The following is a 125,190-nucleotide window of genomic DNA, read 5'->3' as shown; positions in this document are numbered from 1 at the left end:
TTGGCTAGGTTTAGAGTACTGGACCTGAATTCCCTCCTATTAGGCAGGCCTTCAGTTCAATTAGGCAGCTGTTGGTTACTCTAGGGATATAAATGCCTCTATCGTCCCCTAGGCATTCTGGTCCTTGCTATGGTTTCTAAGCATCACAGCTGTATCTTGTGCTGTGATAAAGCACCACAACCAAAAGCCACTTGGGAAGGAAAAGGTTTCTTTTACTTAAACTTCACAGACCAGGGAAGTCAGGGTAGGAATTAAGATAAGAAACTAGAGGCAAGAACTGAAGCAGAGGCCATGGAGAAGTGCTGCTTACTGACTTACTCCTTATGGCTTCCTCAGCCTGCTTTCCTATAGTACCCAGCACCCCCAACCCAGAGGTGGCACTGCCCTCAGTGAGATAGACCCTCTCACATTAATCATTAATAAAGACAATGCCCTACAAACTTCTGGCAGATTGATCTTATGGAGTCATTTTCTTATTGAAAGTTCTTCGTCCCCAATGACTCTACCTTATGTCAAGTTGAAAAGTACCTATCCAGCGCATGGTGGGTAAGAATATTGATTACTTTTCTTCCTTGGCAGCTTGTATTGCACCTTTCAATACTTTGAAAGCTAGCCTTTGGGAAGGGGGCCTCCAGGTCAGTTCCAGCTCAATTCCTCCAACTCTCTTGCCCTAAGTGTGTGGTATCTTCAGCATTTATGTTTTCCCCCTTTTTTTTTTCTGGAAGGCACACATGGGCAACAGTGCCCTTGTTGATTTTGCTGTCAACTTGATTCAATCTAGATTACGTGAGAAGAAGGAAGCACATGATTGAGAAAATGCCTCTATAAGATTGGCCTGCTGGCAAGCTTCGTAATTAATAATTGATGTAGAAGAACCCAGGCCATCACTGAGCAGGCGGTCACCATCAGTTTAAGGACATTAAAATTATATCTATTTCCTAGCTATTGTAAAGAGAAGATCAGTGAATGTGGCTGAGCAAGTATCTGTGGAGTAGGATGTTGAGTCCTCTGGGTATATGATCCAAAGGTATGGCGAGATCATATGGCAGTTTTACTTTTAGCTTTTTGAGAATTTTCTGCCTGGATTTCCAGAGGGACTGCACCAGCTTGCAGTCCCACCAACAGTGAATGAGGATTCCCTTTTCCCACATCCTTATCAGTATTTGCTCTTGATTTTTTTCTTACCATTCATTATCCTGACTGGGGTAAGATGAAATCTCATTAGGTTTCATTTCATTAGTTGCTAAGGACGTTAAGAACTTTTGACATATGTCTTAGCTATTTTTATATCTTCTTTTGAGAACTCTCTGCTCAGATCCCTAACCACTTTTTTTTTTACTTTTATTGAAAATAGATTTTTTTTCTCACATAACATATCCTGAATGGTTCTCACATGTTACTTTGCATAAAAGGATCAGGAGTTACACCTTAACTATATGCTGTGTTCTTCTGGGCAGTGTTCAGTTAATTTTCACTTTAATGTCATATATAAAAACAGAGCAGAATGGCAGCGTGTTTGATATTCTGGAATACAGCTAAGAAGGACTTGAGGCAGGAAGGAGGTCTTCTCTGAGGTGTACTATCTTCAGAGTTCAGTATCATTGCTGCTAGTGCCACAGTGGTGCCAAGCAATCATACTTCCTGTGTTCATACATGTCTTAACACATAAACAATGAGGACAATACTTTGTTTTTAAATTCTCTACAAGCAATGTATTTTTTTACCTATAGCACAAGAAAGATAATATAAAACATTATATAACTAATACATAATATTAATTATAGCATAGTATATACATACATAATTCTCTTCTTGTCCACTTAACAGCGGGTGAATTTTTCTAGTCCACTTTTTACATCTATAGGGCTTGGACAATCTCTGTTCTTTTGTTTTTTTGAGGCAGAGTTTCTCTAGATAGCCCTGACTTTTCTGGAACTTTCTCTGTAGACCAGGCTGGCCTTGTACTCATGGTTAATCATTATGCCTCTTGAGAATTAAGGGCATGCACCACCCCCACCACCCAGCCCAAGTCTCTGCTCTAAAACCACACCTTGTTAAGACCAAGGCTGACCACCAGCCTCATCAGGGATGATAAAATTGATGCTGTTGTTAATGGAGACGGTAGACTCCCATCCAGCCTCTCTTCATAGTCAGTCATTCAAATAACTTCTCACTTTTAACTTCTTCCCAACTCTTACTCGTCTAGAATCAAGCTGTACTCTGCCATCAGTACCTTTGGTTTATACTTCAGCCAGAATTTCTAGGCTTCCTACAACAAGAGAATTTTGTAATCATTTACTTTGCAACCATAACAGCAATAGAAGGGAACTGCTGAAAACAACAAACAAACAAGCATGAAATTTGGTACTAGGTAAGCATGAGAAATTCTATAATATACATATCAAGCAGTTACATTGTGCTTGCGGATCATTGCAGTATGTTAGGCCTCTGTTTTCTATTTGAAATGATATCATCTTTTAATCATCACATCATTAAATTCCAGATTGTATTTAAATCTTAAAACTCCTAATATTGTTGTTAGATAAAAGATTATTGATGCGGAAACATAACTCTCACCTCAAAGGGAACAAGGAAGAGTTTGTTCTGGAGCCAAATATGTGTGGCCATGAACACAGATTTAGTAATCCCTGATTCTGTGTTCAATGGAAAAGCAGTTTCAGGAAGCTTTCGTAGTAACAGACAAAAGAAAGTCATAAACCAGATACACTGGTGGGGAAATCAGAGAGGCAGGCTATAGCAAAACAGAGAACCTCAGCCATGGCCTCAGGTGCTCTGTGCTGTCTCTTAGCCTTTGATTTGGTGGAAACTGGTGTTCAGCTAAGTTAATATGTTCCAAAGGCTTTCAGCCATCACAGAACATTAGGTCCCACACTGAGGTGGTCAAGATACAGCTATTTAGGAGCTAAAGCTAGCCCAGGGTAAATTGCAATTGAGCTCGAGAATGTTTCAACCTCCCCACAATTGTAGACGTTACAATTAGCCTAGAAGGTGCTTCAGGTGGAAGGTACAACTTCTAAGAACTTTTGTCTCCACCACATTCATTATCCTAGACTCAAATAAAGTCTTTTGCCAAATTATAGGTCATCTTCACTGAACAACCTTTTAAAAAGTTGGCCCAAATTGTCTTCACTAACAGTCATTAAGAACAATTAGAGTTTCAATTCTTGCGTTGTACTATATAACAACAGAATTAAAATTGTACTGTCTTTCATACTGTTGGTTTTGTAGGAATGCATTAATGGGTGGGGGGGGGGTACTCAGGTAAAGGAACTCAAGACCAAAGCATGGAGGGTCCTCCTGTAAAGCAACTGAAGGCCAAAGTATTGTCTGCTTTTGCCTTTTTTTGCTTTTTGCTTTTTACGACCGCTGGAGTCAGGAGGCTGAATACGATGGTGGGCGACAGGGGGCAGCACAGGCTTACGGGTTTCATTCGGAAACCACAGTCGTTCTCAGCCAGACACAATCTGTTTCCGTCCACGAGGTTTAAGGATTTTAGCCGGGAAGGGACATTTAGGGCCACTTGCTGTACATTCGAATCTACAAATGAGGGAATTGAAAGAAATGGAGGTGAGACATCAATGTACCCTGGAAACCCACCGCAGAAACAAGAGTGAAAGCACTGTTCTGGGTTTTGTTTTTTAGTTTTTTTTCTTTTCCGTGTCCTTGCCATAAAACCACGACTTTTGCAGAGTTTTGAAACCATTTAACGCAAATTGATTCACAACGTTGGTATTTTTGAATTATTCTTAGCTTTCAAGGGTGTTTTTCAGCATTCATGTGGTCAGTCTACATAAGTAACCTAGCACCCGAAGATATGCTCTCACTGCTGGGGCTGTTCAGTCCGCAGGGCAAGAAGAAAGAACATCAGCAACAGTTAGGTTCTTCTTGCCACTTCGGAGGTCAGTTTATTCCAGGGTGGTGGAAAATGCCAGACATCAGAGTTGTCCACCTCAGTCATTTGGTGGAAAATGATTCCAGAGATTCACTGGACTGATCCCTTAATGTGGACCCCAATGAGCTCGAAGGAACACCTTGGTCCTCCTGAGGAAAAAGCCATTGGATGTGGCTTCTTTTGGCCGCGTACCATTTCTGCGGTAATGACTCTGTAATAACGGGAGCTCTGTGGGCGCTGCTGACGACGCAAGGCTTTGCAGGCAGATCTATTGCATGAAGGACAAATAAACATGGTTTTGTAAGGAAGCAAACACTTTTACAGCTTTGGGATTTTTTTTAATTTTACTTATTTTATGTGCATATGTGCATGCCCACTTGTATGTATAAGGTCAAAGAGGGCATCGGATCTCTTGAAACTGGAATTATAGATGACTGGGAGCTCCCATGTGGGTACTGAGTTATTTCTCTAGCTCCTGCATTTTTTTTTAATAATGAAAATGATCCATCTGTTCCAGGTAACTGTTGGGCAAATAATAACCTTCCTGCATAAAAACACAAATTTAAAAATTTAAAAAGGGTATGTTTCATTTATGTGTGTGTGATGGCAATTTCAAAGCAGGGCAATCTACGAACATGTTTCATTTGAATAAATCGATACTATTCCTATATCCCTAGCCATGTCCTCCAGGTGTCTAAGAGAAGTTTCAGACAAGCAAAAATAAGATTTTGTTATTTTATTCACTTATTTTATATTTTTGTTATTTTATTATTTTCATAATAAATTAAGGGATTGCCTTGAATTCAGTAGATAAAGGAAATAAGACCAATGGCATCATTAATTCTGCCTACCTGTGGCCTAACCTGCCTGCTGGCCCAGCAAACACCTTTTAGATAAATGGCTGGGGTGTGAGAATATTTTATGCGTAAAATTTGACAAGTCGAATGTGAAGCCTCATCAACTGTAAAGATGGGGTGGCTATTCGATCTACTTAATTTCCTTATTACGTTTTTTTCTGGTTTCTCTGCTTCTACTATCTTCTTCATTCCATTTGCCTTTTCTATGGTTTTCTGTTTATAAAGTGTCCCTGCTATTTCTTTGAAATACGGACAGAAGAAATCACATTCAGATGGTGTTGTTTCTTCACTTTATAACTTCTATAGGAAAATGCTTTTATCGCCAGTATTTTGTGATCTTCCTGTGTGAATAAAATTGGTTTTGAAACAGGGACAGGAAGGAAAGAAACATCACTTTTATCCTGGTTAGGCTGATTAAAGAACATGCCATATTCTCTTGTAACAATCATCCTAACAATGCTACAACGGCTTGAGTTTCTTCCCTGTCCCAGGTGACTAGAGGCCCCACAGAGTCTTTTCTATAAAATGTGTCCCATGGGTATGCTAAGACTATGCACTCTCTTAAACAAACTGCCTCCCCAAAGACACACAAAAGGGGGCAGATCTGCCCATGCCCACTCTTGCCTTTCACATTGATTGAGAAAGTCAACTCCATTCACAGCAAGGACATGAGGGCTGAAAAGGACTCAGGTGTCTTCTCTAACACCTTTTCTCTGCACAAGAATGCTGTAGATTGTGAGTAACCAAGGTGGAGGTTGTGCTCATCCATTCAAGCCTGTTGCCTGTTTCCTAGGCAACACTGCATTTCTAACTTGCTATGAAGCCTGAGACACAAAGTATTTCTGCACAGCTAGATGGAGACCTGGTGGCTGTCCATTCTGTGCAATGGTAACTGGCTCTTATGTTTTTTGTGAATGACCTTCTCTGTGTGTGGACTGCAGTGTCAATGTCATGGTTGACACAGAGAGTTTCTTATACTGTGCGCAGATCTTAAGAACAGAAATTAAATGATAGAACAAGATAAAGAAATATGGACTTCTACCCAAGACTTTTAAAATAAAGTAATGCTACCCCATAGCTGTCAGAAAAATCCAGTGGCAAACCTGCGTGTAAAGAATGAAGAATATGTTTTCTTTGTTCTGAAGGACTTTTACATTTAAGCACAACAACAACATATTATTTACCCCTGAACATAAATGCTTTTCTTAAAATAAAAGTAGCAAGAAATATGTGTATGATGTGTGTGTGTTATGTGTGTGCATGTAGCTACCTCTAAAGGCCAGAAGAGAAAGTAGTATTCCTTGGAGCCAGAAGTAGTCATGCTCCAGTGTACTAGAAGTTTCCTTGGAATATGAATAAGCATCTGTCCTTAGCTATTGATTTAGTTTTCTAAAGATAGATGCCAGACAGTGTTCTAAAGACTCTTGTGGGTTTTGTGTTGGTTAGACCAAGAGCTATTGAGCATTGGTGTCCAGTTTCTTGTGATTACACTTGGAAGTCACCTGGAAGTTGTGGGAAATCCTACATCCTGACCGGATTCCATAGCAACAGCAGAGTACCACAGTTCCCCAGGACTCTATCCTGACTTCAAATTTAAGAATGTCTGCCTCCAGGAAATTTTCACCCAATTTGCATACAAAACAATAAAATACACTTTCTTGCTTTCATGAATTTTAATGAAATTGCTACATGGAATACAAGAAGTCTATTTCAATGCAAATTTCAAACCAGGTGTGGAAGCCCAAACCTTGTAATCTCAGCCCTGTGGAAGTTAAGACAGGAAGCTCAAGGCCACCCTGGGTTACGTAATGAGATCCTGTCTCTAAACAAGTACACACATAAATGTCAATTTCAGAAATCGATATTTTTAAGTATTATTTTCAGTCATTTTAGGGGGGTAGTAGTATAGGGGAGTAGGTGTCCTAGGAGTCTGGACACACAGGATCTTAGAGTTGGAGTTAAATACAGTTCTGAGCCACCCAAATGGGAGCTGGGGAGCTATTTGGGTCCTTTAACGGGGTACTACTTACTTTTAACATCTGCCATCGCTCCAGGCCCCAAACACCAATTTTTTTTAAATACAGACATGTTCCAGAAAATACTTGAAACTTACTTACACTCACAATAAAATAGTCTGCTTTTCTGAATACACTTGATGAAAATTCAATCTAATTGGAGCATCCAGTAGTATTTCCCTAGGATTTTACCTGTGAAATCTTGCAACCCTACAGACATAAAATTACTCTAAAAGTCACTGAAGAGCAATTCTGCTGAAAAGAAGGAGAAAGGGGGTAAATTTGGGGGGGAGAGAGCAGAGAAGAATCTCTTAGAAATGTCTATCTCTCTCCTTCTCTACAAGTCCTGAATATTGAACAAGCTTCCCTTACTCAACACAATAAATAGGCAGATGACTCCCAAACCCAACTCATTTCCCTTCCAACTGTATTAACCAATTGTACTTGCTTTAGCTTTGCTAATCTTGTTTTTTTTTCTTTCTTTTTTTAAAATCTGAATCATGTAAATGTTTCTAAATCAAGACAGTACAGGTGGGCTGGTGTGTGTGTGTGTGTGTGTGTGTAGAAAACTCAGGTCTTTTCTTGCAACTTACTATCTGTGTGGAAAGAAACTTCAGGATACAGATGTGTCTGCTCAGGTAGGAATTCAGAGAAACATATCTCCTAACTGATGATTTCAATGTCATTTTCCAATATAAACTATGCAACCTTCTTCTGAAGGAAAGACTATAATCCCTGCCAATGTAGAAATGCCGCTTCCCAGAGCTTTCCATTAATCACACAACAGAGACATAATGAAAAATAATAACAAATGCTTGCACTGCAAATGAATGATATCCAACTGTGAGTAGTATGCATCACCCTCTCAAGTTCTGGGTGTTTTCTAGAGTCACCAGGAGTCACTGCAATTGTTCACTAGACTTTGTGGCCTGAAAGTTGCAGCCACCCTTGCTAAAATGCCTGCATCCTAGGAAGGAAGTTCTGTGCTCTCCATGGCTGTGTCTAAAGAATTAACTCCACAATGACCTGATTGCTTTGATGACAATGTTATTGTGAGAATTTTCAGATAACTGGATTTTTTGAATCTTGATGTAGCAGTGATGTAAAAATGAAAAAAAAAAGGTTTTTCTTTGCTCTATGTAAGGCAGGTTAGACAGGCTTTTGTACAGTCTCAAAGCAAACTGACCCAGAAATATCCAAAGAGATAAAAAAAAAAAAATCTGGTAACAAGGTTAACTGTAAGTACTGACTTTCTGAAGGGAAAGAGAAAAAATGAAAGCCAAGCCACAAGATTATCTCCTCTGAGACTGCAGCCATCCTAACTGGGGATCATGGACTGAGAAAATAGTCATGTTTCCCTCTAAGTGGAAGCATGAAGTCATTGGAACCTACCGCTGAGTCACAGACAAACTTACGGGAATATCCTTCCAGTCTGGGAGACAAAGTAAGGGAAAATTGAAAAACGTCAGTCCCTTATGTCTTGGTTAGCTCCTTCAAAACTCTCAGTAAGCTTCAGATTCCATTTCTGTTATCAGAGCTCAGGGAAATCACATTACTTTAGGGTCCTCTTAAGTGATATTAAATCATTCCAAGCTTACAGTATTCATGAACTAAACAAGCCACAACATATCCAACCATTAAAAAAGAAATATCTGTCTAGGTATAATTCAGATGTTCACTTTAGAATTCTAGAAGTTTTACAAATGTGATCAACTGCATGTGTCTATCTATTCTAAACTAAATATTTATTCCTAGTGAGGAATTACTTACTTGGTAAGGAGGACTGCTTAGAGGAATGTGTTGTGGGATATTCAATGCATGCAAGTTTCATTTGGGTTAATTAAAATCAACCTTGGGGCAGGAGCTCAAGTTACAGCTAGTTGGTGGAAAGTAATCATTGAGAGTCAGAGAGTGAAGCCCAATACGCTGATTTCCAAAGAGAGTTTGGATTTGATGATCACACCTTGACCCAGTGTTGTTTAGCAGCTTTGAGTGCTTGGGACAAGGTTAAAGAATCAGGAAAGAGGTCTGAGTCCTTTACTGAAATTATACAAGGTACCCAAGAAGCCTTTACTGATTTTTTTTTCAAAGATTGCTTTCAGCTGTAAATAGAATAGTATCAGATCTAGTAGTCAGAAAAATATTAATTGAATTTTTGGCTCTTTAAAATGTTAATTTAGGATGTAAGAGGATAATTAGGCCTTTAAAGATAAGATCAGCAGCACCCGTAAATGAATGGATTAGAAATACGCCTGACATTACACATCATATTTATGATGCTGCTTTAATAGAAAAAGTGATTTCTAAAATATTTAAAAAATCAGATATTTTAATTGTGGCAAGCAAGGTCATTTGAAGAAGGATTGTAGGCAAGGCATTCCTGGAAACAATGGTTTCTTTTGTGTTTTCTAGATATAATTGAAATAGAAGACTCCAGCTTTCTTGAGTATGCAAAAGGTGTGGCAAAGGCCAGTGTTGAACTGATGAATGCAGATTCACATGGGACAGGCAAGATAACACTTTGCCATTAGATGCACCTTAGGGGGCCTCTCACAGGCCCCAATATCGAATTTGTTTCAATAATTTTCTGTTAGCATTGAATAAACTCATCCACAGAACAATTAAAAGACTTAATGCTTGTTTTTAAAAAACCGTATTGCTCTGGATAACAGAATAGCTTCAGTAGATAAAACATAAAATTCAGAAGAGAGCATAAAACAAGTATTTTGGCAAATTTCTATAAATGATTAGAGACCAAAGCTAAAAATAAGAATAAATGACATTGTAATTGAAGATTTAGTAGACACAGGCACAGTTGTAATAATAGTTTCATCAAATAACTTGGCATCCAGATTAACCTCTTCAAGAGGTAAATATTTAGCTTCTAGTGATTGGAACAATATGTCGGGTGAACAAACTGAAAAATGGACCAGAATAACAGATAGAAAAATTAAAACAAAAATGGGTTGAGTATATAGGACCAGAATAACAGATAGGAAAATTAAAACATATGTGGCTTACATAACAGTTGAATTTATGGGGACATGATTTACTGCAGCAATGGAAAACATGGATTAATATTCCTTCAGTCTCAGAAACAAGCCATAAAATAAAGACTGTGTCTGAGAAAAATATTAAAAGGTGTTATCAAGAATTGTCCAAAATCATTCAGGTTGTATTTAAGCAGAGCACAACAGCTTCTGATATTTCAAAGGCATCAACAACCCTACCTTTAAAATGGTTAAATGGGAAAGAAATAGACAAGAGACAACAGAGTCAGGAGGCCACTCAGTAAATACTGAAAAAAAAACTTTGTGTTTATTTCTCATAGCCTTTATATACACAAATCCATAAATGAGGGGAAGACAAAGGACTACTTTACCAAAATGCAAAGAACAAAGTAGTACCTTCTTAATACCCAAATTATCCAGTAACCACACTGTAGGTAAGAACATCCTGTTAGTAGCTACAGCTTAGGTCAAATCTCCTGTCATATCACCTTGAAGGAGCAGGATTAGGTCTAAGATCTCTGACCTTTAGTTAAGGTGGAACGGATCCACTTCTGTGGACTTCCACAACTGACAAGCCTGTCTGAAGGAAACAATGACCTTGGACATCATAAAAATTAGATCCACACTAGAACTGTTGGTACAGGAGCAGTTAAATGCTCGACCAGTTAGATACTAGGACAGTCCTTGGAAATCCCCTCTATTTGTCACTAGAAAGAAAAATGGAGAATGTCGACAGATTTAAGAACCATAAATAAGGTGACTTAACCAACGGGCTCCTTACAGTCTGGAATTCTCCTGCCTCCTTCTCTTTTACCTAAAGTATTGTTTATTATAGTGACTGATTTAAAAGAGTACTTTTTTATTACACATTTACAAGAACAGAATAGAGAAAAGTTTGCTTCTACAGTGTCCACTTACAATTCTCAACCTATTAGAAGGTACCAGTGGGGGGGGGTCTTGCCACAAGGAATGTTAAACAGCCACACCTTATGTTAATGTTTTTAAAACAGCCTTTAGAAATCTTAAAATTGTCCTCAATCTGAGGCTGATTTAGATGCACATATCTTAAAAAAATGTTTTATGAAGAAAAGAGAATGTTGCCTTGTTGGAGATTATGAATTGCTCCTAAAACAAATAAAGAGGAGAGTCTACTAATACCTAGGATATAAGACAGATTTCCAGAAAACACAACTACAAAAATACAAATCAGGAGAGACCAATTACAAACTCTTAACAATTTACAAGAATTGCTGGGAGATAATAATTGGCTATGGCCCACAATTGGTTTGACCACCCATAAAGTACATAATTTATTTCAAAACTTACAAGATGATAAGGACTTAAAAGTCCAAGAAAATTATCAGCTGAAGTTGTAAGAGAATTGGGTCTAGTAGAAAAGAAATTACAGGATGCACATGTGAATCGTTTGGATCCAGAGTTGATTGTATTTTGCTTATTTTACCTTCTAATCATTCACCTATAAGAATTCTTATGAAGTTTTATTTTTATTTTTATAGGATCAGAAAAGCTATGAATACCATCAAGCTTGATAAAGATTAGATTTGAACAGGAGAGAATGCTTGATTAAAGAGGGGTGATAATTCATCAAACAGTGTGGCCATTCAGTCCACACCAAGTTATAATGCTAACAAATGCCTTTCATTTTATCAAGATTAAAAAATGCATAATAATAATAATAGTATTTTTTAAATGATAATTTCCCAGAAGCACAATTGCCTTACTGACATGAAAGGAAAAAATGGATTTCTTAATTCCATATTAGAATGTTAAATTGTAGATTGCCATATGTCCAACACCATCTTTGACATCAGCTTTTGAGTTTTCTTCTTAAATAAAAAGGATATTTTTATTGTTTTGTTTTAAAAACCCAGTTAAGGGATTTAGAATGATTTAAGAAAATTCAAAGGATTATTGTAAGGACAGGTTAGAATTCAAAATGAAGGTCCCTTGTGGTCTAAATTAAATACATCTTAAGTTTATATATATATATATATATATATATGTGTGTGTGTGTGTGTGTGTGTGTATACATATATAATCACATAAACCACGATACATTTAGTTTCAAAAAATTTTCAATTAGAAAACCATGCTTTTTCTATTGCTAAAATACATTTTGTCTTAACAAAGATATAACCTATCAAAAAAGAAACTCCTCAAAGTTAGGTTTGGGGCAGAGTTGGTTTTTGTCTTTCCAGGAGAATAAAAACATTCAACTAAGGAATCTGGAGAGCACTGGACAAATGAAACATCTGAAGAAAAAGAATGAAGCATCCAGAGAAAATGCTCCAAGAAAAAGAATAAACTGGCCTGATGGTATAGCACGCCGCCAACAAGATGGAATTTCATAAATCTTCCCAAATGCTTGTTTCTGCTGCTCTCTGAAAACATAAAGGCAAATCGTCTTCTTTTTGTCTCAATTCAAGCAAAAATTAAGCTTGCTTTGGAGTTGGAACATGGCTTTCTCATTCTCTAAACCCAAGCATGCTTGTTAAAAAAATAATTCAAAATCTCTGTCTTATGTCAGAAGGGCCACATGGAATGGGACAGAAGGAAACTAAAATTAAGTGACTATTATATTGCCCACAAAGCTGTTACTTCTTTAGTTTTATTCTGACCCTTTAAATCTGTTCTTAAGATATAAGTATTATCTCATAATCTACAAGACTATTGCATATATGTATATATATATGTATATATCTGTATACCTGTATATATATATATATATATATATATATATATCTGCCAGGATATTAAGTCATAAAGGGTACTAACTAATTCTAGAAATAAGCTTCATCTACCTTTCTGTATATGAGTTTGGGTTTGAATGTGAAGCAGGTAATTAGGAATTAAGTTTGTATATCCCAAATGCACTTAATAGATTGCGGCTCTCTAACCTTTCAGATTTCATCTGTATACGACATTTAAAATATTTAAGTTCTCTGCAGTGAACCATGGCCATTCCTAACAGCAACATCTGAGGTCTCCAAACAGATGTCCTACAATGACAAATCCACCTGAAGTGTGGTAATGCCATTAAGCTGACAAACACCACCCAAAGATCAGTTTCAGACTACAAACTACTCAGGACAACTTCAAAATCTCTTACTCCCTTCATGCACTTACGGCAAGCCCACTTTTAGGGATTTAGCAAATTGGAGTTCATCTGAAAACATCCGGCTTTCCATTTACTTTTATGAGAGATAAAACAAGCCTGTGTTATGCTACCTTATCTCAAGACAGCTAACTTTTCTTCAGAGGTCATCACTGCAGAAAGGCACATCTTGCCCCTCTTTTGAAAATACTTGCATCCATGAAGAAAAAAGTGTAGCATACGACCTTCTATGTCTAATTTCACTTAGCACAATGCCCGCAGTTACATCTGTAGGGGAATGTTGTACCATGGTGATGATGGGATATCCTGACTATTGGGAAGCAATGCCACCTGAAGCTGGGGGCATGGCCTCCCCGCAGGATATAGGGATCCTGCTCTTGGAGCCGCTACAGCTGAGTTCTGCTCTGTTCTAGCAGAGCTTTCTGCTTCTTCTCTGGTCCAAGACGTTTCCACTGTTAACACTTTGCTAAAAGGAAGCCCCCTGTAGAAATGTAGCAATCTCCTCTGGCTCCGGAGAACGGTTCCGTCTGGCTGGCCTTGCTCAGCCTTCCTTAAGGAGCATCCTAACAAGGTTCTTCTGTTCTGCCCCGCCTTGCTGAGGCCCCCTAGAGAGGTCTCAGTAAGATTTTTCAGCTCAGTCCCTTAAGTGACGTCCCAGCCAGGTTCTTTTACTCTGCACTGGCAAATGAAGGTTGTAACCCAAGACTCTTTTGAGAAAGAATTTTGTTTGAAAGGAGGAATCCAGGAGAGTGGCTGCCTCTGTTAGGGAGGGATTAATGGCAGCTCTTAACTGAAAGGGTGGAGAGGTTTATATAGGGCTTCTTAGGGGCAGAGTTTTCCCAGGGAGAAGGGGGATTGGTTAGTTTTTCCCTGCTCAGGGATTTGTCAGTTTAGCTGATCAGGGCAGAGATGGTTCTGACTTCATGGCCAAACTGTGTTTCTTTCATTGGTCCTTTTTAGCTTTTTGACTCTAATCTTAGGACCAGGGCATATTTCTTTCACTGGCTCTGATTCTAGAGAAAAGGATGTTTCTTTGACACTAGTTTCAGACCCAGGGCACATGTCTTTAGTCCTGGGTTCAGGGGTAAAGATGTTTCTCTCACTGGTCCAGGTCTCAAATACAGAGTGTCTTTCTTTCTCCGACTCTGAGTTCAGAGTCAGGGTGCTCAGTGATTGGTTGGTTTCCTGCTCCAGTTGTCCGTTTTACCCTACAACATCAGTTCGCAAAAATGTCAGCATATCTGTGGCTACATATTATTCTGATATGTGTGTATACCACCTTTTCTTCCTCCATCTTATCTGTTGATAAGTAGTTGCTTTGATATCATATCTTGGTCATGTCGAATTATGTAGCAATAAACTTGGACGTGAAAGTGTTTTTTTTTTTGAATGCTTCTTTCAAAGGAACATTCTAAACACCCACATACACTCAGAAGTGAAAATGAATGGAAGGGTTTGGTAAACGTGATGGCCCAGATGTGGAACAGTGATTACTGGAGGGAGAAACAATGAGAGGTTTTTTTTAACTGGTCTGAGAAGACAGGAAATGAGAATTACAGTATTCTACAGCCCAGCTTGGGAACTGTCCAGAGTAATACAGGGTTTTTATGAGGAGAAAGGAGAGTTCAATGTCTCCGAACACTGAGCAGTGATAAGGAGGTGGGGATATTGGCTACACCAACTTGCATAGTGCACATTGTATACATATGTTAAAATATCACACTATACTTCATAAATCATTATGATTATTATTTGTTAATCAAAATCTTAAAGTTTCTGTGGAGGTAGAATGTTAACTATCCTAACCTGACCCTCACACACTGGACAAGCATAAGGTTAATGTATTGCAATTCTCAAATTAAAATAATATTTTTTTAAAAACCTTCCTGTCCTTCAAAGTCACTTTCTTATTATTCTCAGAATTCAGTCATCAGAAATATAATTTATTTAGTTGTTTGTAACAAGTTCTGAAGGAGCTAGCTAAAGAGATGGCTCACTTGCTGTTTTTGCAGAAGATAAGGTTTCATTCTAAACACCCACATCAGGCAGATCATATCTACCTATAACTCTAGTTCCAGGATTTCCACTGACTTCTTCTGGCCTTTGAGGGGACCTTCACACACATTGTGCACATATATACATACAGGCACACATGCACACAAACACACATACATAGCTAAAAATAATTAAAAAACAAATAAAGACCCCAAGCTCTGAGAAACTAAAGACATTACCTGCAATGTTTATAGTATAGCTTCATTGTTCATACAGTGACTGATAAGAATCAGAGTCTAAACAAAAGTCATTAATATTGAATAAATGCCCCACTGATAAAACAGTATAAGGGTCATTAAAGAGAATATCCTGAATTTTCTTTGGGTCTCCATAGAGATTATTTGCACCCTCAATCATCAGGAAGTAGCCTAGAACTATGCCTGCATTACTAAAAAAAAAATGGATTATGGATGTTTGTCTTTGTTTAGGGTATTGGTTACAAATTGTTGTGGATGATTGTCAGGAAAAAAAGCTAAACAAAGAAGATTAGATTAAGGATTTAAAAAAAAAAAGAAAAGAAAAACAGGGGAAATGCTGTGGGATAATGCTCTTGTACACCGTAAAGATTTGTCACTTGTATTGATTTAATAAAACACTGTTTGATCAGTAGCTAGGCAGGAAGTATAGCGGAATGACCTGTCTAAGAATTCTGGGAAGAGAAAAGGCAGAGACACAGTCATCAGCCAGATGCAGAGAAAGCGCGATGAGATGCCTTACTAAGAAAAGGTACCAAGTCACATGGCTAAATATGCATAAGAATTATGACTTTAAGTTGTAAGAGCTAATTAATAATAAACCTATGTTTTGTGCCCAGATTACGAGTCCCAGAGAGACCACCAAAAACTAGAGAAGTCCAGACTGCTGTAGGAAGGTTTTATTGTTTTATTGCAGACTCTGTTTTATTGCTCTGGGAAACTGGTCTCCAACACCCTGCAGCTAGGTAGAGGTAAAGAGAGGAGAGAGGAGTCCCTCTGTTTGGTTTACTTTTTTAAAGGAACAGACTACAAGCGAGCCCTTCAGGATGGTCACAGAGGTTTGTTACGGGTGCAATTTTTTGGAGGTCTTTGCTTTTTCCCATCCAGCTTTGTTAGCAAGCAAGACCACGCCCTCCCTGAGTCAGGACATCCTTATTCACCAGATGGTTGAGCAGGCATCCTTACTCTATGCTTTGTATTCTCCCAAGTGTGTGTGTGTGGGGGGGGGGGGAGGTGCACTATCCTTCCTGGGAACATGAAGTTAGTCTGAGGTTTTGGTTTTTAAAACACTCTGCTAGGAAATTCCTTCTTGTTCCTTTGAGAATAAGGGATAAGGGTCTTACACCTGAGCCAATAGGCTAAACAGTTACAATTAATATATGCCTCTGTGTCTTTCTTTGGTACTGAACAGCTGTGGGACCAGGTGGGACAGAAACTTCCTTTTACAGTTTATGCTGTGGAACATTTATTTCATGATACAAAGATGTGTTGTATTCTTTTATGCTGCATTTGTTTAACTCAGTAAAGCTGTGTAACTTAGCCTGTCTTAAACACCTGATAGCCTAATAAGAGATGAATGGCCAATAGTGAGGCAGGAGAAAGGATAGGTGGGGCTGACAAGCAGAGAGAAGAAGTAGAAGGAGAAATCTGGGAGGAGATGAAGGAACAAGAACAAGGGAAGTGGATGCTAGGGGCCAGTTGCCCAGCCAGACAGCCAGCTATGGAATAAGAGTGAAAGTAAGATATACAGAAGCAAGAAAAGGAAAAAGCCAAGAGCCAAAATAGATGAGATAATTTAAGTTAAGAAGAGCTGGCAAAAAACAAGCCAAGTTGAGACAGGGCTTTTATCAGGAAGAATAAGATTCCATGTGGTGTGTGTATTTACTTGGTAGCTGGGTGGTGGTCCCTGCAAAAGAGTAAGAGTAAAAAACAACCAACTACATGTGACAGCTTTAAAATCCTAGAGGCTGAGCTGAAGATGTGGCTCAGTGGTTAACAGCACTCACTGTTCTTGCAGCAAATCAGAGTTCAGTTCCTATCACCCATATGGTAACTCAGAACCATCCTTAACTCCAGTTCAAGAGCATCTGATGTCCTCTTTTACTCCATGGGCCCCAGGCATGCATGTGGTGCAGATAAAAATTCATATGTATTCAATTAAATATAAATAAATTTCGTTATAAAAACCTAGAAGCTCCTTGTTATCTTTTAAGGGAAAATTCTTTGAAGAAAGATTTAAACAACCTAATACCCCAAAGCATTTAAATTTTGGTACATAAATCATAAATTTAAATCTTATTTAAAAACACTTAACAAGGTTATCATTTAACTTAAACTCTGCCTTCTAGTACGTTTATTTTTTCTTGACTCCAAGAACCTTCTGCTATCAAATCTAAGATTTTTTTAAATCAACATGTAACTCTGTTCTACAGATAACTTTGTTATCTGTAACCTTGTATGATGAATGAAAATTATTTTAAATATGGATAGGATTCCATTCCTATGACTCACTCTAAGATGTGCTCTGTAGAACCTCAGCTGCCAGATGTTGTCCTTGGTCTATCCTCAGCTGGCAGCAGAGCAAAACTTGCTCTCCAGGCTTAGAGACGGTCCATGTAGGACACACTGGCTTCAAGGTACAAGACAGATGATTAACATACAAGTCCCTTCTTCAAAAATTCTGCCAAATTTCATTTGGCGTTCTAGCCTCATTAAAAATGTCTCTGGTTTCATGAGAATAACTACCAATACAATTTTATTTGTGATTAGGTCTACTTGCCTGTACGAGGCCAGAACAAGCCAAGTTTGAATGTGTTGCGGATAACTCAAGTCCATTTTTATTAATCCCTTAAAACCCACAACTTGTCCTTTAAAAATTCTCACAACTCAGCAGCCTGGGAAAATGTCAACTGGTGTACAATGAACGGCTTACAAGAGGAAACTCTTGCAGCATCTGCTGCTCCTCGTGCTCGTGGAGAACTGACCGGCTTTCCCAGTACTGCCATGGCTTCTTATAAAGCCAGGAAGCACACAGTTTTATAAACTCACCATAATTTTATAGTTGCTAGAGGGCAGTTTTATGAGCATCAATTCCTCCCCCCTTTTCCTACTGACTTCATTATTAGATTAGGAAGGTGCTCCAATAGAAAACCTCTTGGTTCCAATCACATCTTTTTTTTTTCAAATTTTACTCTTTATTTTTGTTTTTGGATAAAAGTGCATACTATGTTGTAAAATTGAAAAATGACATCATTATTTTGCTTATACTAGAGACTTTCAAAGTTTTAGGAAACAAAACATGGCCCAGCTGAACTCCAGGGGTACAAAAAATGCACAACATACAGAAGTTCTCTCTGAAAGTCTTTATTATCAGCTTAACCCTAGGTTCCTAGAACTGTAACGAAAAAGAAGTGGTGACAAAGAGATTCACATACATAGATTAAAAGAGAACCCATGAAAATAATGAGGCACTACTATAATACCATTAAGAATATGGATTAGGGTTCAACATTACAAGAGATGAATCTTGCTTTATTAGCTGTCACATGGAATGTAAAACAGATAGGTCTTAAGTACTAAAAGCCGGCTCAGAAGAGGAACCAATGAATTGAGTCATTATATGTAGCCAAAAGGAGAGAAAAAAGTAAATGTATTCATTCATTCATCAGGTGGTTATTACATGCCTGCACTTTCAAGGCTCTATGCCAGGGATTTAGGGGAATTCAAACAAGCGTCAGGCATGTCCCTGACTGAAAAGAAAATACAACCCTTGTATGAGGACTTTAGTACACTCAGAAACATTGCCATTCCTCCGTCATTTTAGAAAATTCAATAAAGTTTGGGAATTGCATAAACATTTGCTTGTTCCCTTACTCTTCAGATAAGTAGATTTTGTGAGCATCTGGTGATAATCATATGTGTGATAATATTAAGCACTTGCTCTCAAAAAGATGGATAATTTATAAAGGAGAATTGGGTGCAGAGGAATGCCAGACCAGGCAGAGGAGAGGGGAGTTTTCTTAGGTGCAAAGATCTGGAAAACTCTTTAATTGATAAAACTGTTTACTGAGTTCCTTCTTCTTCTGAAATTCTGGTAATATCAAATTAATTCTTCAGTAGGGAAATTAATGTTGATAATAAAGTTTTAAAAGAATATATGTTTAGTATGTTGGTCACTCAGAGTTTACTCAAGGCTTCCAAAAGCTAACACTTGGTTAACTGTAAGTTCAAATTCCACTGTGAAGCAAAATGATTCTTTAAAAAAAATTAAAAAAGAATTCATGATTTAGGTTATTGAATTTAGGGGATCAGGCTATGCAATTTTTACACAAGTGAAAAGGTTGCTTTGTCCTCTATATAGAAGATGTATACCAGTTAAACAGAGATTTAATCCCTACAAACTGTGGAGTACAAGAACTCAAATAAGATCAGCCTAACAAAGGACAACAAATCAATGCCATCCCATACAGAAAAAGCACACAGCTTTTCTTTCTTATCCTCTTTAGGAGCCACAATAATACAGCCTGGCTTAAAAGCTGCACTCTAATGCCTTTAAGGGTTTAAAAGCTAGGCCACTCCTGTTTTTAGAAAGGGGTTACTTTGTCTGGAGATAAGATACGTCAAAAGAAAAAGTGGACATTGACACTTAGAGCTTTCCCCAACAGAACAGTTGGCTTCTCATCCATTAACTGTCTATCCACACTGGGCCCAACTTCAGCACACTCAGCTCTCTCTGGTATGTTGAATATCTTCTTTTCGTGTGTTAAGGAGATTTGGGCATTTGAAGTAGACCTTCATATAATTATAGTGTCTAAAGCAAAGGGGCTAGAAGACAAAGAAGTGCAGGCATGAAGTGGATCATAACAAGCACAAAAATTATTCATATGTGACACACAAACAATATATTTGAATAAATAAAACAATTTTATTTAACAATAAGCAGTCAGAAAAATAGATTATTAAAGCTCAAATTATGACACCCAAATGTTGAGAGTGGCAGATAAATTTATTGGATTTTCTAAGAAGCAAGAACATGAAGGCAAGGAAATTCTACAAAGCAGTAGGAGAAGATAAGAAAATCAAAGGAGCAAATGTAGGACAGAAGAGAGAAAACAGAGAGAAATAACGTTAAGAAAATAATCCAGTGAAAAGCGAGCAGTGTGTGGCAAACACTTACCTGTGGAACACTGCTCTGCCACTGCTAGTGAACTTTAGAGCGTAGGAATCACACAAGACTTTAAAGAGGAGAACAAAGGAGAGATAAGACAATGTGTTTTCAACACAAGCCTAATCCAAGTCACTGCTGACTAGTCAAGCTATCCAAGATTCTGCAAGATGGAGCAACCAATCTAGAGTTCTGTATTCAAGAAAATATCAATCAGAACATGAGAAAGGGCAGGACTGAACATTTTAGTATCTTGAGTTTCAAAACACTTTCATCCATCTTCGGGAAGTCACTAGAGGATGAGCACTGCCAAAATATTAGAGATGTGAACCAGGGATCGGGAATAAAAGGCTGTGTGGATTTGAGAGATGAGGAATTGCATGGGAAGAAACAACTCTATCTGTTCAGTGAGGTGCAGGATTTAGAGCAAGCATTATGTCTAAGAAGAAAGGAAACCAAATCAATACGAATTGACCATTTTCTTGGATGTTTTTCAGTTTATCTTAAAGACTTACTGGATTGATGTGCTCTTTCTCACACAGCCCAGACACACCTGCCTACAGAGGGCACTGCTGATACTGGGCTGAGCTCTACTGTATCAATCAGTAATTAAGAAAGTGCTTCACAGAAATGTCCATAGGTCTATCTGATGGGACAACTCCTCAACTGAAGTTCTCTCTCCCCCCAAATGTGTCGAACTGACATAATATTAGCCACTATAAACCTGAAGGAGCCACAGATTCCTATTGTTTTTGATGAAATGTCTAGATAAAGGGAATAAACATGAATGTGTAAATAACTCTATAAAAGGAAATGGAGTTTTTTGGGTTGAAAAGTCTCCCAAATTTTATTAATGTCATAGACAGACAAAGTATGGCAGAGACTGTGAGGAGTGTTCAGGCCCCAGTGCCATAGACAGACATCATGGCAATAAGTTCTGAAGAAAGGGATATGGGCCCTTGTAGCATAAGAGGGTTTTTTCTTAGGGATTTGTGAGGATGGGACTGCTTGCATAGCACAGTCCTGCGGCCAGCCTCTGATGCTCAGACAAGAGGCCAAGAAGAGGGTGGGGAGCAGAACAGATGGCCTACAATACCCCTGTTGATACCTGAGCGAGAAATCAAGGCAGCTGGAAGTTCTCTAGCTAGAGATTAAAGAGAACGTTCTCAGTAGAGTGGCTGTCAGTGTCTTGTGAGAGGGAGGGCTGTTGTAGGTGTTACGGCCTGAGAAGCAGTCTGCTCTGGATTCTGACTTCACATTCTCACATGGATGTATGCCCAGGAATGGGATAGCTGGATCATACAGTGATTCTACTTTTAGCTGTTATAAGTCCTTCATATTTGATACTTGTATTATTTACACTTCAGTGAACATGGTTTCCTTTTCACACACACTGATCAGCATTTGATGATAGCCATTTTGCGTGAGTTTTCATCTTCATTTTCTTGATGCCTAAATGTGACTGGAAATTTAAAAGAAATCGTAATAGAATTCTTACATGTTGTCGTGGAAATTGGGGTTGTTGGTCTCATTAATAAAATAATGTAATAATATATTGAAAAGGACTCTGGAGGGTAATTTTATTAGATTTAAAAGAAAAACCCCAGTGCAGGCAAGCTGTAAATCCTGGCAGCTGCCTGGGGGAGGAAGATGTAGCAGAGAACAATGAAACCATGCAGTTGAGTTAAGCAGAGGTGGACGCCAACCACACAAAGAAGACCTGCAGCCATATGGTGACAGGCAGGTAAGCTTTAGAGAAAGTGAAAAAAAAAATCATGCTTAGAAAAAAGAGAGAAGAAAATGACAAGTTATGCTCTTCTGACTAATTCAGAAGCAGATGGCCTTGTGGCTCTGTGAGAAATTATGGGAAGGAAAAGTACATTGCCTACAATCAATCCACCCATTTCTTTAGTATAATTAAAGATGAATGCCCTTCATGCAGGGTGGTCCCTTGACTGGATGATTGATGTGCACTCTTGGAATGTTTGGTTTCTACCCAGGCCAGAGATTCTATTCTCTGAACCCAAAAATTTTTTCCTAAATGAGTTTTTATTGCTCCTGCAAAATAAGGGTGTTGAACATTTTTTCAAATTGTCATGGTGTCTCTGCACAGCAATAGAAATCCTAAAACAGTTCATTATACAATTTGTTAATTTCTTGATTTTTAAATTGTTGAATCATTCCTGTTTCTCCAAGACAAAGCCAATTTGTTGTGGTAGTTGACCTTGTTTACATATGTCTATGTTTGGGCTGCAAATACTTTATACAGGATTTTTTACCTGAATGTTCATCAGGGAATTTGTTTTGTTGTTGTTGTTGTTTCTTTGTTTTTACCTGGGTTATGGTATTAGAGCAATACTGGCTTTATAGGATTTTGGAGCCCTTCCTTCTGTTCCTTCTTTTTTCTCCTCCCCTTCCTTCCTTCCTTCCTTCCTTCCTTCCTTCTTTTCTTTCTTTCTAAATAATTTAAGAATTGCAATTGTAAATCTTTAAAAGTCTGGTAAAATTCTACTATGAATCCATCTGGACCTGGACTTTTTTTCTTCAATCTTTCTATTAGTGCTTGATCTCCTTATTTGTTAATAGTTTGATTAAATTATTGAACTATTGTTGGTCTATGATAGTAATTTGGAGAAATCTAGAAATTTGTCCAATTCTTTCAGATTTTTCTATCTTAATAAGATACAGGGTTTTTAAATCGGGCCTTATATATTCTGAATTTCATTGGTGTCTGTTGTAATGTTTCCCTATTCATAATTTCATATTTGATTGTGTTGGTTTGGTTATCTTTTTTTGGTTAATTGCACTATGTGTCTGTTAACCTTTTTAATCTGAAAAACAAACAAACATTTTTTGGAATTCGATTTTTTGTTATTACTGTTTTTTTGCATTGTTTTGTTTTGATCTCGATAATTTCTGCTCTGGTTTTATTGTTTCTTCCCAAGCTCTTGGGTTTTTGTTTGATTTTACAAAATTCTTGATTTGCATCTTTAAGTCAGGATTTTTTGTTTGTGCATATTTTTAATTTTTAAAAAATATGTAGGTACTTAGAGCTCCAAATTTACCAATTATGTCTGTTTTAATGTGTTTCTGAGGTTTTTATGTGTTGCATTTTCACTTTCTTTTAGTACAGGGATTTCAAAAGTTTTTTTTTTTTTCTTGGTTTCTTCCTTGGCCTACTCATCATTTAGTAATGTTTAGGTAATGGAACCAGCCTAGATGTTGATTAACAGATGAATGGGTAAGGGAAATTGCTACATATGCACAATGGAATTTCATTCAAATGTAAAGAAAAATAAAATCATAAGGAAAACAGAAGAAACTTGAAATCATTGCATTAAGCAAAGTGGCCCAAACTCAGAAAGGTAAATACTGAGTATTTTCATTCATATGTAGATTCTATATTATAATTTTTATTGCATGTGCACATGTGTGTGCATATATGTGTGTTATAAAAGTGGAAAGGAGATTATAGAAAGGGGAAAAGTGTTAAGGGAAGGTTGGGAGAGAAAAAAGCAGAAGCAAATAAAGAGAATAAATGTGATGTAAAAACAAAAGGTAGTCTAATGGAGGGAAGGGGACAGCAGGAGGTGAGATAAGAGGGTAGGGGTTGAGAAGTGGGAATGGAGGACCAACCAAAACAAAGCCCATGCAAAAATGCTACCAGGAAACGCACTACTCATGTGCTAACTTAAAGAGAAAGAAATTAAAAATATTAAATGAAAAAGTAAAATAACTTTATGAGAAAGAACTTAGAGAATATTTAGTTAGGTTGCAAGCCCTTTTGGTCAACAGTAAAAACTACAAATCAGAAAGACAAGAGGAAGGAATGAAGGAATGAAAGAAAGAAGAGACAGACAGAAAAAGAATTGTCTCCTATTGTTTATGGTTGGAATAAATATTTGGTCATTATTATTTTTTAAAGTAATAGAAGGTTCAAAATTCTATCTTTCCTTAGTTTGTATTACAGTTTTAAAAAATGAATGCTGTAAACTAACATAGACAATATGTTGGTCCAACGGTTGGCAACAAGACTAAACAAGTGAAGATGCCTGCAGCTGAGTCTGATGGCCAGCATCCAATGCCCAGGGCCCACATGGTAGAAGAGGAGAACTGACTCCTACAAGTTGTTCTCTGAGCTTCACGCATGTGGTGTAGCATGGACACATACACACAAAGCAAAGCAAATAAAAATTTAATAATTTCCTTAAAAGAAACAATACAAAAGATCATAAATCTCACTTTTTATTATTTAATGATATAGCAATATCAAGCACATCTTAAACTATAAACAAGTTATCTAGATAAAGTTATTCAAATTATTTTCTAATCTAGGATCTTGAAATATCTTTAAAATCTCTACTATCCAATACTCAAATAGCATTTTTTTTCTACCTTTTATTGAGGCATACTATAGATCTGAAAAACCCAGCATCATGTAGGTATTTGAAGGGAGAGTCTGACTCATCTTGGAGTCTGGTAGTGTCTGGAATGCCATAGCAACTTGGCCTTTGTGAGCTAGAGCCATGCCTCTGGTAAAGACGGTTCCATTCTGGTTAATGCTGTTCCATTCTGACAAGAGCAGCACTTCTTCCCTTTCCTGCCTTGCTGACTCCTATGACCTTCCGATGATGACTATGTAACAGACTTGAATGGAATAAAGAAAAAAGGAGATTTTCCTACTTTTAGGATTCTTTTTTTTTTTGGCATTTTTGCTGTATGACTGTTATAAATGTTATTTGTTTTGAGTTAGGTAATAAATATTCAGTGCCTAAAAGCTGAACAATTCAAATGAGCCATTAAAGTAATCCATTTCATAGTGTTTTCCATTTTATGGGTTTAAAGCTTTCATGGAAAAACTGAACCTTATTTAAAAACACACTCTAAGTGCTCACATGACTTTTAGAGCTTATACCTGCATTTTTGGGTAGATGTTGATTATCCTTTGAACTTAGTGGTTTTGACTTTGGGGTAAAATTCACATTAATTATCTCTAAATTGTGATTTTTAGCAATCATATTAATGGCTACAAGAGAAAAGCAGAAGTGCCCCCATGCTTTAACAAGGCAACATTACAGTTATTTAGGAAAACACTGTGATTAAGTGGGAGATAAATTAGAGGGCAGCTTCCAAATGGCAGCTTTTTGGTGCTGGAGGGGTATGATGAGAAAGTCAGAGGACCTTAAAGAACAGGTGTCTGCAAGGAGCTGGTGAGCCTTTCACGTGCCGTGAGCAAGAAAGCTGCATGCTCATTACAGTGAGGTTCACAAAGAATCAAATGGCTCTGAACTTCGCCATCTGTGCCTGGAATACAGAAAATTACACCTGATGTGAAGTACAGCTTTAGAAGCCTGTAATGTAATGGAAACTATTCCGAAGGAAAGGCTCGGGCTTTCTGAGGTGGTGCACGCAGACTCAGCATTAATGGCCGCGCTACAGCGTTTTCTCAGTTGGTACACCTTTTCAAGCACGTGCTCCTTTTTAGTTCCATGGCAAAGGCGTGTCCTGTAGTGTATGCCACAGTACTCATATTCCAGACTAAGCGTGGGTAGTGTTTGCATGACATATATCTGAATAATGGTCATTTGTCTAAGACCAAAGCTTTCTAACTTCTGTTATTTCATATCCTGTTCATAGTATCTTATAGTATCATTATTGAAAATTATTTTCATTACTGATGAATCTCTTTTTATTCGACATTAGATTATACTTCATTTCAGTGTGACATTTTTGAAGCACTCACCATAGGGCATCATAATGGAATTATGCAACTCAAACTGCTCTTGTTGTAGCAAACCATGTAATCAATATATATAAATTCAGATCTGCTGGAATCAGGTTTGCAAGTATAAAGGTTAGTACACCACCAGCATGAAAGGAAACACTCAGTAGCAGTAGGTATATCAAACAATGGTTTGTGCCACCAAGAGGGCTACTGGGGTTCGAGGCTCAAGGAAGTGATAAAATCCCATTGTTTGGGACTGTATGTAATGGTAACCTCAGTTTGAGATATCTCAATGTAAAAAGCACAGCTCTTATCTCAATAGGAGCCAAGTATGAATAGCCATAGCCTGTGAACACAGGTTCATAATTCACAAAATACCATCTTCCAACATGGTAGCAGTTCCATGAAGTTTGGATTGTAACGAAACAAGTCATTATTATAAAAATCAATTTGTGGGAACAGCAGCTAGGTTATAGAAAAGTGGGAAATCTCTGCTATAGGCCTTGGCTGCTATCTGATTCTTAGCTTCTGGGTTGATGGAAGCTAGTGGTCTCTTATACACTGTCAATAGATTTTCTTTAAGAGTTACAAGGATGGATATTATGGGAAACACAGTGGTGGGCAATGGATGACCATAATTAGAGCTAAAGGGAACCAAAGAACTTGGCTCTTGACCTGACACATTCCAGCTCTCCATAATCACAGACTTTCTATTTGCTTTTTTCATCTTTTTGCTTTATGTGGGTTCTGGGAGTCAAACTCAAGTCTTCAGTCTTGTGAAGCAAGCACCTTTACTGCTGAAACATCACAGAGGGTTTTTTGTTTCTTGCTTTTCTTTTTTTTTAAAATTTTGTTTTTAGAGACATCCTCGACTGTTCTGGAACTTACTTTGCAGACCAGGCTAGCCTCTATCTCAGAGATCTCTCTGTCTCTGCCTCCCAAGTACTGGGATTAACAGCATTAACAGAATGTGCCACCACCATCCCCCAGCTGCACAGAGGTTTTCATCTGTCAATCAGCACTGAGGAATCTTTAATACAGGTGTGACTTTTTCTTTTAAATATCAATCCATAGTTGAATTCATCTAAATGTTTCATCCTCGTCCCTATTCTCCAGCCACAGTTTGATATCTGAGTTGAAAGGTGAGGAGGAAAGAGGCGAGGAACCACTCTGATCTGACAGGGACTGTTTCCACTTTTCTCATGGAGACCAAGCTGTACCCTGCTGTAAGTGATTTTACAGACTGTGTCTTTTTTTCAGACTGTCTTTCCTTCATAGACTCCGTACTTTTTAATTAACTAATTATATTTAATTGACATTTTTCACTTACTTTGCATACCGACTAGTTTCCCCTCCTCCCTCCCCCCACACCTCCCATCTAGTCCTCTTCCCACCCACTCCTCCTCTGTCTTCATTCAGAAGGGTAGGCCTCCTATGGGCTTGAACAAAGACACATCAAGTTGAGACAGGACCCAGCTTCTCCTCCTGCATCAAGGCTGGGTAATGTAATCCAGCATGGTGAAGAGGTTCCCCAAACCCAGCTAAGTGCCAGGGACAGGTTCTGATCTCACTGATAGGAGCCTTACAAATAAACCAAGCTACACAACTGTGACACACATGCAGAGGGCCTAGGTGGGGCCTGTGAAAGCTCCCTAACTGTTCAGAGTTCATGAGCTCCAGGAGCTCAGGTCAGCTGTCTCTGTGGGTTTCCCCATCATGACCTTGACCTCCCTGGCTTATACAATTCCTCCTCTTTTTCTTCAGGAGGAATCCCAGAGCTCTGCCTGTTAGCAGGCTGTGGATCTCTGCATCTGCTTCCATTAGTTAATCGATAAAGGCTTTCTGATGACAGTTAGAATAGTTGCCAATCTTACCACAGTAGGTGGTCAGTTCAGGTACCCTCTCCACTATTGCTAGGGATAGTAGCTGGGGTCATTCTTGTGGCTTCTTGGGAGTATCCCTGGCACCAGGTTTCTTCCTAATCCTGAAATGCCACTCCCCCATCAAGACAGGTAGACTCGATTTTGCAAGAAGTGTTTCGTTCCATGTTGCTGAGCGAGGATAATTGCATTTGGTGGACTTGTAAACACTCTCATCCACCTGGCACTATACAACAAGCACAGAGTGATACTTATCTTATGCAGAAAAGCAGAGTTACCTGATAACTTTATAAAAAAATCTGGGACTAATAGAGCATAAGGGATGGTTAAAATCATATCAGGAAACTGAGCCCAAGAACTTACTGAACTTCAGGCTGGGGAAAAGGTTAAGCTACCTCACTTGGACCCCATGAAGTGGAGGACCCAGACACAGCCATAGTGAGAGTCCCACAGTCCTCCCATCTGACCACTCAGTGTGTATATCAAAGGATAAATAGGCAGAGAGCTCCCAACTGTTCCAGGGACTTCAACAAGGCTCTGTGGATATAGCCTACTTATACTGCCATCCATTAATCACACTTTGTCTGTCTGTTTGGACCTGCCACCCAACTGTGCACCCATTCCTTCATCTGCATCTGGTCCTGCTCTTCCCTCTATAGCTAAGCACAGTCCCACACCTCACTACTGCAGCTCAACTCTGACCTTACATTCTGTCTCCATAGCAGCAGCATTTCCATAATGGAGTCTGGGTTCTCCATATTTCTCCTACAGAGACTTTCTCGTATCTCAGTTTTCCAGCCTCTGACTCTCAAGATTCTTTGAAACTCTTTAAACTCTGCTTCAGTCTCTTTAATCATTTTAGCTATTCTGCATCTGACACAAAGATGTTATATTTATGGTGTGATATGGAAAGTGTGGTCTGAGAGCTATTATTAGCTATTAAGATTGAAAAGAAGGAACATGCATTTAAATTTGGCTAGAGTCTTAGAATTTCAATTGATGCAATGAAAGGCCATGACCGGAAGCAACGTGTAGAAGAAAGAGTTTATTCCATCATACAGGCAGTCCATCATCAAAAGAAGTCAGGGCGGGAACTTGAGGAAGGAACTGAAACAGCGATCATGGAGTAGTGCTGCTTATTGGCGTACTCTCGTGGCTTGCTTCGCTTGCTTTCTTTTAGCATCCAAGACCACTAATCCAAGGGTGACATCACCCACATCAATCTCTAATTAAGAAAATTGATTACAGACTTATCTTCATGCCAATGTTATGGAGACCTTTTCCTCAATTGAGAGTTCCTCTTCACAAATGTCTGTAGCTTGTGTCAAATTGATGTCAAGGTAGTCAGCCCAATTGGCTGGCAGAAAAGTGGGCCTACTTGCCATATCCTATGAGTTAATTTTTGTTCAATAGATCCTGACACTGTTGAAGGACCCAATCAAGTTTGTCTATGTTTATAATGTAGTGTGTTCACGTACTGGTCTTTTAGTCAAGGCCTTCTCTACATAGACCTGTATACTTAGTTGGTGTAAAGAAAAGAATCCTAAGTATTTACAGGATAAATGAAACTCAGGCTCTGGGTCACTGAATTGGCTCAGTGACTTGAAGCCTTTTAACCAGAAGTCATCCCTGAAACTCAGTGTAAAGAGATGATAATTCACTCCTACAAAGTTGTTCTTTGAGCCCCACCCCATACTGTTGTAGCACACATGCAACCCCCTGCTAAATATAAAATTTTTAGGCTCTCTATCTAAGAGTTCTGTGGCAGTGGCTAAGAGATATTTTTCTTAATGATTCATGATTGTGACGTGGCTTTCTTGCCAAACAAGACTAAGCTACAATTCCCAGTCACTCCTCATATTCACAGCATATTTATGACACTTGAGATTTCTTAGCTTCAGGGCAATGTACCCCTGGGTCATACTTAATTAAGGAAACATGAAAACTGAAAACGAGAACCAGAAAGAAATCACGAGAAACTACTGTTGAACAAGAAAACATGACATTATCCCATGGCTAGTCACAGTTAGTAGAGTTTTAGTTATCCGTGTCAACAGACATGTTGACTGGGTCGACAGACATGTTGATATGACTGGACTTCAGTGAGACATGCTTGGATGGTAAATGCAGCCACCACAAATGTCTGCTGCTGGGCTTGTGGGATGACTCACAGCACAGACAGCTGTGTCCCAATCATTTTGACTAGTCAGAAAACATCTGCTAGAATCATCTTCTCAGAATACCGTGCACGATTTGGCTCTTCTTTTGGTCCTGGCCTACTTTTTTTTTCTTTTTAACTTGGATCAGTTAGTTTTTGTATGACATCATTTTCCAGTGTACATGGACTTCATAACTCATATCTACTTAGGGAAGATCCCACATAAAGTGACTAAAGCATGTAATTAAGATTTGAACAATGATATTTAGTCTGAAAGTGTTGGTTAGGAACAACGATTTCTTATAGAAAACTATATGCTTATTTATCTCTAATGAAGCATAAGAAATGAAAGTATATTTCTAAAAAAGATCACAACGAAAATCAACCCATGCTCGCTGTTTTAAGTAACTAGCTTTGCTGGCTGAGGATTTGATATGCTAGGCAGCTCATTTTATTTTCTCTTACTGGCTGAAAAGGCATTCGATCTTTAGTGTTTAGTGTGTGTGTGAGAGAGAGACTATATATATATATATATATATATATATATATATATATATATAAAACCTGGGAAATCATCTTTGCTTAGTTTATAGCTTGAAAACCTGGAAACTGGCTGGGGCCCCTGGAGCATGTTACAAACCTTCCATACTTGAAGGGCAGTTTCAGCTTTGTGGTAACTTAATCATCCCTAAGTGGGGAAGGCTGCACTCTGATGTGTTCAGAAAATGCCTGGTTTAGATGGACTCACAAAGGAATGCTCTGCTGTTTTCTCTCATTCTCCACCGTCTGGTTTCTGCTCCCTTCTGGGGTTTAGATCTTAAACTTGTGTCCCGACCACTCAAACCACTCTCCTTCCTTTAAACTCGTTTGTGGATCCGTTTGGTTTGTCTGACTTTATCGATTTCCTCCCTCTCCAGAAAGCCCTCTTTCTTTCATTTCATGTCGCGGTTGTCTGGTTATTTTCCTTCCAGTTTGTTTCTTATAACGTTCCCCTCTCTGTCCACCCCAGGTATGAAGTGTGTTCCTAGAACATTACATCTCATTCACTCAACAAATTTTCACTGAGTAAATATTCCTTGACATTTTATTCTCTCACAAACCACACCCAGAGCATAAAAGTTGTTGGCTGTACAATAAAACTTGCTGAGAAGTTGACTTGGATTTACTAGTGCCGATGTGTTTAAAGCCACTATGGTCTCTTTGCTGGCCTTCAGTCCTTTAATCGGTCTCTAGTGTTGCTTTTTCGCCATGACCTATCCCTTGATTTTTCGTCTAACATCTGGAGTCTCATTCTTTCTTAACCCTCCTCAAGGCACACCTCTGCTCTGCTTACAACATTCATAGGACTTTTTGTTCACCTAGGTCAAAGGAGGAAGGCAGGTAGGTTCTCCATATGCTCAGCTCTTTGCCTCTTCCTCCTTATCAGTTCTTAGGTTTTATCTCACTATTCTTACACAACATGGAAGCCACTTTGGTCTCTTGCTCTCCCCTAACTTCAGGGCCTCTGCATTTCTCCTTATCGTGCCAGGATCGCCTTGCCCACACTACACAACCCAATTATGTTCTCTGTAATGCTGTCCCAGAACCGTTTACTAAATTTACAGCACATTTCCTCTTTCATGTTTTTACTTTTCCTGATTTCTCTGTATCACTTGGGAATAAAAATGCCATAAATTTTCACTGATATTAAAAAATGTCTCATAATAAAAGCAACAAAGGAAATAGGCTTGGACAAAGACTTAGCATGATATAAACTCCTTGAATATTCTGCCCTATCCAAGTTGTAGGCAGAATCTCTAAGGAGGAGGAGTGGGTTGTTTGTTCCTTATCTTTATACAGAAAGATAACATGAACCAAGGAGCATAGGCTTACTCTTGATTTTCTTTTGATCTTACCATTTTGAGCATGCCATTCTGACTTCTTATAGTCCAGATTTACGCAATCATTGGTGGGTTGCTGTATCTCTGGGCATAGCAGGCTGGGAATGTATGGCAAGCAAGAAGTGTTTCATGGTCCTCCAGTCAATGAATGATGGTGCTGAACGTGAAGATAGCCCAGATAGCTTGTACCTTGGCTAGGCTATCTATGGGGGGTAAATTTTACACCAGGTCTGTTGAATTTAGGGAGCCACACCCACTGGGTTAGACTACAAAATGGATCAACTCCTGATTGTCTTTTCTCAAATTTTTCAACCTCACCTACTCAGTTTCTTCTGAACACCACACAAAATGCTCTTCCTGTATTCTTGGGTCAAGGTTGGCCTATACAGGAACCAAAATGATGTCAGTGATTGCTACACAAACTTTGCAGTGTAAAAATAAAACATCTGTCATGCTTTGGGAGACAGCAAGCCAGATCAAACAAGTATAGGCTATAGAATGAGGTGGCTTAATGTTTTAGTGGAATAATCCGAATTCTAGGCTAATGGGTTAGGATTGTTTCCAGATTTTCTGTTAACTCTTTTCAGTTTAGAGACGAAAAAAACCATGAGTATGATGGGTCTAGCCATAAAATAGAGTGCCCCAGTTTGGGACCCAGTGCAGCCACAGGAAAGGTGGCCAATGAGGATAGAACTTGAGCTGTAGCATTAGGGGTGTGTTACTTTAGCAAGCAAGAAAGAATGGAAGGAGACAGAGAAATTGAGAAGGAAAAAGGTAAGACTCTCTGGGTGGGTGGTATTGAGAGCAGAGTTGTTGTTATTTTTTCTGAACCCATGTGACTTAGAGCATCATTAGCCAAGATGAAGAAACTGGGTGTTAGATCTGGATTTGAAGAGCTGGCAACCTGAGATGAGAAGAAGGATTTGGTTTCATAATGGGGCACTTTCAGGCTGTGATTGAAGCGTCTGGCTATTTTGAAAATCTCAGAGACACTTCTGACATAGAGACTCAACAGAGTAGGAGAATGTCATAGTAACCAGTAATTATTGGTGGACTTTACAGTTAAGCATACATGGAAATTCCAATACTAGCCAGGCAAATTGAGAACTTCAGAGGGTCGGGAAGCAGGAAGTTAAGTTAAAGGACCTTGGCAGTGAGAAGTCTGGAATTCTGGAAACATAGTTATCCAAAAGACTGGCCATTCTTCTGAAGGATGGATCTGCTTGCCCAGCCTGGATTCATGATGCTGTACGGGCCACCCACATTGTAAAGAAATCCACCCCTCAGCGAGTCCTTCTGCGGAGGAACCAAGCCTCACTTCATTCTTCCTTATTTCAGGCTTCTCCAGTCACACTTTCCGTCTCTTTATTTCTACACACATCTGACCTTTCCACAACTTTTCTTTATTACAAAAAGAGGCCATGGGGAGGGAGACAGACACAACAAAATCTTCAAAACACTGTAATAACTGCCTTGAGTCTAGTCTCAGGATTTTTTTTTCCCTCTAAATGTCAGACTCCAAATATTTAAAAACTTTCCTACCTGTTTTTAATATGCCAGCTGCTATTCCTCTTGTTTTTAATGCCAATTTTACAAAAACTATGATCATGAACTTGAGTAATATTAATTTCAAAAGTTCTGAGTTAGAATGAGTATTTCCTTACTCCTCTTATTTCAGGGACATTTAAGTAGAGAATTCCTGAATGCGGTCAATTTGATTCCTCTTTCTTTCAGTAAGCATACTATGGCGTGTATGAGACAAAGTTATCAAAACTTTCACTGACAAACAATTCAGCTTAAATTTTGGGCTAAAGTGTGAGAATACAGGAAATAAGGACTGCATAGGTACACTTATCAAAACCCAAAGTACTGGAGATGGCTCCCGGGAGCCCAGGAATGGGCTCCCCTGCACCCTCAGAAGTAATTTTCCATGGGTTGGCCAGGAAGATCTTGTAAGACGCAGCCTCAGGTTACAAAAGCTGGCTTGGATTCCGCCGCACTTACAAGCTCTCCTGGCATTAGCAGCCCGGAGAACTGCTGATCGGACAATGAGAAGTTTCTGTTTACAGAATACAATCAAAGCATGGCCTTCTCTGACATAGTGATAGCTAAGCTAGGAAGCCAGTGACTAGGATGGATTCCCCATCACCGTTGCTGGGAGTGACAAGTCAAGCAGACTGAAGCCGCGCAGCCACCTCTCACCACCACGCGAGCGCCCGGTTCAGCAGGGGAGGTCTGGCCAGGGCGCGCCTTGGAAGCTTCTAGAATGCGGGCAGTGGGCGCAAAGCGCTCTGCCCGCAAGGGAGCTCCAGGGAGCCCGGGCGTGAGGCGGTGCACGTAGGCGTAGGCGGCTGGGAAGGTGGGGGCTCAGCCTCGACGGCCGGGGACGCGGGGTCCCGGAGCAGCGCCCCGCCCCCGGCCCCGCCCGCCCGCCGGGGCCGCTCTTAAGCGGGCGCCGCCGGCACCGCGGGTTCGGCCGTCTGCTCCGCGCGCTCGCGCTTCTCCGCCCTTCCGTGCCCTCCGCCCGCTCCGGTGTCCGTCCAGTCCGCGCCGTCCTATCGCCACCGCCGCCGCCTTCCGTCGCCCCGGGCCCGGGTCTGGTCCAGCGCGCTTCGGGGTCTCCGCGTCTCGCGAGAAGTCGCCGCCGCAGGCCTCCCGGACTCCCGGGCGCTGGGGAGAATGAGGGGCCGCGGAGCGAGGCCGGGGCGCTTGCTGCCGGTGCTCGCCCTGCTCTCGTGGGCGGCGGGCCTGGGCGTGGCGGAGGAGACGCTCTCGCACATCCCTGCAGGTGAGCTCCGCACGCTGGCTTCCGCGGGCGGGTCTGGCGGGCACCGGGCACCTTCTCTTGTCGCTTCGGGACCTAAGAGCAGGGGCTCCGTGCTTTCTGATGGACGGTGACAGTGTCCCCAGCGCCCGGGAAGCACCCGCCATCCTGCCTCTGTCCCTAAACCGGGCTGGGGACCCACTGCGCTCCCACCCACTCCTTCTGGTCCACTTGGGGACGCGGAGTCAGGCGTCCCTGAGCCCTGGCCCTGGCCGGGATTCGGGAGCTGAACTGAAATTAGTAGTTGGAGGCAAGTTCGTGTGAACAAAACTTTTTGGGTTCAGCCAGAGGAGAGCCCCGCCGCCTATTTGTCTAAGCACGACTTGCTGCCCTTTATTGCGCAGGGGAGTTCTTTGGCGGTTTCCACCTCTGGGCCCTGGGCTCAACTCCCAGGAATGGAGCCTTGGGTTTAAATGATCTGATGTAGCATTAGTGGGTGGATGCGATAAGTCTGCCTTCTTGAATAACTAGTTAGATCCTTTTCTCCTGGAACCTAAACCCACTAGCAAACATTTCCACCTCGGGATTCCAATTAAGAGGGTGACATTTGGCACAAGTCCAGCTGGTCTGTGTAGCCCATCGTTTTGTCTTCCTCTTCGGGCAGTTCATGAAACTTAAGCGCTTAACAACCTCTGCGTCTGTGAACAGTGATTGCTTTGTTAGCTACAGAAATGGATTTCTTTATTCTATCAGTCACAGGGAAATCTGAACCTGTATGATTATTCTGAATTGGAACTAAATTTAATCACACATTGGAGGTTTTTCTTTTAGCATAACACTCGAAAACCACACAAATGCAAACAGAGACATACAATGTAAAAACCTACCTAGAAAAGTTTCTTTGTTAAAACACCCAAATAAGCTTTTATTGATAAATAAAAATAACCTTGAAGACTTGCCAATTTCAGAGTTTGGCGTCAGAACTTTTTTGTGTATGTGTTTTATGCCACTCCGATGCCACCTCTCACCTTTCACAGAGGATATCCATGCCACACTCCTGCCTTTAAATTTGTAGTCAAAACCCAGTTCCTTCCCTGTGCAAAATTTCAAGTATCATGGAATCAGATGTTAAAGTTCTTAATGGAGTGTAACATCAGTGGAAGGGAATTTCAGATATGAATGTTTTCCATATAAAATCCAGAGTTGGCATCTGAGACTTGGTTTCTGTGGTAGGTAGGCACAGAGTTCGATTATGAACTAAAGGTTGGAAATGTTAGTGTGTACCAATGGAGCCAAGCAGAGCAGTCACCAGTCTGGTGACATACGTACGTAGGTGCTCTCTCATGCTTTGTGATAACCTAAGAAATGCAGGAGATACATTGTTCTGTAATTTGGTCAGATTGATCAGCGTTGATTAGTTTTATCCCTGAAAATCATTACATAAATCTGGAAATAATCTTTAAATTGTCTAGTTTAGTAGGCCTTCACAGAGTGCCTATCACTTCTGACCCCCGTTACTTGTCAGTGTGTCCGAGCTAGTCAGTAAAAATGTGTTCAGAGTGGGGGAGATGGCTCGGTTGGTATGGTACTTAGCCTGAAAGTGTGAGGTCTGAGTTTGGATTCTTCAGGGTCCGCTTTAAAGCTGGGCATGGTGACTTATGCTTGTAATCCTGTTGACGATGAGATCTCAGACAGACCCAGGCAGATCCCTGGAACTGCCTGGCCAGCTAGTGTAGCCTGCATGGCGAAGATGCATGCTAATGTGAGACCCTGTGTCAAACAATGTGGAGTGACTTCTGAGATTGTCTTCATACAAGGCAAACCCGTGAATGCTTGCTCATCCTCCCACACAGAAGGAATGGATTCACTCAACGTTTCTTGGCTCTATCGAAAATTTGAGCCATAGCCTTTTTCTCTTGATGGCTATCTTATGCCTTGTAAGTTTGGCTCTGCCGTGATCTCTACCCACTCGATGCCAGTAGCACCCAGAAATGAATGTAAGAACAAAAGAAGTCTTCAAAAACCCAAAGGTCTGTCTTCTGAAAGGCTTGAGAATCCCTGTGCAAGATAAATCGCTGTCCTAGAGGCAACACAACTCATGTTATGGGGAGGATAGGGGCTCATCCTCTGCACTTCCATTTTCTTTTGAGGGTTTTTTGTGGAGCTCCTGGGTTCCTGTGATCCTCTCACGTCACCTTCTAGAGTAGCCAGGACTGTAGGTCTTCACCCCTTGCCTGGTAATGTTTTTTTGGAAAGCAATTTTTCTAGCAATTTTCCACTATTATAGTGAATGTGCTTTCGGAATATGCTTCCTGGCTTTGGGATGTGTGCTCAACAGTTGGGAATGTCCTACTTGTTACAGCAACTGAAAGGTCTGCCGAGTACAGCCCTGCGTGCCTTTTGGCCACCCCTGCATTCCAGACCCAGAGAGAATGTAGACAAGATTTCAGTGAAAACCATCATTTGTACTCATTTGTCCTTGAAGCATTTGTCAGAATTATCTTTCTTGGAGCTTTCCTGGTGGAGCTATCCAGTCAAGTTCATATGTGGATGCTTGGTTCTATGCTCCATGCCTTCTAGATGAGAGGAGGAGAGTGTTGTGTTCCTGCCAAGTCTTTGCCTCCTGCATACTAGACTGCATCCAGACGAGCTTGTACTATTAGAGGCACCTCGACTATTTTATGAACTAAATTGGGCAAAGACCAGAGCAAACTTGAAGGAAATGGTTTTAGACATTTTTTCTGTCAAGGCTGGTGTTTTTCAGCGACGTTCATTACAAGCTCTTTAATTTGCTGTGGTGCATTCGAGGAAGACAGAAAAGACTTGTCCCTATCTGCTGATGGAAAGCAGCAATTTACAGGGTGGAGATGGGGAGAGTAGTCCCTGGAGAGGCTGTGGGGTGGGAAGAAGGGAAACTCCTCTACACTTTGTCTGTCTCTCTGTCTTCCCTGTACTTCCCCTAGACAGTCTAGCACTGAGGACATTCCTCCCCTTGCTGTCTTGTTTTTGCTTGTCTTTCTTTTATAACTTTTTAATATGGTTGGTTTACACAACTCAAATCTATTTTGCTTTGTGCTTATGATTTAATGACTTACAGATTATTTGAAATATATTTTTGCTCATTTTTACAGTCTTTAGAATACAGGCCTAACCCTTTCACCACAAAGAGATTCACCGTTTATTTTGTTTAGTTTAAGTAGCACGCAGCCATTGAGGTTACTAGCTGTTCTTTGCTCAGACTTCAACTAACTTGGCCCAGCATTTTTTTTTTCTCCCTCCGGTACCCTTCCTGCCAAAACAGAGCATTGCAACCAAGTCCATCCAGGACCTTGTTTCCAAGTCATTGTTCGTGGGTCTTCTCTACAGCTCTTGTTTTCTCCCAATTCTCTTAATAAATGATGGTGTATTCAGTTTTCCTTCAGGTGCTCGTGTGCCACAGTCCATTATAGGGCCAGAGCTGAGATTTGAGATGGTCCACACCTCCCACAAGGCCACTGGGGAGCAATAGGAGTGCTTGTACCCTTTCTCCAGGCTGTTCTGTTTCTCCATGCCCTTCCTGCCCTCATTACTGCTCTGCAAAGTATGGGAAATAAGTAGCAGCTGGGACAGTGACTTAGAGAGAAGGGCGTTTAACAGGGAAAGCATATTCGTAGGTCATGTGCATAGTGCTATGTGTGCAAGACTGACCGCCAGTTTGCCCCTCAGCCAGGCACAGACTGCAAACCATAGGCCGAATCCATAGATGACGCCTGACTATTTGTTTTCGTAGTGCCTTCCGGCAAAAAGACTCCCCATTTTGGGGTGGATGGAAAAGATCAGAAGGAAAGTAATACATCATGGCATGTGAGAACTTTATGAACTTTACGCTGTACTGCCTGCAGCCACATTCATGTGCTGGCACACTGTCTGTGGTGGCGTTCGTGCTCCCAGGCAGAGTTGAGTAGCTCTACACAGATGGCATTGACTACTCAGTCTGAAATGTTCGCTTGCCTGTGCTGGTCCTTGAGATGACATTCTCATTGAAGCTGTTACACATGTAAATGGCTCCTCTCTTGGAAAGAGCCACTTTTGGGACAGTAGCAGCTGGCTCTGGGCATGCCAGAGGCCTGGTTTTCATTTTAGATCTTGCCAGTGATTTGTGCAATTTCTGAAATATAACACTTGAATCTAACTCAATATATACTTTGGTGTAGATACCGTTTATGTAGTCGAAACAAAATATCTTTACTTTGGCCAGATGGGAAGGAGATGTATTTTTTTTTTAGATTTATTTATATTCTAGAAATTTGTTCAAGGACCTTGGTGATGAACTTTGGTTTAGTTCTTTGAATGAAATAATTAGTACATTTGTCATTCAGAATTTTTAGTCTCTTGTAACTATGACAGCAGCCTGAACGGAGAATGTGGTGTCTTTTCAGGTGACTTCAACTATTTTGTGTTTGTATTTTACTTTTTTCCCTCTGTGAACACATTATACAGGAGTGTTTCCCAAGGCTGTTGACAATGTAGTCAGCCCCAAATAGTTACTCAGAGTAGTGGAATATGGGTAGTGTGGCTGTCCTGAAGCTGCTCTGAAAGCTTGCTTTGTTAAGCCATTGCTGACGTTCAGTGGAGCTCTGTTAAATTATTACCCTACTCACTGGCTCACAAGGATGCGTTATATACTTGGGACCCTTCATGATTTCAAAATGTAACTCCAGATGAGTTACTGTTTATGTGAAAATGCAATTTATAATTTAAAACATAGTAACTTCATCTGAGTTTTAATATTTTTCCTTCAGGATAGCCTCACTTAGATTGGAGATATGTTATTTTCATGCAGAAGTGTAGAGTTCCTTTCTTTAGGATTATAGGTATCTTCATTTTAAAAATCAGTTTGAGCCAGAGCAAGTCATGAGTCAAATATGAATTTTCTTAAAGGAGTTCTTAAAGGAGATGATGTTCTGGGCAGAGTGGCCTGTAGTGACTCAGTCTGTTAGTCCTCCATAGAATTTCTGTACGTGCTACCTTAACTCTAACTTAATGCCTGGTCTGTAGCCCAGCCAGTGAGATGTCTATATAAGGCGGCCTTAGGCATCTTTACTCATTATGTCAAGCTCAGCCAACACTGAAATCTTTCCTTTCGCTGCTCTTTTTGATCGCCACTTCTCACAAAACAAAACCAGCATCTCTGCAAGTTTCTGAGTGACAGGACAATCCCTCATTGCCAGGATGGGAGAGCTCTTGCCTTGGAGTAGCCTTTCCGTCTGCCTGTAGATTTTTGTTCCTGATAGACAGCTGTACTTAAGACTCTTCACCAGAGATGCAAGTCAACCAACCACCACATTTCAATTTTTTATGCACATGATTATCACTATAAACAGCCCCTCGTGTTGATTTTTAGTTAGCATACAGTAATATGTGGGGCTAAATGTGGACTTGTCAGGAGGTATTTCTGTCAAAGTAGGGTGAATTTCTTAAGTAGGCCAGAGTTAAAATTACATCTCCTTTGTTTTATTGATTATTTATTGATTTTAGCATTATCTAGGTTATTTCTGGATGCATAAGCCATCCATTTGTTGTATTAACTTACTTTTGACTTACTTCCTTAGGCTTGCATGTCAAGTGCTGCTTCTTAGATCCACACAGATGGGGTCTTCACTGCCACTGGTCTCTCTTTCACAGCCCCTCTCTTTACCACCTAACATTTCCAGACAACTTGGACTGCAGAGGTGCTGTGGGAGACAAAACTAAAGCCATGGTTGCACAGATGACCCTTTTCCAGGAATGCCCTTAGAACCTTAGCAACACTTCCCTCAGCCAGAAGTACAAGAATGGATTTCCCTGAGTCTCACTGGGTGATGTCAGCTGACCTTGGGCCTATTTTCTTCTGTACAACACCTCCCTTCTCCCTATAGTCTCACCAGGGACCTTAAAATAACTAACTGCTCTTTCTGGGCTGATTAGAACTTTCCTTTTACCCCAGTGTCTGGTCCTGTTCTCCAATAAACTTTGCTGGAAAATTGGACCTACTTGTTGCTCTGTTGGGTACCTTTCCTTCCTGTAGCCTAGAAGTGTGCAGCATGGTTGACTCTCCTGCAGGCTAAGCAATAAGCGAAAGCAGTGCATGGTTTGAAGCACTCAGTTCCTGATGCTGGAGCGTCGTTGGTTGATAGGAAACATACCCAAAAGCCATCCCATCTAGAGCCCAGGGCACATCTCTGCCCCTGACTTTAGTTAGCTTGGAACTATAGTTTGTATACGGTTTTAGGGTGCTAATTACTTAATACCTATCCCACAGAGGGGAGTCAGTTATTAGGTACTTCTCCTTTTTTCATGGTAGCGTCTCACTCATATAGCCCAGGATGGTCTAAACTGCTGGTCCTCTTGCCTCTCTCTCCTTAACGCAGGTTACAGTCCTGTGTCACCATGCATGCCTCCTATTTCCGGTGTTCTAGATTGAGTCTCTAACCGTTCCTCAAGCATTTAAAAACTCTTTTTCTTGCTTCTGTAAGTATGGTAAACACCAGCAGCTATTTTGTCTTGAAAAATTCTGCAAACAGTTATTTAAATCACATCTTTAAAAATCCAAATGACCTGGCTAACCCACTGTCCCAGGAAGTCTTGCAAGCCCTGGTGCCCAGGGCCGGCTGGTTGTTTGTTTGGGTTTTTCCAGTCCTGCCCAGGCCAGCTCTGAGACCTCTTGTCTTCAGAGGTACCCGCTCCTATTCCAGCCATGCTGGTATTTCCTGGCTGCCAGAGCCCTGTGGCTCTGAGCAGAATGGCCTGCTCATCCAGGCCCTACTCATTCCTGCCGGCCCCTTCTAGAGCACAGTTCTATTTTTCTTTTTAGTTTAGTTTAGACAAGGTTGGAATTTTTCAAACAGTGACTTTACTAGGTAACCAAGGGCAAAACAAAACCAAACCCGAGTCTGGAACATCACCAAAGCAAAGCAATGAACAGACATACGCAGCAGAGTCCTCAGTGTTTTCTGACCTCGGCGTCCTCAGAGCCTCCTGCTCCTGGCACAGCCTGGGTTCCAAAAACCCTTGCCTAACTTTGTTTGGCTAATGTTTTATCTCTTAGTTTTCCCCAGCACAGTGTTTCACAGACAGCTGTTTTCCAAGGTATGTCCATGACATTCAAGGTAGAAAAGAGCTAGTGGATGTCATATTTGGGACCTCTTGGCAACACGTTACTATTATAACCCTACCCAGTTAGCGGTCTATTTTCTTCAGTAGGAGGAAAACTGTGTTTTTATTTATTTACTTATTTTTTTTTACATATGTAGTTCCTGTTTTCTTTATTAGTTCTTTGAGAGTTTCGAGTCTGTACATATTTTGATTATATTCATCTTCACGAACTCTTCCCAGATCAAACCCCTTCCCTATCCACCCAGCTGTGTCCTTTTTACAAAACCCTACAAGGCCAGTTTGTGCTGCCTAAATACTCTTCCAGTGGAGCTGGTAAACTAACGCTTCTGTCCTGCTGTAATTCTTGGTTTTGAGCAGTGATCTGCAATGGCTTTTGTGCTTCCCTAGTTTACTAAACACTAATTTAATTAACTGAATATTTTTTCCCCTAATAATACTTTCTGTTGGTAGCGAACAGTACCACAGGGCCCTTTGTTCAATACTCTAGACACAACAGTATTTCAGGGCTCACATAGTCATTAAATGATGTTTTGTTGCTTTGTGTGGAGGGAAGAAAAAAGTACCACAAGCAAACCCACCTTAGGTGCAGTTCTTTTGTACACTGAAACAGCAGAAATCATGATAGGGAAATAATTCATCTGTAAAGCTGAAGAAATCAAAGACCCATTAGGATAAATCATGGGAAAGAGTGTAGACAGCTGGCGCCAGGAGGCAGGGATCTGAGGTCCCTTGGTTGTGCAGCCGAGCCACCGGCCCCCAGCAAACTTGAATTGCAGTGTATGATCGTTCCCTCGCTGATACGTGATACTTCTTGAATTCTAAATGTAGGATGAGTGGCAGAAACCAAGTACTGCTAGAATCAGAAAAAGGGCTTTGGGAAACTTACTGTTACTTTATTAGGCAAAAGAAGACAGAGATGCACAGTGGTCTTGTCTTTTGAAATCTGTGTTTGCTCTTAGTTACTGTAGCTCACATGGGATCTGACTGAAACTTGATGTGGCTTTTTTCTTAGTGAGTTTTTGCTTTAGAGGTAAGATAATAGTGGCAACAGTTACTAGAATTAAATTTACATTTTAAAGTATCACAAATGTTCCCTGAGAGAAAAACAGTCTAGTATTTATATGAAGCTATTTTCTGTCTTAGAGGAGTCAGAGAAGGCAGTCATTTAAATATTGCAAAGCAGTTTTAAAAGAACTGTGTATTCTGTTGCTTCCTTCCTATTTAAACTGTATAAATCAACAAGGGCGGATGCTGGTAACTGTGGAATCTTAAAATTAAGCCTATATAGTGTATGCTATTTAAAATTGGCCCTCTTCAGTTTGTTACAGAAATAGTTAATTTGTCCTGTAGTTTTAAATTATGAAATTTAGTGAGACAGAACCAGAAGTTCAAAAGAAATCACGTTATAGGAGAAAAGTGCAGGAATGTATGTGCGTGTGCTCACCTACGTGCCTGCACCCACGCGCGTGCGTGCATGCTTGGCTGTGCTGTTAGCTACAGAGATCACCTTTAAGCCTTTTGAATGGAGCGACACGTGAGCATGCTTTCCCTGATGCGTTCTGGACTGCTGTCTCAGCTGTGTTTGTTCTTGTGTTTGTACCTCCAGAACAGAATGTTATCTAGTGAGTGGCACAATCTTTCTGATAATCCTAGGAGAATTTTTTTTATCTTCTTTTGTAACTGTTTTATCTGCTGTTTCCAAAAGTACCACACCCACCTTCCACAGTTAGGGACCAAATTTAGGGTCTTGTTCTTGCTAGGCAAGCGCTCTACCACTGAGCTAAACTCCCAGCTCTCCAAAATGACTTTAGGTAAATTAACAGAAGAAGTTCAAACAAGACAGCTAGAAGAAAAGAATGTAAATTGAAAAAGCAAAATTACTTTTGTTATGATACTCTCAAATTGCAAAAAAAAGCATTAGTCTTAAGTACTGGGAAATTAACTATGACTTGTTAAGTGAGCAGATAAACATTAACAATTATTTGTCTAATATATTATGTATTAAAGAAATATCTGGTTTATTAAATGATAAACTTGTCTGCATAGGTGTGCATGTACATTTACACATGTGTGAGTTCATGTGAATGTGGGTACACATGAGCGTGTATGTGCAAGTGTGTGAAGGACATAGATTGAGGCTGAGTATGATCCTAGATCCCACTGCACTGTTACTTATTGAGCTCTCCCTGAACTCAGTGCGTCGGTATTTTAGCCAGCCTGCTGCCCCTAGGATTTCCCCATCTTCTTCTTTGTACTGAGATTATTAGTGTGCCATATCCACTCAGTTTTGAATATGGATACTGAGTATTCAAATTCTGGTCCTCAAGTTTGGGGGCAAGCCCTTTATCTACTGAGCCCTCTTCCCAGCCACTAATTAACTAATCTTTATCTTTCTAAGTGTTGCATACTTGGTAGTTTTTATGCTCTTAAATGCAATCATTTTCTGCTACCGGGTGTCAGGTCTTAAGTAGCCAAGTACATCATATAAATCAGTTAATGACTCCGTCACCTGACTGAGGTGCTTGTGTGGCTTATGATGATGTTGGTGGGATTATCTAATCCCAGCTGAAGTGTGAATGTTTTAAAACATTCACTAACAAAAACAAACAAACAAACAAACAAAACCAACACTGGTAATATTGCATTTCCTTTCTTCTAACCAGGCTTGAATTCTTATAGGCCAGCGTGAGCAGCTCAGTGTTAGTGCTTGACCGGCCTGTTCAAGGACCTGTGTCCAGTTCCAAAGACTGAAAATGAAAGTAAACAAACTTCTCATACATGTAAGACGTGCATTTTTCTCAGTAGTCCTAAACACCCACAAGTGAATTAATTGAGGAGTACTTTTGACTTCAGAAAAACCTTTTGAAAAATACTCATGCAAAGAGGTGATGGAGGAGAGGCAGAGAAATCTCTTTGAAGTGTGGAAGAAAATTACAAAACATATGATCTGAAAGGGTGCAGCCAATTAAGAAAAATGTTATCAGAAGCTGTTGATAGGCACTGGCATTGGAGGTATTTTGATTATGTAACCTAAACCCTAAATTCTATCTAAAGTAGAAATATGTTTTGGGCAGTTTCACTGTAGGGTTTTATCTAAGTTATGTTAAGTGATGCCGTGGCTTTTATATTGACCATATTGGATGGATTCTTCCAGCTGTTGTTGCTAGACCATGTTAGACACACACACGCATGCACGCATGCACTATGAGCACACGTACATACATTTATTTGCAGGAAATTAGCTGATTGCTTCCCTAAATAGCAGAGATAAAGAAGTGTGGATGTTCTGTGGTGAACAGGATGCTGATTCACATGTCTCTTGGTACTTCTATGTCTGCTCTGCTGTGAATGGCCTTAATAGCTGTATTAATCCCACTTTCATCCTCTTGAACATTACAAGGAATTTAAGGACGGCATTACTTTATTCTGAAATACTGAGAGAACCGTAGAAGGAGTACGGAAGAGTGCTTGCTTTCTGAGAATAACCACAAAGCACTGATAGATTCCAAAGGGTGAGTTAGAAGTACCTACGATGTTGCCTCTGATACTGGGATACATAATGTACTTGAAAGCCAAAGGCTTTTCAAATGGTTCACATAGTAACTGTGAGTGACAGATGATGTAGAAAGTGTGGGGCTCTAGTTAAGAGGATAAAGCTTTTGAAAGAAAACAGAGACTTAAGATGTCACATGTTAGCACATTATCCTCTGCAAAAGCTTCTTAACCTCTGAATTATCATAGTTCTCTAACAGTAATATTGAGACCTAGGCAATTATTTAGATATTAAATATAATAATAACTGTAAAAGAAGCATGCCTACAAATAGAAATTGCCCAATTTGTGCTATTTTGTGCCTTCTTAAGAAATATAATTCTAGTTAGCATTTTTAAGTTGGAGCCTAAAATAGTGGAATTACTCTTATGTTCCGATAATAGGAGAAATACAGGATTCAGTGGGTTTTTAACAAGCTAAGATGTAAAGACAATATTTTCCTAGGGACTCAAAGGAAATAAATAATACATTTAACAGTGTGGATACTGTCTTTTTGGTGATTCTTATTACTCAGTTTAAAAAGTTAATTTTTCCTTCATTTTTCTGTTATACTATTTTTTTCCTCTTCTTCTTTTTTTCCTTTCTAAGCGCAGATTTCCTTGGAACCAATGATCATGATTCTGATTCCCCTCTCCCCTCCTGAGCCCTGCAGGCTCCTCTTATTATTCCAGGCGCTCAGATGTTGTTTTAGCCATTCACCCCTGCTTTTCTAAACTTCAGTAGTAGACTATGTACAAGTTATTAAAGGTCTCAGTCAGGTAAGGGCTTTAAATAAATAATCTTAAGCTGTCACTGTCTCAATTCATCTTTGCTGCTGTTTCTCAGAAATCCCTTCTCCAGGAGGTCCTGCTAGATCTGGTTCATTATCTCTGTTCCTGACCTCTCCTCCCAGCTGTCTCTGCCATACTCTGGGCTGCAGAGTCAAATCTCTCCCGCTTAGGGGGTTTCAGAAAAGTCAAATACTGTGAGGCTTTTCAGAATCAGGAAATTTCAACTGAAATCTGTTTTTCTTCTCTTGGTGGGGAGAGAGAGAAGGAAGGGTGGGAGAGGAGGGGAGGGGAAGGGGAGAAAGGGACAGGCAGACAGGTCGACTGACTGACACCCCAGAGCTTCTTTCGCACAGGACACAGGGCAGGGAGAGTGTGGCACAGCCTATCTCTAGTTACAGTTATACACTGTCTCATTTTCAGCTCTTTATTTAATTTTCCACTGTGTCCTTTTTACAGAGTAACCTTTGTTAGATTTTAGCAAATACTTAGCAACTCCAGTTACTTTTCTGAGGAGGGATCAGGCCTTTCTCAGGAATTTGAGAAGGGTCAAGAGATAACAGAAAAATTCTGCATCATTGATTAGGAGGGAGGGACCTGACTTCGCCTTCAAGTGCTCAGGACACTGAAAGTACTGAATGGAGCAAAGGACCTTTGAAATGCTCTGCCTTACTAGCCAGCAGCAGCAGCAGCCAGAACTGCTGGCTGTTTTCTCACTGTTGCTAAGTAGCCACTGAGTAGCCTCTCCCTGGCTTCTGGTAACTATGATTCTATTCTCAGGGTCTAAGAGATTATTTTATTTAGATCGCATGTATGAGTGAAGTCATGCGTTTTGTCTTTCTGTGCAGGCTCTTTTCAATTAACTAAATGATCCCCATTTTCACTGTGATTCTTTAACTCCACCCCTCCCCAATACTTTTTTTTTAATTCTTTAAGTTTTTTTATTTTTATTTTTTTTTATTGAAAAAAATTTCTGCCTCCTCCCAGCCTCCCATGTCCCTCCCCTTCCTCCCACTTTTCTTCCCCTCCCCCCACTCCTTTCCCCCTCCCTCTCCAGTCTGAAGAGCAGTCAGGGTTCCCTGCCCTGTGGAAAGTCCAAAGTCCTCTCCCCACCATCCTGGTCTAGGAAGGTGAACATCCAAACTGGCTAGGCACCCACAAAGCCAGAACATGAAATAGGACCAAAACCCAGTGCCATTGTCCTTGGCTTCTCAGCAGCCCTCATTGTCCGCCATATTCAGAGAGTCCGGTTTTATCCCATGTTTTTTCAGTCACAGTCCAGCTGGCCTTGGTGAGCTCCCAATAGATCAGCCCCACTGTCTCAGTGGGTGGGTGCACCCCTTGTGGTCCTGACTTCTTTGCTCATGTTCTCCCTCCTTCTGCTCCTCATTGGGACATTGGGAGCTCAGTCTGGTGCTCCAGTGTGGGTCTCTGTCTCTATCTCCATCCATCACCAGATGAAGATTCTATGGTGATATGCAAGATATTCATCAGTGTGGCTATAGGATATGGTCATTTCAGGTTCCCTATCCTCAGCTGCCCCAGGAACTAACTGGGGGCATCGCCCTGGGCACCTGGGAGCCCCTCTAGGTCCAAGTCTCTTGTCAACCCTAAGATGGCTCCCTTAATTAAGATATGTGCTTCCCTGCTCCCCTATCCAACCTTCCTTTATCCTAATCATCCCGTTTCCCCAAGTTCCCCCCATCCTCCCCTTCTCACTTTTCTCTCCCCATCTCACCCCACCCCCAAGATCCCAATTTTTTGCCTGGCAATCTTGTCTACTTCCCATAACCAGGAGGATAGCTATCATCTTACACCTGTCAGAATGGCTAAAATAAAAAACACCAATGATAGCCTTTGCTGGAGAGGTTGTGGAGGAAGGGGTACCCTCATCCATTGCTGGTGGGAATGCAAACTTGTGCAACCACTTTGGAAAGCAGTGTGGCGGTTTCTCAGGAAATTCGGGATCAACTTACCCCTGGACCCAGCAATACCACTCTTGGGAATATACCCAAGAGATGCCAGATCATATGACAAGGGCATTTGTTCAACTATGTTCATAGCTACATTATTTGTAAAGCCAGAACCTGGAAACAACCTAGATGCCCTTCAATGGAAGAATGGATGAAGAAAGTGTGGAATATATACACATTAGAGTACTACTCAGCGGTAAAAAACAATGACTTCTCGAATTTTGCATGCAAATGGATGGAAATAGAAAACACTATCCTGAGTGAGGTAACCCAGTCCCAAAAAGATGAACATGGGATGTACTCACTCATAATTGGTTTCTAGCCATAAATAAAGGTCAGTGAGTCTATAATTTGATATCCTAAAGAAGCTAAATAAGAAGGTGAACCCAAAGAAAAACATATAGCTATCCTCCCCAATACTTTTGGGTTTCTCCTGGTTCCTGTCCAGGAACTCACTGTGTAGATCAGACTGGCCTCTAACTCAGAGATCCAAATGCCTCTGCTTGCCAAATGCTGGAATTAAATGTCTACACCACCACGAGTTAAATTAAATTTAACTCGTTTATGGCTGAGGAACATTCCATTGTGCATATGTGTCATGTTCTCTCAAGCCACTCAAAATGAATTAAAGATTTACATTTAAGGATTATACACGTCTAGTCAGCTGCATGGCAGTTGCAACTTCATGGCTTTGTGTGTGTATGGAGGTATGCATGCACCGATATGCATGTGCTTTGTGGCTTTGTGTGTGGGGGTGTGTGCATGCACCAATATGTATGTATTTAGAAGATGCATTTAAAACCTATTTGCTTTCTTTAACGAAGATTTGCTTGTTTTTAGCTATATGTACACCTGTGGGGTGAGGATGTGCTCTTGAGTGCAGTTTCCAGCAGAGAAAAGAAGGAGTAGTGGGATGTCCTGGGGCTGGAGTTAGGTGGGCGTGGCCTGTGTGGTGCTAAATCCTGGAGGAGCTGGTAGCACTCCTAACTGCTGAGCCATCCCACTGGGCCCAACTTTCATTTTTACTGAAGGGAAGACAAATCTTTAGTGAGTCTGGATTTGTTTTGACAACGTAAGTCAGTGAGTGCAGGCTTTCATGTGTAGCATGTTCTAAAGTAAGAGGCGTCAGAGCACCAAGAGAATCATGAAGACTGATTAATATACATACTATGCCTTTACTGTGTTTTTTTTCCACAGTGAAATGGATTTCTGTAACTAAAAGAACAGTTGAGAGTAAATTAAATATGTGTGCGATCCAACTATCAAGTAATAAGCAGAATATTGTGATATTTTTCCTGTTGATGTTCTTTCATGTATTTTGTATCAATGTTGACAAGCATTTGAAGGCAATTTTGTATTATGCCTTGCTTCAAAACATTGCTCATTCTTGTTTAAGTATTTCTTACAGGGTTTGTTTGCTCTCAGGTTATGGCTTTATGTAATATTTTAGTGTCTGAAGGGGTTGCTCCAGACCGCCTATGTCACTGCTCACTGTTGGACAAATACATCATTTAATATGATGTGTTAGTACAACTAAATTGTAGTAATATTATTGAAAATACACTTTGGACTCCATTTTTACTTACTTGTCATGTGATTTGTAAAAGAAGGATGTGTTGTGAAGTATGAACTTTTTTTTACTGTGTCATGCAGGTATTGAAGTGCATAGCAGAAAGCTGTGTGTATTGTCACCTGGCCCTCACTTTTGTAGTGAATCATGGCAGCTCTGCTAATACCACAACTACTGATTTATTTCTTGAGTTTGTAGTGATTTCTTTACTGTTTACCAGAATTAGATATTTTCCTCCTCTTCATTTTTTTTTCCCTGTGAGATGTCATACCATTTTACTGGAATATACAGTCTAGTCTAGTGGAGGAAGCTCAGTAAAGAATTATATCAATGAATGTGAATCCCAAGGGGGGGGGGGGATATAGATCTGGTGTAAGAATGGTGGAGTTAGAAAATATCATTTTAGGTCTCTTCGTGGCTTTGTTCCATATGTGTGTTCTAAGTGGGCTGGGAGATGCATTGTTTCTGGAGAGGAGGCTGCAGCAGCAGAGCTTAAGTAACAACTTCTTGAGCCCAGGGTGTGTCTGCAGAATAGCCAGAGCAGTGGGCTTGCGTTGGGTGGTGCCCAGAGTTCATACCTAGAGCTGAAGAGATACGACTCAGCAGTTAAGAGCACTGGCTGCTCTTCCAGAGGTCCTGAGCTCAATTCCCAGCAACCACGTGGTGGCTCCCAGCCATCTATAAAGGGCTCTGATGCCCTCTTCTGCCATGTGACATATATGCAGATAGAGCACCATATACATACAATAAATAAGACTAAAATAAAAAAAAAAGAGTTCAGGCCGACAGACAGGTAGGGAAGAAACACAATGGCAAAGAGTCTGGACTTTACTGAAAACAAGAAAAAAACTGCTGAACTTTTCTGAGAGGAAAGAGAACATCTGTGTGGCTTGTTAGGCCACCTTTCTGACGACAGTGTAAAGAACTGATTGATGAGGTTGCAGTGATTGCTGTGTGGTCTTTTAGACTATAGGTTCTCGTGAGCAAGGGAGGAGGTGCTGGTGTCAGAACAGGAGAGGTGGCCAGGGGAGCCTGGGCCAGTTATGCTGATGGAACTTACAGGCAGATTGTTGCACATGAACATGAGAGAAGAACATAGGATATAAGACATCTTTACAGTTCACACATAAATGACATGTTAACTGTTTAAATTTGCTTCAGTCGTCACAGAGTAAAAATGCAGTCTGCCTGCTCTAATGTATCTTCTGATGTGGATGTAGACTAGAACTTTCTAAGAGCCGTTGGTGACTGTTTTAGCAATCACTTACTAAAGTGTTTAGCCTTTTTGTCCCTGCAATGTTATCCGAGGGCTTAATTTAGTGGTGTGCTGGGGCTGAAAAGCTGACTGCTGAAACAGGATTCTGCAATTCTGCAAAAGGTCTTGGAGTGTAAAACTCCAGGAGTATCTGGAACAGCTGCTGTAGGTCATTGACCCCGTGAGTTTGGGACACAGCATTCTGAAGAGCTTTAGTTTTAGAACTGAGAAATTAGGTTCCTTGGAAACTCGTACAGTCCCAGCGAGGGAAATGGAAATAAGTGGGGGAGGCTCGCTCCAGGGCTCTAAGATCAGTGCTGAGGTTCCGCTGAGTCAGCTGAGTCTGTTCCAGTGTGATAACATATTTGATTGGATGCCTGTTTAGCATGCTACTGGCCAAGACTCCTCCCTTATCCCTCATACTCTATTGCAGCACACTAATTAGAAACTTTATTTTGAATTTATCTTTTTATTTACTTATTTATTATCTTTTACAAATTAAATTTGTTTAAAGGCAGGCTTTATTTGTATGTTTCAGTTTAAGGAATGCGCTGGGCATTTATGTTCCCTGGGAATCCTTTCCTTCTGTCCTTTAGTTCTCGGGGTTGCTTTGCAGTGCCTGATGGTCTTTTCTACTAAACATGCAGCTCAAGCAATTTTAAAAGGGTGTTTAGAGGTGATGTCTATAAGTGTTAGCCCTAGCTGTCAGTAAGGGACGAAAGGCAAGAAATATCTGGAAAAGAGACTGAAAGGAAGAGGAAGAAGAGAACAAAATGGTGTTTAGAGGCATCAGTGGAGAAAGAATGGATGCAGCTGGACCGTGAAGTTGGCAGTAGGCAGCTCTGCTAATAGACAAGAAAATTCATTGCATTGCATAATTTTCTACTTTGTCAAGAAGGGAAAACTTTTCCTGCACACTCCTCACTCTCAGTGGCTGCGATAAAAGCAGGTTAGGGAGAAAAGGTTTTTCCAGTCACAGTGCCTTTGGTGGGGATGCCACAGTGGCAATAGCTTGAGGGACCTTGTGTTTACAGCGAGGAAGCAGAGTGTGATAAATTTTTATGCGCGGCTCACATCCTCCTTTTTGTATAGTCCAGGATCCCAGGCCAGGGGATGGTGCTGTCCACGTGGGTGGGTCTTTCTACCTTAGTCAGCCTAGTTAATCTCTCAGGTGATTCTGGATCTCATCAGGTTGATAGTTGATAGTAGCCGTCACATTATTCTCAGTGATTCAGAAAGTAGTTTTCTTGGTGACAGAGGCTGGTGGAAAGAGTTGGTTCATGGCTGGAGAGATGGCCTGCCAGTTAGGAGTATGCAGAGGTCGTGAGTTCAATTCCCATATCAAACCACTCAGTCTGACTGTAACTCCAACTCTAGCACAGCAGATGCTCTGGCTCTGTGGGCCCCTGCACTCACATGTACTTACCCCACCCCCAGTTAAAACTAAAAACAAACCTTAAAAAGAATTTTTTTTAAATAATGTGAGTGAAATAGTAACAATGGTAGTTTGGCTACAGTATGTTTAAAGGTACTTTCAAAGGTATAAACATTTTCTTGATCACTTTTAAATTATAATTCTGAGGGACTGGAGATATAGCTCAGCAGTTAGGAGAATAGAAATGACTCTTACAGAGGATCCCTGGTATGATTTCTAGTGCCCCCATGGCGGACCACAGCCATCTGTAACTTCCAGTCCCAGGGGATTTGACTTCCTTCCTGAGCACCAGACATATGTGAGTTTCTTCTTTGAGAAATCTTGGAGTTAAGAGCATTCGGGGCTCACTGGGAGAGGTCAGCGATTCCGAGGAAATACCCACGGCTAATGCTGCTTCTTGGCTGTAGAAGTCAGACATGGATGAGTAATAGCATGAAGCTTTGAAACACTGGGCAGAGGAACCCTGCATTGTAAGAGATGTTTGGAGCGCTTGCCATTCTGAGGATGCTGGTCAGAAACTGGTCGCATAGGATACTGGTTAAGCTCTCATCAAGAGTGAGGATGACCCCATCTCCTGCTCCACAAGTGCCCTACAAGAATTGCTGACTGCTCAGATACGCTGACCAGTGCCTCTGGGATTTATACACCAGTGCCTTGTGTGGATTTATACACAGGGGTTGGATTGCGTTCAAAGAGCTATTTTACAAACATCTACTTTAAATGTGTGTTATCTTTGTGACTGATTAATGCCTTGCTGTGTTCTTCTGGAGTAATCCCAGTGTTTAAACAGCTACATGGCCTGCCACTTATTTCTATTATTTTGTAGCAAGAAACTAATTGAATATGACTGCACAGAAAACAGGGCAAGAATGGGGGGACCAGGGAGAGGAGGGCTAGCTGGATGAGCGCTTCATTGTGAGGATCCTCATCAGTGGTTTTTGCCAACAGGATATTCTTTCCCAGGCGCGTTTTAATGTATGTATTCCAAACCTTGTAAAAATTGTTTCAGCAAGGGTGCACTTACACGGGAATGTACACCAATGACTTGTTTAGTCTACAGATTAGTTTAAAATGAGGATAAGTCCCTGCATACCGACTGCCCAAGTCTAGTGAAATTAGAACTAATGTGAAGGGCAGAAAGCTTTTGGTGCTGGGATGAGCTCAGTCACCACCGTTCATACAGGGTAGTAAAACCCCACATTAACACATGTAGGTTTCTTCTTAGTTTCTTTCATGATTTTCCTGGGAACAGCAAATATCAGTGCAAGAGAAGCTATTTTGGCAATGTTCCCTTCCAAAGGGAGAAAGTAACATTTAGGTTCTTTGAGGATCTACATTGTCACGGTAGATAACTTTTCATTTAAACGCTTACCGTTTTACCCATGCAGTAGACTTGTGTTCTGGTCAAGTCATCTTAACTAGTTTGGAAATCCTTCTTCCCTCCCTTCCTCACAGACTCAGTGTAAAATCCCAGTCAGTTCAAACACACCAGATTGTCTGCTTTTCACACCCTTCACTGCTACTCGTTGGTTCCCATCGTGATCTCTAGTCTTGAGTGTTCCTGTAGACCCTCTCCTAGCCAGCAGTGCCTGAATTTATTCTTGCTTCTTTCAGCGAAGCCAAACAATCCTGTTAAACTTTAGTCACATGATGAGAAAGCATGGCAATAATTGCATGGTCTCCAGAGCCAGATTGTCTGGACCCAAATCTGGGATTCAGTCAGTTCAAATACATCTTATTTAGGGCAGTGTATTTGATGTAAACTAGAGAGCATTAGTAGTTGGGTTTGATGAATAGTAAGTAGACATTGTTAGTATTGCTATTAGCAGATACTGATCTTGGCATCTGTTATGTTATTCCTTTACCCCAAATTCTGATAGCTTTCCATGTCAAGGTTAAAATCTGCAGTGGCCTGTGAGTCCCTGTGCAATTCAGGAGCAGGTCTGAGTTTTGCATGTGTCACGTCTTCTCTTTCATGATGGCTTCTGGCCATATGCATGCCTTTTTTGTCCTTTCCCAAACTAGACACCGTGCCATACTTTGTATCCATTGTTCCTCTTACTAGAAAGCTTCCCCACGTTACCTGCATGGCTCACTGCCCCAGCATCAGACCTCCCTCTCGGTGTGCCACGTGTATGACTCAGAACTGCGGCAGTGGCCATGATTCCCTATGTTTCCTCCCCATGCCTTTAGTGCAGAAAGCTGGAGCACTGTGCTTTTGTTTGACCCCTGGCAGCAGAGGTTGATTATTTTCTCTTTTACTCACTTTGGAATACCATGCTTTTAGGACCCGGTCTGCCGCATGGTGGAATGCAACACACACTGAAGCAGCTGGTGAAATTCTGGCATCTTCACAATGTGTATTCCTCACTTGCAAACCTTTCGGAAATGCACTCTCCCCACCCCAACACAGAGCCTGGTACTTTGCGGAGCTCTGCATGGCCTTTTTCACTTTGGCCTCCAGATGCCGTTTCTCTCAGCAATACATTTAACCATTTCTTTTCTTTTTGAAAGCAGAAGATGGAATTCTCTTGCCTCTATTTCTTATTATCTAAATCTTACCCCCCTTTCCGGAACTGCCTACAGTGTTTTTTTTTTTTTTTTTTGGATAATCCTGAACATTCTTCAATTGCTTCTCCTCCTCTGTCTTGTTGCATCTCATTGTGCATATTTGCTGGCATACTTAGGTCAGTAGTTGTATAATGTGATTCCCATTCAGCCTCATCAGTATCTCCTGGTGCACAGAAATTTGTTTCTCTGCAGTTCCTTGTACACATTAATTGAAGAGCATTGTGACCCTGCATCTATGTAGGCCTTGGGTAGTTCTGACACATGTTGATAAACCAGTTGACAAGGACATTGTCAACTGATGGAACAGACTGGCCTTACCTGACATTAAGGAACTAGTTGGTAAATTATTATTACTAGCACTGAATTATCAGGATTCATTGGTCCCTTGGAGTAGAAAAACAAAAGTGGGAATGGGGGCCTACAACTGCAATGTCCCAAGAAAGAGTAACATGGTCATTTCTCTGAATATATGAGAAACAGGGAGATGTCCCACAGGACAAAGGACAGCGAAGGAGATGAAAATCTGTCAGTGTTGACATCTGTGGTTTGGGCTGTCTTCGTTTCAGCACATTTTGGATAATAGATGGTTAGCTGCCTCACTTCCTGTGGGGTTTGCTGTGGGCAGAGTTTGTGACTGGTAAGCCATGCTAAGGCTAAATGTGGCTCACATGGCTTCCTGTGATGGATGAGTGAGTACCTTAGGTTCCAGCTTCAAGATAGAGCATGACAGGACTGGGGACTAATGGGAAAAAAGTAAAAGAAGGACAAACGTTATAGAAGGACTTAAAATTGAAAAGCAGATAGACTAAGGGTGGTGTTCTCTTCTGGATAAGGTTAAGTGGGCTCATGTACGGTGATTGCTTCTTAGTGACAAGTTACATATATATTACAAAGTGTCTTCTGGGAGTTGTGCATCACTTAAGTATTTGTCTTGGAGACAGCCCACGTATGCTATGTATCCTTGTATCTCTTTGACACCTGAATAATTTCATCATTTAATCTAAAAGATAAATTATAAAGAAGGAAATACCAGTTGTGTGTGTGTGTGTGTGTGTGATATTTTAAGTATTTTGATGGGAAACCTCTGTTAACTAATGACATTGAATTGAGGCGTGGCAACCTGGTCCCCAGGGAAGAAAACCTGGTGATCCAGGTGCTCTCGCTCTCTGCGAGCGCGGTGTTCGCCTGACCCGTTTAGACATTGGAACTTTTACTCCGGTCGTGTGAGTTTCCCCATTTTTCAATTATTAAATTATATCTGTTGTTTTGAGCTGGTCTGATTATTTTAGCGTACCGGTCGTATATGCCTCCAGTATTTTTAAAAGAACTTTTGTGCATGAGTGTTTTAGCAGGCCATGAGCATGCTAAATAAGCAGTCTCAGAGCCAAGGAATAACATTCCCTGTCTGATAGGTCAACCCTTTAAACATAATTCTGTAGTGTTTGCACTGAAATACAGGATGGAAAACAGCTATTCCACTGTCACTGAAGATGATAAGTGAAGTTTAGGATTTTGTTTTCATCAGATTTCAGCAGCCCATGTTTCTGGGTCTTCTTTAATTGGAACATTCTCCTAGAGCATGGTCTCTGAGGTCCAGTACAGCTGACTACGGCCTCTGTTGCAGGGCAGCTCTTACAGTGTGTGAGCTACTGGGAATATATGTTATCTTTATTTATGGTTTTTTGTTTGTTTTATTTTGTTTTAGTCCCTAAATAGTTCCCCTTTTGTATGAGCATAGGGAATATTTTTAGTGCCTGTATAACATACAGAATAAACAGTAACAGGTCAAATGTGTTTCAACAAGCTACATAATCTACTTCCAGATTTTAGGAAGTCTCTGATGAAGCATTTGGTCTGCAGATGGGCTGGTTCATCTTTCTATTTTGGAGACTGTTGATGCCTCTGAAGCCTTGGAATTGGATAATCTATACTCTTACGGGGGTAGGTGGGTGGCAGCTCTTTAATTCATTGATATTAGAATTATATTTAGTGCTCACATTTTGAGATATTTGGAGATATAGAATATGCTGTCATAAATTCTGGAAAATTGCATTGTAATTTAGGACACACATTAGTTTTCTTATGTAGCTCATTTATTTTGGATGCCTTTTATTGTTTTTGGTATTGACACATCTTCCTCAGTTAATGACTCCTCTCTCATCACAGCCAGCTCTCTAAAATTATACAGAAAAAACTTATCCTCCCCCTCTTAAAGGAAATGAGTTACCACAAACAGTGGTTGATTCCTTTCTCCCCTCTTACCCAAGCAGAACTTCTCAGTCCCTCAGCTATTACTGTATAGAATGACTTCCAGATTTCTTCTGCTCTGGTCCGACTTCACACACTCCACTCCTCTATGTAGCTTATCTATGTCTTGTGATTTTAACCCCTGCGGTGGAGCTGACAGATGTTACCTGCCTTGCTAACATGGCTGTTTTCTTTGCTTGCTTTGGCATGAATTTTTTGAGCCTACGTTCAAGTTCGTCAGGTATTGTGTTGTGTTGTGTTTATGTTCATTTTAAAAATTTAACTCAGGCTTTACTTGCTTGAATTGCAGCCCCCTTTAGCACGATCATTCTTTGGTGCCTGAATTTTGTTTTCACATTATAAACTCCAGAAGGAATTTTTTGGATCTCTGTATATAGTTTTTGGCTACCATCCAATCCTTGCGTAATTTTTTATTTCAATGTTTCTGGGAAGGAATTACTGTGGATGTGGGGGAGTGGATCCCCTTCATTTTTCTTCTCATTGTTTATAAAATTGAGATTGGCCTCTTTTAACATTCAAGTCTGAGTAATTGAAGAGAAGCAAAAGCGTGAGCCTTGAGTATCAGATGTTGGTGAGATATTCTTACAAAGTAATTCGGAATGAAGTGTATCTTGTACAGATTAAATAAGTTATATGGCTTATGTTTTATGAATCTTTTTCTTAAGCATGTGAATATTGTTGCAACAAGGGCATTAATTTACCTAAACTTGTCACTGTGTGATGGCCAGGTTTTCTCATTTTAATTTCTGTGATTAGTGGTTGTTGTCATTGCTATAAAGTATTCAATATTTTATATTGAAAATTCCATCTCATGTTAGGGTAGAGTTTTATAGATTTAATATTGCAATCATTTTTACTATAAAATATGTTAATTTTGATTTTAATTGCAACATAAGTGACCTACTTGCATGCTTGAAAATGTCTTTAAGCTTCCACAGGTTTGTGCAAGTTACTTTGTCTTCCAGTCACTATATGGCTACCTATAATAATAAATATAAATCAAATGGCTGCATATATTACCATAAGAAACGGTTTGTAAGGGAAGCAGTATATCCAATACATGCACTGATTATGTTCTGCATTCTAGTATGTGTTCCGTTTAGCTTGAAATAGGTCTATAGAAACTTGTATGGTTTGGAATGTTTGGGGAAGTACCCTTATAATGGCTTCAGTGATGTCTGTCACTGCTTGAAACTTCTGCCAGCTGCCTCTATTGGTCCCAGAAGAGTTGATCTGGCAGAAAGAACTTACTGCCTTCTGCTAGGATAGATTATCATTTGCTTTCTTGCAAATGGCTAGTGACGTCCACCCTGTCATCCACAGTGTGCACACTGCTGTGGCAGCGAGCTTCTCCTGGTTCGTTTGTGCATTTCCCACACTTAGACTTAGAAGGTTGTTGGGAAAGAGATGGGTGACAGGCGCCACCTATTCCGACGACTAGCCCTTCTCTCTGTACACGCTTTATCTTTCCATCTTGCAGCTGAGTGGAAGCTCAGATGAAAACATACTCTTGTCTCCCATTGTCCTTTTGAACTTATGGCCCGTTTATCATGAAAAGTTTCAAAGTTTCAAAAAATAAAAATACCTCCCTAGCCACCTACACTGCAGTGCCTTTAGTTTGTTAGATTGTTTGTGTGGCTCAGTACTTAGCAACGAAATGCTACTGTAAGACCTAGGAAAAGAGGTTTTAAGATTGATTTTTTTTCTATGTATGTTTTACTGTGGGTGTAGGCCATGTGTGCAAGTGCTCACTGGGGCCAGAAAGGGCATTATCAGCAGTTGTCTTAACCACTGGGTCATGTCTCCAGTCCCGCCAAAAACCTTATTTTGTTGTTTTTTTGTTTTGTTTTGTTTTGTAACTTGTATCCCAAAATTACTATTAAACTGATAGCTGCAGGATCCTTACTTTCTCTTTAGACTTCCTCTTTTTCCTTTTGTTTATAAGAAGTGACTTTGTTATTCTGTCCCTGAGATAGTAACTACTCTGTCAGGCAGTGAGCGTTAGTGGGTGACTATGGCATGCTTGCCTTCTGCATGACTTCTGGGCCTGGCATCTATTTGCGGTGTTCTCTGAATTCTGAGTCTTGAAATGATGGACAATCATATAACTAACCAGTTGGCATTCTTGAGGGTATCAGGTCCCTCCTACACCTAGCTCTCAGGGATGCACCAGAAGACTGAGGATTCAGAACTAGTTATCCTCGCACTTCCGAATTTATCAGGCTGTTACTAAGCAAATGCAGCTCTGGGAGATCTCTGGAGAGCCACATGTAGGTCCTCAAGTCTTTCCTGGTGAAGTCAGACAAGACAGGGTTCCTAGCAGCCAGCATGTGTGAGACGTTGGTAACTTGGGTAGCACAGCCGGTGACTGACATTCTCAAGCTCCTTACCATAATTATAAAATGCAGCAAAACAACCAGATGGTCAACAAAAATCACAACCTGGGCAACTTAGGTACAGTGAGCAGTGCTTCAGAATAGGGTTTTCCCCTTGCAAATATTGTAGACAGTGCCTGGGCTCCCACTTTCCAAACACCACCGAGGACCAGCCCTCCAAGCAGGCCTTTCTCAAGAGGGACAGCCCAGGCTTGCCATTCCTTCTCTGCACACACAACATTCCAAAGTTTGCTTTCTACTCTTTGAGCCTTTTCCAGATGAGACCACCTGAAATAGTGGCAACAGACGGACTGTACAGATTGACTCCTACGTTCTCCTCCTTGCTCTGCAAATAGCTTGTTTGGTGACACTAGCTAAGTCCCTTATCCTATTTAAATCTATTCTCCGTACCTGTGAATGCCAGATATTGCTGTGTTTGTAAAAAGTGATTATGTACACATATGCATGTGATATATAAAATCATTTGTCCTGAATCCACTTAGTCAAAATGTTTACACATGCAATATATACATGTTTGGAATTTTTTTGTGCTCCATTGTATGTGCAATTTTATGTATCAATTGATAATAAATTTAAAATGTTTATTAATCCACTGACTACTCAGTGCTGTAGAAAACCTGGTGTTCTAGTTAATGGTTGAGGACATCTTGGCCTTTGGAATACCATCTAGTTGGAAAGAATTTGAACGTAAGTTTTCTGTTCTAATAAATTTGTAAGTGCAGTTTCTGGAGATTGTTAGAAGAGAGCAGGGGAGTATGAAAACCGTATGTGCTCTTGATTGCTGAGTCGTCTCTCTTGCCCTTATGCTGAGTTCTTTTGTGTGTGTGTGTTTGTTTGTTTGGTTTTTTTGAGACCGGGTTTCTCTGTGCAACTGGTGTAACAGCCCTGGGTATCCTGGAACTCACGTTGTAGACCATGCTGGCCTTGAACTCACAGAGATCCGCCTGCCTCTGCTTCCCGAGTGCTGGAACTAAAGGCGTGCGCCAGCGCTGCTCAGCTTTATGTTGAGTTCTTGAATTGGGTGTTGAAAGTTTTCCAGTGGTTCACACCAGCACTTTGTTTTCCTTTCTCTAATATTAATTACTTAGGTTCATTTCTCTTAATAGTGATGCTGAAATGCCGGTGAGAAGGCAGCTATCTGTGGGTGATAGTAGAACACACCTGCCTTTACAGCAGTTGTGGTCATTGTGCATTGGCTATTAGCAACAGCACAGGAGCAATAAGGGTCTTTATTTGCCATATGAATGATAGACAGTGCCACTTGTGAATTTTTATTGGGCTCGCTAACATTTTTATCTTCCTAATGGTCACATTGAATTATGAGTCCTATTAAGATGATAAAATTCTTGTTATTAATTTATGCTAGTAATGGTAAATGTAATGATCTATCCAGTAAAATCTCTGAACTTGTAGCAGTTTTTGATTTATGTAGAAAAAATGGTTTAAAATCATTATAGGAAAAGAGGCTCTTATAAAGTATTCTCTTCGTCTTCCTAAGATCTGGTGCTCTGTTTTAACATGAACTGCGAATGGTGATCTGCCAAATTATTAATCAGTGAAGCCATGTTTTCAATATTAAAGGTGAAATTTATTCGTATTTATTTAGTTTATGTGTTTATATGTATGAGTATATTGTTTATGCCTGTGTTCGTGTGAAAGCAGTCATATCACAGCATTGCAGTATGGAAGTCAGAGGAAAACCCTGGGGTGTTGTTCCTCACCCTTCTACTTTTTTAAATCTGGGTGTTGGGCTAGAAAGATGGCTCAGTAGTTAAGAGCACTGGCTGCTCTTACAGAGAACTTGTCTATTTCCAGCATCCATAAAGCAGGTTTCAACTGTCTGTAACTCCAATTTCAGAAGATCCTAAATTTTCTTCTCTGTCCTTCGCAGGTAGCAGGCACACCTGTGTTATATACACACATGCAGATCGAGCGCCCATACACAGAAAGTAAATAAAACAAATCTTTAACACAAAGACTGGGTGCCACTGCATATGGCCTGCTGGCCGAGAGCTTCTATAGCTTCTCTTGTCTGTGCCGTGTGTCCTCCCCTGTGGAGTATGCTGGCATTACAGACCCTTGTACTGCAGCTGTACCCAGCCTTCCTTGGATTCTAGAGAGCCAGCTCAGGAGGTCACACTTACCCATCTCTCCAACCCTGGAAAATTTTGTTCTCTAAAAATAATAATTTAAAAATATCTTTAAGATACCTTTATTCAGTATCTTAGTTACTGTTCTGTTGCTGTGAAGAATCATAGTGAAGGTAAACCTTCAAAATAAAGCATTTAATTAGGGACTCGCTCACAGTTTTAGATAGTCTGTGATCATCATGGTGGGAAGCAGAAAGGCATGGAGCTGGAGCAGCAGCTGAGAGCTTTACAACCTGGGACCAGGCACCAGGGAGAGATGATGGGGCTGGGGCGGGGGGAACAGACAGACTGACAGAGACAGAGAGACAAAGGCAGATGTTGGACTTGGAATGGGCTTTTGAAACTTCAAAGTCCACGTCAGTAACACCTCCTCCATCAAGGCTATAGATCCGAATCTTTCCCCAACTGTTCCCTGCCTGGTGACTAAGCACTCAAATACACATGAGCCTGTGGTGGCCGTTCTCATCCAAGCTGCCCTACTCAGATCCTCACGCCATTAATTACCAAATGGCTTTATTTTTATTTGCAACATTTATTTATTAAACCAAAAATTTTGTAAGCTACACTTCTTTTTTAACAGAAATCTAAAAATGCATTACTTGTCTTGATGAAAATGTTTTTCCTTTTGTTTTAAATAATGAGTTTATTTTACCTACATTATACTGATTTTCTATAGTAAGTTACTTTTAAAACTTGAGATGCAGAATTACCTTAGTTTATTAAACGATTCCTGTGTTTCATAAATCCTATGACTAAAGATTGTGTATGATTTAGAGGTCATGCAGAACCTTTTCAGTTTTCTTGTATCTCTAGGCAACGGAGAATTAAGAGGGACAACTTGGTTCTTATAATGTTGAGATGTTAGTTTGGCTGTTTTAGTCCATGACTGCTTGTAATTCTGGAAACAGAAATGCTCCCACTCTTTAGTTCTTGCTGGAAAGGATGAGTCTTTTATGAATTTTCCAACATCCTTTTACAGGATAAATATTGTCCATCTGTCTACAATAGCTTTTATAGATATTTGTCAATAAATCCTTAGTGTGTCTGCCTCTATTAAGAAGAGATACTAGACTGAACGAAAGGAAAAGCCACTATAAAAAGCCACTAAAAGGTGCATATTTACTGATGACATTGTTAGCATTGCTAATTTTTGTTTCAATTACTGTTTAATAAACTAAGCAACACATAAGGGATACAAATGTAATGACTTTTAAGATTTCTAGTACAAGATTTTATGAGTAGGAAGAGAAGTAAGACTTTTTCTGAAATCTGCTTTCAATTTGTTACGTTTATTTTAGAGGCTAAGAATTAGACTTGCAGTTAGGCCAATGATTGCTGCTGCTGAGTAGATAGAGCTCACTAGGAGGTCATGTCATAATACGCGTCAAGTCTGGCATGGTTTATAGGTTAAGCTGGCTGATGAAGTGATAGCCACAAAAGTTTAACCCTTACGGGTAAAATAGGCATTTTATGAAAGCTTTTCTCTTGTGTTTGAAATCTCACTTCAGAAGCCGTTTTCGCTAGGCCACTAACGAACATTATTTGCTGTTAAAGTAATTTCTTACTACATGGCTTCTTTTTTTTATTCTTTTGCAGATAAACTACTAGTCATAACTGTAGCAACAAAAGAAAATGATGGATTCCACCGATTTATGAATTCAGCCAAGTATTTCAATTATACTGTGAAGGTATGATTTATCTTTCAATATTGGGACTTGCTAGAAGGTTTCTTCATTTAAGTTTGAAAAACAAGAATAAGAGAAAATGAGAAATACTTTCAGATTCCTATGGGTTAGAGTCAGCTTTTGAAATGTTTGGTATGGTGTATTAGTCGTGGGTGACATTGAAGAATTATGACCTCGTTATATATTAGTTTTCTTTTCTCTAGCATTGTGCTTTTATTATAAATAAATAGTTGGTTACTATCCATGTTTCTTTTGACATTTTTATGCTATTGTGACCATTGGCATTTTCCTCAGGATGAATTTTTTTATTTCATTCATAGGTTCTTGGTCAAGGGCAAGAGTGGAGAGGTGGCGATGGGGTTAATAGTATTGGAGGGGGCCAGAAGGTGAGATTAATGAAAGAAGCCATGGCGCAGTATGCCAGTCAGGAGGATATGGTTATCTTGTTTACTGAATGGTAAGAGAATTATCCTATGTATCCTATGTATTTTGCAGTCTGTATTGTACTACTTTGAAAGATGGAATTTGTAACTGAAGTTTAAATGTTGAATTATTTTACTGACAAAGAATCATTATTGTAATAAGTATATTTTTCTCAGTTATAACTGGTTTCTCTAATAAGCAATCTCTGTTTCTAAGCTCCAACTTAAAAGCAAGATTGTTTTATGCTCATTTTTTTCATTAACAGGAACTTGTTTCTATGTCAAATAAATTTATTATGCACGAAAAAAATCACAAGCTGGGCCAATCTTATATTAAAGGCGATGAGTTCTAATAAGAACTAATGAGAAAAAAAGGCGTAGTTTAAATTAACGTTTTTGTGAAATTCATTTTAATCTTGAGTTAAAAGTGCGATAGAGATCATACTTAAGTACACAATTGAGGGAGACAACCAAATGGATTCTGTTTAACTATGAACAGAAGTATCTTGTAAAATTACAAATACAAGATAGATAAGAGACACTGTGCTGTCAAGAACAAAGACCCTTTCAGGCATTAATTTCTTTGCATTTATTTACTTTTGAACTTGAGCTGAAATTCAAAGGAATACACATCCTAAGCATGCATTTTGCCATTGAGCCATCCCACAGCCCCCTAATACCATTTGAATAGTGCCATATTCTCCTAATTAGTTTGAAATAAGTATACTTTTTCCTAAACTTCTTATGTATCTTAAAAACACCAAGTTGTGCCATTTACGTAACCTCTTTGTGTCTTCCTATTGTTACAGTGTTGGTACTGATCATTCATTTTAAATCCTGTTGCGTTTACCTCATAGGTATAGGAAAGTCATCTTAAGTCTTTTTTTTCGGTACACATTATTTACATATAAAAATAATGGTGGTGGTTCTTTAGCAAAACTATGTGAGGATGGCATAAGCTTTGACATAGAAGTAGAAATAATGACACTCCTGTGCCACACTTAAAACTTCCATCCTTAGAATTTGAGGTCTTCCAAGCAGGAGCTTTGCTTCCTTGTTTGTACCTTTTATTGCAAGATGAATTGTGATATGAAAGGTATGTTATGGCTTGTGCACTGTGAAGTTTTCTACATCATCTAGTATTGCCATGTGTGTGTGTATGTGTGTGTATACATATATACACATTATAGAATATCTAGATTAAATGCTGAATACATTATTTCTTGTACTCACATCACCAAACTTGAACCTGACCACAAGCAAATTTGGATTTCGATTTGCAGTAGATAATCTGCAAATAAGCAACCTCATTGAAAGTAATCTGATTTTTAGGTTCCTGAATTTGAGGAACCCGGTTTTCCCTATGCTTCTTTTTCCAGCCTCCTTTCTTCCCTACTCGTAAGATTTAGTCTTGGAAAGTTGGCAGTATGGGAGCCATCTGTTCCTGACAGACAGAAGGGGGGCGTTATGAGACACCGGTGTCCTGGGGCAGGTCAGTGTGGTTCAGTTCCATTGTATTGAAGACTCAACATGGTAGAAAAGACAAGAGTAAGGAAGGCCCGGTGTCTCTAGGTACAGTCAGGGTCAGCAATGTGTCAGCGGACTGGCTTGATATTCCTGAGAGCAAAGCTTTAAAAGCAATACCTGTAGTTTTACATAAAAAAAAAAAAAAAGGTTTAGTTGATGACGCCTCCTCCCTGGCAGTAGTGACGGCTTGTGCAGACATGAAGGGCTTGTTATTAGTGATGGTCAGGTTTCATTTTCTTAGTAAGAAGGAATCTTAACACACCACTGTGGATCCTTGTTTCTGTACTGTCTAAGTCTAACTCTTTATTTTTTCCAAGAAAGGCTGAAATTGTTAGCTGTCTCTTTAAACTTAGTTAACTGTGGTCAGTTCATTGATGCAAATGTGCTAAAAAAAAATGTTAAATAGGAAATGGGTGTGCTTTCGGTTTTCACACTGTGTGTTCTTTTCGATACTCACTGGTTTTAGTGAGTATAGTCATGGACACACAGAAGTACATGATCTCCAGAGGCTTTGTCAGCATGTGATTGCAGATGTTTGCTATATATGATAGCTGTGACTGTGTGTGTGTGTCTTTATCTTTGTGTGCTGCAGGTACTGAAGGTTTCATAGTGTTGCATTGGGGTCTGTCTCTGGAAATACCAGGATGTGTCTGAGGGTGGAGACCTAAGACATAGTTTTCAGGTGTGGGCCTGCATCTGTTTCATTTTCTTAGTGTTTATTTCAGCCGATAACTTATAGTTAATGGTTCCAATGATTGTAATTTCTGTTGAATTCTATGCATGTGATAATCAGTAAAGAACTGGGTTAGGGAGGAATGGTATAAGTTACAGGAGACTTCTGTGGCTTTTCTCCTAGGCTACGCAATAGCCTTTATATCCTGTTTAGATACGATGTAATTCATTTATTGGTTGAGTCACCTAGTTGTTTATCTTCAAGCTCCTACAGGCCTGGACAGATGATAAAGTCCTGAGTTCAGCTTATAAAGGAGAATATGAACACTGGTATAAGGGAGGCTTTCTTGACGAGGTTCATAGAATAAAATGGGTGTTTTGATGGGTAAGGAGAAGGAAAGGATAGTGAGAGATAACTGGAAATAAATGATATATTCCTTCCATGTTGGTATCTGGAAGAGCTGACGTTGGAAATGGGCCTTGAAAGCAAAACATGTATTTTAGGTAGAAAATACATGTTAAGTAGATGCTCATTATGAAGACACACTTGAATCTACATGCAAGAACTGAGATTAAGTTCCGAATAGGATAGTACCTGGAGATTATTTGTGTGAGCCTGATCCATGTGGATTTTATTTCATAAGACAGGTATCCATAAATGGGTCTTGTGTGGCCAATCATTGTTCTGTAACTCAGGGACCTACACTTTCTTAGCTCGTTTGTGACTGCTTTTATACCAGCCTGGCACAAATAAATTTTTTGATAGAGTCTATATGGCATTCAGAGTCCAAATTGCCTTCTGCAGGCCACTGTAAATATTTGGTGACTCGTATTTTAGGCCATAGCAATTGACTCTGGGGTTTGATGACTTCAAGAGAGTGTTAGACTATTTGAACAAGGAGTGTGAATGACAGGGATGGCAGATCTCAATGAAGGTCCATGGGTAGCCTGTGGGGTCTGTAAATCAATCTGGATCACTGTCTTCAGGGAGAGGAACTGGAGAGTAGAGGTAAGATGGAATCAGTAAGACAAGGCAAAACGATTTTGATGAAAGCTGTCATGAAAAGGGGCGAGTTCTGGATGGATGATGGAATTTTATCCAGTCTGGGTAACTGTGGTTGAAGGTACCACAAAAATAAAATAGAGAAGCACAAACACTCATAAAAGTCTCAACGACCTGTTGGACATGCCTGGGTTCAGTCTTATGGGTTTTGCAGGACTTGGGGCTATTTACCACACTTAAATGTGGAAAGTTTTATTTTATTCTCATATTTAAATAGACTGAGTTCCTGTGAGAATTATTTTATGACCTGTGCGCATTCGATTTTTTGCAAAAAATACATTTTTTTTACATTTTTGTGGTTCAAATAATTTTAAGTAGAAAAACTTTCTTTGAGAAGTTTTAAACAGGCACAAAGACATTTTCTGAGGAATTTTAACAGACACCTGCTAGAATGAAATGGGGAATGTTTCCCCATCCTTACCTTTTTAGCTATGTGTGGTGGCACTTGCCGGTACTGACAGTTCTTGGGAGGTGAAGGCAGAGGGATCATGAGTTCAGGGCCAGCCTGGGCTTCCTAGTGTGTTCTTGGCTTGCCTCGACTACTTAAGACCCTTTCTCGGAAAAAAGAAGTATTTTACATTTTTAGCCATACTAATATTCTTACTTGTATGAAAATAATTTTTTCATGGACCTTTAAAGAATTATATTTTAAAAGTAATGTTTATAAAGTTCTAACTTATCAAATTAAACCTCATACTCCTTGTATAAGCTATTGACCTCATTAATAGTCTGAGATACAGTTCTTCACTAGAGTTTCAAAGATGAAAAGCATTTGCTTCCCAAATGGTAACTTTTGGGAGGCAGTAGTGGGGATGAAAGCCAGACTTCCCTTACTGGAGGCCAGTGGTGAACCTGGAGTTAAACTTCCAGCCTCACTGAGTACATGGTGCTACTTTCACACCTCTAAGGTTAGATTAGAAATCATGGTTCTTTGACCTAGCAAGCTACATTTCCTTACTGTTTTCAGAGACTGTCTTGGCCTCCTGAGGGTCACTGTATACCTGACTCAGAGTTTGAATTTTAGCATCATCTTATTTTTTCTTTCTAACACACACGCACACACACACCACCACAACAACAACTAGTGCTTTGGAATAAAACAAGTATGTTAAAGGTAGGACTGATGAATCCCAGCCCCAGGGAGGCAGAGGCAGGCGGATCTCTGTGAGTTTGAGGCCAGCCTGGTCTACAAGAGCTAGGTCCAGGACAGGCTCCAAAGCAACACATAGAATCCCTGTCACAAAAAAACAAAACAAAACAATCACATATCTTTAAAGCTTATTTTAAGCTCTCTCTCTCTCTCTCTCTCTCTCTCTCTCACACACACACACACACACACACACACACACACACACACTCAATCTTGCTCTGACTTTTCTAAGCAGTTCCTCCTCCAGTTAATAACCAGCAGCTGTCTTGTTTGCTTACACACGTACAGTGTGCTAGCAGCTGTTAATTAACAACATTTCTAGTCTCTTACCCTGACTTATGACTAAGGAATTAAACATGGTTAAGCAACAGGCTTGGTGCTCCCATAGCTGACAGCAAAGCTTGGATCAGACTTCAACCATGTGCTATGATAGACCGTTGACTGTGCTCTTAGTACTGCTAACAACATCTTGCCTATTGATTGTGAAAAGACAAAAACTTATTCTACTATGTACCATGTGTCTGTAATCTTTGTGTCAGTCTGCCCATCTGGATTTTCATGAGCAGAAACTTAATTTTGGCATGCAATAATTCATAGTAGAAATAAAAGTAACAGATAAAATTTAAATTTTCTAGAACAATCACAAGTAAGAAATTAGCTGATGTCAACATTGCTTTTAGCAATGTTTTTATTAAAAAGGGGGAGATGTCAACAATCGTGGATTATGTGAGTAATTTCAGCCCTTGGGGTGGAGGTAGGAGGATTTCAAGTTTGGGGAATTCTGGGATATATTGTGGGACTCGTCCCAAAATAAATTAGTAGATACCAATTTTGTTAAACAGAATTATAGAATTTAGTTGTGCAGTTTTTACTCATCTTTGAGTTCGCTGCTCTATATTGTAAAGTACGTGCTTTAACTAGTAAGCACCGTGCAGAGGAACGAGCAGTGCGGGGCTGACAGTGTCCTTTATAAAGGACAGGACCTGCTGCTGATGTCCTAGTTCCGTCACACTGCTGGACAGAGTGAGTCATGTGGCATGTCTTCCTTCGCAGTACTTTCAACTAGGGATTGCCATGTGTTCAACTTACATGAACGATACCACTGTTAAAGGGACAGGTATTGTGTCTGCCAAGAGCCTAGTGGAGAACAGAAAGTTACAGCATTTTTGCTAAAGGTTACCTCAAATATTTTTTGGCTTTAAAAAATATGTCATAGAGATAAGCAACAATGTGTTTTATTTTGATAAAAAATATAAGTACATTGAACTAAAAATTACTAAGTCTTACATGTGCATAGCCAGTGAATACAACTGGAACGCACAGATGGAGTAGCTGTGTCTTCCTGACGGGTTCTAATAGTGCATCTGCACTGTTAGCTACTAAGGAGTCCTTTGCAGATCTCAAGTGTATGAGCTTGCCCTTCGCGTTGGCTGCCTAGAATAAGATTATCTTAGTGTCCTGCAGGCATTTGGATTTCAGGTACACTGATGTAAAAACAAATACAGATAAATTTGACGCTGTAATAAGCTGGGACTTTCTTCGGAGAGTTTACGTTTCTCATAATGGTTTTCGCAGTTAATTTTCTGTTGGGTTGTGATTCAGTGAACAAATAAAGTCCAGGAAAAAAAAAACTGGGAAAACATTAGACCTTAAATTATTTCATTAATTTTAGCCTTGATTGAATTTTATGGAGCTGTAAAAAGATGAGTTGTCTGATGAAGAGTCCATATTGCATAGAATATGCTGACGACAGTGTGAGACACTTATCTAAACCAGTTTTCAGAGATAATCGTGGATTGCTGTACATGTCCCTGAAACATTTGACTCTTAAGATGGAAACTTTTATAAGTGTTTATGCCTGTGCCTACAATTTATATGAATCGTAACACTTGCACACTGACTTACAATTTTTATTTTGGAGTTAAATTATTATCTATATGAAAAATATCACATATTTGTATTTCATTTGTCAATATAGAGTAAAACCAAAATCTAATGTAGTTTATATGATGTGAGGTGGAGGAGGTTGCCTGACTTGTTCTCTAGTCAGATAAGTTAATCCTGTGTGGATTCTAAATTCTCCTTTTTAGGGGTTTTTTTCTTCGTTGTGTGTTTAAATTCTGAACCATACCATGCATTCTAAAGATTTTTTTTTCTGAAACAGTTTTGATGTTATATTTGCTGGTGGGCCTGAAGAAGTCCTGAAAAAGTTTCAAAAGACAAATCACAAAATTGTCTTCGCAGCCGACGGGATTCTGTGGCCAGATAAGCGGCTGGCAGACAAGTACCCTGTCGTGCACATTGGAAAGCGGTACCTGAACTCGGGAGGTATGAACGATGCTGCTCTAGACGGGAGGCATCCAGCCTCACAGCCATGATCGTGCTATGATAGCTCTGAAAGCTCGTGTGCATCCCCATGCCATAGCCATGTGTGTAGGCCATTGGGGATGTCTGAACTTCCATGGTGCAAGTGAGAATTCACATCTTCTGATTACCATTTATTGAGAGGTTTGGGGTCGAGGACATTAAGTTTAGTGCACATGATTAAAAACAGCCACTTGTTAATGTGATCTGCTTTAAAATACATTGTGTTGAATTGCTTATTTTGGCGTTGTAGCCAACATTTTAAATAGTGTCTGAGTGTATAGAAATGTTGCATTCTCTAGCGAGTCACCACAGATTAATTAACAATGATCACACACACGCCCTTAATGATAAATGAAAATTTGACTTTGGGTGTATTGTGACTACAGAATTTGTTTTTCTTGAACTGAGGTAAATGTAAGCACATTAGGAAGGAGGACACGTGTTTTGTGCAAGAGTGACCTGTGAAAACCCTAATTTGGTTTCAAATGAGTGAGTTGATTTAGTGTATAAAAGCAAAATTAAAAGTTGCAGATAAAAAACCAAGCATCAAGTTAGGCATTTACAATATGCAACAGTACCCAGGCTGAGAGTGCAAACAAGGAGACACCATTGTCAAGTCAAGACTCACAGCATCCTGCAGAAATGGACTGAGGAAGAAGCAGCAGTACAGGGTTGCTGAGAATCCCTCCCTCAGTGAGCTTCTGGTTTCCTGTTGCATTATGGGATAAACAATGGTAACCAATGTTGGTTTAAGCTGTTCAGTTAAACACTATGTTTACTGCCTTAGCTGTTAACTGTCTTTCCCATTTCAGTGCCAGGGGTCATCCTGGCCCAGGACATAGTTTTGCATATATGTGATGAAAATGTGCTTGAATCTAACACAAAAGAGGACTCTTAGCAGTTCAGCAAGCTTAAATATGACATGCTAGTTTACCAGTATAGTGTATATTATAGCATGGCAGAGAGATAAGTTAGGTCCAGTTGCAAGCCATGTTGGGAAGTGGGTGTTTGGAGCAGTCTTTGATCCACAGTGGATCTTGTTCAAGCAGCTCCATAAATACTGTTTGAGGTAAGCATGTGTGGGCAGCAGACATAGCTTAGTCATCTATGGTGACAAGCTTGTCATTTCTCTGCAGTGACTCAAGCTCAGCCTTTACATCTCTGACATTTTACCCATCCACCCCACAGTCATAATTTAGAACCTCTCAGTCTGTATGAATCATGTTAGCCTGTACTTTTAGCTCCCCTTTCTGCCATCCCAACACATACTGTCTGTGCCTTGGGGACCTCTTGACCCTTGTATATTTTACCAGATTGTTCACCATCTCTGAGGGGCATTGTATTCAAGTTAGTATCTAGGATTGGCTGTCTTAGTCTGCTGACCTCACTGCCTTGCTATGAGCTGCCTGCTCACTCTTTCCCCTTTGGAGTTATTGCCATGGATATGGTGCTGTTCCTGTGCCCTGACCACTGAGCTATCAAGCCCTCAGTCACAATAAATAGCCCATTTTGCAGTTTAGCCCTCATTAGAGGTTTTAAAACGTGAATTTTAAAGATGATGAATAGCTTTGGATTAGGTTGTATTTTTTCATTCAATTATTTTTTTCCTGGAAAATTCATGCACATGATATTCTATGGTAGACATTCTTCTGGATAGCAAGCAGTATAGCCACTGAGGGAAATTTCTGAGGGACTGTCAGTGCTGTGGAAATGATAGCCATTAGCAGGTAAGTGCTACTGTCACACCTAACACAGGGAAAGTCCTCACAGATAAAACACCAAGCTTCTGTCTCCACGGATTATCAGGGAGCGGATAGCAGCATGAGCGTGTGCAGTCAGAGTGTGTGATTGCACAGTTTGTGAGAGACATTTAAAGGACATGAGTTGTGATTTAGTAAAAATGTACCACTTAGTTTTAAGACATGTTAATTGAAAGAATAATAAATTATGAATACATCTGAATGTAATTTTATTTCACTTACCTAGATGTATTTGGCCTTAGAAGAAGGGCAAGGAAGCAATTTTTTATAAGACAATAATATAAGTCAGTGAAAATGACACATCAATTTTTTTATTATTGAGGATTATTCATAGTAATTAAAAATACATTGTCAGGCTCGAGAGATGGTCTGTGGCTAAATGCTCCCTGCTTGTCCAGTTCCTGCCATCCCCATCCCATTGGTGAGCTCACAAGTCTTGTAACTCTAAGTCAGGGGGACCTGACGTTGTCTTCTGACCTCTGTGAGCACCTGCACACTCATGGCTCACATACAAACAAGCAGGCAAAATAAAATAAACTTTTTTTTTTTTAAACTGTGGTCTGTGTGTGGTGAGTTGTCTTTCGGTGAAGCAGAGCAGCTGGTTGCATGGCTAAAACTCGGGAATACCTAGAAAATGACCTCGTTGTCTCTGTCTTTATAGATATGTGCTATTGGCAGATTCATCACAGAGGCTCGAGGCCAAGGGGAAGACTTCAATTTTAGATTTCCTTATTCCAGACAATGACATATAAAATCTAGCCAGAAAAATGATCTACCAGGCACAGTAAGACTGGTTTCAAGTAATGGAAAACATTCCCAAAATTCCTGGATAGAAAGTTTCTTCAGGATTTTTGTAGTTGATGACAATCCACATTCTTTGCCTACGCTGGAATCTTGGCACAGTGGGAGACATTTCCTTCATTCAGAAGTAGTGGTTCCTTTTCAGAGGGTTCAAGAAGGGCCATTCACAAGGTCTAGAGGAATTCCATCTCACCCTGCTCTGTCCCCAGTTAGCCTTACCTTAGTAACCTCGCAAAGTTCTTATTTATCAGTTAACTTCAGGAATGCATATATTTAAAAGCATCTTTGATTAGCTTGCTTTGTATTATAATTAGTCTTGTCTCTCCATTTTAGCCTACATGCGTAAACATTGGACCTCATGACTTTGCAGCTTTGTCAGCTGTTCGAATGAACTAACGATGACATATGCTTGGGTCTTTGAATTCTGAGCTGTCTGCTGTGTTTGTGTGTTGCAGGCTTCATGGGCTATGCTCCGTACATCAGTCGTCTTGTCCAGCAGTGGAATCTGCAGGATAACGACGATGATCAGCTCTTCTACACAAAAATTTACATCGACCCAGTGAAGAGGGTGAGGGAGAGCTTGCAGTTTCTCTTCTTGTTGCTTTGCTTGCTTTGATTTTTATATTTTCCTCAGGGAGGAGTCAAAAACAAAAAGATTTTGGGAAACTGAATTATTTTTGTTGGTATCGCAATTCAAACTCTCCACATCCATGGAATAAGTACTGAGTAGGTGACTTCGGTCTCCCTCCTTTGGATATGAGAAGTGTCTGATTGTCTCTGTCTCTCTCAGTGGCTGAGTCAAAAATCTTGCCCAACTTAGGTTCGTTAGAGAGGAAAAAAAATAGGTCTTAGACTCTGTTATTTGCCGTGTTGTGTGGAAACACATCAAATGACTAGGAAAATTCCGGGCCAACCTCTACCAGCATGCAGCCTCAGCTGCTGTGCCACTGCCAGGTCTCTTGAGAGCAGAATGGGAGAAATAAGTAAAGTTGCTGCGCTTGGAGACCAAAACCAGCTCCAGACAATGATGTCTTTGTGGAGCAGACATCTATCATTAAGATACAATGTTCTAGCAATAACACTTTTAAACGTCTACCATGGTGCATGGCAATACTTTGTTTGATACTTTGAAGTGGCATATGGATAAGCCCACTGAAAAAGAGTTTGTCACACTGGAATGAACATCTCTGTAAGACTTGTTGGAGTTTGAGGGTGCCTCACCATCGTCCAGGTTACTGGTATTGCAGATATAGCATGGGACATGGTCCTGTGTAGACAGATCTCATTGGGTTTTATAGCCAGCTGGAGGACTAAGAATGTTTGCAAAGGGACTGAGCAGGTGGCTAAGTGGGTAAAACATTTGCCTTGTCAGCTTGACAACCAAGTTGGGATTCTCAGTACTGCATAAATGCCAAACAGGCTCACAGTTCTGAGAAACAGCTGGAGGTCCCTAGACAGCTGGCTAGCTAGATTAGCTAGAACTCTAGATTCAAGTGAGAGACCTTGTCTCCACATTAGGTAGAAAGCAATTAAAAAAGATAGTCAATGTCTATTTCCGGCTTCTAAATACATTTATACTCACACTCAGGCAAACACACACACACACACACACACACAACATACATGTATATACTGACCAAAAAGGGGGGAAACAGAAAAAAAGTGCTTTAGAGTATAAATTATGGAATGAATAGATTATGAAATTCCAGAGATTATGGCCTGAGATTCTAGGGGCCAGAGACAGAGCCTCATTTCCTAATAAAAATATTGTAATTATCACAAATACACTAACTAAACATAGTAGTGGGCTAAATAAGGAATATATTTGTCAATGTGTTTATTTTTTCCTCTGAGATAGTGTCGGTTGCAACAATGGTGTGCTGCTTTCCAGCAAGGTAGCTCTTGTCTGTTCCACACTATATGTGGAGTGTGGATTTTCAGTGTCTCTGTGACCAGATGGCTGTCGGAGCCCTGGTCATGACAGTCAGACAGATAAAATGCAGGTTGGTTGAAAAAAACAAAAAAGTGCCATTTAAATTCTTGAGGTCTCCTTAGCTAGCCTTTCAGGAAGAGTCAGGAAGTGCACTTAACATATCATGTAACTACACATAACACATAAATGCAATTTCATGCTTTTCCCAATACATACGCCATACTGAAAATCTGGGGACTGTTAAAACCGAGTCTGCCACTAACTTTATAGAGAGAGTTCATAAGATTGATTTAATCTTTAATTCAGAGAAAAAAAGAGGAAACTGTAATTTGAAAAAAAATTATTTTAAATGGTGTGAAGTTACATTTTGTTCATTTTCTGTGCATTTGTGATGTTTCTTGCATTGTGACTTCTGCACCCTGACAGCAGGGAATCAAGGCCTGTCTGTGTGTGCGTCTACCTACAGTGCTGTCTGTCTTAGACATCTGAATCTTTTCCTTAATACACTGAGCAAGTATTTTAAGCTGTAAATTACCCCAGCGATGCATAATCAATTTGACCATGTTGGTGGTTGTTTCTGTTATAATTTTTCAATGTTGCCTATTTCCTTTACTTTTTTAGGAAGCATTTAACATCACATTGGATCACAAATGCAAAATTTTCCAGGCCTTGAATGGAGCTACAGGTACAGATACATACACTGTCTTCTCATAGTTGTGAATGCCTGTATTCAGCATTCTCTTCTGCAGTAAACCATTTGGAGCTATGACCAAGGTGCCAGCCTCTAAAATGTTTAAAAAAATCAAACACTGAACTTAATTTGATGTTTTCATATAGTTTAGAAAATTCCATTCCTATTACGAATATGCTTCTGCAGAGTGTGTGTATGCTTATGGCTATCTGCATCAAGTGTGTGCACATTTGTGAGAATACTTATAGTGTGTCTATAAACCTACACACTTAGAAGTATACTGTGTGCTCATACCTGCACATTCATGAATACACTCTTACAGAGCATGCTCACTCTGAGTACACATATGCGTACATACAAAGATCATGTATACAGTGACATACTTGTGGGTAGATGTACAAAGTATGTGTACACACATGAACTTCACATGACTTTACTCAGAACATGTGTTCACACTGACAGACAAGGGAGTACACTCTTAACAGAGTATGCACACATACCGAACTATGTGTTAGTACAATCCCATAGTGGCTGCACATAACAACCTGCACATTTATGAATATATACACAATGTGTGCACACACCTACATCTTTGAGTACACTCAAAAAGCATGCGTGCACACCAGTTTATATGTGAATACACTCTCACAGAGCATAGGGGCATACATGTACACTTGTAAATACACAAGCAAACATGTTTGCATACTTGTGAGTGCATGTACAGAGTGTGTGCGCGCATTTGTGATATATACAGAGCATGTGCACAAACCTGCACATGAATGTGCATATATCACGTATATATACCTGCACATTTTTAAGTACTGCCTCAAGAACATGTGAATAAACCTGGATAACTATGAATGAACATATAGTGTGTGCACACAACTACACACTTTTGATTACTCACACAGAACTTGTTGACACAGTTACATATTTTTGAGTACGCACACAGAGAACATGTCCATACCAGCATATGTAGGTACATCTGCACAGAGATTGCCATGAACATACTTGTGAGTATTCTTGATGTTTTAATTTATGTACTAAAACTCAAAATATTTTTATTTATTAATGCATATTATTTAAAAAGTTAAGAATATGTTATAGTTCTATACAGTTCATGGTGCTGTCCATAGAGTGATTAGGTTCTTGGGATAGAAGGCCAATTGAGAGCTGCACATCTGTCAGATGGCCAGTCAGCTGTGAAAGTCTTGCTTATGCCAGGCAATGCACCTTCGCCATACACACATTGCTTGCTCTTTCTAGAATAAGCATTCAATCCCGGTCTGGGTCCACTACAGATAAGTTGTGATAGTGGCTCCAGCTGGTGCCACACTGCTGGCAAACACATCAGTGACCAGCAAAGCACTCGACAACCCGGCTTAGTGCTCGGGTATTTGGTTGGAATCAACCTGTGACTACCTGTACCCTTCTTCAATTTGGAAAACTGCTGACTTGGGCAAGATAGTTTCTATGCATTGAAAAATGTGATTGTGTGTCTTGGAAATCCATAGACCTACGAATGTTTGAAGTTAAGGAAAACTTTTCTCTTTTTAACCCAGATGAGGTGGTTTTAAAATTTGAGAATGGCAAAAGCAGAGTGAAGAACACGTTCTATGAAACACTGCCAGTAGCCATTAGTGGGAATGGGCCCACCAAAGTAAGTACCTATACCCATTAGCCAAAGTAAGTACCTGTACCCATTAGCTGGTTGTCGGTTTCTCTGAGTTGGACTATGGAACAATATGAGAGGGTCATCATCTCTTTAAAACAGGTTCTTTGAAAAACTTGAATGTGGACAGTTTATTTGCGTTGTCTTTTATGCAGTGTAGCATCTGACCTAAAATAAACAGGGTTTTCTCTTAGCAAGATTATGACCTTCTATTCTATAGATACATACTTCACTTTAGTGACTACCGTTTTAGGAACAGTAACGATCAGAGACCCAGAGAGCAACCCTTATTCCCCTAATTGTTCAGAGATCCTAGAAGAATCACATGTGCTGCACATGAAAAGAAATAATTTCTTTAAATAATCCGATTTATAATAAAATCAATGACCTTAATCCATGCCCCCAAATCATAGTTCTTAGCTGCTGCGACCTTGACTAATGGCTGGATGGGGCGGGGATGGGCCCTCGGTGAGTGCAGATGACATCATATTTGGATATACTTTGAAGAGGACTCAGGAAAGTTCTTGCTCGGTGCCCAGGAACTCAAGGCAGCCTCGCCCTTCAGCAGCTTTCCACACCTTCCCCAGCGGCCAGCAGAAATGTCCACAGTTGTTACGAGGGAAACAGATGCCCTGGTGTATGGGTATTGGGAGGAGATGGGCGATCTCTGCCATGGGATGACAAATACCAGGACATTTCCCATCAGTAGTACTGTTTCCCAGCATTTACTACTCTGGAAAAAGGGTAGAAGGTGGAAAGTTACAAAATCGAGCTTTATTTCTGAAAACTGAAAGCTTTGCTTCTTTGTGCTTTACCCCTTAGGACTGGTGGCCATTTTCACATTCATACAGGGAATCTAGAATTCATGGCACAAATATTAAATTTTGATGTTATTTCTTAGTGGGAAAAGGGTCAGTCCTTAAATGTGAGGATTTTTAATGTGTCCAGCAATTTCAGGGACTTTTACTTCCTTTAAAAATATTTTCAAGGACATTCTAATGAAGATTATGTATTTTGTAATTTTCATGTCCTTTCAAAGTAACATGTATTACGCAGCTCATTATATATATATATATATATATATTATAATGTATATACGTGTGTCTTATTTTAGTACTCACCTTTATTATTTGTCAATCAGAAGTACTTTCTGTGTCTTGTTTTTGTTTTTTTTATGCACTTTAAATGCTCCATTGTTCCCTACCCCTCTTTGAGAGGATGTCACTGTGTAGTATTGGCTAGCATTTACCTCGCCTTGTAGACCAGGCTGACTTTGAACTCAAGGAGATTCACCTGCATCTGCCTCTGGAGTGCTGGGGTTAAAGGTGTGCACCAGAACCATACCCAGCCATACTGACTCTTGGAATGTCATAATGACTGTCATGACATATGGTTTCTGACTTCTGAGGTCCCATATCATCCAGAGCTGTTGTGGTGCTTATCCATTTCTTAGGTTTACAGAGGTTCAATGTATCCACCTCTATAGCATTTAGGTAGCACAAAGGCTTTCCTGTGCTAATGCAGTTTCCTGGCTTTAGCATTTTCTGATTGAAATTTCTGTGTTGTAGAAATATTTGATAGACCTAGGAAAGGACACTGGCAGAATGGCCGAGTTAGCTCCCTGTGTGCTGTACTTTAGGGTCTTAAGAAGCTAGAAATAGCTTGTGAGCACTTACTTATGTGCTCTCATTCTGTCTTTAAAATGTTTGGCTTTTTCTTTTGAATGTCTTACTTTTGCCATGTTAAAAAAAAAAAAAGCAACGACAAGGAAAGCATGATTAGATGGCAGTGGTGGCACCTGCCTTTAATCTCAGCACTCATGAGAGGCAGAGGCAGGTAGATCTCTGCAAGTTCTGGGGGTGCATGGTCTACAGAGGGAGTTCCAGGGCAGCCATAGCTACACAGAGAAACCCTGTCTCAAAGCAAAAACAGAAACAAACAAGCAAATATGAAAAACATGATTATATGAGCATAATGAGGATTTGAAGTGTGTTCTTACAGTGGTAATGTAATTTAACAACAGACACTGTGTGGTATCAAGATTGCAAAGCATGTAGGAACTTTCGTATACATCTAGAGAATGATTCTGCAATGTCCCAATTTCAGAAAGGTTCAAGATATTTTGAGGGCTCAAAGGGAATTGTAATCTGCTTGTTTCTTGTGCCAACTTCCTCCCTTTACTGACTACCCTTCAAAATATAAAATCACAGTTTTTACAAAATGAGATAAATCTCAATAGATAATTAAAAGAGAGGGGCTAGTCAGAGAGGAGATGCCCTCTCAGATGGGTAAGCAGTCTCCACTGCTGCTTTTCTTTGGTTTGTGGAATGACTGTCTTAATCCCTTGTTGCATTAGTCCTCTGAGCAGCACCCCGAAGCCTGGCTGACAGAAGCATCTCTATGATGTAGGATGTCCTTCTGTATATGTGTTGCTTTTATTGTTTGATGAATAAAGCTGTTTTGGTCAGTGGCTTAGCAGAGTACATCCAGGCAGGAAATCTGAACAGAAAATATATAGACAAAGTAGGCAGAATTAAGGTGTATCTTGTAGCTGCTGAAGGAGACAGACATAGGAACCTTACTGGTAGGCCACAGCCTCATGGTGATACATAAATTAATAGAAATGGGTTAAATTAAAATGCATGAACTAGCTAGGAATATACCTAAGCTATTGGCCAAACAGTGTTGTAGTTAGTATAGTTTCTGTGTGATTATTTGGGTCTGCACAGCTGGAAAATGAACAAGCAGGCTCCGTTTACGTCTCCAGAAATAGCTTGTGTTCTTTGGTGATAAAGCTGCCTCACTCGTTGTTCTATGTAATGTGTTTGGTGAGAAGTCACCTTACCCTTGGCCCATTTTCTGCAGGTAATGGGTCAGTTTAAATGTCTGTGCTGGACATTTAAACATGTTTATCTCATTACTGCATACTTGAATCATGATGGTTTGTATAAATGTCTTAATTGTTCCTTTAAAAGTTTACTTGGCCTATTTTTTTTTTTTTGGTTACAATGGCAAATTCTAGTATTCCCTTACATCAAGTTATATCAAATAATACGAATTTTATCTTTTATAACAACTTGGTCATTTCTAGACACAGTGTGTAGAACTTAATGATTCATCACCTGAAGAATGTATATATATGTTGGTGATAAATGTTAGTGTGATTGGGGAATTTTGCCAGATGCAGACAAGAATTCTCTGAAGCTATGTAATTGTATAGTGACAACTTGGTGCCTACAGACTGCTTCTGTTCATCTGTTTTTTCCTGCATTTATTAGATTCTTCAGAATTACTTTGGAAACTATGTTCCTAATTCATGGACACAGGAAAGTGGCTGTGCTCTTTGTGACTTTGACACAATTGACTTGTCTGCAGTGGATGTAAGTGGAATTTATGTGTATGAACATACATCAGAAATCTACATTGTCATGAGATGCAGTGACACAGGAAAAGGGCAAATTGTTCTATAGTTTCCCTCGTATGTTTGATGATGATTTCTAATGTGAAAGTACCGTGACTTAGAAAATCTAGAAGCCTGTGCTTTCGATTATTTTGAAAGCACTGACAGCTAAAAGTTGACCTTATTTGCCGTAAGCAGACTGAGCAACTGACAGCGTGCCAGTGAAGTCAGAGCAACACTGGTAAAAATAAAGACCCCAGAGACGTGTGACTGCAGCAGCTGTGGAATAGCAAGGTCCCACGACACAGGGCACTGGAACTCTGTAAACTAGTGCTTGATTTCTCACCACAGTCTGAAGGGAGGATAAAAAGTAAATTGTCTACATTTAGTAACTTCTGAATAGAACTCTATGTCACTTGAAAGGAAGGTTTTTGGCCAGACTTTGAAGCAACAAACTAAATGTTTCCTTTCTGGAAAGAGGGCCAAAGCAGTTCTGAATGAATCCGCACCATGGAGATGTTTAAACACTTGTCTTGATACTTTTTGCAGAAAATGGTGTCCTCTGGAAGGAGAATCAATTCCTTCTGTTTGGATTTTCCCTTTTAATTTAAACTTTCTGATTCAAGGATAAAATGTTAGTGTTGAGGTTTTTATTCAGCATATAAATAATGTTTTTTGCATATAAATAATTTGGTTTCGGCGCTTGACTTACAACTTATTAAATTGTTCTAGAAAGGGAAAATTACTTATTCCTAAATATAATAAAATTCTGTAGTTCTCAAAACATAGTGAGCATGCAACAGGGACATAGAAATGAAGCATTTGTAGGAGTTAAGATCCTGCACACAGCATATGTTTAAACGTGGGTCAAAACAGCTTCTTACCAGGTAGAGTTAAATTTTTTCACATTTTTATTCATTTATGCTATGTGTGTGCATGTATTTGTGTATATGTTAGTACATTTTGTGTGCATGTGTGGAGGTCAGGGGACATCTTGCAAGATTTGGTTCTCTTCTTTTACTCTGTGAGCCCTGTGGGTTAGATTGACAGGGTCAGTGGCAAACGCCTCACTGACCGAGTTCATCTTGCTGGCCCTACACGTGCACGTTTTAGAGACAGTTTAAATTTCATAGTTAAATCACTTTAATAAATATTAAAAGAGAAGCTTGCAGTGGATGTAAATTACTACTCTGAATTCCATCTTGCTTGTGTATAAATGTGGGATGGTTAACTTCTAAGGCACTTAGTATATTTGAATTAAACATTTTAGAGGAGATATGATCTGCTCTTGACTCTTCCATTAAACTGAAAACTCCTAGAGGGTAGGTGTACTGTTTCTAGTTCTTTGCATTTATTTCCTCATCTCGTAATTGGTGTTTGGGCCAGTGAACTGATAAAGCACAATGGACAGGCTCACTTCCCTGCAAGCAGACGTTCACATATCCAGATAATGGAGAGATAAGTGTGCAGAGATGGGAAGAAATAGCCATTCAGCACTTAATATGTGCAGGATTAAACACATCTCTATTTCTGGGTCTGAGTTTCTAGTGCAGTGGTAGCGGACTTGCTCAGCACGGAGTTTGGGCTCCGTGAAGACTTCATGCAGCTCTGGTTTTAGTTTCATTGTATAATAATTCACTTGCATATCTGTTTTACTACCTTGATCATAACCTTTTCAAACCAGGAGCTTCCATTCCCTTTGATAAAACCCCACCCATCACAAAGACTGCATGGCCAATGTGTATTACAGATATTTTACATAAGAAAATAAAATAAAAAGAAATTATAACTAACACATGCTTAATGTGGATTTAAGAAAACACATAAAAATATTCACATTAAGATAATATGTTAACTAAAGAAAGTAGTTTTTCTTATAACATAACATGCTGAAAGTAAGTGAAAAATAGCAAAGCCTATTAATAAGATGGGGTCATTCCTCTTGATCCTCCCTCTTCTTCTCCATCCTCCCTTCTCCTCCATCCCCATTCTTTTTTGTTTTTCTTTCTCCTCACCTCTTCTTGTTCTCCATGCTCAGAGGTAGGGAGGCACTCTACCATGAGCAGCATCCCTGACCTAGAACTCTGGTATTTTTTATAGAATTTTTCAAGACACCATTTGGCTTCTTTGAGAGGAGCCCTGAAGGAAATGGATTACTTACACAGGCTGTGTACCATGTCATCCATATGGTGAACAGGATAATAACTTCCTTTAGGTTATAAATCCATGTTAAGAGAGTGATTCAATAAAGTCACTTTGGTTGGCTTCACAGAGGTAGACTTGCAGTGTTAGAGGACCCAGTGGTTGAGGCCAGCTTTGTGATTGTGCTGACCTGAAAGTCTTGTGTTTCTTGTTGTTTTATTTGTTCTGTTTCTTTTCTTTGCTTGTTGTTCCCCCACCCGCCAAGATTTGAATAGAATTTGAAATTATACTGATCATAATTTGCTTTTGTGTTTGCTCTAAAACGTAGGTCCATCCAAAGGTAACAATAGGTGTTTTTATTGAACAACCAACCCCTTTTCTACCTCGATTCCTGGACTTACTGTTAACACTGGATTATCCCAAAGAAGCACTTAAACTCTTTATTCATAATAAAGTAAGTATTTCAGTCTTGAGTGTTGAATGTGACAATTTTTTTGAAGGAACTCCTCTTGCACCTTAAAACCAAGGAATGTTTTACACTTCTATTATGTCTTAAGAATTGAAAGTTTAATGTAATATTAAGCTGGGCCACATGAAATTGAGAGTTTCTGTAGATCAAAATGGCTGAATATTGGCCATTTGCACACAGTTTGTCAGCATAATTGATGAGAATGTGCAAGAGAGCCTGTGCTCCTTTGCATTCAGCGACTCTGGGGCTTTCTTCTGTAGACTTGCCCTTGGTTTTTGCAGCAATAATACCGTAGCATCAGGGCTGACATGCTTCCAGAGCACTGCCTCCCTCCAGCTCAAAGTGGCATCTCCTCACCAGCGAAACGCGATATTGTTATTTCTTCTGAGACATTCAGATCCTCCAAACATGTACTTTAAACAAGTCATTTCTGTCAATATTTGTTTTAGTTCTAAGTTGTCAGCTCCAGAGCTTCTTGTTTTCTGCTCTTGTGGTAATAGGTTTTCATTCAAATAATAGTCTGTTTTTTGGTATGTCTTATAATCATTTGTTTTTTTCAGAGACCATTTTCAAATTTCAGAAACACACCTTTAGTAAGTTCAAAGAGTAAATATCAGACATGATTTGCTGTTCAGAATTAATTATAACATTGATACTTACCACAAGTACGTAACACAGTTGTGGTTATGTGCTTTTTGTTGACCTTTTACCAAATTTCAAATGGCCTTAAATTTCCTAACATCAATTTTTATCATTTTTCTAAGGCTGTGTAATGCAGCCTTATGTAACAACTGACCTTACCATGCTGGGACAGCATTTTTGAGAAGGAAAAGTAAGATGCGATGCATAGAAAACTCCACGCACACTGGTGCGGGAGAGGAAGTCCCCTAACTTCAATACAACTAAATCAGGACTCATCTTAAATCGATGGTTTTACACTGCTAGCTGGCTGTTGGTCAATGTGAATTTGCTAAATACTCTCTTTTTGTCTAAAGACAATTTTGTATATGGTCATTAATTGTACTCTTTGGCTTCTGAGTTTATTTTTAAATTTAATTTTGCACAAATAAAAAGGCTGTTTATACACATAATATATTAATATTTATTACATTTAATAAACCTTACTTCTAAATTTTTATAGCAAATATCTAAGATTCTTAGGCAACAAGATATTCCCCCTTCAGTTAGAATTGTCTGTAATGACTAAGATTTAAGTATTATTGCAGGGCTTGACCTTTCAGCAGACACTGAAGTAATTTTGAAGCAGCTTCTCTTTTTAGCTATTGATATAAATCTATTTTATGTTCTTTGATTTTTTTTTCAGGTGATAGTTAAGTATGTTTTCTGTAATTGAATAACTGAATTATATAATTTATACTGTAAGCATGAAGTATTGTCTTTGTAAACAATTCAGTTTGTCTTCCATCTAATTTTTTATATTTAAAATTTGTTCCAGGAAGTTTATCATGAAAAGGACATCAAAGTGTTTTTTGATAAAGCTAAGCTTGAAATAAGTACTATAAAAATAGTAGGACCGGAAGAAAATCTAAGTCAAGCGGAAGCCAGAAACATGGGAATGTATGTTTGAATAATATATATTGAATTGTTATTGTGGTAGATGAATTTTAAGAAAAAAAAATTCCCCGATTTGTTCTATTAAAGTTGGAAGGCACCTCTTTGTATGTGTGTGTGTCACAGATACAGCTGCAGGAGACAGTTCTGTGTGGGTGTAGTTACACACAGGAGTGGCCGTGGGAGTTACTTACACTTTTCTTTAAACCAAGTCAAAATACTTAATCAGGTTATGAATTAGCTGCAGCTAAAGATTTAAACAAAAGAGATAAATGAATATTATGACTGTAAGAGCAAAATGCTTATATTTAAATTCGTCATCCAGAGGCCATGTAGTAAAGCACCTATGTGGAATTCGTGTGCTCCTGCTTGACGTTGCTAAGACTCTGTACTCAGAAGAGCTGCTTTTGGTTCTTTAGTACTCCAGTAGAGTACTTGTGAAACTCCCCCGAGCAGATGTGTCTCCAGTGAATGCCAAGCAGATGCTCTAGCCCGCATTTTGAGAAGCTGCTTGTAAAAAGGCAAGGATACTGTGCCTTCTTAACAGGGGACGTTTTTGTCTGTTGCTGACTCTCATGCCTTGTACTGTGCAAATCTAACGCACAGTTAGGGTTTCTTCTTGGGAAGGGCTTTGGAGTAGTCAGAAATGCCTGTATCCTTAACTAATTCATTGGTTAATCCCTTGAGTCCCTCTTCAGGATTCACTCTCTTTGATGGTGTGGAATAACTGCTGTAAAATTTCCCGTCAACTGTCCTGCTTGGTTGCTAGTTTGAAAAAAATGTACTGAAGAGCAGAAAGTGGCCAGTAGGGCCGGCTGTGAGGCTGGAAAGATGAAGCAGGCAAGAGTATCCTAAATGCAGAAGCCATAGCTAAATATATCCTAAATGCATGATGATCATAGGACGTTGCAGGTCATCATGGTGTCATCAGTGGCTCGGTCCTTGATTTCCTATAGGAAACACTGCAGTCTCTCCTGGAAAAACGTGAGTCAGCACTTCCAGTGAGCAGGCAGGACATAACTCTCTTTAAAAAGCACTCTATGAGGGCTGAAGAGATGGCTCAGTGGTTAAGAGCACTGGCTGCTCTTCCAAAGGTCCTGAGTTCAATTCCCAGCACCCACATGGTGGCTCACAACCATCTGTAATAAGATCTGGAACCCTCCTCTGGCTTGCGGGCATACATGGAGACAGAATGTTGTACACATAATAAATAAATAAATAAAAAAAAAGCACTCTATGCAATCAAGTGTAAAATATTAATACTTAAGAAACCTTTAACTTTATCTCCATAATTCCTTTCAGACAATGTCATTTTTGTCTTAGCATGTGTAAGGCTGGATTAATCTCCATCAGCACACCACGCACACACACACACACACACACACACACACCACACTACAGCAAAAGTAACTTGAATCCCCTAAAAATCTGAATTATCGGTGCTACAGTATTTTTTGTGTATCTAGGTGTTTACATATAAAAGGTAATTTAAAATATCAATAAATTGGGGTAAGTTAATTCTTCTTTCAGAAAACATATGTTTCACAAATTCCCATTGTTAGCAGATGTTGTGTACGTGTGGTATAGGTGTATGCATAAGTATATGCACCTGTCATGTATGCAGACGCTAGAGCAGGCCACAAGATGTCCTTATCTATCAGTACCTACCTTATCCCTTCAGACAACATCTCTTCCCTGGAGCCAGTCTGGAGACCAGCCAGTCCCAGCCACCCCCCTCTGTCTGTGCCCCTTAAGTACTGGGGTTGTTGGCCTGTGTGTTGGACCGTGCTCTGTCTTTTTACATGAAATTGGGCCATAAGTCCTTCTGCTTGCACAGCATAGCAACTGCTATTATATACTGACCCACCCCTATAGCTCCTAAATGTTTTTATGCCTTAAAATATTTAGTGAATTAAATATGTATCTCACTTGATCTGAAATTGTAGTGATGTCTCCCAATGGATACATGGGTTGATGAATTAGTCATTTTCAGTACATGGAAGTTTTGATTGAAACTACATTAGAACGTTCCTACTTACATTTGCTTTACATTAATATTTCCAAGCAGGAAATTTTGCCTAATGCTTATTTTCTTTCTCAATATCAGGGATTTCTGCCGTCAGGATGAAAAGTGTGATTACTACTTTAGTGTGGATGCAGATGTTGTTTTGACAAACCCAAGAACTTTAAAAATTTTGATTGAACAAAACAGGTACTAAGTCTAACATGAATTCATTAGTAATATGATAATTTCCCACATGTGTGTGGGCACACAAATAAATTAAGGTAGGTCATAGTCAACTATCCTATACCTTTTAAGGTCCCAGTACTAAATACTCCATTAGAAATCTAAAAATGAAAATGTCCAATAATACAGTCAAACAGTGACTATTAAAGGTATTTGGCCTGTTTTTCTATTTAAAACTATGTTTAATCATATTATCAATGTTTCTGATACTAAAAAATTTTCAATTTTTTATTCTACATAGATATTTTAAATATAAATTTTCATAAAACTCATCATTTATTTCATAGAGTTATAGTTCTAAAATCAGACATTTCAGATACATTGGTCTCTTCACAGCCATAGTTGCATTTACTGTTGTACTGAATGTCATGGAGCCCCTATTCTCAATGATTCAAATGCAATGGAATAAAGACATAGAGATCTAGATATAAGGGTCTTAGTCCTACTTGCTGTACTACAGCTACTACTGACTGTGTTGCTATTCGCCGCTCCTCATAGCTCACATGAACTGTTTGTCTGCATTAACACACTATTTCTCCTAAAGAAGAAAAGATGTAGAAGCTAAAATGTTAGCATGACTTCTTTACGTTGAGTATTATATAGGAAATTTGTAATAGTACTTCAGAAGACACTGAGATTATAAATTAAAAGGGTTTTTGTTTTTGTCTTTTAATTGTCAAAATACTTGATGTCAGTTATGGGCATTGAACCATTATTCCCTGAATACCCATAAGGCAAAATTTTCACCATTTTTTTAAATAATGCTATAGTTATTCTACAGTACAAATCTATGTGCTTCTGGCCAATGTTTGGTAAATGGGAAAGTTAAAAAAAATCTTGGTGGGCATGATACATATATATATATATATATATATATATATATATATATATATATATATATATATAAAATGAGTGCTTGGCCTGCATGTATATCTGGGTACTGTGAGTATGTGTGTGTGTGTGTGCCTGTTGCCTACAGAAGAGGCTACCCCAGAACTAAAGTTACAGAAGGTTGTGAGCTGACATGTGGGTGCTGGGCACTGAACCTGGGTCCTCTGGATAAGGAGCCATTGCTCTTAATCACTAAGCAATCTCTAGTCTTGATATATATTTTCTATATTTTTCTTCTGTATATGTACAAGGAAGATGCCAGCTCATCTTCACAAGTGTTGGGCCTTTTAATTAGGCTTCTTTGTGGAGTCCATAAGCACTGTGGAAGAATTGTGAGCTTTTCCTAAATTGTATGGTGCCACTGCAATATAAAAGTAATTGTAGAGGAACATCTGACTTTTTACTCATACGGGAAATGTTGGTAGTACAAATAAAGTTTCCCAAGGGAAGTCTGACATATTTCACATTTGTATTGTTAGTCTAAATGGTACCACTTTCCAAACAGTTATTAAAAGAGAATATAGTCACAGTGTCTTACTGTGTTTGCAATGGCTTTAATAAAAAGCCACCAACTGGCTAAATAATAAACAGTAGAAGTTCATTTGACTCACAAACTTGGAGGCTGAGTGGTTTGGCATCATATGCAGGGGCTGCCGCTGCACTTCTTGGCTGCCTTGTGAGGTTCTCAGCTATATCATGAGAGGAGGGACAAGCTGAGGCTGCAGGAGCAGGAATGGGGAGCAAGGGAGGAACTGAGTCCCTGCCCTTGTGTAACCTTCTCCGAAGTTAGGAACCTCTCAAGGTGCTGTCTCTCAGTCTCTCAGCGCCATCAGGGTAGCAAGTAAATTTAAACCCTAGTTCCTGGGGACTTTGCATTCCAGACAAGAGCCTCTGTTTTGTTTCTAAAGTAAAGACTGACGTATTCATTGCTACCAGGCCAGCTTACAACTACAACCTAGTATAAAAAGTCATAAAATACTGGAGACAGATGGTAAAGTGATTAGGATTTGTTTTAGAAACATTGCCTCTTCATGTCTCAGCCCATCTGTGTGGGTTGTTTTTCATTCAACAAATATTCACTGACTCCCTTAATACTGTAGAGAGCGTTCAGTTTGCCCGTTTTACTTGAATTTAATTTAAATACAATGACTCTCTTACATGTAATTAATGTATTGTTAAAATGTTATCTCAATATTTTGTTAGCATTTTCAATAATTTTTCCCTTTTGTTGCTCCTTTTAATTAACATAACTAAAAATTTCATTGTATCCATTGCAGAAAAGATGTTGGGATTTTTTTCTTAAATTTTCTGTAATACACACACACGCACTCACACATATATGCACATATTCAAGTAATTTATTAAACTTCCCTGTGTTATGTGTCTTGCAAAGGGTACAACTCTTAGAGTTTGAGGATTATTAATGATGTGGGTTTCCCTTTCTTAGGAAGATCATTGCTCCCCTTGTGACACGTCATGGAAAGTTATGGTCCAACTTCTGGGGGGCGTTGAGTCCTGATGGATACTACGCTCGCTCTGAAGATTATGTGGACATCGTTCAGGGGAACAGAGTGTGAGTTACCCGAGTGAATCTTTTCCTATACAGCAGTGTAACAATCTGGTCCTACTATATTGCCTGATAATAATAATCTTTATCTCTCTTTCTTCTGCTTAGAGTGAATTTGAGAAGTAGGAGCTCACTTAGGTACAAGGGCACCTCTTTCCAGAGACTACTTTTTATATTTTTGTATTTCACTTTTTAAATGAGCTGATGCGTTGGATACTTAAGACAAAGTGTGCTAGCCTACCATCTGGAAAAAAGGAGAAACATTCTTGTCTAGTATCTTCTTAACAAAGCTCTTTTGATATTTGATTGACTGTTAATTTAGAAAATACCAACTATCATCTAGGAAGTAAATATTACTTGCACTCATACTTGAAGTGGTGGATGGTGGAGGAGGAGCTTTACATCTGAATGATGCAACTATAATAAAGTTGGTGGGTTTTTCCCCCTTTTTGTTTTTTCCTTAGTTGTTATTGTTGGCTGCTAGTGTGGTAGGTAAGAAATTATTTTAAGACAGTTCTTTATTATTTCAACTACTTTTATTGACTCTAAATGACTTACATAGGCCATATATGTGATACTATTTATGGACTGGATGGAAATGAAGGCTGTCAAATACAGAACAGTGCATTCACATTTATTGTAGTAAGTCATGGTTGTTTTTTACACAGTAGTTTCCTGCCTGACCTATCCACAGGATAAAGAGGGTGGTAGGGACCTCGGTCCATTAGTGAGCTTGAGGAGACAGTGACGGCTGATGACATGTGTATGCACCTGCATTTAAACCCTTAGAAAGAAGCATCATGCATTCCATTGTAATTAATGCTTGAATTTGCCTGACAAATTATATGGGGCTAAAGGCCCTTTGGTTTTTGTTTTTTGGTTTTTTTCTTGTATTTTCTCATCTAAGTAATACAAACTGATTATACTACATTTCCTTGGTCAAGATTTTCCCTTTCTGTTTTCTAAAGTGACAGACACAGGCCTACAGGCTGGTACCTCCCAGATAGAGGGGTCCTCTCAGAATGGAGGTAGGAAAGGTGAAGACAGAGAGTTGCCAACACTTACACTTCCAGATTTATTTCACCTAAAATAAGTCAATGAATTTCAGTATATATACATACATATTATGTTGGTTGTGGTTGAAAGAATACACTAATTGTAGTGCTTATGAAGTTTTGTAGTATATATATTTCTTCTATGGCCTATTTAACTTTCTAATACAGTCTTGGCACTAGTGTCTATTCTAGGGAGCCATGCTAGCTGTGCCAGAACACCTCTGGTTCAGTGTGTCATTGCTTTTGCTATCAGATGGTTTTGATTAAACAGAAAATAATTCTGTACAGTAGACTATCGTGAAACTGCAGCAATGATGGTAGGAGAGCTACCACAGCTAGGTACAACTTAAAGTCTATCTAGAGATAGAAATAAGAATTTCTCCTAATTCTCATTAGGATATATGTATACCAAAATATCATATTTGTCAAGTATGATATGCTTTACTGACTAAATAATTTATATATACAAATACTAAAAATATACAAAGCATTTATTTGAAATGTAAGCATGAAATACATTGTATGTGTGGTATTTTTGGAATGTATCTTTTACTTTCAGAGGAATTTGGAATGTCCCATACATGGCTAATGTATACTTAATTCAAGGAAAGGCACTCCGATCAGAGATGAGTGAGAGGAACTATTTTGTTCGTGATAAATTGGATCCTGATATGGCTCTTTGCCGAAATGCTAGAGAAATGGTAAGATGCACAGCTGCAGCTCGCTTGGTCATTTTGACAAGATGGCCTGCTTTTTAGCCCATGTGTCACTGTGTTTGGATACCCCTTTTCGTCCTTATTTCTAAATACTAGCCAATTTTTTTGGTTCTATAATTTTTGGAGAATAATTTGTGAACATCTATAGCATAGTATTTAAATGTTAGCATAGGCCTGACTCATAAGCTGCATAGAAAGATTTTAATAAAGACAAAATTAAGAATAAGCTTTGTTCCCTTAAGAATTTATCATTATTCACATCTGAAATTCTATACTAAAAATTGAGTTTAGTTAATATTAGTTTGAAATGTTCTTTACATGTTTAATAAGCTTATAAGTTTTCATGAAATCACTGACTACGTTTTTTTTCCTAAGTGTACCCTGTAATACTGATGGTACACTCTTACAAAGCAGGCTCCCTAAACTAGGGAAATAGTATACTTAATCCACGTGAAAAGCAGATGATACATTAGTGTTTTAGAAATATACTTTTATAATAAAACATAAATGCTTATAGAAAATAATTTTTCAAACCACACAAATATGTTTTAATTCAGAAAACATATATATAAGATTTTGTTTCAGATACTATTTTATTTCTCAATTTACATAAGCAGTCATAGCCTTAGGAATATCAGAAAGGTTGGCAAGTATTTTTTTTTAGTTTAACAAGGCATGTGTTGTTCCAGTATGTTTATTGCCTGTGTATCTGTGTGCATCCTCATTGAACACACTCAGTGCCTTTAATTGTATTTGTGCTTATGTTTGGCTGATTTCACTCAACAGCGCATCCGGAATGGCCTCTGTTACTCATTTTTCCCCTTTGTCTTAATTATGTATCTTATCTAATGAAGTTTTGCTAAGGAATGAGCTTGGATATGTGTTTCACCAAACAAGTTGCAATAAAACAGTGGGAAGGCTGGAAGTGTTTTGTGTGCCCCGCAAGCTTTGCTTGTTTTGCATGTTGTCTAGGAAGGACATTTCACAATGTCAGCTTTTTATCAGAGCTGCTGTATTTATGTACCACGATGCCTGGCAAATAGGTATGCACATCAACTGACCAATGCTTCTCTTCATTTTAGACCTTACAAAGGGAAAAAGACTCCCCTACTCCGGAAACATTCCAAATGCTCAGGCCCCCAAAGGTGTCATTTTTACTTATTTTTATTCATTTTTCTTTATGTAACTATGTTAGATATGCTGTGTTGAGTGGCAGTAAAGTATCCTTAAGAGCCGAGCCACGTTTGCATTGGTTGGTAAAATGCTGGTACTCATGGGCTCCTTATCTGACCGTGTGTATGCTGTGAGGTTTTGGAGGAGTGTTGCTTGATGGTCAGGTCTTTGGTAATTGAGGTAATTTACATTTTATAATTAGCAGGTGAGAGAAATAACCTCCAATACTTTTACTCAATGTTGTAGGGTTTTGGGGTGCTGTGGAGAGGAGAAGAAAGTAGGTATAAAGTACATCTTCATTAGAGATGAGGTTTGGGCACTTGCCCATGTGTATGCTTGCCACTAACCTTTTTACCAACAAAAACAGGTACAAAGAGACATCATTGGCCCAGTGCTATCTGCCACATTTGCCATGTTTAGGGAAGAACAGGAGACTTCCCTCTTAACTCTCTTAAAATGCCTGGAGAACTCTCTCGGGTCTGAAACAATGCAGCAGAGGAATATGAAGCACTGAAGAAGTCCTTCTGGCACTTGAGTTCTCATAAAATATGTGTTTCTTTGAAAGGAAAAGAAGCCGAAAAGAAGATGCACGCCATTGCCGTGCATATCTGAAAAATATTTCTGCTTTCCCACAGGGATTTCTTTTCCTTTATCTGTCTCTAGGATCCCTGAGAAAGTGACAGAGCAGTCCCAGTCTCTTCCTATTGGCCATTTGTGCTGTTAGTTCTGTGTGTTTTCTGAGTTTCTAACAATTTTGATTTATTTTAAATAATACACATTTTATGAAAAATTTAAATGCATGTTTATGAATTAAATACAAAATTTAATGCAGTCTATATATTTTTCCCATGATTAAATGTCCTGCACTTTGACATTAATACTGCTGTTTTCGGTACATAGGGTATGTTTATGTACATTTCTAACAGACATGAATTTGGACGGCTGTTGTCAACTGCAAATTACAATACTTCCCACCTCAACAATGACCTCTGGCAGATATTTGAAAACCCTGTGGTATGTTCATGTTTAACTCCCTTGTTGCTTATCTTCCTGTCGCTCTAAATGAATATAAATCGAGTAATAGTAGTAACACACAAATGCTTTTAAATGAGTGTAAATAGTTGTATTTTATGGTCTGCAATATTTCTAAACTTGACCCAAAACGTTTTAAAATTAAGACATACTACCTTAAAGAAAAGGAAAAATCAGTTTCTTTGTGTTCTCTTAAAATTTCTACTTTCTGTTTTCAAAAGGACCATCCAGCTCTTAATAATAGTTTTAGAAAAACATATGAATCACATACATATTTTCGAAAGGGGGTGGGAAAGACCTCAGTTATTAAAGATATGGTTTGGGGATGAAACTCTTCCGTAACATGCAAAATGCATTAGGTTCATCTCCAGCTGCTCGCCCACTCCCACATATCCAGATACATCAAGAATTTAGTTTGGAAAAATACCCATTATGTTTCCACTTAGTAAAGTGTTTTGACAATTTTGTAAATATATACTGAAGACAGCCAGAGCCTAGTGAATCTTTCTCCCATGGAAGGAAACATGCCAAGTTGGAGAAATTTGATTCAGATAGTAGTCGCTCTTGGGACTGTTAAGAGGATCTCTTTCTTCAGTAGAACTGGCACATTTTTCCCTCGAGAAAACTTTCTTGAATAGTCATTTTGGTTATCTTTTTAAAATGTCTTCCCCGTGCCAACAGTGAGTTTTAAATTACAAAGACTCAGGCTACCTGGTGAGAATAGTTTTTGATTTCACAGAAATAGCAGAATTCCAGAAAGAACTTTGAATATAGAATCCTGTTAGATAGAAAAAAGATAATCTTTTTTGGCATTTTGATATTTTAAAAGTACTTTTTTCCCATTTTACCTGCCTATCTTCAGCGTTAGTGAGGGAGAAATGAAAATGGTTTTATTTTTTTATGGAGAGGGTAGCAACTCCACACTTGGGCTGGGTTCTGAATTCTTGAGGGTTCTGAGAGGTAGAATTACTTAGTTATCAGCATCCAGGTGAGCTCTTAGTTTATATCCTGATTGGATATGTTCCTATAGGGACTTGGCTCTCTTGAGGGCTTATGGCGAAAGTGCTGAGCTGAATAGGCTCTGCTTCCCCATGGTTTTGCTCATACTTTCATTCTTCTGTGGCAGAATACTTAGTGATTTCCCATTTTCAGAGTTTTTAAAAGAAAAGTGAGATCATAATTGACTCACTGACTAGAAAAATGTTTTCAAATGAAGAGTTAGTGTTAGTGTCCAATCTAAAACTTTAACGTCAATAAATACAAAATGATGACCCAACCTAACTGAAGTATGAGGTCTGTACCTAAGCAGGGAGTCTTTTCTGCCCCTAACACTCTGAGCTACATTCCCACTTCTATTTTTGTTTGTTTCTGTTTTTCAAGACAGGGTTTCTCTGTAGCTTTGGAGCCTGCCCTGGAACTAGCTCTTATAGACCAGACTGGCCTCGAACTCACAGAGATCCACCTGCCTCTGCCTCCCGAGATCTGGGATTAAAGGTGTGCACCACCACCACCCAGCTCCCGTTCTGTTTTTTTACGTTTAAACACCACATGTTTAATTTCATTTATATATATATATATATATTCTTAAATATTGCATATGAATGTGTCTATCATAATAATACTCAATTTTAATAACCTGAGACATTATAGATAAAAGGCTTTGTTCGTTTCATGGTATGTTGTACCCATATATAGAATAGGCAAAGTTTGAAATATAAAACTGGCTTCTGAAAAGTACTATTTTGTCTGATTCAAAGCTATTTATACATTATTTGAATAATTTTTCTAATGTATATACTTATTTATGGAAAAGTTACTTGTTTAAATGTGTGGTTTTTTTTCCCTTAGGACTGGAAGGAAAAATATATAAACCGTGATTATTCGAAGATTTTCACTGAAAATATAGTTGAGCAGGTTTGTACTAATAATTGTAACATACAGACTGACTTTCCTGTAATTTCAACAAAATCTGATTTAAGTAATACTGCATTAGCAGAAATTTTAAATGTGGAATCGTTGATTGGGTGCAATTCATGAGACTTACAGCTTTTTCATTTTTAATGGAGCCTAGCCTTAAAGCCTCACTCTTTAAAAAAAAAAAAAACAACAACAACAACCAAAAATCAATCTTTACCTATTTTACATACCAATCCCAGTTCCCACTCCCTCCCCTCTCCTGCTCCCTCCATCCTACCCCTATCCACTCCTAGAGAGGGCTTCTCAGGGGAAGTCAACAAAGTCTGACTAATCAGTTTGAGGCAGGACCAAGGCCCTCCTCTCTGTATCTAGGCTGACCAAGGTATCCCTCCATAGGGAATGGGCTCCAAAAAGGCAGTTCAAGCACTAGGGATAAGTCCTGGTCCCACTGCCAGGCCCCATAGACTGCCCCAGCCACACAACTGTCACCTGCGTTCAGAGGGCCTACTTTGGTTCTATGTAGGTTCCCCCACTGTCAGTCTGGAGTCTGAACTCCCCCTAGCTCAAGTCAGCTGTTTCTGTGGGTATCCCATCATGGTCTTGACCCTTTTGCTCCTCCCTCTGTTGGACTGGACTCTGGGAGCTCGGCCCAGTGCTTAGCTGTAGATCTCTGCATCTGCTTCCATGAGTTACTGGATGAAGGTTCTATGATGACAAGTAAGGTTACAGGGGAAGGCAGATTCAGGCACTTTCTCCAGTATTGCTTAGGGTCTTAGCTGGGGTCATCCTTGTAGATTCCTGGAAGTGTCCCTAATGCCAGGTTTCTTTCTTTTTTTTTTTTTTTTGTTTTTTTTTTTTTTTGTTTTTTCGAGACAGGGTTTCTCTGTGGCTTTGGAGCCTGTCCTGGAACTAGCTCTCTAGACCAGGCTGGTCTCGAACTCACAGAGATCCGCCTGCCTCTGCCTCCCGAGTGCTGGGATTAAAGGCGTGCGCCACCATCGCCCGGCTTAATGCCAGGTTTCTTGCTAGTCCCGTAATGGCTTTCTCAGTCAAGGTATCTCTTTCCTCTGCTCTCCTTCTCTGCCCTACCCCCATCTCCACCCTCTAGTTCCCTCATTCACTCCCCACCTCCCCTTCACCCCTCCTTCTACCCTTCCTCCCTTCGTCCCTCCCCCTCATGCTCCCAATTTTGGACAACACACAGACATGCAGCTGAGCACTGGTACTCCCTCCAGCCACAGAAGCTGGGGGACCATTGATAGACAACGGACAGACAGTGAAAGCTTATCTTTGGAAAACACTGGATTCTCTTTCTTAACTAGTCCTCACTTAGAACGGCCTGTTAAACATGTGCTCTATCCCAGTGTTCAGAACTGTCACTCGGACTCGTTTCATCGGGTCCGTGTCACCATTGTATGTACCAAGAGGAAAAAAAACACTGCCAATTAAACTGTGATAAAAATGATTTTCCATTGAAGATCTTCAAAAATGTCTGTATATTACAGTCATTTCTGCTGTTGCCCTGTCTTCTAACCTGTGGCACTGTCTTCCAGCCTTGTCCAGATGTCTTTTGGTTCCCTGTACTTTCTGAAAGAGCCTGTGATGAGTTGGTCGAAGAAATGGAGCACTATGGCAAGTGGTCTGGGGGAAAGCATCACGTGAGTTGTGATTTCACGGGAAGAACTCCTGGGAGGTGGGGCAGATAGCCAGAGGGTTCAGAGGACTTGTGCCTTTCTTGTTACATTTCTCTGAGACTGTGAGATCAATGAATTGGCCATCAAGAAAAGTTTTTAGTCTAATTTTACTGGTTGCTAATTGTTTTAAATCACTCGGTTCCTGGGTTCCTTTCTCACTTATGAGAGCAATTACAGGTTAGCCATGAAGGATGGGATTGGTGTTGATTAGGAATTGCACGTCTTCACTGATCACTGTTGTTTTCTAAGGACAGTTTTTTACTCCCTGTGCTCCTTTTCCTGGTGCACTGTAGTGAAAAGGCTATAACAAACATCCCTTGTCAACAGGGTTTGCGTCTGTTTGTAAAAGGTGGTGCATGGCCCCCTTAATCCCAGCACTAGGGAGGCAGAGGCAGGTGGATCTCTGTGAATTCAAGGACAACCTGGTCTACCAGAGCTAGTTTCAGGACAGGCTCCAAAGCTACAGAGAAACCCTGTCTTGAAAAACCAAAAAATTAAAAATAGGAAGGTGGAATCTATAATTCTGCTTTGTATTTACATTCCATTATAAAACTTGGCAAAGAATAATTCCAGCATTGATTCTATGTGTCTCTTTAAGAAACCCCAGGGACAGACAGCCCATTCCTTAACTTTACAGTGGAATTTTGGGGGATATTGTGACGCTTACTGCATTTGCATAGCTTGGCTCACAGCTTTGTAGCTGACCAGGAAGAGGTGCTTTCCAAATATGAGGAAGAACTCCGAGTCTATGGATGGTGGTGTACTGGCCAATAATTGCTGAAAGACTTGAGTTTCACGAAATTAAACCAAGGTTTACAGGGCGTTTGATTCAAAGAGCACATCAGTGGGATTATAAAATGTTAGTTCCAGGGTGTGTGTGCACGTGAGGGCTGAGGGAGTCCATTTTTATCAACTTTATAGTGATATTGAAACTCACATCTACAGTCAGTAAGTAGAAAGTGTTTTCTCACCGAAGCTCGCTTCACCACTGATGCACGTCATGTGCAGAGCTCTGTTGTCTAAACGGTCTTGATCTTGTCACTAAAACAGATGGCACACCATAATCAAACAACTCTTCACTTTATTGTGCATTATGATTCTTAATTGAAAAAAGTAGGAAGATAATGTCAATATAAATTGTCTTGTTGTATTAATGTTTGTTTCTAGGATAGCCGTATATCTGGTGGTTATGAAAATGTCCCAACTGATGATATTCACATGAAGCAAATTGATCTCGAGAATGTCTGGCTTCACTTTATTCGCGAGTTCATCGCTCCAGTTACGCTGAAGGTTTTTGCAGGCTATTACACAAAGGTAGTTGTCCTGATCCTCCTGCCTACCCGCTACCAGTTTTCTCCTAAATATGCTCATGCATTTGTATTGCTAAGCAAATCTACTGGCTTGCTTTCCTAGGGATTTGCACTGCTGAATTTTGTGGTAAAGTACTCTCCTGAAAGACAGCGCTCACTTCGTCCACATCATGACGCCTCAACATTTACCATCAACATTGCTCTCAATAATGTAGGAGAGGATTTCCAGGTAATTATGACAAACATTGAAAATTTCCAGGAACTCTGGCATTGTGGGGAAGACTCTGCTGAAATTTGATTTCCACTTGCTATTTAGATGGTGGGTTTGAATATTGCTACTGATTAAAAACATAAAATATTAAGTTGATGTATTTGTGTTTAACTTTTTAGGGAGGTGGATGCAAATTTCTAAGGTATAATTGCTCCATTGAATCCCCACGGAAAGGCTGGAGCTTCATGCATCCTGGGAGACTTACACATTTGCATGAAGGACTTCCTGTTAAAAATGGAACAAGATACATTGCAGTGTCATTCATAGATCCCTAAGTTATTTACATAACTCTAACTGAGTCGTTCTTTGAGATGGATGACTGGCATCATCATGTCTTTGAAGTTGTGCTTGAGAAGATGAGAGGAATATTAAATAATGTCAACAGAACAACTTCACTTTGGGCCATACATTTGAAAACTTTTTATATAAAATTGTTTGACGTTTCTCAATGTCTGCTCTGAGCCTTAAAACACAAGTCGAAGAAGAAAGGAAAAAGTGAAAGTCGGTATTTATTTGTAATCTTTGACTGTCTCTGAAAATAATGGCAGTTTTTAATAAAATGGTTAGGTACAAAGGCTTCGGTGATAATAAGCCTAGTGATGTTTTCTTATTTAAGAAAAACCTGAGATTTTATTTATCATTGTGGAGAAGTATAGAATATGCTTATATATGAAAATCAGCAGTTCTGGAAACCTGGAATTTTGATGATTACTGAATTTATATGTAATTATTAAGCCATGTTGACCTCTGTGTAGGTTTGTTTTTTGTAATTAAGATGAAAACCCAAAGAAAATATTGCACAAAGATTTTCCTCAAGAAATCTAGTGCAGGAAGCCAACGGGAGCATCTCCATTTGAAATAGACTTAGCGTGGGAGGCGGATCTTCCTTTCTGTTTGAAAGTGGACCCCATGTTCCTCCAGGGCAAGCTCTCAGGGCAAGCTCTCAGGGGCCTTTCTGCTCTGCACAGTGCTTCACTGCAAGTGTCCTTATGTCAAATGGGAATTTTGTTTCCTTCTGTTCTTTTCCCCTCCTAATTCTAGAAAGTAGTGAGTAAGAAGAAGAGTTTCATTGAGATTAGTAGTACATTTCACAGTGTTTTTAAAAACTTCTTAAGTACTTGAATTTCATATCAGGAAACTGGTTTTTAGCCTTGTTTCTTACTTTTTACCCTTAGTTGCTCTTTTTATTATTTTTTCCCTGGGGGTAGCCTTTCTTACTTCCCCATAATCTATTTTTATCATTCCTTAATCTCTTTGTTGCTTTTCTTCTACCCCACGTTTTAAAAATCTCCACAGCAAAAAATTTTGATATCAGTTTTTAATATTTCTCAGAAAAAGGTTTAAATATCCTTATTATAGTTACTATTTTTAATTTAAAGGTTAAACTTGAAGAAAGTTTTTTATTCCCGGTGCCAAAATTCATTTTTCTGACTCTCTGTGTTAGAAAATAATGAAAAATAAAATAATTTAAAATACACATTGTGATTTTTGTATTATTGATGTTTCTTTAGAAGAGAATATATTGTAGACTGGTCTGAGAGCATGTCTGGATATAAGAGCTGTAGTCATTTAGCTTGGTGGTTTAGTATTATATCAGAATTACTACCTAAATTCAATTGCACATCTCTGTCTTACAGTGACCAGGGAGTTGGTATTTCTCATTTGTAAGGAGTGGAAATGAAAGCCACTGTTTAATCAGCATACACATTTGTCTGGTGGTAGTTTCGAGTCTGATGATCCAGGCTCTGTCCTAGGCAATGAGTCCATAGTGCTTCAGCTGTGGGCATCCCTGGCAACTGATTTGGGAAGGAAGTTGAGTCCTCTTCTTGTCCTCTCCTTTGTAGCAAGCTTTCTTGTTAGACTGTTTTTGGACTGCCAGCCTGCAAATAATGACATGAAGACTTGTGTTGTTGTTTCTTTGTTTCTCGAGACAGTTTCTCTGTAGCTTTTAGAGCCTGTCCTGGAACTCAGTCTGTAGACCAAGCTGACCTCAAATTCAAGAGATCTGTCTGCTTTGCCTTCCGAGTGCTGGGATTAAAGGTGTGCACCACCACCAGTGACATGGAGACTTATTAATTATGAAAGCTTGGCGTCAGCTTAGGCTTTTTCCCAACTAGCTCTTTTAACTTAACTCATTTTTTTTTAATCTGCATTCTGTTGCATAGCTAAATTACTTCTTCTTAGTGGGGCACATCTGACTTGCTCAGAGTCTGCTAGTGAAATCGCGCACGTAGATTCCTCATTCCAGTTTCTCTCTTTCTGCTCATAGGTCCCACCTGTTCTCTCTTGTTTAGTTATTGGCCATTTGGCTCTTTATGAGCCTATCAGAAGGCACCTTAGACAGAGACACATGTTTGCAGTGTAAACAAGTGTTCTGCAACACTTCTTGGTGGCCCTAAATATCCAAAGTGGATCAACCAGATTGAGAAAATGTTTTAGTAATGATTTGTGAATTTAATTACTCTTCACGCAGAGTGTTCACAATATGTAGAGCTGGTCTGGCATTGGTGCCATCCAGTTGCACCAAATTGTAAAGCAATGGAGTTCTTTCTGCAAGCTAGCCTGACAGCCTATGTCACACTGTTCAGGGGAGGCGCCAGAAGCCAAGCATTGTCTCCTCTGTGTTATAGTACATAGGCTGTCACCTAGTGCAATGCACATCATGCCATGGTTCCAGAAATTGAGTAAAGACTACCAATTTAGCAAATTTTTGTTTTTTTTAATATCATTTTTATGAAATAATATAAAGTGTATCTTGGAGTCATATGTTGTGAGAGAAAACAAGTAAACCTCTTATAAGTAGGTCATGCAGTCTAAAAGATGGAAAAATGTAGGGTTGAGTAGATGGAGAAAACTGCCTATTGAGACACGGTGGGGAGAGTTTCTGGAGCCACTTCTGAGGCATGATAAATGCTTTCTCTTTTAGGAATAATAAAATGTGACAGATATCTCTAGAACAGAGGCATATAGAGGGGAAGTGTTCTGTTAGAGTATCTTAAGTGTCTTAGAGTTTCTATGACTGAGACAAAACCCCACAACCGAAAAGCAAGTTGGGGAGGAAAAGTTTATTTGACTTATAGTTCCACATTGCTGTCCATCAATGAAGGAAGTAAGGACAGGGACTCAAACAGGTCAGAATCCTGAAGGCAGGACGTGATTGACACACCGGCCATGGAGGGGTGCTGCTTCCTGGCTTGCTCTAGCTTGCTCAGTCTGCTTTCTTATAGAACCCAGGGCCACCTGCCCAAAGGTACCACCTATAATAGCATCCCCCAGTTGATCATTAGTTGAGAAAATGTCTTAGAGCTGGATCTCGTGGTGACTTTTCCTCAACTGAGGCTCCTTCCTCTTTGATGACTACAGCTTGTGTCAAATTGACACATAAAATCAGCCAGTATGCCAGTTGTATTAAAAACAGATCCATCTCTGTGTCTCTGTTTCTGTCTGTCTGTCTGCCTGTCTGTCTTTCCCTCTCTATGTGTGTAAAATATTCTGGAGAGCACATAATCCTGTGAGGTCCTGAAAGCATAAATGGATTTTGTGCTTTTCTGCTGTTGCCTTGTTGCTGTAAACTCACTATGTAAAAGCATCTAGAAGCGGGGATACATTTCTAGGTGTGTGACTGGACGACTTTCAAATCCTCATGAAGGTGTCAGGTTTTCAAGGTACCATTTCCATTTTTATGTTTTCTGCTTTATTCCTCTTTTCTTCCTTCCTTCCTGTTTGAAACCAGAACTTGCATTAATTTACACCTCTAACTTTTCATTTGCTAAGTGCATGGAAAAATCAGTATGAATGTTGTCCACCAGAACAGATACTTCCGCTCTAGTATTGCAATTCCATTCTGCTTTACCTTTGAAAATCTCTTATCTTTATTAATAATTTTATGAAGTGGGGCTCTTAGGAAAGGGGTCCACATTCCCGCTTCCCTCTCTGGCTCTACACTCGTTAATTTGTCTGTTTGCCAAGAACGAAGAGTGTATCTTAAGTGTCACTGTTTGGACATGTTCATTTGGAGTGTGGAACCTGTTTGCACAACGGACCTCTTTAAGTTGCAGACAAATCAACTAGAATTTAAAATTGCTGTTCACAGTGGAGAGTCAGTCTGTGTAAATAACTTCCTTTCACTAGGTGATGTTTTAGAAAATTAAATTATTTAAGACATCGTGAATGCAGGCTTGTCAGCACTGTTTTCCTGTGGCCTTTCAGAAAACAAGTGTAAACTTGGGACTGCTAGTAAGAGAGAGACATCGGAGGAAACAAACTAGCGGGAAATGCATAAAGGCTTTTTGTGGATGTGTACGACTTGAGCTTTGAACACAGATGTAAAAAATGATGAAGAGAGTATTAAAGTACATGGCAAGATGCTCTCCTAATGCAAACAAACTGCACATGGTGATGCACACCTTAAATCCCAGCAATGGGGAGACTGAGGCAGGTGGATGTCTGAGTTTGAGGCCAGTCTGGTCCAGACAGTGAGTTCCAGTACAGCTAAGGCTACACAGAGAAACTCTGTCTCAAACCAACAAAACAAAACAAAATGCGCATCCCCCCCCCAAAAAAAAATGCAAACTGAGCTGTGGACTGAGGTTGGAGTCCTGGGGAAGGGCTCTTGCCTCACAAGACCCTGCACTCAGCTGTGAGGGTGGTTTTCTTGCTGACAAACCTGTGACACTCATATTTATTCAGGTAGTATATTAAGAAACCAATGAGCATGTTCTGTTTTCACTGACAAATAGGTATTTTTGAATGTTGATAGTCTTTGTAACATAGGAATTTCTGCCTATATAATGGTTAAAAAGATCAAACAGTTCATTAATTTTGAGTTCAAATAGCGTGCCATAAAGATAGGTTGCCGTCCTGAAACCTCAGTCTAAAGTAGATGCTACGTTATCACTTAGAATTAAGGCGTGGAGAAGGTTTCCTGTAGGTTTGTATAGATAGGAAACTGCTCTGTGCACAACGGCATAATCACTTTTAAAGTAACTTTTAAAAATGTCCCTTATAATGTTCAGTGAACTTCCAGACAGACTAGCATCTCTCAGAAGAGCACACGAGATCAAGTCACATGGTGGTTGTTTCTGGCCAGAGCTCAGGAACAGTCCAAGCAGCACTGAACAGATGGAAGTGTATTTCCTACTGAGCATCAGCGGTGCAGAACTGAGTAATTGGGACTAGTGTGTAGCTGCAAAATTAAGTTAGCCTCTTCGGTTGTGGCTTACTAAATTATTGTCATGTTTTATAAATATTTCCAAACTGTGGCATCACAGCTCCACCTTGTGGTTAAAATCTACACATGAGCATATAATCTAAAAAGGATACAACTTTCATTTTCTTTTAGTTGTTGCTTTAAAGTTAGTGCAAACGAAAAGTACAGAGATGATGTTTTTAATGGTTCTTTTCAAATATTTCCTGCTGTGATCTATATCAGTGTTTTAAAAGGAGGAATTACAACACCTTACTCTCAAAGAATGAGCACACTTCCAGTGATGAAATGCTTTGTCCTCAATTCTTCACTACGTTGTAGGATTCTGTTTATGTTCAGTAGGGTCTGCTAGCCTGTGGGACTAATAAAACGTGCATAGAAAATGTCAGATTCAGGGACACAACTGTAACCATTGGAGCTCTCAGGTGACAATCTACTGTCGCAGGAGCAGGCTCATAGGACTCTACTGTACACAGGAACATCTTTTGAATTGCTGTATATGAAAAAGAAATAAATAATGATTATGAATGATCATCAAAAGGCCTATGATGGTAAAATCAAGGACAAGATGACTGGTTAGAGCAATGGAAACTACGTGATTGAGAAAGTTACCAGGTCTGCTTTTCTGACATTATTGATATTCTTGCTGGTGTAAATGGAGGGAGGTGGGTTAAGTTGTTCACAGGTTTGCCTGCTTGGCATATTCACACGTTTGCAGCCACCCTTTCCTTGTGCCTTGGCTGTTGGGCTGAACCAAAGGGGCTCAGCTTACTCTCGGTGATCTATCTCAAGTCCAAGGAATGGAAAATGTTAGATGCTTGATCAGTGAGCATGCAGAGCTAGTTTTGGATGGGCAGTGACATGAGCTCTTGTGACGTCATTGCCCTCCACATCAAGTCAATGTGGACAATCTAGAAGGACAGGAATCCACCCAGGAGTGGTGGCCAGCAGAGCTTCCGAGTGAAACTGCAGAACCTACAACTTTAGTTCTCTGGAGAGTGACTCTTGGGGATCTCTCCAGACTCCTGGTGCTGCATTCTTCAAAAGCTCTGCCAGCAAAGCCGAGCACCCGCTTCAGGCCAAGTCAGACATTAAGAGGTAAAGTCCAGCCTCCAAGGTAAAATGATGACACTTGTAAGCCATTCAGCTTCCGTGAGAAGCTGACCAGTGTCCCACTGCCAGCGCCTCCTCTGAGCATCTGATTATGTGCATTTCCCTCTCATGGCCATGAGTGTCCCGAGGGCAGAAATGAAGTCTCTTCCTTCCACAGGCTTTCCAGCTCTGGAGTGTCTTGTGCATCCCGACCACCCAGTGTGGAACCTCCTAAATGCTTAGCTGTTATGGGAAGGTGCTTTTATTTCTGAAATTTTTATTTTGTTTGGACCAGTAGTCTCTAGGGGATTTGGTGGGGAAGGAAGCATTGAACTTTACAGGTAAACGTTTCTGAAAATGTATGGATTTTTATCTTGTGTAGGAGATGAAGGTATACAATCTATCCCTGAATGGAGTGAATACATACAGTCTCTTACTGGAAGGACATGTAGTCACTGGAAAGAGTGATTCATTCAGACTAACAAAAACTTACTGTTCCTGCTATTCTCATTATTTATTCAGTTTATGAATACCCTGCACACTGGTGGCATGGGGTGGTCTTCCAATGGGCATTTTAAATCAACAGAATCAGTGTTGCGTATCTTAAAATAGTGTATTTATATGTGCTGCAAAAAGTGCTGTGTCTATAGACTGTCTAAAAAGTGCCCATTTAATCCTCTGACGCTGAAGTTAAATATAGTTCTAAAACAGCCACTGGTAAAGAGAATGGATTCAGATGGGGAGGAAGAGAGTGGCCTTGATGTGTTTACTGGAAGCACATGGTTACCCTGGTTATGGATGGCATTGCTCAGTGTGCTTGGCTGGCTGGTTGGACCAAGCACAATGTCTTTTTAGATTGGTGTGGGAAGTGGGACAAATATTATTTAGAAAAGTTAAAATTAGAGTAATGTCCAAAGACAAAAAAAAAAGGCTAGAATTTAGAGACTCTTGGCTGAAAGGTGAAATAGCGAATCGCACAAATGGGAAAGTGTGGTTTTGTAAAGGTATAAATATGTTATTTTTAACTTCAGAATTGCTATAAGTGAATTGGTCATGTGTAAAGGAAACTTTCAGTGACTTCAAAGGTAAAGTAGTGAGGAAGATGGTAGGCAGCTTTCAGCAGGAATAATATTATTTACTTTTATTATTTTAATTTGGTTCCTTTGAGACAGGGTCTCTCTATGTAGTTCTGGCTGTCCTGAAACTCGGTCTGTAGAGTAGGCTATCTTTGGACTCGCAGAGATCCACCGGCCTCTGCCTTCTGAGTGCTGGGAATAAAGCCATGAACCACCTGCCTATTGACTAGTCTGATTTTTATTACAAAGCAGAAGTGGAAACCAGGCATTAACTCAATGGTAGTGTGTCACTAGTTAAATAGTCTTCCTCTTCTAATTTGGGACATTTGTCCTAACAAACAGTGTTTGCAATACATTTCAGACAGTTTCATCCTGCAACAAATCTTTTTGTAAAAATTTAGTTCACTTTTAAAGTATTTGTGGTCTAAAATGAAGACAGAACTAATTTCAAAATATGTTCTTGTCTCTGTGAAATAGTTGATTCCTCTCAGATGCTGCTGCCCTGGATGATGGGCACGGTGGCTGGTTGGCTTCTCTGGTTACAGGTATTCACTGAATACACGTGTGCTTCCAGATTCCCTGCCTTCTCACAGGTGGGGTCATGTGACTCTGTGGAGCACTCACCAAGACAAGCACTTAGCACCCATTTGGGATGCCCTTTAAGGGATGTACCCTGAGAAGCCTGATCTCAGAAATCACTCTTAGAAACAAGGAAATTTCAGAGCTGCAAGACCCAGCACATTTGCATGAGCAGTAAAGTCGATTGATTATTTTAATGAAGTAACAGACTTTACAGTTTGGCAAGCAGTTTATTTCCTTGTACCTGATAGTTTGAACGAGATCCTCCATATTCTCAGGCATTTCAATAATTGATCCCCAGTAGTTGATACTGTCTGGAGAAGCTTAGGAGGTGTGGCCATGTTGTATGAAATGTGTCACTGGGGAGAAATCTTTGAGGGTCCAAAGCCTCCTCCCATCACCCCCAGTTCTCCCTTTCTGTTTGCTGGGCTTGCAGTTCTAGATGTGAGCTCCCAGCTGTTCCTGCCCCCCCCCCCCGTGTCTTCTTGCTACCATGCTTCACCGTGACTCTGTTGGTGGTGAACTGGTAGCCCTCTCGAACCCTGAACCCCAAATAAGCCTTTCTGTTTATAACTTGCCACAGTCACAGTGTTTTATCACAGCACCAGAAATGTATGGTAACACAAAAGTCAACAGGAAGAGGAAAGACATAAATGGATAGTCACTGACTTAACCAACCTAGGTTTTCTTTTTTTTCCCCATTGAGCTTTTGATGATTCAAAAACAGTGTGCATGCAGTATAAAACTCTACTTCAAATTTTGAATTTTTATCTTTTCTCAGGTTATTGGTGTACATAGTATTGTCTTTATGTTGCAAAGTGTCAGTGTGCTAAACTTCCCAAGAATCTGGGCCTTGGGTTTCTGGTGCTGTGCACTGATGTACCAGGATGTCAGCTTTGTACTAAGTGCACGTTCAAATTAAGTGTTTTCAATTTATTTTGCATGTTGGAATGTAACTCCACTTTATTCAAGAAACTTCTGGATTTAGTATTTGTTGAATTTCCAATAATAAAATAGTAGCATCATCTGAAGCCTTACTGACTTTAAGTGTCATCTAAGAAGGGAATATGGTTGTTGGTCTATAAGGCTGTGCAGTTCAAGTTCTGTGAATTGTTGGAATCTGACGTGTCAGTTCTACTGAGAATATGTTCGTACATCTGGGAACAATATGAAAGACTATGCACACACATGCACACCAACAAAGTTTAAATTATTTTAATATTTTTTCATAATTGGCACTCTGGTTAAAATGCTTTACAAAATGTAATTCTAGCTTGCACTGAATTTTCTGAACAGGTCTTTATGTTAGAAATGTGACATGAGCCAGGGGAAGACTGACAAATTATGTTAGGTGAAAAAAAATCACCTTTCACGAGTCCAGCAATACCCTAAAACTAAAATTTAAAACCATAAAGTGAAATTGAATTCAATAGCTTTCTATGCTTTGCTCAAAAAAAAATCAAAAAATAAGTAACTATAAACTTATGAAACCTGAATTGATTGTTAGGAGAACAAAATTGTATCTGACCACAATTGTCTATAATAAAATACAATTGGGGTGTGAAGTAGTCAGAGTAGTTGGAGTCGCCCAGAGTTTCTGAGCTCAATGAGGGTGTGTTTTCAAAAGCCAGTCAGAACAGGTGAAAAGCATGGACACAAGAATTTCTCTCCTGATATTTTGCAGCACAGGAGGTGGTTAGAAGTATCCCTGTGGTCTTTCTCTCTAGGCTAAGGGAGCCCTGGCTGTAGTCTCCGTTTTCCAGTAGATCAAAGCAGCTGGTTTTAGCCCATGTTCCTTTAATTATTAATATCTGGGAACTCAGTGGAAAGATTCTGTAATCAATTCTGAATTTTTAGTTATCAGGTTTAAAGTTTCCTTATAGTGTACCATGGCTCCCTTCAGCAGAGGTGACTCATGCATTCTTTTGACCATATTTTCACAGAGTGCTTAGCAGTTAACTTTATAAAGAGAGAAAGGATGTTTCCTACCAAGGGCAGATCTTAGATGTAGAACTAATGGGAGTGTCTCTGACCAAGGAAGCCAAAATCTTTAATCAAGTTTAGCTGTTAGTGTCTCTTGTTCATTTTAATACCAATGTAAGAAGTGTGAAAATCTTCGGTATGAATAAATTTTTGCACAATAAGCCAAATTTTATAAACTAATTTAAATATTTGTTCATTAAAGTAAGTTTACTATATAATTTATCAAGAATGACACAAATAGGTATCATTTTGTTTTTTGAAAGATTCTTTCATTTTTTTAAATTTTATTTTCGAGTATACATGTGAGATCAGAAGAGGTCCTGGGATCTCATGAACCTGGAGTTATAAGTGGTTGTAAACCACCTGGTGTGGGTGTTGGGGACTGAACTCAAGTGCTCTTAACCACTGAGCCACTTTGCTAACTCTTGAAACAATTATTTTCAACAAAATTTTTTCTTACCTTAAGGCAGTGGATCCCTGGCTTGAGGAGGCTTCAAAGGGAAAATGTATCAGCAGCATTTAGTAAACTTTAATTACTGGGTTTTAAAAGGTCCATTCGGTAAAAGAATTAGACTTCGAATCCCTTTTCTCTAAGCTTTTATTTTTCTTTCTGTAAATGTTACTAATATAATGGTCCTAGCAGAAGTTAAAATATTCTAGAGAAACTATGAGAGACGTGGTTCTTCTCTCTTCAGCTATCAGATTATTAAGATAGTGAGGCCCCAGCAATTTGGATTCTCTCAGATCACAGGTGTGCTGAGAGAAGTAAGAACTGATGCCAGCCAAAGGAGAAACCCATCTTCCTGGAAGATACTTCAGGGTTTTGACAACTCCTTGCAGGAAAGAATAGAAATGAGACAGTGATGAAGGCTTGAAAACCTAAAGCAGTCCCAGGTCAGGACTCCAGTTGTGCACAGGGCATCCCTACTGAAACCCACACCTCAAGTGCAGACCATGGAGATTGGCGTTGGGTGGGAGAGGGAGGCTATTTATCTCTTTTCCTCTTCCCAATGTGGCCACATCTGAAAGAATCTCATTTCTCTGTTTTCTATTTGTTTGTTTGTTCTACTATTCTTTGTCTCTTTGATTGGCCTGTTATGTGTAGCTGGCCCTAGCTTATCAGGCCTATGGGAGCCCAGGCTCTGACTCCAACACTTCCAGGAATGCTAAAAGCAGAACAATGTGTTTAGAAAACTATGTTCTCAACAGAAATTCACCAACTAAATCTGTATTAAGGTATTGAATTTTACCTTGAGGATTTCAATGCCTTCTGATTATTTAGTCGTGCGATTCCATCTTTATTTAGATTTTAGCCTTTATAGCATTTTTATGATTTTCTTTAACTTTTTGCTTTACTTTCTATTTTGAGAACAATTCTTTACTTTACGGTGTATCTAATTTATAATTTTAAATCATTTCTTATCTAAAGCATTTTTATTTTTTCTTTTACCTGCTTTCCTTTTTTCTTTAGCAAAATACTTAAACAACTTGGACTTTTTCTGATTTGGTAGTTTAATTTTTCTTCTCTCTCTTTCTCTCTCTCTCTCTCTCTCTCTCTCTCTCTCCCTCTCTCTCTCTCGCTATTTATTATAACATTTAGAAAATGTGGGCTGGTAAGATGGTTCCACAAGTAAAGGTGGTTACCGTCAAGTCTGAAAACCTGAATTGGATCATTTGAACCACATGGTGGAAGGAAAGAATCAGCTAGAAAGACCCTAAAGCTTTATAAAATGTGGATATTAGTCCGAATTCCCTGGGTTTATATCCTGAAAGTGGAAAGAAATAAGGAACAAAGAAAAGGCTTGAACACTGATTGATGAGGAGTCAATGCTTAAAGATATCATACATTTCTCATGTTCTGATCTAGTTCTGACCGGTAGCTCAGCTGACACCAGGAGCCTCCGGTACTTCAGGTCATGCCACGCAGACAGTCCTGGCGTTTTCTCTCCACAAATCTGAGAACACAGAGTAACATTTCTTGCAAATGTACGACCCTAAGTTAAATACAGGACCAAGGCCAGTAATTCAGCTTACCCACAAGAACAGCAAGGTCATATTTGTGTCAAGACTAGATATATCTAGCACAGACCAGCATCATTGGGGATGGTTAAGGGATCAACTGTACTTTCGGGAGAACTTCACGGAATGGACACTCCCGGGCATTCTGCAGACACCACAGTTTACTTTTATTTAAACAGTTGACTTTTTCAGCAGGAGCCAAAGCTATGAAAACTAACATTATAAAAGGCTAATCCTGTCGATAATTTAATTTCTCTATAACAGTCTTGATCTTTATTTGTTTTACCATCAACCTCTCCAAATACTGGACTGTAGAAATGTAGGTGCTGGAATTTCTCATGTGGTGAGAATGAAAGTGGAAAGACCCATTCTCAGCCTGCACAGCGTGGGTATCACTGGAGGTGAAAGACCCATTCCCAGCCTGCACAGCGTGGCTATCACTGTAGGTGAAAGACCCATTCCCAGCCTGCACAGCGCAGGTATCACTGGAGGTGAAAGACCCATTCCCAGCCTGCACAGCGCGGGTATCACTGGAGGTGAAAGACCCATTCCCAGCCTGCACAGCGCAGGTATCACTGGAGGTGAAAAGCCTGTGCTGCTGGAAGACAGATTGTAAGTAACTTTGGTAACACCCTGGATGTTTGACATCTGAGCACCATGCACTGTGGGAAAGATACAAAGTTTTAGATTATCAAGATTAAAACAAGGATCTTATTTTAGAAATTTTTTGAAATATTAAATCATTCCATTTTGTTTGTAAAATCACATGCAATTTTAGTCTGAAATTATTCTTCTTGAAAGTCATTCTCTGGGAAGAGAAATTCCAGCTAGTTCAGAAAGTGCCTGCATCAGAAAGCAAGCTGCTGAATTGCAGGCTGTTTTTTGCGTTTCTAGAGCAGCAAAAGAAAGCGGTACCGCAATTTAACTGTTCCAGAAGTTTCTCAGCAGACCGGAGATCTGAGGCTGGTGTGGTCTTTGCTTTGCTTAGGAAGTAGTCACAGAACCTCAAGGAAATCTCTATGGGAGAAGGTTCTGTTATGGATGTTATTTCTTCATGTTTATGTGTTGGTCCCAGTCAGGAGTAGGATAGGAGGTAAGGGTGAGAAGTGCCCATGGAGAAAGAATTTCAGTGCTTAGCAGAAACTTTCCATCCCTTGCTTCACATCAAGACCTTCCAGCCTTCTAGGCTCCAATAACACTTGGGCTTGCTGGAGTTTGTATTTTTACCCAACTGAAATATTCCAAGTGAAACTTCACTAAAATAAAGATTTAACAAAAAATTCATTGACAGTTATTAATATAAATTGTGAACTGAAATTCGATAAGAAGTAAAATTAGTTTTTATTAATAAAAGAATTTAAGAGTGGACTCAATGGAAACTTGAGAATACATTACTAGTGCTTAAAATGAAAACCCGAGGGTAGGAAAGCTGTAAATCTCACAGGCATGGAAAAAGGAGAGTGGAGGAGAAAAGGAAGCCAGCAAGATCAGCCACTGGGCTGCAGCCAACACTGAGGTAGGACGGGAAGCTTTAGCAAAAGAGTAAGTAAGGGACCAGAAAGCAATGGAGCCTTTAAAGGCATACTTAGGTTCTGGCCAGCATCTGGAAGAAAAGGATAGAAGAGAAGAAAAAGGACATTGTTAAACCTTTCTGAGTGAGCATTCAAAAGCAGGCAGACCTAGACACATTTTGCTTTATTCCTTCCTGTGTACTGCAATAGCGTTTGGGAGTTCTGAGAAGGAAAAGTCCATTGTCTGCTTTCCTTCCTTCCTTCCTTCCTTCCTTCCTTCTGTCAATTTGTCTGTCAGTCTTTCCTTCCTTCCTTTCTTCTGTGATGTAGGATTCTCCTTTGTATGCTGTGAATACCATTGGTTAATAAAGAAGCCATTTTGGGCCTTTGACAGGGTAGAGCAGAGCGGGGGAGGGGGGGACAAACCGAATGCTGGGAGAAAGAGGGTGGAGTCAAGAGAAGCCATAGAAGCCATATATCCCCACTGGAGACAGACACCAGAACTTTACCAGATTAGCCACAGCTACGTGACAATACACAGATTACTAGAAATGGGTTTAATTAAGATGTAAGAGCTAGCCAATAAGAAGCTAGAGCTAATGGACCAAACAGTCATTTAATTAATATGGTTTCTGTGTGACTATTTTGGGTCTGGTCAGCTGGGAGTAAGTGGCCTCCTACTACAATACTCTTCCTCCTCCTCCTCCTTCTCTTCCTCTTCTTCTTTTGTTTTATTTGTAGATAGGATTTCTCTGTGTAGAGCTGTCTGTTCTGGAACTCACTATGTAGACCAGGCTGGCCTCAAACAAGAGATCCACCTGCTTCTGCCTCCTGAGTGCTGAGATTAAAGGTGTGCACCACCACCACCCAGATAAAGTCTATTACCTTAAGATGAACCTGCCACCATGGGCTGGTCCCCAACCAGGTCCCTAACTTCCATCACTGTCTTTACCCATAGGGGAAAAGACAAGGCAGGCCTTAAGTAGAGGTGAAGCCTGTTTTTAACAAGGGTGTCAGCTGTTCCACACCCTTGTCGGTGGTCTACATCAGTATTTTTTGTTTTAGTTCTAGTGAATATGGGATGGTATCCCACGCTGACTTTAAAGGCCAATGTATTTATAGGTCTTTAGTGTTTTTTCATTCATAAGTCTTAGCCAACTTTATTATTTTTTTCTTACTGTTAAATTCTTGGGGCATTTATCATATATGTAGTAAATATCCTCATATTCTATCTCAGTCCAGAACATGCCTAATTAACTTTCAGACAGTGTCTTTAAATGAACAGAAAATTTAAATCTTAATTTTAAAAAATTTGTGTAAGTACATGTATGTGTTTTTCTGGGGTTGATGCATCTGAGTGCAGTGTCCTCTGAGTTAGAGGAGAGTGTTAGATAAGGTGGTTCTGAATGTTCTAATGTTGCTGGGAACTGAACCTGGGTCCCCTGTAAGGGGGGAGGGTACATTGTTCTGCACTACTGTGCCATCTCTCAGGCCAAAAATTTTGATTATTGATAAATTTAACCATTATATACATTTTAAAAAGTTTAATAGTTGTTAGTTTTAAAATTTAATAGTTTTAAAAACTTTCTTTAATTTAGAAATTTAATTTAGAATTTCAAACAGTATCAGTAGGGAAAAAGTCTTAAATTTTTACTTTGAGAGCAATGAGTATGTGATCTTTATATGTATATATTTTCTTTTATATGTGCTGGATAAATGTATGCATTCATTGGTGCACTAGCTTGTGTGTACTTTGAAGGCCAGAGGTTAATTTTGGGTGTCTTCCTCTGTTGCTTATTTCTGTTCACATTATTTTTTCAGACAGGAGCTCTTACTGAATCTAGAACTCAGTGTCTGAGCAAGACTGTTCGGTGAGCAAGCTCTGGGGAATCTTCCTGTTGCCACCTCCTCCCCGAGCCCAGACATTACAGGTTCTGTGACTGTGAACTCAGGCTCTTCTGCTTACACAACAGACATTTTATCTCTTTAGCTATACCCAGCCCCCATGTTGCAGGTCTTTATAACTCCATATAGATATCAATTAATTTCAGTTGAAAATATGGACGGGGTTGAGTAATGAAGATGTAGTGATAAAGGAGGATATGTGGGTCTGAAGTAAACCTGGCAAAGAAGGCAACCGCGATGGATGCAGAAACTGATGGACACTTGATGTGATGTACCCAGAAGAGGAGAGAGCAGAGTGAGAGAATCACCAACACACACCACCAGGTTTCTGTTGGAGACACTGGGTTATCAGTAGTTTCTTCTACTTTGAGAAAAGAATATTTGCACTAGGGAAGGCGGCAAGCTTGTTTGGCATGACGAATTCTGGAAGATGGAGGATGAACCACACATTCAGGAGTGGGTTTTGCCTATAATAAGACAGGAGTGGGGATCTACCATACGAAGGTGGTTATTTGCCAGCACGTACTTGAAGACTCCACCCACTGAAGGAGCGTAATGAAGCCTTCTGTAACGGTTTGTGCTAATGACAGAGCAGGGGAGTTCTGAAATGAGAATGCTCCCCTCTCAGTGATGTGGCAGCGTGTGGGAGAAGGGCCCCAACACCCATCAGTTATCCCGGGAGGTCCGTTCTTCTCAAAACCTCAGCTTTCGGCAGAAGGAAGGATTGTGAAAGGTATTTGTGCAATTTCTCTTTGGTAGTGAAATGGCTGAAATTAAATTTGACTGTTGCAAAACAGAACTTGGAATGAAGTTTAAGACAGATGGAATTAAAACTCCATTTCATTGTCACTTTGACCTGTCCTCCCCTCTTCAGTTTTAGCAGTGAATAGCGAATGCTACATATACATGTTGTTCTGCCCTGTTCGCTTGTTTTCGTTTCTGAGTAGGGACTTGTTAACAGATGCTGCCAATAATAGCAGATAAGTGTAAAGATTTGCTTAAAAATACACGATATGCGAGCCAGCTCTAATTAAATCCTGGTGGCTAATACAATATAAAGGAAGTTTGCGTGTGTGCTTAGCTCCTTAGCGAGCTTACTGAACTCTAACAAGTTGGTTGCCAAGAGTAAGCAGTGCTGCAGGACATGGGCTCAAAACTCTCCTCCAGTGTCAGCAGGTATCTCCTTTTTTCTCTCTGTCCAAATGGCAGACATCTGACTCTAAACACATGTAGATACTACTTACAATGCAAATTAATCATGAAGACCATTCTTGATTGAGCATTCTTGAAACAACGAACTCAGTGCAGTGCAGCAACTATCATTTCCGGAACATTTGCGGAGCAGGGGACTGGGTTTTCACTTTTAACAACCTAATGGTCTATGGCCTTTCCTGCAGTATTCAGTACTCCTCATTTCCTATTTTGCTGTTAAATATGTGTCGACTTTTAATATACTATTACTCCTTTCAAGCAATCTTTCTGTTAACTCTTCCACAATTACTTGTCTTCTGGTTTGCTGAAGCAGTCAGACAACACTTGAGGCAACAATGTCAGTCAAAGCAGCTGACCCCGAAAACTCCAGCACTGCATTCATAGAAAAACACTCTTCTTAAAGGTGACTAATTTTATCTTCTTCATGCACCTTATAGCATTTTAAAGCAGCCATTTTGTCCTTTCTCTTCTGTTATTCCTCTTGGGAGTGTTGTAAGGCTTCTTTGACATAGCACCATTGTGAGGACTCCATGCAAGATGAAGAGTGGGTTTCTTTGGAATGCTGTAATCAGTCAGGGTACATCCATCCTCCAGCTGTTGCCAGTACAATCAGCGTTTTTCAAACCAGAACAGTTTCTTCCTCATCCTGAATCTGACCCTTCCATTTTCTATGGTGTTCAGTTCAACTGGAGAGGGATGGGATGGCCTTCCTCATCAGAGTCTTTACACACATCAGCATTTTGGTGACTATTCCACTGAGCTCTAGATTTCCAGAGTTTATTGAGCATACTCTGAAAACTCTAAAGTACTCAACACATTTTTATATTAGGGTTGATGCTCAGCACCAGTGCTTTTGAAATGTTTAAGAGGAAGAAGTGGGCATAGATTATACAGCCTTACGCCAGTGTAGATCAAAGACTTGCATCTGCACATATAACACCTCAGATTACTGTAAAGTGTGTAGGTATTCAACTTTCCCTTCCAGAATGTCTCCCAAATTGTGGGAGATCCCTGCAGGCTTTACAGTTAGCAGGGAAAATGATCTGGGTGAGGAAAGAATGAAACTTGGTTCAGCCCAATTTTGGTAACTGGTGCTGAGCCAAGACTTCCTGGAGTCTGACATGAGTTCAGATAGTTTTGCCATATTTAAGCAAACACAGTTGGAAAAATTTTCAGATAACATTTAACTCAGCCCTGTGATTATAACCAAGCTTAAGGCATATCTACATTGAAGTTCTTTACAATATACACACGGCTTCTTCCATTAAAGGGGCTCTTGTTGACTTAGAAACAATGCTCAAGATAAGTAAATATAATCCCTGTGGGAACTGGGATTTGACCTGGCCCTAGAAATAAATTAGGCTGTTGTAAAGTACAAATGACACCTCTTACAAGGGTGAATTTTATGACGTAGAAAGCAATGCTCAATGCTTTTAGAGGGAAAGGTCTCATAAACAGACGTAATATTTTGGCAGGTATGGGTGGAACCTGACTCAACAGATTGCACAGGATTATCAGGGTAGAAACTATATTTTCCCCTAGCATTCCTGGAGAACAGCCAAATACCTTCTCTCTTTTGATGGATCAGCTGTGTGTTTAACTTTTTCTGGCTTCTCTGGTGCTTACCTGTGAGCACAAGGGCCTTGTCATCCTCTACATCAAATCACGAGAAAATGTATTTGATAGGCCACAGTAAAGTTGGCTGTGGAGCAGCAGGAAGCGTGGTGGCTTCTCAGCTAAGCAGCAAAGACAAGGCACACAAGCCAGGCTCTCGCCAAGCTCCAAAAGCTTTCAGAGTTCAGTGTGGATTTCCAGGAAGGTTGGAATCTACAGAAACTGGCAGGTTCTGGCCTGTTAACAAGACAGTCTTCATTGTAAACGTCAGCCATGCTATTAACCAATCTGTAAGCATAGCCAAAGTCTATTCTTGTCAGTGGGCCAAATGCCTCATCTGAAATAGATGTAGAGATTTAGGACTCTGGAAGCCCTTTCACAGAAGTCTCTCATTCTCTTTTCTTCCCCCATTTCTTACAGTTAAAAAAGTTTGGCCTCTTCATAACTTAAGAAGTTTTTCTTCAGGATATAAGGAAGTCAGCTGTGAAATAGTCACTCCAAGGATTGGCTGCATAAACAAGACTGTTACAACAGCAGTCTTGTTATCAATGGATGTATTAACTTGGAAGAAGAAAGTTTTGCAGGGTCCCACCCCTAGACAAAGAACTACAGGCAATCATTACTGCTCCAAAGGCACTTAACCTGTCTCTTAGGGATGTGCCACCTCATTGGTTGTCCCATGTAGAATTGTCATCCCTGGAACCATATGCACACAAACAACCTAAATGGACCCAGGATCTTGTATCTATATGTACATTTTTTGCATGCACATACTTGCAGTGTTTATATATGTAGTAATGATAATCCAACAAGCAAAAAGAGGCTATCAATCTAAAAGTGGGAGGGTGTAGTAGGGATTCGAGAGAGGGTACTGGGGAGGGGCTGGAAGGAGAAGGGGAGGGGCGAAGTAATGTGATTCGATTTCAATTCAAATGTATAAACATAAATCATGAAGAAAAACCCAAGTAATTTTATATCATCTGTGTTTCTAGTTTCTTGGGACAACTTAGAATCTCTGTCCATGTGGAGTCTGGGTGGTCACAGGGCAAGAACAGAACCGTAGAAGCCACAGTAGTGCCATCCCTTTACATGGGGTTCAGACTATATAGCCACAGTGCCCACAGCCCCCTCAACATCCACTCTGACCTCAGCAGGCTCCTTGGTTGGTGACCTATGGGATTTTAGACCTATGATTTCCCCGCTAGCCTCCTTTCATCTCAGCGGGCAAACTAGTAATCACATCTTATTTATATTGCCATTTCAGCAGCCTGGCACACAAGCTGGAAAACCTTAGTACAAGACCAGACTAAATTAGCATAACGAGTTTTTCTCTTCTGCAGATTTTCCTTGTAGGTGGCAGACTTCCTACACCGCATTTTTTTTTTCCCACATCTTAGGTGCTGGATTCCTCTCTGTTAAACAGTATATCCTCAAAATCAAATGAGGGTTTTTTAAAAATTAGATTCTTGTCCTCTTTTCAGACTGGATCATCTTTGAAACAAACCAAGTATGTAGCTCACAATGCCATAATTTATGTTATTTAGCCAACTGTAGCTCCAAGGAGCCCTACCATAATATCCCAGTCCTATCAGAAGTCCTGAAACGTGTCTCCATTGATATCTATTCATCATCATGACTCTGGTCTCCGTGAGCTGACACTGCCCTGCTAATTCGCCTTCTCATCTTTTCAAATGACAGGAAGAATGAAGAGAAATACAGAAGTATTTACAAAGTGTGTGTTTCACTAGTCCTCCATTTGTTTTTAAGTAACTATCATTATACTCTGTCCTCATCCCTCCCCCTGTTTGCTGACTTTTCTTTTTCATTGGTGATTCTGTGAAACATCAGTCATTTTTCTTTCTGAGATAATGACTGATTCCCTATGTCCTCTTAAGCAGCAGGCAGGATTTATGCATTGGAAAGAGGACCATTTGTGTCTAACAAAGAAAAATGTGGCATTAGGCATAAACCTTCCCACTGTTTCTGCCCTGGTCTAACTCAGGAAAATGTGAGGATGCCCCCCCCCCCTTTCTAGATATTTAATACTTACGTAGGTGCTGGCATTGGTTCCCTCTTGCCAGGACTAGGCAGAGACAGTTCTTTTTATGTCTCAGAAATGATGGAAGGCAATTTGGCCTGGAGCAACCTTTACTCAGCAATAATGTACTGCCATCTCCCTCAGCCTTGTCAAGTAACTCAGAATCAGGACCCTCTGCTGATTCATGCTGATACCAGGAAAAATGTTGGGGTAAAGTTTTCCGGTCTGGCTAGCCAGAGTTGTTGCAGATGTTACATGATACACGAATAGCTAAGAAAGGAGGGAGGACTCTGCAGATCACCCTCTTTACAGCACAGGGAATTTCACCTCTCAAAGCATTTGGTCAATATTTGCTATAATTCCCTAGGTGAAATATCTCTTGAAATGAAGAAAAATTAAGGATGTTGAAAACTCTTAAAGATATTGAGCTATTTTTATTTCTTCTTTAAGAACTCTCTTTTAATCCATAACCCATTTTTGATTAGGTCATTGTTTTCTTAATTCTTTGCTGAATCCTTTGTACATTTTGGGTTTTACTCCTCTATTGGATGCATAGCTAGCAAAGATTTTCTCCTACACTGTGGGCTTCCTCTTCACTTGATTATTTCCTTGCTGCACAGAAACTTTTAATTTTATGAAGTCCCATTTCTCAGTTATTGGCCTTAATTCAAGAAATGGAACTGGATTCAGAAAGTTCTTTCTTACATATTTTTCCTGTAAAATAAGCTTTCTGTCTGTTTTCTTCTACAGCTTTCAGTGTTCCAAGTTTCACATTGAAGTCTTTGGTGCATTTGGTGTTGGTTTTTGTGTAGATGATAGGTAAAGGTCTAATTTCGTTTTTCTACATGTGAACACTCAGGGTATTTTATTTGGGACTGCCTTGGATCTATAACTTGCTTTTGATGGGATGTTCACTTTTACAGCATTAATTCTACCAACCCATGAGCATCAGATATCTTATCCTTTAGTGTCTTTCTCCATTTATTTTTTCAGAGACTTAATGATTCAATTGTACAGATCTTTTACCTCCTTAGTTAGGCTTTTTCCCAGATATTTTTTAAAGATAATATTAGTGGGAGTATTTTTATAATATATTATTCATCATGTTCGTTTTTTGGTATATAGGAAGGCTACTGATTTTTGTAGGCTGATTTGTATCTTGACACTTCAATGGACCTGTTAATCATGTCTCGAAGTTTTCTCATACAATTTTGGGGAATCTGCTATGTATAATATATCATATGCAAATCAGGATAATATGACTTTTGTCTTATTTGTATTTCTTTAATTTCCTTCTCTCATCTTTTTAAAGATGTATTTCAGATGGATTTATTTTATCTTCTGTATGTGGGTGTTTTGCCTTCGTGTTTGTTTGTTAACCATTTGTCTGCCTAGTTCCTGAGGATACTAGAAAAGGGCATTGGATCCATTGGAGCTGTAATTAAAGGTGGTTGTCAGCTGCCATGTGGGTGCTAGGAATCTTACTGGAGTCCTCTGGGAAGGAAGCAAGTGCTCTTAGCCACAGAGCATCTCTGTGCTGTTCTACCTAGTGCTTCAAGTACTGTACTGGAGGAAGTAGGCATAATGGAAAGCCCTGTTCCCTTCCTTATTTTAATGAGATAGTTTCTAGTTCATCTCCATTTTTGATGATGTTGGCTGTAGGTTTGTTTTATATATAGCTTCTTTTTATATTGAGTTATATTCCTTCCAGAGTACAGTAATGATATTGAAGGTCTTTAAAACATCAATTTCCAATCCCTTCACCTTTTCATCTGTTTAGCTCCATCACTGCCATTCAGGGGCTCACCATCAATTTCTGAACTGTTCACTTAGAAGTCCAGATGGGTTGTTAGCAGGGTGTGGCTTATTTCTTTCTGAAACTCTTGACTAAATCTTGACTAAACCTTACAAGTCCTTACTATTTTCTGTTTGTGGACTATTTAGCTTATTTCTAAGCTTAACAGAGTTTCCGGAAAGGGCCCAGTAATTAAAACCACCTTGACTGTCCTGCGAAGCAGCTGTTTTCTTGCTGAATTGCTGATCTCTTTTGTACACTGATTGCCCTCTCAGACTGGAGGGTGTCTGAAGAGGGGAGTCTTCAAGCGTCCTGATCCCTAAGAGTCATGACATTCTGGGATGCTAGGGACAGGTGTGCGTTTGATATTCAGGACTCCAAAAGCTAATTGCTTCTTTTAATGTCTGTGCTATAGGAGTGTAATTTTGCTATTTGTCTTTAAACATCAGAAATGTCACATTATGGCTGTTAGTCCATAGGAGGGCAATGTTGAGCTGTAGGAAAATCATTCTGGATTTTTGCAAGAGGGCATATAGAACTGCTTAATTTAAAACTTAATGAATTGAAACAGGTTAGCTGATTTAAACATACTACAAGAAAACACGTGTTTAACACTATGCAGGACACATTGATGCTCCATCCACAGGTTTGCCATGCTGGAAATTGTTGACTGATGTCAACAATCTTCATTACCCAAAGTCGGACCATATCTGTCACTTGGGAGAATATTAGATTCTTTACTGTGGAAAATTGAAGAACTTGAATTCCTTAGCTGTAGAATAGTGTTTATCTTTTGCATATGACCTACAGCAGATGTCTAACTAAGGAGATGAGAACACTAGTAGTTCTGATTCCCATGTTCGGTGACACTCCTGCTAGGGGCTTAGGTTTTAGTTGCCATTGGCCAAATGCTGTCCTAGAGCTTTCAGAGTCAAAAATCAGCCAAATATTGTCTTATATGAGTTATAACTTTTTCAAAAATTTATACATACATAGTTTTATTATTATTTGTGTGTGTATTTCATGTGGTGATGAGAGAACAACCTTCAAGGTCAATAATTCTCTCTCTCCTCCTTATTAAACCAAGTCTCTTATTTGAGCTGTTTTATGTATTGCAGGCTAGCTTGCTTATAAGCTTCTGGGTGATCCTCCTGTCTCTACTTCCCATTTCATGGCAGGATGCTAGGACTACAAATGCAGGCCGTGCATTAGCTTTCTTATGTCAGTTCCAAGGTCTGAACTCAAGTTATCGGGCTCCCTGTTTGCAAGCATGCTCACTCACTGAGCCATCTTGCTGCTATGACATGAGTACGAGACAAAACTGAATTCCATCCAAATCTTAAGATGTGAAAGTTGGCTTTATTTTAGTATTATTATCATAGAAAGAGCTACAGACTGACATATAACCCCACCAATTTTGATCTGTATCTACAAAAAGTCAAATTAAAATTTTAATAGAATTTAAATATCATTATGGGTTTGTGTGGAAAAATAACAAATGCTGTACTTCTAGTGAGACCCAAAAGTGACAGTCTTCACTAGCTTGAAGATGTATCTCTTTCTTCTGTACTGTACATCCCTCCCACATTGGTGCAGGTCTGTGCGTTTACTGCCCTAAGGCACAATCTGGGTAGTGAAACAGCACCATTTCTCCCATGTTCCTGAATACAAAGAAACAGGCAGCGATGGAATAACTCAGCCTGCCTGTGTTTATTAGTTGTTTAATATATGATAAACAATGTCATATAATATATTGCTGCTAATTCAATTTAATCTTTGCAACAATAGCTTACATTTGTTATTAATATAACTTATTAAGTAAGGAAACGGAGCTGCATAGTGAGTAAATAATCTTAACACCACAAATCTTTCTGAGAGACGGAGTCCAGTGCACCAGGGGATTTAACTTCCTTGATTTTTCTGGTTTAAAGGTGAAGTGAGACAGAGAGTAGGGGAGGTGATACTGCTGTTGTTACAGAGAACAGGGAAAGGAAGTAAGCTGGGCTGATTCCTCATTTGCCTTAGCTGAATACTTCTCATTCTACATGAGGAGGGGGAGGTGAGCAAGGTATCAAGAAAGAACACCATGGTATGATCCAATCCTTGATCTGCTAGTGTGTCATAACACTTTTTACAGTGGTGCTTCTTCATTCAAGAGAATCATGCCCTGGTGAGTAGAAATGGCGTCTTTAGGTTCTTAAAATCCAGTATAGGATTACGTGCAGCAGTCATGATGATAGATTATTGCCAGCACTTCTGGGCAAACACCCACACCATGGAGGTGATATTGCTCTTCATCAGACTGTCCAGTGTAGCTTCTGGAAATAAGGGTGTGTTTGCATCTAAATAAAATATTTAATTTTATAAATTTATAACTTTATACTCATGGAAAGTTTTCTAAGATGCTACATTGACTTCCCATATATACTGGACACAGTTTCTCTAATTGCTAATATCCTGTATCCTTATATAGCTTATGAACCAATATTACTATATTGTTATTAACTGAACTCTATACTTGAGGTTTTTCCTAGTGATCATTTTAAAGCTCTCTGTCTCTTAATCTCCACCCTTACCTCGTGTGTGTGTGTGTGTGTGTGTGTGTGTGTGTGTGTGTGTATTGTGCTTGCCACAGTGTGTATGGGTGGAAATCAGAGGAACACATGACCTCCACCTTTGTTTTGTTGTTGTTGTTGTTGTTTTTGTTTTTCAAGACAGGGTGTCTTTGTAGCTTTGGGGCATCCTGAAACTAGCTCTTGTAGACCAGGCTGGCCTCAAACTCACAGAGATCCTCCTGCCTCTGCCTCCTGAGTGCTGGGATTAAAAGCTGCACCACCACCGCGTGGCCAGCCTCCACCTTTTTTACAGATAGTTTCTTGGCTGCTGCTGCATAAGCCAGGCTGGAGGACCTGCAGATTTCCAGGGAGTCTCTTGTTTCTGCATCCTATCTTGCTGCAGGTGTGGTGGGATTATAAAAAAGTGATACCTGTTGAGGGAAATTTGTTTCTGTTGTTTCTCTGAGTCTGAAAATGGAGTCAGACCTTGGTTTTAAGGACAGAATCCACATTAGGCTGGGCAGAGAAGACCATAGAGCTTTCTCGCTCACTCAAAGGAAGATAGAGGGGTGCTCAGAAGAAATAAGAAGGGTCTTAAAGAGATGTGTACCCTTTTTGATTTGGGAAGGTAAGAAGAGGGTGAGGTGATCATTTCTCACTTGCTCCATTGATCTCTCAGGTATATTTACTAATATTGAACACCTAAGCTTTATTTTTTAATATAAGAATAAGAGAAGTCATAATAGATACCACATCTTCTAATGTTCCTTGAATTCCCCCACATCTTGACTGCAATACAACACTCAATTCAGTTATGTCTCCTCAGCCTTTTAAGTCTTTGTCATGACTTTAATTGTTTTGAGGTGTTCTAGCACGGACATTTGTAGAAAAGTTTTCAATTTTTTATTATGGTTTTGTTAGGTTAGTTGTTTTGGAGGAGACCAAAGTGATGAACTGCAATTGCATGACTATAAGCTGTGAAATGTTTATAGCTTTATTCCCTTGTAAAAACATTGGTGCTTTTGTCTTGGTTTTGCTTCCTCCTATGTATATCCCCATATTAAACCTAAATAGTCCAGAGTGTTGATAGTTACAAGTCAAGACTTTCATGAGAAAGTTATTATGGCTATCTTAATTTTTGTTCATTTGTCTGTTTGCTGAGTTTGTACTTTATTTTATCTGTTGCTAGCATTTTTTTTTGTTCCTTTCTTTGTAAGATACTGTTTTATATCAAGGGACCATGGTGCTTCCCAGCGTTGTGGTGATTTAATCTGCTTTTATGAGGTGTAAACCACTGGTGTTAAAGTGAAGGGATTACATTCAAAGGTTGAATCTAATACATAGAGTACGAATAGTGTATTTTAGCTTGGAGACGTGAGGTTATGCTTACATGCTCAATAACTGTGTGAAGTGTACTACCTCTCCATTGCCATAACCTCCCTCTTTTTATCTCACATTTTTCAGAATCAGTACAATATACTTGATATGTTTTGTTGATTTGAAAAAGCTTGGAACACTGTTCAAAAAGGCACGTACTCTTTAAATGAAAATGTGAGGTTCTAAAATGATACAGGATAAATGTAAGGGATATAAATAATTGCTCTGAAGACAGATATCACTATTTCAGAAAGACTTGTTAATTCACTATGCCCCAAACTGGTTGCTTACAGCAGACAAGTGTCTGCCAGTGCAATGGTTACCCTTCCTCAGGAATCTTACAAGGAAAACCTTCTCAGAATTGGTCATTGTCATGAGCATCTTTGTTTTGAGGTTTTGGTTAAAATATCACTAAACACTTCTC

General features: G+C 39.6%; 1 protein-coding gene across 2 annotated transcripts; it reads left to right on the top strand.

Moving 5' to 3' along the window:
- The first annotated feature begins 34,209 nt into the window (after positions 1–34,209).
- Positions 34,210–100,281, top strand: Plod2 (procollagen-lysine,2-oxoglutarate 5-dioxygenase 2). 2 transcript variants are annotated; one of them, XM_041677434.1, is made up of 20 exons: positions 34,210–34,557; positions 63,201–63,292; positions 63,610–63,746; positions 70,288–70,451; positions 73,507–73,619; positions 75,606–75,669; positions 77,238–77,335; positions 80,626–80,727; positions 83,218–83,343; positions 84,815–84,936; positions 87,038–87,142; positions 89,517–89,642; positions 91,251–91,392; positions 92,490–92,552; positions 93,481–93,594; positions 95,461–95,526; positions 97,083–97,187; positions 98,391–98,537; positions 98,637–98,762; positions 98,924–100,281. In XM_041677434.1, the coding sequence occupies exons 1-20, from the start codon at positions 34,449–34,451 to the stop codon at positions 99,077–99,079; spliced, it is 2,277 nt and encodes a 758-aa protein (XP_041533368.1). In that variant the 5' UTR covers positions 34,210–34,448; the 3' UTR covers positions 99,080–100,281. The 2 variants fall into 2 exon arrangements, with proteins under 2 accessions (XP_041533368.1, XP_041533369.1); XM_041677435.1 differs by lacking the exon at positions 92,490–92,552 and having other exon boundaries at positions 34,211–34,557.
- The last annotated feature ends 24,909 nt before the right edge of the window (positions 100,282–125,190 follow it).

Source organism: Microtus oregoni, unplaced genomic scaffold (genome assembly GCF_018167655.1).
Source record: "Microtus oregoni isolate MIOR12 unplaced genomic scaffold, Mior012 000028F_ref0000031, whole genome shotgun sequence".
NCBI classification, from domain to species: domain Eukaryota; kingdom Metazoa; phylum Chordata; class Mammalia; order Rodentia; family Cricetidae; genus Microtus; species Microtus oregoni.
The sequence above is the reverse complement of the archived record's forward strand: the minus strand, read 5'-3'. Positions and strand labels throughout refer to the sequence as shown.

Excerpts from the sequence above, each read along its gene's own strand:
- Plod2 (XM_041677434.1), top strand. The coding sequence starts at position 34,449 with ATGAGGGGCCGCGGAGCGAGGCCGGGGCGCTTGCTGCCGGTGCTCGCC. Across the intron at positions 75,670-77,237 it reads GGCCTTGAATGGAGCTACAG|ATGAGGTGGTTTTAAAATTT; the intron begins GTACAGATACAT and ends TTTTTAACCCAG. Across the intron at positions 92,553-93,480 it reads AAATGCTCAGGCCCCCAAAG|GGTATGTTTATGTACATTTC; the intron begins GTGTCATTTTTA and ends TTCGGTACATAG.